The 110,296-nt window shown below is 38.1% G+C and overlaps 1 protein-coding gene and 1 pseudogene across 1 annotated transcript; one reads left to right on the top strand and one right to left on the bottom strand.

Annotated features, from left to right (window-relative positions):
* Nucleotides 1–11,499: 11,499 nt before the first annotated feature.
* On the bottom strand, nt 11,500–61,034 carry LOC105479940 (cytochrome P450 2C18-like; annotated as a pseudogene).
* Nucleotides 61,035–100,715: 39,681 nt separating this feature from the next.
* LOC105479941 (cytochrome P450 2C20-like) lies at nt 100,716–102,892 on the top strand. Its single transcript, XM_011738300.3, has 3 exons — nt 100,716–100,980; nt 102,209–102,371; nt 102,548–102,892. Exons 1-3 carry the CDS (start codon nt 100,813–100,815, stop codon nt 102,700–102,702), a joined length of 486 nt encoding a protein of 161 aa, XP_011736602.1. The 5' UTR covers nt 100,716–100,812; the 3' UTR covers nt 102,703–102,892.
* Nucleotides 102,893–110,296: the final 7,404 nt, after the last annotated feature.

Raw genomic sequence — 110,296 nt, forward strand, 5'->3', positions numbered from 1 at the left:
CACAGAAAGACAAATACATGTTCACTCATATGTGGGAGCTCAAAGTTAAAACAATTGAATTCATAGAGATAGAGAATAGAATGATGGTTATCAGAGGCTGAGAAGGGTAGCAGAAATTGGGGGATAAAGTGGGGATGGTGAGTGAGTGTAAAAATATAGTTATATATAATGAATAAGACCTAGTATTTGATAGCACGGTAGGGTGACTACAATCAATGATGATTTATTGTATATTTGAATTAACTAAAAGATTGGAATTGGAATGTGCCCACCACACACAAAAAAAGATAAATATTTAACATGACCCCAATTACCCATCATACTCCTTTTTATTCTCTCAATTACTTTTGCCTAAGGTAAAAGTACTGTCATTTTAGGGATCAGGAAGCTGGGCCTCAGAATTTCAGTGTCTTGACCAAGGACATGGTGTCTGCAGATGCTATGGAACCCATAACCTCTGAGTCTTGCACCCTTTCTCCCAAATAAAACATTCAGTTCAACTGGGTTTGCTAACATTGACTGATTGTGTACTGTGTTTTGACATTTCATGATTCAGCCTAGTGAGTGGCTTGCAAAGTAAATACTAATTTAGTTAATAATTACAGTGCCAATTGACTAAAATGGGGGTCAGAGAGTATAGTTTTATGCAACCTTTAGTACTTGAGTCTAGATCTTGGTTAATTCTGTATCCAGGGTGAAGAGTTACTGTCCAACTCCCATACCTCAAATTCTAGAAGAACTAGGCCATCTTATTTTCGATAAAATAAGGTCAATTGCTCTCTTTACAGCAATCATCTTATTCCTTGAGGGTTGAGGGTCCCCTTTACAGCAATCATTTTATTCCTTGAGAGGTGAGTGTCCCTGAATTGCCCTCCTCCCTTTGGATGAAATGAATCTTCTGCCTAGACCTTTATATTTATAGAATGAAAGAATCATAGATAAGTTAAAGACAGAAGGGACCTCTAATTTTGATTTTTTTTTTTTTTAGGAATGAGTATTTGGTGACCTAATGAGATAAAGTGCCACCAATGCAAAAGTGTGTTAGAATTTCAGCTTTTCAACAGTTTAATGACATCCTACATCCCATCCTGTAAAACACACATCTCAATCAAAATGATCACGAGAGTATCAGCATTAAGCCCTCCACAGTCACAGAATAATGCAAACCTCAGCTTGCCTAGAATTGTGGATTACAGTGGGAATGTTTTAATTAGTAGAATTTATTTTTTAGGATTGTTTTGAATTCCCAGCAAAACTAAGTGGAAAGTACACAGTCCCCACATACTCCCTCTTGTCACCCACAGATAACTTCCCCCACAATTAGTTACTCTCACCAGTGAGGTTTCATAGCTACAATCAATAGACCAATACTGACACATTGCCATCAACAAAGTCCAGCTTATACAGGGTTCACTCTTTGTGTTGTACATTCGATGGGCTTTGACTAATGTATGACATGTATCCAGCACGTTGGTATCATACCGAATAGTTTCAATCCCCTAAAAATCCTCTGTGCTCTGCCTATTCATTCCTCTCTTTCCCCAAGTCCTTGGCAAAAATTATAATATTTTAGTGTCACCATAGTTTTGCCTTTTCCAGAATGTCATATAAGTTGGAATCACACAGTATATAGCCTTTTCAGGTTAGTTTATTTTAGTTACTGGTATGCATATGTTTCTCCCATGTCTTTTCATAGCTTGACAGCTAATTTCTTTTTAACCATAAGCAATATTCCATTGTATGGATTTACTACTTTTCTTATTCACCTATTAAAGACATGTTGGTTGCTTCCAGTATTGGCAATGACAAAAAGTTGTCAAAATCATCCATCTGCAGGTTTTTGTGTAGAAATAACTTTTCAACTAATTTAGGTAAATACTGAGGTCTCTTGGTGCTGACCTGAAGCTGTCCCTATTTGATTTGGACTGGTCCCACATTTAAAGTAAGTGATCAGTGACTAGGAGTCAGTGCCAAAACCCTTTTAGCCACATCTGAGCAGCAAGGAAGTTTCAGAAAAGTGGTCCCCAGGCTGTCTACATGGAGTTTACTGTTAAGTTGAATTTTGTCTGCTCTGTAGGCAATAGCTATAATCTCAAAGTGCCGGGCCAGCATTCTTCTTTTAGAAGTTGCACTTCTGCAGAAATTTAACAACTTACAGGTAAAAATGCAAAAAGGAAAATACAAAGTAATTAATAGTAGCGTGATAATCTCAGTTTGCAAAACAGTTTTAAGCCACGAGCCTAGGTTTAAAGGCAACCAATTGAAAAATCAAATGACCGTAGAGAATTAAGTGAGACTTCTTATAACCCTGTGGCCCATTTTCTTATTTTGTATATATGGGCCTCAACTCTCCCAGAGGAATTTATTCAGGCAGAGCATGTATTATTACCTATAGCATAGACATGGCTCTAAAGAAGCAACTGATGGATTTGTACAACTTCTAACCCAAATAAAGCAGAATAAAAATTAAGTAAATGTTCATCATGATAACCCACCACAGGAAAAAAAATTAATTATATGAGATCAAATAACTGATGAAGATGATATTTTATGACTATCACTTGAAATCTTGTTGATTCTTTAATGTTTTGCCTTTCAGATTTAAGGAAACTTTTCTCTTCAGCTATTTAAAGTTTATAGCAATTTGGTAAAGTACACTTCTGTGAATAAAGGTAGAAATTTTTACTTTTTACCCCTACTTGATCCCTCCAAAATTGGGAAGCTGTTCATGAGTATTTCTATGCTAGTATGGCTATTTGCATGAATTCAATAAAAATCTGCTCTTATTATAACAGGATACAATTGGAAACAGTTATTCTACCAAGGCTTTGACTCAAATATCATACATGAGAATGTGTGTAAAAACCTGGCTTCTAGGGCTCCCCGTCTTACAGTGAGGGCATAAAATCTGCCTTTTCTTGGCAGGCTCAAGAACCTTAAGATTGTAGGTAGGCTCAGGGACCATAAGACTGTCTGGAGTGGAGCACAGGAAAACATACCAATTCCCCAAGGGTCACCATACTACTCTAGAAGACTTTAGCCTTGGGGTACTGTCAGACTTGGACAGAGCAGGATGGTCTTGCCCATGAGGCAGAGCCAGTCCAAGTGCTTTCTGTCTATAGGTCTCCCCAGGAGCCCCAGCCTGGCCAAGCCCATTTGCAGGGCAGCCTCAGATGCCCACCTGGGGTACTTCCCTGGGGCCCTCATCATAGCTCCTTTGCCAACAGAACCTGCATGACCATCAGAGAGCTTCAAGAGAGCAGCCCCACCAATGTGCAACAGCCTACCCACACCCTTTTCCCACTGAAGCCTCTCCTACACCACTTTGCCAGCATGCACTTTCCCACACCCACCCTCCACTGACTGCTTTGCTACCACACACGCACACAGATCTCATCTCCCCTACCTGCCCGTGCACGTGTGTGCACACACCGCACTGTGTCACTGCTACCAGCATGAGCATACCCCACCCCCGTCCCAGGGCATGCCACCATTGCCAGTGCAAACATATGCATAAATACTGGCAACCCTGGCCCCCAGCACACAGCCACTGCCAACAGTACAAACAGATGCACAGAGGCCAACAACCCTGATCCCATGCACACAACCGCCACCACTGCTGCAAACACGTGTGTGCACCCTACCCCCCAATGCCACACCACCACTGTCATCACCACAATGAGAATGAGCATGTGGAAGAAGGCTGCAGCCCTGATCCCACTGGTACTCTGCCCCAGCCAACACTCATGCACCCTGCCATACTGCAACCACTGCTGGCACACAAAAACAAGCATGGATCCCACTGTGTCCACCCCAGTGAAGCACTTTGGCTGGTACCATGCATTGGAACACTGTGGCCAGCAGTCCAGGAACACAGCAGTCCCATCAGCTCAGCACATTACTAACCTCAAGGGGTGAGAGAACAAAGCTGGGAGCCAGATGCTAGTCCCTGAGAGTTAGAGCCCGCAACCCAGGAGTGCTGAGCTGAACCTTGGCACCCTAACATCTCCTGGAAATGAAGCCAGTCAACTGAACCTACCTTGCAAAACAATCAAACCCCCAAGGACATCAAATAAGATAAAAGCAAAAAGCAAAAAAAAAAAAAAAAAAAAAAAAGCCGTCCAAAAGACAGAAACTTCAAATATTGAAGGAACATCAGCCCACACAGATGGGAAAGAACCAGAGCAAGAACTCTGGCAACTCCAAAAGTCAGAGTGTCTTCTACCTACAAACAACCACTCTAGTTCCCCAGCAATGGTTCTTAAACAGGCTGAAATGGCTGAATTGACAGATAGAATTCTGAATACGGCTAGGAACAGATCATTGAGATTCAAAACAAAGTTGAAACCTAATCCAAGAATTCTGAGGAATACAATAAAACAATACAGGAGATGAAAGATGAAATGGTCATTTTAAGAACAAATTAGCTACCATGATGGAGCTGAAAAACCACTGCAAGAATATTATAATGCAATTGTAAGTATTAACAGCAGAATAGGCCAAGCTGAGGAAAGAATCTCAGAGCTTGAAGATCAGTTTTCCAAAATAACTCATTCAGACAAAAATAAAGAAGGAAGATAAAAGAAGAATGAACAAAATCTCCAAAAAATATGAAATTATGTAAAGACACTCTATTAGTCCATTTTCATACTGCTATGAAGAAATACCCAAGACTGGGTAATTTGTAAAGAAGAAAAGGTTTAATGGCTGTGTATGGTGGCTTATGCCTATAATTCCAACACTTTGGGAGTCAAATGGATCACCTGAGGTCAGGAGTTTGAGAGCAGCCTGGACAACATGGTGAAACACTGTCTCTTTTTTTTTTTTTGAGATGGAGTCTTGCTCTGTCGCCCAGGCTGGAGTGCAGTGGCCGGATCTCAGCTCACTGCAAGCTCCGCCTCCCTGGTTTACACCATTCTCCTGCCTCAGTCTCCCAAGTAGCTGGGACTACAGACGCCCGCCACCTCGTCCGGCTAGTTTTTTGTATTTTTTTAGTAGAGACGGGGTTTCACCGTGTTAGCCAGGATGGTCTTGATCTCCTGACCTCGTGATCCGCCCGTCTCGGCCTCCCAAAGTGCTGGGATTACAGGCTTGAGCCACCACACCTGGCCAATGAAACCCTGTCTCTGCTAAAAATACAAAAATTAGCTAGCCGTGGTCATGCACACCTGTAATCCCAGCTACTCAGGAGGCTGGGGCAAAAGAATCGCTTGAGCCTAGGAGGTGGAGGTTGCAGTGAGTCGAGATCATGCCACAGCACTCCAGCCTGGGCAACAGAGTGAGACTCTGTCTCAAAATAAATAAATAAATAAATGATACATGCATACGTATGTTTACTACAGCACTATTTACCAGTAGCAAATACATGGAATCAGCCTAAATGTTCATCAATGATAGCGTGGATAAAAAAAATATGCACATATACACCATGGAATACTATGCAGCCATAAAAAGGAACAAGATCATGTCCTTTACAGGAACATGGATAGAGCTGGAAGCCATTATCATCAGCAAACTAACACAGAAACAGAAAATCAAATACCTCATGTTCTCACTTATAAGTGGGAGCTGAATGATGAAAATACATGGACACATGAGGGGAACAATACACACTGGGACCTGTCAGAGGGTTGGGGGTGGGAGGAGGGAAAGCATCAGGAAGAACAGCTAATGGATTCTGGGCTTAAACCTAGGTAATGGGAAAATCTGTGAGGCTACTCACCATGGCACACATTTAAGTATGTGACAAAGCTGCATATCCTGCACAAGTACCCCTGAATTTAAAATAAAAGTTGGAAATCAAAACAAAATTAGAAACATCTCAAATTAACAACCTAACATCACATCTAGAGGAACTAGTAAAACAATGAGCAAACCAACACCAAAGCTAGCACAAGACAAAAAACAACCAAAATGAGAGCTGAACAGAAGGAAGTCAAGACATGCAAAACCATATAAAAGACCAATGAATCCAGTTTGTTTTTTGAAAGAATAAACAAGATCAATAGACTACTAGCTAGCCCAATGAAAAGACAACATCCAAATAAACACAACAAGAAGTGAAAAGGCAGACATTACCACAAAACCCACAAAAATACAAAAGCCATCAGCGACTACGATAAACACTCTATGCACACAAGGTAGAATACCTAGAAAAATAGGCAAATTTCTGGAGACATACAACCTCCCAAGATTGAACCAGGAAGAAATCAAATCCCTGAACAAACCAATAATGAGTTCAAAAATTGAATTAGCAATGCAAAGCCTACCAACCAGGAAAAAAAAAAAAGCCCAGGACCAGATGGATCAATACGCAAATTCAACCAGATGAATAAAGAGCAGGAAGTGTTACTACTGAAATGATTCCCAAAAAAATGAGGAGGAGGAATACCTCTGTAACCCATTCTTTGAGGCCAACATCATCCCAATATCAAAACTTGGCAGACAGACACGCATACACACAAATTCGGGTCAATATCCTTGATGAACATTGATGCAAAAATTCTCAACAAAATTCCAGCAAACTGAATCCAGCAGCACATTAAACAGCTAATCCACTGCAGTCAAGTAGGTTTCATATCTGGTATGTCAGATTGGTTTAATGTACACAAATCAGTAAACTGTGATTCATCACATAATGTACACCATGTATGTGCACAAATGTACACAAATCAGTAAAAATGTGATTCATCACATAAACAGAATTAAAAACAAAAAATTCACAATTATCGCAATATATGCAGAGAAGTCCTTTGATAAAATTCAACATCCCTTCATGTTAAAAACCCTCAACAAGGTAGGCTTTTAAGAAACATACTTCAAAATAGTAAGAGTCATCTTATCTGGTAAACAATAATAATTTTAAAAGAAAGAGAGAAAGACAAAGAAGGAAGAAAGAAAAGAATAAGAGTGATCAATGACAAACCCACAGCCACATATACTGAATGAGCAAAAGCTGCAAGCATTTCCTTTAAAAACGGGAACAAGGTAAGGATGCCCTCTCTTACCACTCTTATTAAACATGGTATTGGAAGTCCTAGCCAAAGCAATTAGGCAAGAGAAAGAAATAAAACTCACCCAAATTGGAAGAGAAGAAGTCAATCTATCACTGCAGATGATATGATTCTATGCCTAGAAAACTCACAGTCTGTACCCAAAAGCTCCTTGATCTGATAAACAATTTCAGCAAAGTTTTTGGGTACAAGATTTATGTACAAAAATTCATAGCATTTCTATATACCAACAACATCTAAGCTGAGAGCCAAATCAAGAACAGAATGTGATTCACAATAGCCACAAAAAGAATACAATACCTAGGAATACAGCTAACCAGGGAAGTGAAAGAGCTCTACAAAGAAAACCACAAAACATTGATGAAATAAATCAGAGATGACAGAAGCAAACGAAAAAACATTCCATGCTAATGAATTGGAAGATTCAATGTTATTAAAGTGGCCATACTACTCAAAACAATTTACAGAGTCAATGCTATTTCTATCAAATTATCAATGACATTCTTCTCAGAATTAGAAAGAACTATGTTAAAATTTATATGAAATCAAAAAAGAGCCTGAATAGCCAAGGCAATCCTAACCAGAAAGAACAAAGATGAAGACATCACAGTACCTGACTTCAAACTATATTATAAGACTACAATAACCAAAACAGCATGGCACTGGTACAAAGACAGACTTATAGATCAATGAAACAGCATACAGAGTCCATACATAATGCGACATACCTACATCCATCTGATATTCAACAAAGTCGAGAAAAATAAGAAAGGGAAAAGGACTCCCTCTTCAATAAATGTTGCTGAAATAATTGGTGAGCCATATGCAGATGACTGAAAGTGGATCCCTTCCTTACACCATATACGAAGTCAAGATGAATTAAATATTTATTTGTAAAACCTAAAACTATAAACACCTTGGAAGATAACAAGGGAAATACAATTCTGGACATAAGGCCTGGCAAAGATTTCATGATAAAGATGCTAAAAGTGATTGTAACTAGGGTAAAAAATGACAAATGAGACCTAATTAAACTAAAGAGCTTCTTCATAGCAAATAAACTATCAACAAAGTAAAGAGACAACCTACAGAATGGGAGAAAATATTTGCAAACTATGCATCCAACAAAGGTCTAATATCCAGAACCCATAAGGAGCTTAACCAAATGAACAAGTAAAAAATGAACAATCCCATTAAAAGGTGGGTGAAGAACATGAACAGACACTTTTGAAAAGAAGTCATACATACAGCCAACAAACATTAAAAAATGCCCAACATCACTAATCATTAGAGAAGTGCCAATCAAAACCACAATGACATACCATCTCACACCAGTCAGAATGGCTATCATAATAAAAAGTCAAAAAATAACACATGCTAGCAAGGCTGCGGAACAAAAGGAATGCTTATAGATTCCTGGTGGGAATGTAAATTAGTTCAGCCACTTTGGAAAGCACTTTGATGATTTATCAAAGAACTTAAAACACAATTACCACTCAACTCAGCAATTCCATTACTGGGTATATACTACCCAAAAGAATATAAATTGTTCTACCATAAAGACATATGCATGCATATGTTCATTGCAGCACTATTCACAATAGCAAGAACATGGAATCAACTTAAATGCCCATCAATCGCATGCTGGAAAAACAAAAGTGTACATATACACCGAGGAATACTACACAGTCATATAAAAGAACAAGATCATGTCCTTTGCAGGAACATGGGTGGAGCTGGAGGCCATTATTCTAAGAGAACTAACACAGGAACAGAAAACCAAGTAGTACATGTTGTCACTTATAAGTGGAAGCTAAACATTGAGAACACATGGGCACAAAGAAGGGAACAACAGATATCGGGGCCTACTTGAGGGTAGAGGGTGAAAATCAAAAAACTTCCTATCAAGTACTATGCTAATAAGTACTTGATTAGCATAGAAAACTCACAGTCTGTAACCAAAAGCCCCTTGATCTGATAAACAATTTCAGCAAAGTTTTGGGGTACAAGATTTATGTACAAAAATTCATAGCATTTCTATATACCAACAACATCTAAGCTTACAAAGCTTAGATGTAATAATAATCTGTACACCAAACTCCCGTGACTTGAAATTAACCCACATAACAAACCTGCACATGTACCTTGAACCTAAAATAAAAGTTAAAAAGAAGAAAAAAAAACAATAAATCTGAGATTCCTCTGTGATCAATGTAGAGAGAAAAAGTATGTTTGTAGAGAAAAGTGACACCAGTTATTGGATTGTAGCCCTGTGCATTGTTTTCTAGTTCTTGTCATCTACCTACAGAGTAGACTAGATCTTGAATTCTTCTAGATTTCTCTAATCCCATTTTCTTTGATGAAATTTCTAAAACTGGAAACTGCTCTGGTTCTGAAGCCCTATAATCTGAAACTAGATGAATTTTAAGGGACGAGTCTCATTCCTGATGTGTGGGGCACACAGAAAACTTACCAAACCTCTCAATGCCCATAACCAGAGACATTCAAACTGCAAACCAGAATGAGAAGTTGATGGCTTCATGGCTTCATGCTATTGACAGCATTTCCCACAACACTAGAAAAAGACTCCGTATTGTAAGACTCTTATCACTATTAATGCCTATGATTTTCACTTAATTTAGAGAACCTTTAGTCCACCTGGAGGGCAACTTTGGGCAACATTGCTAATACAACCATCGCTCACTCCCTGCTTTAAGTTCAACACAGTAATGGGACAGTAGCATTGGTGAAAAAGCTGCTGTATATTATCTATTGATTAAATAAAGAAATGTCTGTTTTATTGCTAATATTACAAGTAATGTAGCTTAATGTATACGTTTTATTTTTAAGCTATTTTAATATTTTTAATTAAATATTAAATTAAAATATTTTTAATTTTTGGCCATTTCCATGTTCTCTTCTGTAATCTGACCAATGAAATGACTTGCCCATATTTCTACTACCTTGGAAATTTTCCTGGCATATGGTTTAGTACAAAACATATCTTTTGCAGGAAAATTGATGGATCTGGGGCCATTATCAATAGCAAATTAACAGAAACAGAAAACCAAATACCACATGATCTCACTTATAAGTGGGCGTTAAATGATGAGAACTCATGAACACAAAGAAAGGAACAACAAACACTAGGGACAGCATGAGGGTAGAGGGTGGGAGGAGGAAGAGGAGCAGAGAAAAATAACTCTTGAGTACTAGGCTTAGTACCAGGGTGATGAAATAATCTGTACAAAAATACCCCGTGACATGAGTTTGCCAACATAACAAACCTGCGTGTGGACCTCCTAACCTAAAATAAAAGTTAAAAAAAGCCAGCAAGTTGTATAATATAGTGTGTGTAATATAAACCCAGTATATTAAAGAACCACTATTAATCTTATATATATATGCGTGTATATATTATGTGTAAATATACACCTATACAAACATATGTGTGTGTGTTTATAAAACTATACACATGTGTTATCTTGTCAATGCATGATAAGTATAAATAACTTTCTGTTGGAGATGAACTGAGAAAAAGTTAATGTGTCATTTCTCATTTCATACACTTCAAGACAGAAGGAAGGAAAAAAAGACTAGAATTTGATGTGTATGAGTTGTTCACTCATTTAAGCTTTAGAGTTGACATAAGGCTAATAATTTCAGGACTATAGCATCTAATTACCACTGCATTTATGTTCAGTAAGAAAAAAAAAATGGATGCAGTGCAAAATAGAAAAAAATAAAACCTGGTGAGAATTTCTGGAGATTTTTCTCTTGTTTGGAAGAGAAAAATAACAGTCATTAATGCATGACTAGCAATAAGAAAACATATATTTAGACATGATCTAAGTTGGAAACACAAAGGAAAAAGATTATCCAAATCTTGATCTTGTGTTTACAGTAACACAAAATCAGAGCATGAATTCAAACACTTAATGTTCATTCCTCTTACGGCTGATTGTTCCAGTATATCCCTACAGGTTACAGCTGCTCCTAGACATAGTTTTTCTGTTCCAAATCCAGACCTCCAGTAATTCTAGGTGACACTCAGCCAAAACAGCTTTTCTACCTTCTTACCTTTCTCTCTTTTTGTGCTTAACATTATGAGGTCCAGCAAAGCCTCTTCACATTCTATTTTGTTTCATTTCTCACTTTCATTTCACTCAAAAGACAGAAATCTGAGAACTGACCCAGAAAATAATAATCCTTTTTATCTAGAACATGCAGAGAATAAATGGCTCTGAATTGTCATTTATTAATCATTTTTCTTTGTTTTATAGTGATAACATATTAACGACTCAGCAGTAGATAGGTATTAGCATATGTAGTGATCAATACAAGTGTTACAGAGTATGGAGAATAGCAGATAAATGTATGCAGTGACCCAAGAAACTCTCTTTAATGGAGGTTGGATGTTCACTGGATCTTGAGGGAATGGGAAGATGTGGGTTGACAAGTCAGAGAAGATATCCCTTATGGTGGGAAGGAAGAGGGTGATGGCTCTGATAAGGGAGAATTGCAGGTGACAGCACAGCAGCAGCCAGACCATCTGCCCTTCTTCAGACAGGAATGAAGCAGAGGTGGTACAAGGGTGGCACACGACCGATGCATTGGCAATGGGGGTGATGTCAGTATCCTTTGGGTCAACCTGAGATTTCAGGTTAAAGTTCTGCAAAACGGTGGTCAGGAATAAAAACAGCTCCACGCAGGCCAGGCCCTCTCCCACACACATCAATTTTCTTGAAAATAACAGACATAGAGGATCTGTTCCTTGAACATTAGGTCATGAACAGTCACAAAAAGTATACAGTAACTATTTGATAAATGATCAAATTGATGGATGGATCGAAGGCAGAATGGCTGGAAGGAAGGTTGGATACATAGAAAGGCAGAAAAATGGATACATTTTCTATCTACTTAATATCATATTTTACTAGATACCCTTCACTCAAAAAATATTTATGGAGTATCAGCTCTATGCCACGTACTTCACTAAGTATTCCCACATTATAACTGCTCTTTTGACACTACTAGTTTCCATCAGTCTTTTTCTAGAAATGAACTCACAAGGAAGAAGGTTGAAAGGAGAAGGCTCATACAGTGTGTTCTCCTTTGTACCTCTGGAACAATATGTAGCCAAAGATTTTTTGCCTAGTGTACTTTGAAAAGTACATGTCTAAACATGTCACTCTCTCACTTTACAACTTTAAATGACACCCATCTGTCCTATGGGATAAAGGTCAAATGGCTTGACCTGACTCTTCACATTCTGTTTCCAGGCTGACATTCTATATCACTCCTTCCATTTTTCATCTCCTCCGCTCTCAGCTCTTGGCATATCCATTCTTCATCAATCTCCAACACACCACAAAGTTTCAAGCATTATCTCTTGCTGTCCCATCTGTCTAAAAAGCTCTACTCTTATGCTTCCTTCAGAATTTATGTCCCATGTCATTTCCTCTTTAGGATTTCTGTGATCACTAGTCAATAGAAACTCATCCTCTCTAGGTTTCCTCATCATATTCATGCTTCCGCTGGAGCATAGATCACCTAGAATTCTATTCTCTGTGTATTTATTTTTCTATCCCGCTAAAACGTGAGATCCTTAAATGAAGGTCTCAGTTCTTGACATCTTAGTGTATACAGTGCCAGATCCAAAGCTGGGATCAAAAGCCAGAGAAAAAAATAAAGGGAATTCTATGTCCACAGACTCACCACACACTTTAGCTGTAGAGATTGAATATCCAAGATGTATGATCATGAGTGGAGGGAGATCAAGGTGCTCTGGAATAATTGCAGACTATCCTTCCATATTCCCAGGGTTTCCTGACCCTGAAATTTGTTGACAGGTTCTGATCCTCTAGATCTACAGAAAATGTCCTACTACTGGGGTTCATTACCTCTGTAAAAATTTCCTGCCTTCTCTTCTTATCCTGCTTCCTGCTCCAATGTGGCAACTTAAGTTTCCTTCCTCTTGGAAGTGGTATGGCCTGTGAATGAGCAGGAAGCAGGCAGCTTCCCCCACTGAGCTCCCCAACATCCTGTGCTTTCCCCTCTGGCAACCTTCCTCCTACTATATTACAATGATCTGTTTACTTGTCTACTTCTCTAAATCAGAAGTGAGCCTCTTAAGAGCCCATTCTCTGCTCTCAGATACTTGTATCTCCAGAGCTCAGTCTAGGGAGTGAGGGACACCACAGGGCAGATATTCAAAATTGTGGAATTAGATACCTTTCTCATGGCAGATGAGAAATGTCTAAATGAGTTTCACCCATTAAGAGGAGCTCTTGGGTAGCTCAGTGATGTATCTAGACGCAGAATTAAATTATCCTACACTCTAGCTTTTTCAGTTTGAAAAACTGGATCAACTCCCCAAAGCCCCACTAATCTGGCCCAATAAAGGGGATGTTCAACAGGGAAATCGCATAGGCATAGGGAACGGTGCTAATGATCTGCAAAGCAATTCAGCCAGACCCCAGCAGAGGCATCATGTAAGAGTCAAATGATCCCAAAAAGGTATCATGTCCCTTGAAGGACAGATGGAAATGAGTATCTATTACCTGTTGAGAAAGGCATGAAGTAGTCACTTTTCTTAAAGTTGCCACTCTTATCCAGAAAGTGGCCAGGGTCAAACACCTCTGGGTTGGGGAATTCTTTGTCATTGTGCAGCACAGAAGTCAGTGATGTTATTATGGTCATGACTTGGAAATAGCAAAACAGACAAACTAGGTTATAAAGAAGTCAAAGAATGGGAAGAAGCGATGGAAATCACCTAGTCCAATCTCTTTGGTCAATAGATAAGAAAATTGAGGTCCAAAGAAGTTACATTCCCACCCAGACAGACCTAGTAAGAAGCAGGATGAATTTAAGGCAAGTGGCAGTGACTTTGCTAAAGTTACTCCAATTAATTGCATTTGAAGTCCTGAGCATTTGAGTACTTGGGGGCAGCCTTCTGAATCCCCCATTTATTATCAAGCTTGGACCCTGGTGTACATCCCCACTTGCTGCTGTATTTCATCACTTCAGTTTTCACACATCTCACACACGGATTACCTTTTTTGTTGTTTGTTTGCAGGATTGCTACACAGGTATATTGTGTGATGCTGAGGTTTGGGATACAAATAATTCCATTACCCAAGTAGAAAGCACAGTACCCAACGGGTAGTTTTTCAACCCTTCCTTCCCTCCAGCCCCCATCTAGTAGTCCCCAGTGTCTATTGTTGCCATCTTTATGTCCATGAGTACTGATGTTTAACTCCCCCCTGTAAGTGAGAACATACAATATTTGGTTTTCTGTTCCTGCGTTAATTCACTCCAGCTGCATCTATGTTGCTACAAAGGACAAGATTTCATTCTTTTTTATGACTGCATAGTGTTTCCTGGTGTGTTTGTACCATCTTTTCTTTATCCAGTCTACTGTTGATGGGCATTTAGGTTGATTCCAATCCTTTGCCATTGTGAATAATGTTGTAATGAATATACAAGTGCATGTGTCTTTTTACTAGAATGATTTATTTTCTTCTGGCAATATACCCAGTAATGGGATTGCTGGATCAAATTGTAATTCTGTTTTAAGTTCTTTGAGAAACCTCCAAACTGCTTTTCACAGTAGCTGAAATAATTTACATTCCCACAAGCAGCCTATAAGTGTTTCCTTTACTCCACAGCCTTGCCATCATCCACTGTTTTTTGACTTTTTTATCATAGCCATTCTGACTGATGTGAGATGGTATCCCGTTTTGGTTTTGATTTGCATTTCTCTGATGGTTAGTGATGTGAAGCATTTTTTCATATGTTTATTGGCCGCTTGTATGTCTTTTGAGAAGCATCTGTTCATGATTTTTGCCCACTTTTTAATGGCATTGTTTTTCTGTTTGTTCAATTGTTTAATTACCTTATAGGATATTAGACTTTTATCAGATGCCTAGTTTGCAAATACTTCCTCCCATTCTGTAGGTTGTCTGTTTGCTTTGTTAAGTTACTTTTGTTACACAGAAGCTCTTAATTTGTAACTAATGTATCAATTTTAATTAACATATCATTTTTTTTTCATTGTGACTGCTTTTGAGGACTTAGTGATGAATTCTTTCCCAAGGCCAATGTCCAGAATGGTGTTTCTTGGGTATTTCTTTTGCAATTCTTATAGTTTGATGTCTTACATTTAAAACTTTAATCCATCTTGAGTTCATATTTGTATATGGTGAAAGGATGGGGTCCAGTTTCATTCTGCATATGGCTACCCTGCCATCCCAGCATCATTTATTGAAAAGGGAGTCCTTTCCCATTGCCTAATTTTTGTCAACATTGTTGAAGATCAGATGGCTGTAGGTATGCAGCTTTATTTCTGGGTACTGTATTCTGTTCCATTGGTATGTGTGTCTGTTTTTGTACCAGTACCATGCTATTTTGGTTACTGTAGCCTTATAGCATATTTTGAAGTCTGGTAGCGTGATGACTCCAGCTTTCTTCTTTTTGCTTAGGTTTGTTTTGGCTATTCAGTCTCTTTTTTGTTTCCATATGAATTTTAGAAGAGACACTGGTAGTCTGATAGGAATAGCATTGAATCAGTAGATTGCTTTGGGCAGTATGGCAATTTTAACAGTATTGATTCTTCCAATCCATGAAAATGGAATGTTTTTCCATTTGTTTGTGTCATCTATGATTTCTTTCAGTAGTGTTTTGTAGTTTTCCTTATAGAGATCTTTCACCTCCTTGGTTAGATGTATTCCTAGGGATTTAATGTTTTGTGGCTATTGTAAATGGGACTGTGTTCTTGATTTGGCTGTCAACTTGAACATTACTGATATATAAAAATGCTAATGATTTTTGTACATTTATTTTGTATCCTGAAACTTTCCTGAAGTCATTTATCACTTCCAGGGGCCCTTTTGACAGAGTCTTCAGGGTTTTCTAGGTGTAGAATCATACTATCAGTGAAGAGAGATAGTTTGATTTCTTCTTTTCCTATTTGAATACATTTTCTTTCTTTCTCTTGCCTGATTGCTCTGGCTAGGACTTCCAGATGATTACTTTTAAATAGAAGCCTCTGCTGGCTCTTAAAGAGTCAGGAGAATTTGGAATCCATTCATAGGGTTTTTTTAAATCAAAATCTGATTTAATTAAAAGTGACTTCTGAGATGATATCAACAAGTACACTAAAATCTATTGAGGGATTGATCACAGAAGTGCTATATGTTTCTTTTAATTAAAATATGTGGGGGAACTCTTCATTACAGATGAATCCAACCTAAAAAAACACAGAAGGCATGATAAAAGTGAAAAAATCATCATTTTTGCAACCATTCAGGTAGGACCATAGATTCAGGCAAGGATCATCAATTAACTTTAAAACTACTGGGTAAATTCTTTTGGAAAGTAATATTCACAAGATATTAAAGTACCATGCCATCTTTTTATTAACTGTATATGAAAAACAGAACCCCAACAATGGAGAGACTAGCAGACACACCGTTACAAAATGTGGACCGCACATGTGATGCAATAGCACATATATAACATCACCTATGTAACTTTCTTGCCAAAAACACATAACTGGAAGCTAATTCTCAAAAAACATTCAAGGAAAGTCAGACTGAGCAACATTTTACATAACAAGAGGACAGGACTTTTAAAAATTGTCTATGCATTAAAGTGAAACAAACTAAAAAATACTGTTCATGATGAAGGAAGACTAACAAAACAAGATAACCAAATTAAAAGCTTGTTCCTTGACTGGACTACAGGAAGTCCACCAAAAAAAAGCTATAAGAGATATTTTAGTATAACTGGGAAAATGTAATTGTAAGATATTAGATAATATTAACCTATTGATAATCATTCCTTCAGTGTGAATGTCATTATTATTATGTAGGAGAAAGTCCTTGTTTTGGGGAATTATATACTGAAGTACTTAGGTGTTAAATGTGACAGATTAGATTACATAGGTAGATAGATGATAGATAAATGCAGATAAATGTATAGATGAAAATGTAGATGTATACACATTTCAGTATATTATATGTATACTATATACCTACACACACATATTCATTCTAGAAAGATATTATGATACATGATAGTTGCTATAGATTTTCTAATACTCCCAATAATGTGGGAGTGGGGAGATACCATATAATTGAATACATGATATTTCTTTTCTTCTTTCTTTCTTTTTTTTCTTTTTTTTCTTTTTTTCTTTTTTTTTGAGACAGGGCCTCACTCTGTCACCCAGGCTGGAGTGCAGTGGTACGACCATAGCTAACAGCAGCTTCAACCTCTTGGTCTCCAGCAATCCTCCCACTGCAGCCTCCCAAGTTGCTGCGACTATAGGCACATGCCACTACACCCAGCCATTTTTTAAATTTTCTGTAGAGATATGGTTTCACTATGTTGTCCAGGCTGGCCTCCAGCTCCTGGGTGCAAATGATCCTTCCACTTTAGCCTCCCAAAGTGCCTGGATTCCAAGTGTGAGCCTCCACACCTGGCCTTTTCTTTAGCAAAACATTAATATTTATACAAAGTATGATAAGTAAGGAATATAAATACATTCACTCCATGCAAGTAAAGGCTTAGCCAAATGAATTTACACCTACCTCAAATTGGTTTTAGCTATTCAGGCTTTTAGTATTGCACAATTGAGAATGAGATATTTCTAACCCTGTATTATAGAACATTTCAAAATTAGACATGTGTTCTGTAGCATGGTAGCCATGAATGATCCATGGTTATTTGTATTTAAATTTAAAGTAATGAAAAGTAAATTAAAATGTTAATTTCAATTCTTCAGTTGCATTCATTACACTTCAGTACTCAATAAGTACCTGTGGCTAGTGGATTCCATATGGCACAATACAGACATTCAGGATTCCCTCTTCCCTGTAAGATAGCAGTAGTGATTTCATCCTTAACAAACTCCAATCCTTTTTCCTCTCAAAGTTAAATTTTCATTATTTTATTTATTTATAATGGCAATATGTACATGCTTCAAGTGGAATGGAGCAGCTTGCAGAATAGCAACTAAAAAGTCCCAATAAACACAGAAACCGTGTGTTAGAAGGCACTAGAAAAGCTGCTGAGACAAAAATTACTCAGGCTTGCAGACATAGGGGAACCTCAGAGAGCTCAACTGATGTCTACAGTCAATTCTTGACTGTGTTCATATCTAATTCTGAATGAAGGTAGAAGGTGTTGCATAATTCTGTCTGCCTAGCACGGGAGGGATGAACCTTTTCTGAAAGAAGATTAACTTCATCTGACATTCTGCATTTTTTCATATATCATAACTGGCACTTAACCAAAACTTATGAGTCACTCCAAAGACAGAACTAAGTGAGCACAATAAGAATAGAAAAGAGAGAAAAGGTTATAAAAACAAGCACAATAGGGAACATTGTCTTCCTTATTTTATGAAGCCAGCCTTTCCTTAATATCAGAAATATGACAAGAAAATTTTGAGGAAGAAAAATTGCAAACCAATGTCTCTTATAAATATAAATTCAAATATCCTGAAAAAACATAGCAACTAAAACCCAGTTGTGCATGTCTCTGTGTGTGTATTTGTGTGTATTTTAACTTATATATATATATATACACACACACATATATATGTTATATATATAGGCAGGATAAAATATATCAATTGATGCAGAGAATCCATTTGATCAAATTGTATACACATTCATAACCAAAAAAAATCATCAAAAGTAAAGAAGAAGGCAATCTTCTGTAAACTGATTTTTTAATACAAAAATATACATAAAATATCATTCTCGCTGGTGAGATGTTAAAGCTCCACCCATCCTGAATATCATAGATGAAACAAGGATGCCCACCATCATGATTTATTCAACACTGTCCTGGAAATCCTAACCAGTGAAATAAAGCAATAAAGAGAAAATTGAGTTATAAGAATTGAAAAATAAGAAATAAAATAAAACAGATCACAGAATACATAGAAATTACAAGTAAATTTACAAACAAAAATTAGCAATGCTAAGTAAATTTGCTTGATGTAAGGTCATCAAAATAATAAAATCAATCATATTTCCATGTTCCAGAAACAAAGAAATGAAAAGGCACTTTTTTTTAAAGTATATGATTTAAAAGCCAGGTGCAGTGGCACACATCTCTAATCCCAGCTACTCAGGAGGATGTTGTGGGAGGATTGCTTGAGCCCAGAAGATCAATCTGTGCAACATAGCAAGACTGTGTTTTGAAAACATATTTTAAAAAATATGATATATATCTTGGACTTGGTTCAACCCTGTCAGGTGACCAGCGACATGGGGCCAGGCTCGGCACCTGGGGTTGGGGTTCATCACGAGGAGGAGGCTCAAATGTGTTTGTCTTAAAAAGAATTCAAATTGCATTCCAAGATGGCCAAACAGGAACAACTCCTGTCTGCAACCACCAGCATGGTTGACAGAGAAGATGGGTGATTTCTGCATTTCCAACTAAGGTGCTTGGTTCATCTCATTGGGATTGGTTGGAAAGTACGTGCAGCCCACAGAGGGCAAGCTGAAATGGGGTGGGGTGTCGACTCCCCCAGGAAGTGCAAGGGGTCAGGGGAATTCCCTTTCCTAGCCAAAGGAAGCCATACCTTAACTGAAGATGGTACCTGGAAAAATGGAACACTCCCACCCAAATACTGCATTTTCCCAAAGTTCTTAACAAATGGCACACCAGGAGATTGTATCTCGCACCTGGCTCAGTGGGTCCCATGGAGCTTTGCTCACTGCTAATGCAGCAGTTTGAGATTACCTGTGGGCAGGAGCCTGGTATGGGGAGGGGCGTCCGCAATTGCTGAGACTTGAGTAGGTAGACAAAGCAGCCAGGAAGCTTGAAGTGGGTGAAACCCACTGCAGCTCAGCAAGGCCTCTGTAGACTCCACCTCTGGGGGCAGGGCATAGCTGAACAAAAGGCAGCAGAAACTTCTGCAGACTTAAACAACCCTGTCTGACAGCTCTGAAGAGAGCGGTGGTTCTCCCAGCACAGTGTTTGACCTTGGAGAACAGACAGACCGCCTCTTCAAGTGGGTCCCTGGCCCCTGTGTAGCCTAACTGGGAGACCCCTCCCAGTAGGGGGTGACTGACACCTCATACAGACAGGTGTCCCTCTGGGATGAAGCTTCCAGAGGAAAGATCAGGCAGCAATATTTGCTGCTCTGCAATATTTGCTGTTCTGCAGCCTCCGCTGGTGATATCCAGGAAAACAGGATATAGTAAACTCCAGTAAACTCCAACAGACCTGCAGCTGAGAGATCCAACTGTTAGAAGGAAAAATAACAAATAGAAAGGAATAGCATAACATGAACAAAAAGGACATCCACACCAAAACCTCATCTGTAGGTCACCAACATCAAAGACCAAAGGTAGATAAAACCTGAAAGATGGGAGGAAACCAGAGCAGAAAAGCTGAACATTCTAAAAACCAGAGTACCTGTTCTCCAAAGGATTGCAGCTCCTCGCCAGCAAAAGAACAAAGCTAGATGGAGAATGACTTTGAGGAGCTGACAGAAGTGGGCTTCAGAAGGTTAGCAGTAACAAACTCCTCCGAGCTAAAGGAGAATGTTGGAACCCATTGCAAGGAAGTTAACAACCTTGAAAAAATATTAGACAAATGGCTAACTAGAATACACAGTGTGGAGAAGACTGTAAATGACCTGATGGAGCTGAAAACCATGGTACGGGAAATATGTGATGCATGCACAAGCTTCAGTAGCCAATTTGATCAAGTGGAAGAAAGGATATCAGTGACTGAAGATCAAATTAATGAAATAAAGCAAGAAGACAAGGTTAGAGAAAAAAAGAGTAAAACGAAATGAACAAAGCCTCCAAGAAATATGGGACTATGTGAAAAAAGAAAATCTATGTTTGATTGGCGTACCTGAAAGTGATGGGGAGAATGAAACCAAGTTGGAAAACATTCTTGAGGATATTATCCAGGAGAATTTCCCCAACCTAGTGAGGCAAGCCAACATTCAAATTCAGGAAATACAGAGAACACCACAAAGATACTCCTGTAGAAGGGCAACTCCAAGACACATAATTGTCAGATTCTCAAAGGTTGAAATGAAGGAAAATGTGTTAAGCGCAACCAGAGAGAAAGGTCGGGTTACCACAAAGGGAAGCCCATCAAACTAACAGCGGAACTCTTGGCAGAAACACTAGAAACCAGAAGAGAATGGGTGCCAATATTCAACATTCTTAAAGAAAAGAATTTTTTCAACCCAGAATTTCATATCCAGCCAAACTAAGCTTCATAAGGGAAGGAGAAATAAAATCCTTTACAGACAAGCAAAAGCAGAGAGATTTTGTCACCACCAGGCCTGCCTTACAAGAGCTCCCAAAGAAAGCACTAAATATGGAAAGGAACAACTGGTATCAGTCACCGCAAAAACATGTCAAATTGTAAAGACCATCAATGCTAGGAAGAAACTGCATTAACTAATGGGCAAAATAACCAGCTAGCATCATAATGACAGGATCAAATTCACACATAACAATATTAACCTTTAATGTAAATAGGCTATATGCCCCAATTAAAAGACACAGACTGGCAAATTGGAGAAAGAGTCAAGACCCATGAGTGTGCTGTATTCAGGAGACCCATCTCACATGCAAAGAACGCACACTGGCTCAAAATAAAGAGATGGAGGAAGATCTACCAAGGAAATGGGGGAAAAAAAAAAAGCAGGAGTTGCAATGGTAGTCTCTGATAAAACAGACTTTAAACCAACAAAGATCAAAAGATACAAAGAAGGCCATTACATAATGGTAAAGGGATCAATTCAACAAGAAGAGCTAACTATCCTAAATATATATGCACCCAATACAGGAGCACCTAGATTCATAAAGCAACTCCTTAGAGCAGTGCAACTCCAAGGTAGTCTTTAGACTCCCACACAATAATAACGGGAGACTATAACACCCCACAGTCAATATTAAACAGATCAATGAGACAGAAAATTAACAAGGATATCTGGAACTCTAACTCAGCTCTGAACCAAGAAGACCTAATAGACATCTACAGAACCCTCCACCCCAAATCAACAGAATATACATTCTTCTCAGCACCACATCGCACTTATTCCAAAATTGACAACATAGTTGTAAGTAAAGCACTCCTCAGCAAATGTAAAAGAACAGAAATCACAACAAACTATCTCTCAGACCACAGTGTAATCAAACTAGAACTCAGGATTAAGGAACTCACTCAAAACTGCACAACTGCATGGAAACTGAACAACCTGCTCCTGAAGACTACTGGGTACCTAACGAAATGAAGGCAAAAGTAAAAGTGTTCTTTAAAATCAATGAGGATAAAGACACAATGTACCAGAATCTCTGGGACACATTTAAAGCAGTGTGTCGATGAAAATTTACAGTAATAAATGCCCACAAGAGAAAGCAGGAAAGATCTAAAGTCAACACCCTAACATAACAATTAAAAGAACTAGAGAAGCTAGAGCACACAAACTCAAAAGCTAGCAGAAGGCAAGAAATAACTAAGATCAGAGCAGAAATGAAGGAGATAGACACACAAAAAACCCTTCAAAAAATCAATGAATCCAGAAGCTGGTTTTTTGAAAAGATCAACAAAATTGATACACTGCCAGCAAGACTAATAAAGAAGAAAATACAAAAGAATGAAATAGACACAATAAAAAATGATAAAGGGGATATTATCACTGATCCCACAGAAATACAAACTACCATCAGAGAATACTATAAACATATCTACACAAATAAACTAGAAAATCTAGAAGAAATTGATATATTCCTGGACACATACACCCTCCAAGACTAAGCCAGGAAGAAGTTGAATCCCTGAAAAGACAAAAAGCAGGTTCTGAAATTGAGGCAATAATTAATAGCCTACCAACCAAAAACATCCAGAGCCAGATGGATTCACAGCCACATTCCACCAGAGGTACAAGGAGGAACTGGTACCATTCCTTCTGAAACTATTCCAATCAATTGAAAAAGAGGGAATCCTCCCTAACTCATTGTATGAGGTCAGCATCATCCTGATACCAAAGCCTGGCAGAGACACAACAAAAAAGAGAATTTTAGACCAATATCACGAAGAACATCAATGTGAAAATCCTCAATAAATACTAGCAAACTGAATTTAGCAGCCCATCAAAAAGCTTATCCAGTACGATCAAGTAGTCTTCAACCCTGGGATGGAAGGCTGGTTCAACATACACAAATCAATAAACATAATCCATAACATAAACAGAACCAATGACAAAAACCACATGATTATCTCAATAGAAAAGCAGAAAAGGTCTTTGACAAAATTCAACAGCCCTTCATGCTAAAAACTCTCAATAACCTAGGTATTGATGGAAAGTATCTCAAAATAATAAGAGCCATTTATGAAAAACCCACAGCCAATATCATACTGAATGGGCAAAATCTGGAAGCATTCCCTTTGAAAACTGGCACGAGGCAGAGATGCCCTCTCTCACCACTCCTATTCAACATAGTGTTGGAAGTTCTGGTCAAGGCAATCAGGTAAGAGAAAGAAATAAAGAGTATTAAATTAGGAAAAGAGGAAGTCAAATTGTCCCTGTTTGCAGATGACATGATTGTATATTTAGAAAACCCCAACGTCTTAGACCAAAATCTCCTTAAGCTGATAAGCAACTTCAGTAAAGTCTCAGGATACAGAATCAATGAGCAAAAATCACAAGCATTCCTATACACCCATAACAGACAAACAGAGAGCCAAATCATGAGTGAACTCCCACTTACAATTGCTACAAAGAGAATAAAACACCTAGGAATGCAACTTACAAGGGATGTGAAGGACCTCTTCAAGTAGAACTACAAACCACTGCTCAACAAAATAAAGGAGGACACAAACAAATAAAACAACATTCCATGCTCATGGATAGGAAGAATCAATATCACAAAAATGGCCATATTGCCCAAGGTAATATATACATTCAATGCCACCCCCGTCAAGCTACCAATGACTTTCTTCACAGAATTGGAAAAAACTACTTTAAAGTTCATATGGAACCAAAAAAGAGCCTGCATTGCCAAGACAATCCTAAGCAAAAAGAACAAAGCTGGAGATATCATGCTACCTGACTTCAAAGTATACAAGACTACAGTAACCAAAACAGCATGGTACTGGTACCAAAACAGATATACAGACCAATGGAACAGAACAGAGGTCTCAGAAATAACACCACGTATCTACAACCATCTGATCTTTCAGAAAACTGACCAAAAAAAAAAAAAAAAAAGAAAATGGGGAAAGGATTCCCTTTTTAATAAATGGTGTTGGGAAAACTGGCTAGCCATATACGCAGAAAGCTGAAACTGGAGCCCTTCCTTACACCTTATACAAAAATTAATTGAAGATTTATTAGAGACTTAAATGTTAGATGTAAAACCATAAAAACCCTAGAAGAAAACCTAGGCAATACCATTCAGGACATAAGCATGGGCAAGGACTTCATTACTAAAACACCAAAAGCGATGGCAACAAAAGCCAAAATAGACAAATGGGATCTAATTAAACTAAAGAGCTTCTGCACAGCAAATGAAACTACCATCAGAGTGAACAGGCAACCTACAGAATGGGAGAAAATTTTTGCTGTATACCCATCCGACAAAGGGCTAATATCCAGAATCTACAAAGAACTTAAACAAATTTATAAGAAAAAAACAAACAACTTCACCAAAAATTGGGCAAAGGATATAAACAGACACTTCTCAAAAGAAGACATTTATGCAGCCAACAGACACACGAAAAAATGCTCATCACCACTGGTCATCAGAGAAATGCAAATCAAAACCACAGTGAGATACCATCTCACACCAGTTAGAATGGCAATCATTAAAAAGTAAGTAAGCAACAGATGCTGGAGAGGATGTGGAGATATAGGAACGCTTTTACACTGTTGGTGGCAGTGTAAACTAACTCAACCATTGCAGAAGACAGTGTAGCAATTCCTCAAGGATCTAGAACTGGAAATACCATTTGACCCAGTGATCCCATTACTGGGTATATACCCAAAGGATTGTAAATCATGCTACTATTAAGACACATGCACAAGTATGTTTATTGTGGCACTATTCACAATAGCAAAGACTTGGAATCAACCCAAATGTCCATCAGTGACAGACTGGATTAAGAAAATGTGGCACATACACACCATTGAATACTACGCAGCCATAAAAAAGGATGAGTTCATGTCCTTTGCAGGGACATGGATGCAGCTGGAAACCATCATTCTGAGCAAACTATCACAAGGACAGAAAAGCAAACACCACATATTCTCACTCATAGGTGGGAATTGAACAATGAGAACACCTGGACACAGGGCCTGGAACATCACACCCCAGGGCCTGTCATGGGGTTGGGGGCAGAGGGAGGGATAGCATTAGGAGAAATACCTAATGTAAATGACCAGTTGATGGGTGCAGCAAATCAATATGGCACATGTATACCTATGTAACAAACCTGCACATTGTGCACATGTACCCTAGAGCTTGAAGTATAATAAAGAAAAGAAAAAAGATACATAAATATTTCATAATAATTCATATTATATATTTATAATTATACATTATATACACAATGTACAATTACATCCAAAGTATCATTTATTTCAGAAAAAATTATATAATACATGTGAAAGCCACTGAACTGAAACCAAAACATTACTGACAAAATAGAAGAAAGCCCAAATAAATTAAGAACATAATCATATCCATAAATTGAAAGATTCAACCTGTCAGGACATCAATTCTTTCTAAATTGATCTAAAGAATTAATGTCACCATGATAAAAATTCCAGCACGGTGTTTTGGGAAATTGACAAAACTACACTTCAAACATTTTTTTGGAAACACCTGAGAATAGCCACAAAACATTATTAAAGAAGCAGAACAAAGTTGGAAGACATACACTGCTAGATATCGTGACCTGTTATAAACCTTCATAGGTCCAAACTGGAATGGAAATAGCAGAGTCCATCAAGCTGCCCTAAGTATGAATTTTACACTTTTCTCATCGTGTGTTGTTAGAGGATTGGTATCATACTATGAGTTTGGGAACTTCAAGAGCATGGAGGTCTGGTGTAGGAGAAACAAGCTTACCTTAGGGATGAGGTAGTTTCTGAATTTAACATCACAGGTCACTGCATGGGGCAGGTCGGTGGGGATGAGGTCAATGTATCTCTGGATCTTGTGGACCACAGCATCTGTGTAGGGCATGTGACTCCTGTCACACATGCAGGGGCTCTGGTTTCTGCCAACCACACATTCAATCTCTTCCTGGACTTTAGCTGATAAGACACAAGTAAGAAATGATGGGAAAGGAGAAAAATGACACATTTGCTGTGGCAATTCAGGTTACATGAAGCATAATGAAGGGGTCCCAACATCATTATAAACTTAATTTATAGGACTGAAAATACACCTAGACTTTAGAGAAGAAATTACCACACTATAAAGACATCTAACCCTTCTACAAGCTAAGTATTAAGATAAAGCTGTAACCACCTACATATTAGCATACAGGGTAATCAGTACAAATGTAAATCATAAAATACTTCAAAATACAAATATTTAGTACATTATAAACTCAAGAAATTACTGTTCTTGGAGAAAGAAAAAAACCAAATTAATGTTGTATCAGAATAATATATAATGTTTTAAACCTTTAATTCTACTAATAGATCTATATGTAAGAATGGATTTGTGTATTATGTGCATACGTTATTTGAAACTTGAAATGATATTCTCTTATCCTCACACTCCGCAAAGGTGGCCATGTTGAAACATTCTAGAAATTTCTTCTGAAATTTATATTCATATTTCTAAATAATGACTCTCTTTTGATTTTTTAATTTATTTTTAGAAAATTTCTAAAACTTCATGGTAAGAAAGATGAGGACTTTCTCCATCACCAACCCATAACAAATAGACACACACCCACAAACAGAAACATTCACACACACTCCCACTTACCCCCACTCAAGCTTCCCCAATGTATTTATATCAATTTTTATTATATTAATACTCGTGTTCACATCATTATGATTTTATAAACATCGATCACAAGTGGGACAGCTATAATTACGTCTCCTCTTTTGTATATCCTTGGACTTGAGTGTCTATTTTAATTCTAATTGAAATAATTCATATGTTTACTGCAACAATATTCACCAAGCCAAATTTATAAAATCAACCTAAGCATCCAACAACAGATGATTGGATTAAAAATGTTATGTGTGCGGTTTAAAAATCTGCATCTAGTATTCCATGGTGTGTCTCACACACACACACACATACCATGCACTACTACTCAGCCATGTAAAAGAATGAGATCATGTCTTTTGTGGCAATATGGATGGAACTGGAAGCCATTATCCTAAGTGCAAAGGCTCAAAATAGAAAGTCAAAAACCACATGTTCTCACTTAAAATTGGGAGTTAAACAATGGGTACACAGAGACATACAGAGTGGAATAATAGACACTGGAGACTCCAAAAGGTGGAAAGGTAGGAGGGAGGTGAGGGACGAAATGCTATCTATTGGGAAGAATGAACACTATTCAGGTGATGGGTATACTAAAAGCCCAGACTTCACCACTATGGAATATATTTATGAACACAATTCACTTGTACCCCTAAGTCTATAAAAATAGAAATTTACCAAAACATTAAAAAATGGCATCAAACCAACCACAAAAGTATTGCCAATAATAAAAATTAAAAATAAAAAGAGTTTCTGTCTTTACTGTCTCAGCATTAAAACACTCCAGTTCCAGAATAAGGGAAGATCTGTAAGAGCATACCTGACTGGGCACAGTGGCACACACCTGTAATCCCAGCACTTTAGGAGGCCAAGGCAGGCAGTTCATTTGTGGTCAGGAGTTCGAGACCAGCCTGACCAACATGGTGAAACCCTGTTGTATCAGAATAATATATAATGTCTACTAGAAATACAAAATAATTAGCTAGGCATTGTGGGTACACCTGTAATCCCAACTACTCCAGAGGATGAGGCAGGAGAATCGGTTGAACCTGGGAGGTGGAGGTTGTAGTGAGCCAAGATTGCACCACTGCACTCTAGCCTGGGCAACAGTGTGAGATTGTTCTTTAAAAAAAAAAAAAAATAGCGTACTTATCACTCAAAGTGGTCTGTTCTGCTGGAAAATGGAATTTTGTAGACATGGCTTTTAGTGAAATACAATTTCTACTCATTTCAAAAAAGAAACTGCAACAAAGTGGTCTGTTCTTAAGAAAACCAACATACAATCCTAGTTCAATTCCTCATGCCTATGTCTGCTACAAATCCTCTCCCATGAAACCTAGACACCTTATTCAGAGTATTTAGTCACTAAAATCCAGGGCTTTATCACTTTTGCTACTGATTACACTGTCTTCACTTCTCTTAGTCACTCTTCCCTATTGTGCAAATTTGTCTCATTCTTATCCCTTCATTGTATTTAGACAACTTAAAACCAATGGCACAGAAATTTCAATAATGAAGCTTCTCTAAGAGAAACAAGATGGAGGACAATAGCAGTGTCTTCCCAACATCTTTTCTGAAAATCGCCCTGCTCATCATACATCATCATACCTGTGACCTCTGGGTACTTCAGCAGGAGCAGGAGTCCAAATCTCAGGGTGGTGCTCATTGTCTCTGTTCCAGCTCCAAACACATCAGTTACGGTGGCTATCAAGCTTTTAATAGTAAATTCAGACTGTTGATTGTGCTTTTCCTAAAAATTGTTTCATCATTTAATTATTTGATAGTTTGCCAGCATACTAACAAAAAATCCAAAATATATCAGGCTGTTCTAAACATAAGGAAATTTGGAAACTAGAGAGTGTAGTATTAAAACTACAACACTGCAAAGTGTGGCAGAGAATGTAAATATGATAAGGGATACGATGAAGTTCATTTCCCATTTCCACTTATCTATTGCTTGCCTAAAAATTCCATTTCCCAGGATATCTTGGAGCTGTGTTGGCCATGAAATGTATTTCTTGTCTATGACATAGAAGCAGGAACCTGCTGATGGCATTTTCTCTCCTTTTTACTCAAAATACATATATGAAGGTAGAGACGGTATAGACATCACCTTGGAACGTGAGTATTTAAGAGTCCTAACAAGACCGTCTGTGGTGGCTCATGCCTGTAATCCCAACACTTTGGGATGCTGAGGCAGTAATATCACTTGAGCCCAGGAGTTTGACACCAGCCTGGGCAACAAGTGAGAACCCCTGTCTCTAAAAAAAAAAAAAAAAAAAAATCAAAAAATTGTCCAGGCGTGGTGGCTCATTCCTATAATCCCAGCATTTTGGGAGGCCAAGACAGGCACATCATCTGAGGTCAGGAGTTTGAGACCAGCCTGGGCAACATGGTGAAATCTCGTCTTTACTAAAAACACAAAAATTAGCTGGGCGTGATGACATGCGCCTGTAATCTCAGCTACTCAGAAGGCTGAGGTATAAGAATCGCTTGAACCCAGGAGGTGGAGGTTGCAGTGAGCTAAGATGGTGCCACTGCTCTCTATTCTGGGTGATAGAGTGAGATTCCTTCTCAAAAAAATAAAATAAAATAAAATAAAAATAAAATAATTGGGAGGCTGAGGCAGGAGAATGGTGTCAACCCAGGAGACAGAGCTTGCAGTGAGCCAAGATCGTGCCACTGTACTCCAGCCTGAGTGACAGAGCAAGACTCCATCTCAGAAAAAAAAAAAAAAAAATTAACTTGGTGAATGACACATATCTGTAGTCCAAGCTATATGGTAGGCTGACACAGAAAATCACATAAGCCCAGGAGGTTGAGGCTGCAATGAACCATGTTCATGCCACTGCTCTTCAGCTTGGATGACAAAGAGAGATCCTGTCTAAAAAAAAAATTAGTCAAGATGAAGATTCATGTTATAAGTGTGGGGATCAAAAATGGCAGGCACCTGGTTCTAGGATGCTTCAGAGCTACAGTACTAGTTCTGCATTGCCCACATAACACCCTGTATGTGAAATAAATAAACACATTATTTGTTTAAGCCATGTTAACTGTTTTTTCTTGTTTGTATACACACAATCTTAATTGACAGAAATGGAAATAATTAAATTAGAGACACAAATACATTATAAGCCAGAATCAAGGGTTTGCAATTCTCAGTGTCACAATGGTGACATTGCAGAATAGGAGGCTCCAGTATCTCCTTCCACCCAAGGATACACCAAGTAAACATCTATTCACAGATCATTTCCCTCTGAGAGAAAGTCAGAAACAAGTTGAGAGACTTCTATGTACTGGACAACAAAGAACATATACACATAGACTGGGAAGTAAAAGCTATGACAACAACCTCACCCAGGCACTACATCATACAATTGAGAAGGAATCCCCAACATCCAGCTTCTCCCTGGGAAAAGGAGGGTTTAGACCACACATTAACACCCTAACTATAAGGTTCCCCACAGCTATCCACTTAACTTACCAACTCTGGGAGCAGAGAGGACTAAGTATACAGGAGTCTCTCTCTAGACCACAGGAAAAAGTACCAGTAATATATTGGCATACAAGCACTTCCAGAGGTTTTATCCTCTGGGATCAGGGCAGAGAAAGGGATGAAACTCAAAAGTCCAAGTTTCTGCGTAGATGAGACTTAGTATGTTCTGCAAACTGCTGTTCCCAACAGTGGAGCTTCTAACTAGCCTCAACACAATGAAGTCCATATATGACAAGTGCACAGCTAACCTCATATTCAATAGTGGAAAGTTGAAGGATTTTCCTGTAAGGCCATGAAAAACACATGGATACCCACTCTCACTACTTCAATTCAACATAGTATGGGAAGTACTAGCCAGAGCAATGAGATAAGAAAAATAAATGAAAGACATCCAAATAAGAAAACAAGTAAAATTGTCTCTGTTTGGTGATGGCATGATCTTACATACAGAAAACCTTAAACACAATACCAAAAAACTCTTAAAACTGATAAATAAATTCAATAAAGTTGCAGGATACAAAATCAATTAATAGCGTTTCTATATACTAACAAAAAATGGAATGAAAAAGATACTTTAAAACAATCCCATTTACAATAGCATCAAAGAAATAAAGTATTTAGGAGTAAATTTAACCAAAAAAGAGAAAAGTCACCAAAAACCATAAAACATTAATTTAAAAAATGAAGAAGACACAAATTAAAAAGAGATACCATATACATGGATTGGAAGAGTTGATATTGTCAAAATGTCCATACTATCTAAAGCAATTTGCAGTTTCATTGAAGTCTCTATTAAAATATCAGTGTTATCTCTCATAGATACAGGAAAAGTCATCCCCCCAAAATTCATATAGAACCACAAAAATACCCAAATAGCCAAGGCAATCATTAGCAGAAAGAACAAAGTTGGAGGCATCACATTACCTGATTTCAAGCTATACTAAAAATTGGTAATAATTAAAACAGCATGATACTGGCATAAAAATGGATACATCAACCAACAGAATACAATAGAGAGCTGGAAAAGAGCCTATGCAACTACAATTGATTTTAGACAAAGGTACCAAGAACATGCAATGGAAAGGAGATAGTCTCTTAAATAAATGGTGAGAACACTGGATATCCATATGCTAAAGAATAAAATTGAACGTTATCTCACACCATATACTCAAGCAACTCAACATGGATTAAAGACTTAAATATAACACGAAAAATGATAAAATACTAGAAGAAAAGATTGAGAAAAAAACTACATGATATTGGTCTGGGCAATAATTGTTTAGATTTTACCCCAAAAGCAGAGGCAGAAAAATCAAAGATAGACAAATGGGATTATGTCAAACTAAAAAGTCTCTGCACAGCAAAGGAAACAACAGAGTGAAGAGACAACTTATGGATTAGGAGAAGTATTTGCAAGCCATATATCTGATAAGGGATTAATATCCAAAATACATAAGAGGGTTGGGCATGGTGCCTCACACTGTAATCCCACCACTTTGGGAGGCCAAGGCAGGTGGATCACTTGAAGTCAGGAGTTCGAGACCAGCCTGGTCAACATGGTGAAACCGCATCTTCACTAAAAACACAAAAATTAGCCAGGTGTGGTGACTCACATCTCTAATCCCAGCTACTTGGGCAGCTGAGGCAGGAGAATCTCTTGAACCCAGTAGGCGGAGGCTGCAGTGAGCCGAGATTGTACCACTGCACTCCAGGCTGGGCAATAGAGTGAGACTCTGTCTCAAAAAAGAAATAAAATAAAATAAACTGTATATATACACACACACACATATACACACACACACACATATATACACACACACATATATACACACACACATATATACACACACACACACACATATGAAACTTAAACCGAGATGGGTGGATCATGAGGTCAGGAGATCGAGACCATCCAGGCTAACATGGTGAAACCCCATCTCTACTAAAAAAAAATACAAAAATTAGCTGGGCGTGGTGGTGGGCACCTGTAGTCCCAACTACATGGGAGGCTGAGGCAGGAGAATGGCGTGAACCTGGGAGGTGGAGCTTGCATTGAGTGGAGATCACGCCACTGCACTCCAGCCTGGGTGACAGAGCGTGACTCTGTCTCAAAAAAAAGAAAAAGAGGCAGAGCAAGATGCCGAATAGGAACAGCTCCAGTCTCCAACTCCCAGCGTGAGCGACACAGAAAACCGGTGATTTCTGCATTTTCAACTGAGGTACTGGGTTCATCTCACTGGGGAGTGCCGGACGATTGGTGCTGGTCAGCTGCTGCAGCCCGACCAGCGAGAGCTGAAGCAGCACGAGGCATTGCCTCACCTGGGAAGCGCAAGGGGGAAGGGAATCCCTTTTCCTAGCCAGGGGAACTGAGACACACAACACCCAGAAAATCGGGTAAATCCCACCCCAATACTGCACTTTAAGCAAACAGGCACACTAGGAGATCATATACCACACCTGGCCGGGAGGGTCCCACACCCACGGAGCCTCCCTCATTGGTAGCACAGCAGTCTGTGATCTACCGGCAAGGCAGCAGCGAGGCTGGGGGAGGGGCGCACACCATTGCTGAGGCTTAAGTAGGTAAACAAAGCTGCTGGGAAGCTCAAACTGAGTGGAGCTCACAGCAGCTCAAGGAAACCTGCCTGTCTCTGTAGACTCCACCTCTGGGGACAGGGCACAGTACACAATAACAAACGCAGCAGAAACCTCTGCAGACGCAAATGACTCTGTCTGACAGCTTTGAAGAGAGCAGTGGATCTCCCAACATGGAGGTTGAGATCTGAGAAGGGACAGACTCCCTGCTCAAGTGGGTCCCTGAACCCTGAGTAGCCTAACTGGGAGACATCCCCCACTAGGGGCAGTCTGACACCCCACACCTCACAGGGTGGAGTACACCCCTGAGAGGAAGCTTCCAAAGCAAGAATCAGACAGGTACACTCGCTGTTCAGAAATATTCTATCTTCTGCTGCCTCTGCTGCTGATACCCAGGCAAACAGGGTCTGGAGTGGACCTCAAGCAATCTCCAACAGACCTACAGCTGAGGGTCCTGACTGTTAGAAGGAAAACTATCAAACAGGAAGGACACCTACACCAAAACCCCATCAGTACATCACCATCATCAAAGACCAGAGGCAGATAAAACCACAAAGATGGGGGAAAAGCAGGGCAGAAATGCTGGAAATTCAAAAAATAAGAGCGCATCTCCCCCAGCAAAGGAGCGCAGCTCATCGCCAGCAACGGATCAAAGCTGGATGGAGAATGACTTTGACGAGATGAGAGAAGAAGGCTTCAGTCCATCAAATTTCTCAGAGCTAAAGGAGGAATTACGTACCCAGCGCAAAGAAACTAAAAATCTTGAAAAAAAAGTGGAAGAATTGATGGCTAGAGTAATTAATGCAGAGAAGGTCATAAACGAAATGAAAGAGATGAAAACCATGACACGAGAAATACGTGACAAATGCACAAGCTTCAGTAACCGACTCGATCAACTGGAAGAAAGAGTATCAGCAATTGAGGATCAAATGAATGAAATGAAGGGAGAAGAGAAACCAAAAGAAAAAAAGAAGAAAAAGAAATGAACAAAGCCTGCAAGAAGTATGGGATTATGTAAAAAGACCAAATCTATGTCTGATTGGGGTGCCTGAAAGTGAGGGGGAAAATGGAACCAAGTTGGAAAACACTCTTCAGGATATCATCCAGGAGAACGTCCCCAACCTAGTAGGGCAGGCCAACATTCAAATCCAGGAAATACAAAGAACGCCACAAAGATACTCCTCGAGAAGAGCAACTCCAAGACACATAATTGCCAGATTCACCAAAGTTGAAATGAAGGAAAAAATCTTAAGGGCAGCCAGAGAGAAAGGTCGGGTTACCCACAAAGGGAAGCCCATCAGACTAACAGCAGATCTCTCGGCAGAAACTCTCCAAGCCAGAAGAGAGTGGGGGCCAATATTCAACATTCTTAAAGAAAAGAATTTTCAACCCAGAATTTCATATCCAGCCAAACTAAGTTTCATAAGTGAAGGAGAAATAAAATCCTTTACAGATAAGCAAATGCTTAGAGATTTTGTCACCACTAGGCCTGCCTTACAAGAGACCCTGAAGGAGGCACTAAACATGGAAAGGAACAACCGGTACCAGCCATTGCAAAAACATGCCAAAATGTAAAGACCATCGAGGCTAGGAAGAAACTGCATCAACTAACGAGCAAAATAACCAGTTAATATCATAATGGCAGGATCAAGTTCACACATAACAATCTTAACCTTAAATGTAAATGGACTAAATGCTCCAATGAAAAGACACAGACTGGCAAACTGGATAAAGAGTCAAGACCCATCAGTCTGCTGTATTCAGGAGACCCATCTCACACGCAGAGACATACATAGGCTCAAAATAAAGGGATGGAGGAAGATTTACCAAGCAAATGGAGAACAAAAAAAAGCAGGGGTTGCAATACTAGTCTCTGATAAAACAGACTTTAAACCATCAAAGATCAAAAGAGACAAAGAAGGCCATTACATAATGGTAAAGGGATCAATTCAACAGGAAGAGCTAACTATCCTAAATATATATGCACCCAATACAGGAGCACCCAGATTCATAAAGCAAGTCCTTAGAGACTTACAAAGAGACTTAGACTCCCATACAATAATAATGGGAGACTTCAACACTCCACTGTCAACATTAGACAGATCAACGAGACAGAAAGTTAACAAGGATATACAGGAATTGAACTCATCTCTGCAGCAAGCAGACCTGATAGACATCTATAGAACTCTCCACCCCAAATCAACAGAATATACATTCTTCTCAGCACCACATCGTACTTACTCCAAAATCGACCACTTAATTGGAAGTAAAGCACTCCTCAGCAAATGTACAAGAACAGAAATTATAACAAACTGTCTCTCAGACCACAGTGCAATCAAACTAGAACTCAGGACTAAGAAACTCAATCAAAACCGCTCAACTACATGGAAACTGAACAACCTGCTCCTGAGTGACTACTGGGTACATAAGGAAATGAAGGCAGAAATTAACATGTTCTTTGAAACCAATGAGAACAAAGATACAACATACCAGAATCTCTGGGACACATTTAAAGCAGTGTGTAGAGGGAAATTTATAGCACTAAATGCCCACAAGAGAAAGCAGGAAAGATCTAAAATTGACACTCTAACATCACAATTAAAAGAACTAGAGAAGCAAGAGCAAACACATTCGAAAGCTAGCAGAAGGCAAGAAATAACTAAGATCAGAGCAGAACTGAAGGAGATAGAGACACAAAAACCCTCCAAAAAATCAATGAATCAGGAGTTGGTTTTTTGAAAAGATCAACAAAATTGACAGACCACTAGCAAGACTAATAAAGAAGAAAAGAGAGAAGAATCAAATTGACGCAATTAAAAATGATAAAGGGGATATCACCACCCACCCCACAGAAATACAAACTACCATCAGAGAATACTATAAACACCTCTACGCAAATAAACTGGAAAATCTAGAAGAAATGGATAATTTCCTGGACACTTATACTCTTCCAAGACTAAACCAGGAAGAAGTTGAATCCCTGAATAGACCAATAGCAGGCTCTGAAATTGAGGCAATAATTAATAGCCTACCAACCAAAAAAAGTCCAGGACCAGATGGATTCACAGCTGAATTCTACCAGAGGTACAAGGAGGAGTTGGTACCATTCCTTCTGAAACTATTCCAATCAATAGAAAAAGAGGGAATCCTCCCTAACTCATTTTATGAGGCCAACATCATCCTGATACCAAAGCCTGGCAGAGACACAACAAAAAAAGAGAATTTTAGACCAATATCCCTGATGAACATCGATGCAAAAATCCTCAATAAAATACTGGCAAACCAGATTCAGCAACACATCAAAAAGCTTATCCACCATGATCAAGTGGGCTTCATCCCTGGGATGCAAGGCTGGTTCAACATTCGCAAATTAATAAACATAATCCAGCATATAAACAGAACCAAAGACAAGAACCACATGATTATCTCAATAGATGCAGAAAAGGCTTTTGACAAAATTCAACAGCCCTTCATGCTAAAAACACTCAATAAAATTGGTATTGATGGAACGTACCTCAAAATAATAAGAGCTATTTATGACAAACCCACAGCCAATATCATACTGAATGGGCAAAAGCTGGAAAAATTCCCTTTGAAAACTGGCACAAGACAGGGATGCCCTCTCTCACCACTCCTATTCAACATAGTGTTGGAAGTTCTGGCTAGGGCAATTAGGCAAGAGAAAGAAACCAAGGGTATTCAGTTAGGAAAAGAAGAAGTCAAATTGTCCCTGTTTGCAGATGACATGATTGTATATTTAGAAAACCCCATTGTCTCAGCCCAAAATCTCCTTAAGCTGATAAGCAACTTCAGCAAAGTCTCAGGATACAAAGTTAATGTGCAAAAATCACAAGCATTCTTATACACCAGTAACAGACAAACAGAGAGCCAAATCAGGAATGAACTTCCATTCACAATTGCTTCAAAGAGAATCAAATACCTAGGAATCCAACTTACAAGGGATGTAAAGGACCTCTTCAAGGAGAACTACAAACCACTGCTCAGTGAAATCAAAGAGGACACAAACAAATGGAAGAACATACCATGCTCATGGATAGGAAGAATCAATATCGTGAAAATGGCCATACTGCCCAAGGTAATTTATAGATTCAATGCCATCCCCATCAAGCTACCAATGAGTTTCTTCACAGAATTGGAAAAAACTGCTTTAAAGTTCATATGGAATGAAAAAAGAGCCCGCATCTCCAAGACAATCCTAAGTCAAAAGAACAAAGCTGGAGGCATCACGCTACCTGACTTCAAACTATACTACAAGGCTACAGTAACCAAAACAGCATGGTACTGGTACCAAAACAGAGATATAGACCAATGGAACAGAACAGAGCCCTCAGAAATAATACTACACATCTACAGCCATCTGATCTTTGACAAACCTGAGAGAAACAAGAAACGGGGAAAGGATTCCCTATTTAATAAATGGTGCTGGGAAAATTGGCTAGCCATAAGTAGAAAGCTGAAACTGGATCCTTTCCTCACTCCTTATACGAAAATTAATTCAAGATGGATTGGAGACTTAAATGTTAGACCTAATACCATAAAAATCCTAGAAGAAAACCTAGGTAGTACCATTCAGGACATAGGCATGGGCAAAGACTTCATGTCTAAAACACCAAAAGCAACGGCAGCAAAAGCCAAAATTGACAAATGGGATCTCATTAAACTAAAGAGCTTCTGCACAGCAAAAGAAACTACCATCAGAGTGAACAGGGAACCTACAGAATGGGAGAAAATTTTTGCAATCTACTCATCTGACAAAGGGCTAATATCCAGAACCTACAAAGAACTCAAACAAATTTATAAGAAAAAAACAAACAACCCCATCAAAAAGTGGGCAAAGGATATGAACAGACATTTCTCAAAAGAAGACATTCATACAGCCAACAGACACATGAAAAAATGCTCATCATCACTGGCCATCAGAGAAATGCAAATCAAAACCACAATGAGATACCATCTCACACCAGTTAGAATGGCAATCATTAAAAAGTCAGGAAACAACAGGTGCTGGAGAGGATGTGGAGAAATAGGAACACTTTTACACTGTTGGTGGGATTGTAAACTAGTTCAACCATTATGGAAAACAGTATGGCGATTCCTCAAAGATCTAGAACTAGATGTACCATATGACCCAGCCATCCCATTAGTGGGTATATACCCAAAGGATTATAAATTATGCTGCTATAAAGACACATGCACACGTATGTTTATTGCACCACTATTCACAATAGCAAAGACTTGGAATCAACCCAAATGTCCATCAGTGACAGATTGGATTAAGAAAATGTGGCACATATACACCATGGAATACTATGCAGCCATCAAAAAGGATGAGTTTGTGTCCTTTGTAGGGACATGGATGCAGCTAGAAACCATCATTCTTAGCAAACTATCACAAGAACAGAAAACCAAACACCGCATGTTCTCACTCATAGGTGGGAACTGAACAATGAGATCACTTGGACTCAGGAAGGGGAACATCACACACCGGGGCCTATCATGGGGAGGGGGGAGGGGGGAGGGACTGCATTGGGAGTTATACCTGATGTAAATGACGAGTTGATGGGTGCAGCACAGCAACATGGCACAAGTATACATATGTAACAAACCTGCACGTTATGCACATGTACCCTACAACTTAAAGTATAATAATAATAAATAAATTTTAAAAAAAAGAAAGAAAGAAAAAGAAATTGGAAATAAACCGAATGAATATTTCTAAAAAGAAGACATATGAATGACTAAGAGATACGTGAAAAAGATGCTCAACATCACTAATCATTAGTTAGAAAGGTACAAATTAAAAACACAATGAACTATCACCTCACATCTGTTAGAATCACTATTATCAAAGAGAAAAAAAATCAAGTATTGGTGAAGATGTGGAAAAAGGGGAACACTTGTGCACTGTTGATGGGAATGTAAGTTAGTGCAACCATTATGGAAAACAGTAAAAGGTTCCTCAAAAAACTAAAAATAGAATTACAACATGATCCAGCAATTCGGCTTATGGGCATTCACTCAAAAGTTTTGAATTCAGTATGTCAAAGAGATGTCTGCACTCTCATGTAAATTGCAGCACTATTCCCAATAGCTATATATAGAATCAGCCTAAGTGTCCATCAATAGATAAATGGATAAAGAAAATGTAGTGTATATATACACAATGGAATACTATTCAACCTTAAAAATGAAGAAATTCTGCTATTTGTGATAACAGGGATGGAACTGGAGAACATTATGCTAAGTTAAATAAGTCAGGTCAGAAACAGAAAAGCAAATACCCTATATTCTCACTTATATGTGGAATCTAAAACAACTTAACTCATAGAAGAGAGTAGAATGCTGATTGCCAGAGGGCTTGGGGGTTGGGGGAAAAGAGGAGATGATAGTCAAAAGGTATAAAGCCTCAGTTAGAATGGAGGAGTAAATCTGATCTCTTTTTTAGAAAATAATAAATTGAACAGCCCACTGAATATAACTAATAATAGAGTATAAGCCACCTCCCCATCCATGGATTCCACGTCCATGGATTCAACCAACCTTAAATTTAAAAAAAAAAAAAAAAAAAAATCGGAAAAAGAGGTCAGGTGAGGTGGCTCATTTCTGTAATCCCAGCACTTTGGGAGGCCAAGATGGGAGGATCGCTTGAGCCCAGAAGTTCAATACCAGCCTAGACAACATGTAAAGACCCTATCTCTACAAAAAAAACAAAATTAGCTGGGCATGGTGGCATGCACCTGTGGTCCCAGTTACTTAGGAGGCTGAAGTTTAAGAACTGCTTGAGCCCAGGAGTTTGAGACTGCAGTGAGCTATGGTCGCACCACTGTACACCAGCCTGGACAACAGGGCAAGATTCTGCCTCTAAAAAAAAAAAAGAAAGAAACAAAATTCAGGAAAAAAAAGTGTTTGTATTGAACTTGTGCAGATTTTTTGTTTTTGTCATTATTCCCTAAAAAATACAGTATAGCAACTATTTATATAGCATTTACATTGTATTAGGAATTATAAGTAATTTGGACTGGGCACAGGGGCTCATGCCTTTAATACCAGCACTGTAGGAAACTGAGGCAGGAGGATTGCTTGAGTTCAGGAGGTCCAGACCAGCCTGAGCAAGCACAGTGAGATCCTATCTCTATAGAAAATTTTTAAAAATTATCTGGGCATGGTTGTGTGCACCTGCAGTCCTGACTACTGGGGAGGCTGAGGTGGGAGGATCACTTGAGTCTAGGAGGTTGAACCACAGTGAGCCACAATCATGGCACTGCATTCCAGCCTGGGTGACAGAGCAAAACTCTGTCTCAGATTTAAAAAAAAAAATTAGTTAGACTGAATATTGCCTGCAGACTCATTATGAACTTGGAAATGTGCAAAAGATAACATGGTAACATATCCAAGATTATGGAGAAAGAGAACAGATCGACAAAGACAAGATGGAGCCAACCATTATTGTACTCCAGATGCGAAGTAATAGACAACTTGATCTAGTAAAAAGCACAGGAATGAATAAGAATATAGAAATTGAAAAGACACTATAGACATGAAGACAGAGAGTTTGGACATTAACCACCTATACAGGATGAAGAAGAGAGTAAGGGCAATGGAGATTCTTAGGACAAGGGACTGAATGAATTGAGTTATTTGGTTGGTGAAAAAGTAAATGCAGTTTATGCCATTAATAATAAAATGGCGAGTGGAAGAACAAAGCACTTCACAAGGCAATTAAGGCTGGTTAAAGATGAGGGAAATATGTAACACAAAATTGACCACAAAAAAGAACAGTTTAAAATATTGATTACAGGGAGTAATTAACATACAAACAAATGATTTCTTCCTATTCAATCCGCTGGAACAGCATTAATTTAATAAGGCTGTTATAATTTCCATGTGACCCGTGGCATGCCTAATATTATGTAATCAATGACAGTAAGACAAACCTAATCCTCTCAGCAGATGTGCTTGCTAGAAAAAAGTCATCATGCCCATTGGTGACATCAACTTAACATAGTTTTCTAAGTTCATCAACTCAAAATTACACCAAGGTCAGGAAGGAGAGTAGAGCAATTACAAACCAATACTAATAATTCCTTCTTCTTAAGTGAATTTGAAAAATCAGTGGTTATGTACAAACAGCCTATCAAAATTAAGCTAGCTGATACAAAACATTGTTGAAAGAAATTAAAGAAGACCTAAATAAATGGAAAGACATCCCATGTTCATCTACTGGAAGACTTAATATTGTTAAAATGGCATTACTTCCCAAATTGATTTACAGATTCAAAGTGATCCGTATCAAAATATTTGCTATCTTTTTAATAGAAATTGACAAGATTACCATAAAATTCATGTGAAACTTTACATAACCAAAATAGTTAAGAACCAAAACAATCTTGGGAAAGAACAAAACTAGAGAACTGACACTTTCCAATTTCAAAACTTACATAAAAGCTATCATTATCTGGGTGTTTGCTTCACTCCTGTAATCCCAGCAATCTGGGAGGCCATGGCGGAAAGACTGCTTGAGGTCAGTAGTTGGAGACAAGCCAGGGCAAAATAGCGAAACCTTCTCTCTTCTAAAAACACGATCAAATAGCTGTCCATAGTGGCACAAGCCTGTAATCCCAGCTACTCAGGAGGCTGAGGGGGGAGAATCACGTGAGCCCAGGAGGTAGAGGCTGCAGTGAACCAAGATCATGCCACCCTACTCCAGCCTAGGCAACCAGAGTGAGATCCTGTCTCGAAAAGAAAGTACTGTCATACTGGCATAAAAAAGCTATATAGATCAATGAAATAGAATTGAGAATCTAAAAATAAATCCTCATGTTTGTAGTCAACTGATTTTCAACAAATATACCACAATCACTCAATGGGGAATGAATAGTCTTTTCAACAAATGGTACTAGGACAACTGAATATGCACATGTAAAGAATGAAGTTGTACCCATACCACACACTATAATCAAAAACTGACTCAGAGTGGATATTAGACTGAAATGTAAGAGTTAAAAATGTAAAACCATTTGAAGAAAACTTGGGGTGAATCTTTGTGGCTTTGGGCTAAGTAATCATTTCTTAAACATGACAAAAAAATTGCAAGAAACCAAGCAAATAAATAAATAAACTGGATTTCACAAAATATAAAAACTTGTATTTCCAAAGACACTGTTAAGAAAGTGAAAGACACTTGACAAAATGGGAGAAAATATCTTTAAATAACGTCTGATAAGGGACTTTTATCTACAATATATAAAAACTTTTCCATGTCAATAATTTCAAAAACATTGAGGTGGTATGCCTCAATTATAGGAGCAGATTTATTGTGGTAAATACTGAGTTCAGAAAGCATGTGTAACTGTGTCATAGAGTGATTCCATCCAGGCATTATTGCCAGCCAAGATTGATAAATATGCCCAATAAGTATAATTGTTCTCTGTGTCAGCCCCTATTGAAGGAATACTCACAGCAGTAGTGATAACCACTATCATAGCTACCATTAAATTATTCATTGTGATTGGTTGTCCCACTTTCCTCAGGTTTTCTTCTGCCATCTGTGACAGCTTCTTAATCTGTCCCCAGGTGGGTGGCTGTGTTCAATGGGTGTTACTTGTGACTCTTGGGGTCCTCCTTAGCATCAGTCTCAACATGGCTGTAACCAGGGCGTCCTTGGGATCCTCCCAGAATCTCTTCCTCAGCATCTGGCTCGTGATAAGGTTTTAGGTGTCTTGATGGTATGCAAATTGGCTGTTGATTTTGACCTGGAGAAATAAAAGAATAATCTCTACCCCAAGTTATTATTTTACCTATTTCCCAACTTTTTGTTATTGGATCTCTCCACCAAATCAGTTGTTCTGCTTCTGTCTTTGCAGCTGGTTTCTGTAGACACTGTTCAGCTGCTGATAACATCTGGCCTTTGGGAAGGCTCAAAAGTTAATAATGCTAGACTCAGTTGCATCTGCGGTGTTCCATATTCTCTGTCTCCCTTCTGCTTTTGCAACTGCTGTTTTAGGGAGAGATTCATTCTTTCCACTATGACTTGTCCTTGAGAATTGTTTGGGATACCAGTAATGTGTTTAATATTCCACATAAAGAAAAATGTAGCTAGAGCTTGGCTAGTATAACCTGGGCATTGCCTGTTTTAATAGAAGCTGGAATGCCCATCACCACAAAACACTGCAAAAGGTGATATTTAACACATGTAAAAGACTCTCCTGATTGACATGTAGCCCAGACAAAGTGAGAAAAGGTGTGCACACATACATGTACATAATAAGCTAGTCTCCCAAACAAGGGAACATGTGTGACATCCATTTGCCAAAGAGAGTTAGGTTCCAGTCCTCAAGGATTAACTACTCCTGTAAAAGATAAGGTATGTACCATTTGGCAAGTTGGTCATCACTGTATAATAGCTTTAGCCTCTTTCCAGGTAATGCTGTATCTGTGTTTGAGACCAGCGGCATTAACATGGGTTCAATTGTGAAAATGTCTAGCAGTAGATGTTGCTAAGCAACTAGGCGATCAGCCATTTGATTCCCTTCAGTCAAAGGTCCTGGAAGAGGTGTATGAGCCCTAATGTGAGTGATGTAAAAAGGGTGCATTCTACTCCTGACTGCTGTTTGTAATTGGGTAAATAAAGTCATCAGTTGTTTATCTGTATGAAATCATAACTGAGCATTTTTTATTGGAATAAACCACGTATGAAGAATCAGAAATCACATTAATAGGCATATTAAAAGCAGTCAATACCTCAATTACAGCTACAAGCTCCACTTTTTGAGTTGAAATATAGGATGTCTGGAAAACTTTACCTTTTGATCCAGAATAAGAAGCTTTACCATTAATAGACCCGTCAGTAAAACAATGAAAACACTTAGCAGGCTGCAGGTTGTTTACTGCAGGAATTGTAAATGCAAACCCTTCACAGTCTTGCTCAGCTAAGGGGATAGTAAAGAAACAGCCTTTTAAATCTATGACTATTAAAGGCCAATTATTTGGAATTATAGCAGGAGCAGGCAATCCTTGCTGTAATGCTCCCACAGGTTGTATAACTGAATTGATGACTCTTAAGTCAGTTAACATTCTCCATTTACCTGATTTTTTTCTTAATTAGGAAAACTGGAGAATTCCAAGGGGAAAATGTTGGAGCTGGATGCCCATTTTCTAATTGTTTAGTAACTAATTTCCCTAAAGCCTCCAGTTTCTCTTAGCAGCCATTTTTCTATCCAAAGTGGCTTATCTGTTAACCATTTTAAAGGCATAGGTTCTGGAGGCTTAACAATGGCCGCCATGAAAAATGATATCCTAATCTTTGGCAGGAGTTTTGTCTTTTGCTTGAAGCAGTTCTTTCAAACCTTGCAAATTTTTTCCTAGTCCAATACCAGAAATATACCCCATTACATGAATCTTATTTTGACTTTGATGGCTATATAATTGTTCTGGAATTAGAACTCGTGTTCCCCATTGTTGCAATAAATCTCTCCCCCATAAATTTATAGGTACAGAAGTTGTAATTGGTTGAATAGTCCCAGGTTGTCCGTCAGGCCCTTCACAATGCAAAATGTAACTACTTTGATATACTTCAGCAGCTTTTCCAGCTTCAACTATGTTAAATTGAGCAGATTGAATTGGCCACGTGGACGGCAAATGCTACAGAGAAATGTTTGAAATGTCCACTTCTGTATCTGCCAAACCTTTAAATTTCTTTCCCTGAAATAGTTATTTCACAGGTAGGACATTCATAAGTAATTTGATTTACCCAATAAACTGTTTTGCCTTGTTTATCTGTGCTTCCAAATCCTCCTGTTCATTTAGTTTTACTTTTCCCTATTCCCACATACGACAGAATCAGGAGTTGTGCTATACTCTCTCCTGACTCTGCTTTCTGGGGAACAGAAGTAGGTATAACAATTTGAATTTCCTCATTATAATCTGAATCAATGACTCCTGTATGTATTTGTATGCCTTTTAAATTTAAGCTAGACCTGCCTAGAAGTAATCCTATTGTCCCTGCTGGCAAGGGTCCACAGACTCCTGTTGGGACCTTTTGCAGGGGTTCCCCAGGCAGAAGACTCACAGCTTTCATGCAGCATAAATCTACTGCGGCACTACTGGCTGTGGCGGGGGACAGACATTGTACGGGGGTGAGGGAATGGCCTGAGTTGGAAACGCCAGTTTAGAACGGGGCTCAGGACGGGCCCCTCATGGCATTTCCCGAAATTGGGTTCCCATCTTTATCTAACTTAGAGTGACACTGATTAGCCCAATGTTTTCCTTTTTTACATGTTGGATATATTTCAGGCTCAGCAGTTTTCTTTTTTCCCTATCTGGTGGCCTGACTCGCTGATTTTTTCCACATTCTTTTTTAGTATGACAATGCTTCCCACAGATAAAGCAAGCTCCAGGAAACAGAGTATTTCCTTTATCCACTCTCAGTCCTGCCATTGCCTGTGCCAACACAGCAGCTTTATGAAGATTACCTCTGATACCATCACAGGCCTTGATATAATCAACTAAATGTGCTTTCCCTCTGATAGGTTGCAGAGCAGCCTGGCAATCGGGATTAGCATTGTCGAAAGCTAATAACTGCAAGACTATATCCTGAGCAGCCGAATCTGCAATCATCTTTTTAAGAGACTCCTGTAACCGACCTATAAAATTCACATATGGTTCTCTTGGTCCCTGTTTTATAGCACTAAAGGAAGTGTATTGTTCTCCACATGAAGTGATTTTTTCCCCAAGCTCTAATGCACACTCCTCTAAGCTGTTGTATGGCATCATCCTGCATGATCAGTTGTGCATCTAAACCAGTCCAGCCACCTACCCCCAAAAGTTGGTCTGCGGTTATATTAATTTGAGGTTGGGCCTGGGCATTGTGAGCAGGCTGAATGGAAGCTTCATCTGCCCACCAAGTTTTAAATTGTAAGAACTGAGCAGTAGTTAGACAAGCTCGAGTAGCGCATCCCAGTCAGTAGGAATCATCTGACTTGAAACAGCAACATTCTTTAACAGTCCCATTCCAAACGGAGAACCTGGTCCATACTCATTTATAGCTTGTTTAAATTCTTTGAGTAATTTAAAAGGAAAAGGCTCAAATGTAGCTATAATATCTCCCTATGGATCTGGGGGGTGTATTCTAACAGGGAACTGCCAAGCCTCTAAGTCACCCTCTCGTCTAACTTGCTGAATTCCTGCCTGAATCGAACTAAGAATGGTAGCTCCAGGCACTGCTCAAACAGTCACTGGGGCAACTACTTTTCACCCAGTGTCTTCTGGAAAAGAAAGCTCTGAAGAGTCAGGAAACTCTTTTTCTTCAAAATAATAATGAGGGGATACAGAAAGGTAGGGATGAACCTCTCCCTCCTTTGCTGCTTTAGCGTCAGCTGGCAAATAAACATGTTCTGTCACCTCTTCTGTTTCTTCATTATACTCTCCTTCCTCCTCGTTATCAGTGTGAAAAAGTTCCAAGGTGGAACAAACCACAGCCCACACTTGTCCCATTTTTACCCTGATGCTTCCGAGCTCCCCTTCTTACTCACCAAGGGGATTGCTTTAAGAATACTCGGGTGTCCATGTTCTCCAACCGTCGCTCCAGTGACCCTTCGACCTGGATTCAAGCCCCCATGATGGATGCCACTTGCCGAGACCAGCTCTGTTGGGGAGACCCTAACCCTGTGGCACTAGAGGAATTAAAGACACTCACACAGAAATATAGAGGTGTGAAGTGGGAAATCAGGGTCTCACAGCCTTCAGAGCTAAGAGCCTTGAACAGAGATTTACCCATGTATTTATTAACAGCAAGCCAGTCGTTAGCATTGTTTCTATAGATATGAAGTTACCTAAAAGTATCCCTTATGAGAAATGAAGGGATGGGCCAAATTAAAGTAATAGGTTGGGCTAGTTAACTGCAGCAGGAGCATGTCCTTAAGGCACAGTTCGCTCATGCTGTTTGTGGCTTAAGAATGCCTTTAAGCAGTTTTCTGCCCTGGGTTGGCCAGGGGTTCCTTGCCCTCATTCCGGTAAACCCACAACCTTCCAGCGTGGGTGTTATGGCCATCATGAACATGTCACAGCGCTGCAGAGATTTTGTTTATGGCCAGTTTTGGGGCCTGTTTATGGCCAGATTTGGGGCGGCTTGTTCCTAACATATACCTATGTGACAAACCTGTCCATTCTGCACACATATCCCAGAACTTAAAGTATAATTTTTTTGCGGTGGAGGACAGAGTCTTGCTCTGTTGCCCAGGCTGGAGTGCAGTGGTGCGACCTCAGCTCACTGCAAGTTTCATCTCCTGGGTTCAAGCCATTCTCCTGCCTCAGCCTCCACAGCAGCTGGGACTACAGGTGCATGCTGCCAGGCCCGGCTAATTTTTTTGTATTTTCAGTAGAAACGGGGTTTCAACGTGTTAGCCAGGATAGTCCCAATCTCCTGACCTTGTGAACCACCTGCCTTAGCTTCCCAAAGTGCTGAGATTTCAGGCATGAGTCACTACAACCCTGCCCAAGTATAATTTTTAAAAATTACAAAAATTTTCATCTGTCTGATAAAATAACACATATATATCTCAGGAAGAGAAGTTCTTGATCTCACCAGGATCCATGGGAAGCTCAGAATCCTGAGGTTTTCATTAAATCTTTTCATCAAGTTAAGAAATCTGTAATCTTTATAATCAAATCGATTATAGAAAACAACAGAGCAGATCACATTGCAGGGAGCACAGCCCAGGATGAATGTGGGATCACAAGGTGAGGCTAAAGGATTGGAAATATTTTAAATTACCATTAAAATGTACCTATAAAACACTTTGTCTTTCATAACAGGAAAAAGTAATTTTAGAAACTCTAAACCAATATCTACCCAGAAATTCTCTTATCAACACAAACTACAGCATATTGAAATTTAATACATTAATTTTCCCTTAAAATTGAATTAATCTTTCCACCCTAGCTTGTTTAATAATGGTTTTCCAAATACTACATTTACCTCACTGCCTTTCTTTACCCAATTCTGACCCATGATGTCTGTTATTTTGAAGAGAAAAAGAAAAAATTTAAAGAGGCCACATTTAAAAGCACCTAATCTTTCAAGTTATTAGTGGAGAATAACATCTATCTGGAAAGCTTGTAGACAATTGGCTTAGGAAGGGAGAAAATAGTAACCAGAAAATCTCTTCTATATAATGAATAGTTGAAGCAACTGTGTGTAGAACCAGCAGAGGGGGAGACTAAAGAGAGAAAGAGTATGGGAAAATTCAGGTTGATGGAACAAATGTTAAAAAGCAAAAGTCGTCTGTGTTATACAAGAAAAAAGACTAACACAAATGAGCACAAATAAGAAGATGGATTGGTTTGCCTAAAATAAAAGTAAACAGGAGACTTTCATTTCAAGCTTAAATTATAGATAAGGCAGACAGAAAAATTAAATTGATAAATGGAGTCCTTTCATTTCTTTATTTCAATATTGAAAGAAAAAAAAGAATTTCCTGCTCTAAGAAATGATGTCTATTATCACCAGGCACTATCTTCAATTTATTTGAACAAAGCCTGACTTCTTACTGTCTTCAATTTATTTGAACAAAGCCTGACTTCTTACAGAATCCTAGGTTATTGTTTTATCTAGCCATCAAAAATACCTTACATTATTACAAATTTTTAAATTTGATCATCATTTAGGTAATTCCATCATTTTATAAATCAATAAATTGATAGAGAGGAAAGTGGTTATTTGTGGGCAATTTTTAAATAAAATTGTTGTAATCAAATCATGAATGAACTTTACATGTGAGACTGTCATAAATGTAATTAAGAGTGACTTGTACAAAAATATTGTACAGTAATGATGGGGAATTAAATCATAGGACTCTGTTTAGTTAACTGCTCCTATGCCAGGCTTCTTTTCAGGTGAAACCTGCCAGGGCAATAAGTTTTCAGAAAATCTTTTATTCTAGTCTGGAAGGCAGTGGTTAATTTAGGATTATTAGTTTGAGATCTCTGTGTGTGTGTGTGTGTGTGAGCGCGAGTGCACATGTATGCACACGAGTGTATTTGTGCATGCACACGCACATGATATTCATAGTGAAAATCTGGTTCCTGATCTTTCACTTCACTTGGGGGAGTATATTAGGCTATTCTTAAACTGTTATAAAGAAATACCTGAGACTAGGTAATTTATAAGAAAAGAGTTTTAATTGGCTCACAGTTCTGCAGGCCGTACAGGAAGCATGATGCTGGTATCTGGAGTTGTTCTGGAAGCTTACCATCACGGCGGAAGGCAAAGCAGGAGCTTGCACTCAGAAGCACAAAAGCCGAAGCAAAAGAGGGAGGCAGGAAGTGCTACACACTTTTAAACAACTAGATTTCATGAAAACTCATTCAGTGTCACGAGGACAGTTCCAAAAGGGATGGTGATAAACTATTCATGAAAAATCTACCCCCATGATCCAATCACTTCTCATCAGGCCCCATCTCCGACATGGGGGATTACATTTCAGTTTGAGATTTAAATGGGAACACACATCCAAACTATATCAGGGAGATAATAAAAATCAGGGTAATTTATAATCCAAACTGAAAATCAGACTCATTATGACAAGAACTTTATAGGTGAGTCCAACTGGGATGGGGAGAGGATAAACTTTTAATCCCAAATCCAATTGTTTTAATATTCACTGAGGATTTTGTTTCTATTTAGATTTGGCGAGGTAAACAGATCAGGTTGCCCCAAAACAGACTGCCCTTGAAAAGATAGTTCATTGCTCACAGTTCGATGAGGGGCACTCCACACCACGTTGAGGGTGTGGGGAGCCACATGGGGAAGTACCAGGGTTGTTCAGGAGGCAGCAAGAGAAAAAAGAAACCATAGGACTGAGCTTTCATTGGGGTTTTCACAGGAAGAAATGGGTAATATAGGGTGAGTTGACTGAGTAAGCCTGGGAATAGATAGTTTGAAAAATTTCTGTGGGCTCTGGGATATAGGGGTGGTCCATAGTTGTCCCATAACTGGCCCTGTAATGATTTAAGACAAGGAGAATACAGTCAGCACTCTGTATCCATGGTGTATCATGGATTCAACCAACCCCAAATCAAAAATATTCAGAGCAAAAACAAGCATCTGTACAGAACATGTACAGACCTTTTTTTCTTGTCAATATTCTCTAATATTGGGAAACATTATAAAAAATATTGTCAACATTCTCCAACATATGGCAAATATTATGCCATGTATAAGGGACTTGAGCATATGTGGATTTTGGTATCCAAGAGGAGTCCTAGAACCAATGTCTTGCGGATAAGGAGGGACAACTGTATTGGATTCATGTGTGAGAGTTTGATAAGGAAGGTGGATGGGGCTCTGGCTCTGGAGAGTTTGCTTTGTAAATCAAAGACATGCTGTGGACAAGATATTCGCTGTCTAAGAACAGTCTGACTTTGAGAGGGTCAGTCCCTTCTAGGACCACAAAATCCCCAAGATGTTAAAGCATCATAAAAATATAGAAAATAAAAACATGATTAATACACAAATAAAGATGAAGGAAAATATTAAGAAAGCTGAATACAGAGTTAATGTACAACTAGGGAAGGTAAGGTAAATAGTTATTAATAATACTTAAAATTTATTTTAAAAAATATTTCAAAATTTGGCATTTGTTTAAATTGAAAGATTATGCTATACCATATATTTATTTAAAATAAATAAAACATTACAGTAAATACTAACTTTAAATAAGACCAGCTGATAATTTTAATTAGTTCTTAATTAACAGGGAAATTAAAATTGATAAAAGCTACACTAAAGATGCCTAGTTTCTTAAAACCATAGATAAGCATCATTATGGTAGAAATTGTAGACATAGACCTTAGGAGAAACCCCAAGACATGTTACTGAGGCTGACTGTACAAATATAGACCAACCAAATGAAACTACATGTCACTTGTTCCATGCCCAAAAGCTATAAAGAACTCATTCCATGCCCAAAAGCTATAAAGAAGTCTGGAAGCTGAGATGAAGCCTCCAGAATGAGAATCAGACAGCAATACCCGCTGTTCAGCAATATTCTATCTTCTGCAGCCTCTGCTGCTGATACCCAGGCAAACAGGGTCTGGAGTGGAACTCAAGCAAACTCCAACAGACCTACGACTGAGGGTCCTGGCTGTTAGAAGGAAAACTAACAAACAGAAAGGACACCCACACCAAAACCCCATCAGTACGTCACCATCATCAAAGACCAAAGGCAGATAAAACCACAAAGATGGGGAAAAAGCAGTGCAGAAAAGCTGGAAATTAAAAAATCAGAGCGCATCTCCCCCTCCAAAGGAACACAGCTCATCACCAGCAACAGAACAAAGCTGGACGGAGAACAACTTTGACAAGTTGAGAGAAAAAGGCTTCAGTCGATCAAACTACTCAGAGCTAAAGGAGGAACTACATAACCAGCTCAAAGAAACTAAAAACCTTGAAAAAAGAATGGATGAATGGATAACTAGAATAATCAATGCAGAGAAGATCTTAAAAGAACTGATAGAGATGAAAACCATAACACGAGAAATATGTAACAAATGCACAAGCTTCAGTAACCGACTCGATCAACTGGAAGAAAGAGTATCAGCGATTGAGGATCAAATGAATGAAATGAAGCGAGAAGAGAAGTGTGGAGAAAAAAGAGTAAAAAGAAATGAACAAAGCCTGTAAGAAGTATGGGATTATGTGAAAAGACCAAATCTATGTCTGATTGGTGGGCCTGAAAGTGATGGGGAAAATGGAACTAAGTTGGAAAACACTCTGCAGGATATCATCCAGGAGAATTTCCACAACCTAGTAAGTCAGGCCAACATTCAAATTCAGGAAATACAGGGAATGCCACAAAGATACTCCTCGAGAAGAGCAACTCCAAGACACATAATTGCCAGATTCACCAAAGTTGAAGTGAAGGAAAAAATGTTAAGAGCAGCCAGAGAGAAAGGTAGAGTTACACACAAAGGGAAGCCCATTAGACTAACAGCAGATCTCTCGGCAGAAACTCTACAAGCCAGAAGAGAGTGGGGGCCAATATTCAACATTATTAGAGAAAAGAATTTTCAACCCAGAATTTCATATCCAGCCAAACTAAGTTTCATAAGTGAAGGAGAAATAAAATCCTTTACAGACAAGCAAATGTTTAGAGATTTTGTCACCACCAGGCCTGCCCTACAAGGGATCCTGAAGGAAGCACTAAACATGGAAAGGAACAACAGGTACCAGCCACTGCAAAAATATGTCAAAATGTAAAGTTCATCGATGCTAGGAAGAGACGGCATCAACTAGCGAGCAAAATAACCAGCTAATATCATACTGACAGGATCAAGTTAACACATAACAATAGTAACCTTAAATGTAAATGGACTAAATGGTCCAATTAAAAGACACAGACTGGCAAATTGGATAAAGAGTCAAGACCCATCAGTTTGCTGTATTCAGGAAACCCATCTCACATGCAGACACACATAGGCTCAAAATAAAGGGATGGAGGAAGATTTACCAAGCAAATGGAAAACAAAAAAAGGCATGGGTTGCAATACTAGTCTCTGATAAAACAGACTTTAAACCATCAAAGATCAAAAGAGACAAAGAAGGCCATTACATAATGGTAAAGGGATCAATTCATCAGGAAGAGCTAACTAACCTAAATATATATGCACCCAATACAGGAGCACCCAGATTCATAAAGCAAGTCCTTAGAGACTTACAAAGAGACTTAGACTCCCATACAATAATAATGGGAGACTTTAACACCCCACTGTCAACATTAGACAGATCAACGTGACAGAAAGTTAACAAGGACATCCAGGAATTGAACTCAACTCTGCACCAAGCGCACCTAATAGACATCTACAGAACTCTCCACCCCAAATCAACAGAATATACATTCTTCTCAGCACCACATTGCACTTATTCCAAAATTGACCATATAGTTGGAAGTAAAGCACGCCTCAGCAAATGTAAAAGAACAGAAATTATAACAAACTGTCTTTCAGACCACAGTGCAATTACACAAGATCTCAGCACTAAGAAACTCAATCAAATCCCCTCAACTACATGGAAACTGACCAACCTGCTCCTGAGTGACTACTGGGTACAAAACGAAATGAAGGCAGAAGTTAACATGTTCTTTGAAACCAATGAGAACAAAGATACAACATACCAGAATGTCTGGGACACATTTAAAGCAGTGTGTAGAGAGAAATTTATAGCACTAAATGCCCACAAGAGAAAGCAGGAAAGATCTAAAGTTGACACCCTAACATCTCAATTAAAAGAACTAGAGAAACAGGAGCAAACACATTCAGAAGCTAGCAGAAGGCAAGAAATAACTAAGATCAGAGCAGAACTGAAGGAGATAGAGACACAAAAAAAAACTCTAAAAAAATCAATGAATCCAGGAGCTGGTTTTTTAAAAAGATCAACAAAATTGATAGACCACTAGCAAGACTAACAAAGAAGAAAAGAGAGAAGAATGAAATAGATACAATAAAAAATGATAAAGGGGATATCACCACCGACCACACAGAAATGCAAACTACCATCAGAGAATATTACAAACACCTCTATGCAAATAAACTAGAAAACCTAGAAGAAATGGATAATTTCCTGGACACTTACACTCTCCCAAGACTAAACCAGGAAGAAGTTGAAACCCTGGATAGACCAATAGCAGGGTAGGAAATTGAGGCAATAATTAATAGCCTACCAACCAAAAAAAGTCCAGGACCAGTCAGATTCACAGCCGAATTCTACCAGAGGTACAAGGAGGAGTTGGTACTATTCCTTCTGAAACTATTCCAATCAATAGAAAAAGAGGAAATCCTCCCTAACTCATTTTATGAGGCCAAGATCATCCTGATACCAAAGGCTGACAGAGATACGACCAAAAAAGAGAATTTTAGACCAATATCCCTGATGAACATGCAAAAATCCTCAATAAAATACTGTCAAACTGAATCCAGCAGCACATCAAAAAGCTTATTCACCATGATCAAGTGGGCTTCATCCCTGGGATGCAAGGTTGGTTCAACATATGCAAATCAATAAACATAATCCAGCGTATAAACAGTACCAAAGACAAAAACCACATGATTATCCCAATAGATGCAGAAAAGGTCTTTGATAAAATTCAACAGCCCTTCATGATAAAAACTCTCAATAAATTCCATATTGATGGAACATATCTCAAAATAATAAGAGCTATTTATGACAAATCCACAGCCAATATCATACTGAATGGGCAAAAACTAGCAGCATTCCCTTTGAAAACTGGCACAAGATAGGGATGCCCTCTCTCGCCACTCCTATTCAACATAGTGTTGGAAATTCTGGCTAGGGCAATCAGGCAAGAGAAAGAAATCAAGGGTATTCAGTTAGGAAAAGAAGAAGTCAAATTGTCCCTATTTGCAGATGACATGATTGTATATTTAGAAAACCCATTGTCTCAGCCCAAAATCTCCTTAAGCTGATAAGCAACTTCAGCAAAGTCTCAGGATACAGAATCAATGTGCAAAAATCACAAACATTCTTATTCACCAGTAACAGACAAACAGAGAGCCAAATCATGAATGAACTCCCATTCACAATTGCTTCAAAGAGAATAAAATACCTAGGAATCCAACTTACAAGAGATATAAAGCAGAACTACAAACCACTGCTCAGTGAAATAAAAGAGGACACAAACAAATGGAAGAACATACCGTGCTCATGGATAGCAAGAATCAATATTGTGAAAATGGCCATACTGCCCATGGTAATTTATAGATTCAGTGCCATCCCCATTAAGCTACCAATGACTTTCTTCACAGAATTGGAGAAAACTGCTTTAAAGTTCATATGGAACCACAAAAGACCCCACATTGCCAAGACATTTCTAAGCCAAAAGAACAAAGCTGGATGCATCATGCTACCTGACTTCAAACTATACTACAAGGCTACAGTAACCAAAACAGCATGGTACTGGTACCAAAACAGAGATATAGACCAGTGGAACAGAACAGAGCCCTCAGAAATAATACCACACATCTACAGCCATCTGATCTTTGACAAACCTGACAAAAACTAGAAATGGGGAAAAGATTCCCTATTTAATAAATAGTGCTGAAAAAATTGGCTAGCCATAAGTAGAAAGCTGAAACTGGATCCTTTCCTTACTCCTTATACGAAAATTAATTCGAGATGGATTAGAGACTTAAATGTTAGACCTAAAACCATAAAAGCCCTAGAAGAAAACCTAGGAAATAGCATTCAGGACATAGGCATGGGCAAGGACTTCATGTCTAAAACACCAAAAACAATGGCAACAAAAGCCAAAATTGACAAATGGGATCTAATTAAACTAAAGAGCTTCTGCACAGCAAAAGAAACTACCATCAGAGTGAACAGACAACCTACAGAACGGAAGAAAATTTTTGCAATCTACTCATCTGACAAAGGGCTAATATCCAGAACCTATAAAGAAGTCAATCAAATTTACAAGAAAAAAACAAACAACCCCATCAAAAAGTGGGCAAAGGATATGAACAGACACTTCTCAAAAGAAGACATTCATACAGCCAATGGACACATGAAAAAGTGCTCATCATCACTTGCCATCAGAGAAATGCAAATCAAAAGCACAATGAGATGCCATCTCACAATAGTTAGAATGGCAATCATTAAAAAATCAGAAACAACAGGTGCTGGAGATGGAGAAATAGGAACACTTTTACACTGTTGGTGGGACTGTAAACTAGTTCAACAATTGTGCAAGCCAGTGCAGCGATTCCTCCAGGATCTTGAACGAGAAATACTGTTTGACCCAGCCATCCCATTGTTGGGGATATACTCAAAGGATTATAAGTTGTGCTGCTATAGAGACACATGCACACGTATGTTTATTGCGGCACTATTCACAATAGCAAAGACTTGGAATCAACCCAAATGTCCATCAGTGACAGACTGGATTAAGAAAATGTGGCACATATACACCATGGAATACTATGCAGCCATCAAAAAGGATGAGTTTGTGTCCTTTGTAGGGACATGGATGCAGCTGGAAACCATCATTCTCAGCAAACTATCACAAGAACAGAAAACCAAATACCACATGTTCTCACTCATAGGTGGGAATTGAACAATTAGATCACTTGGACACAGGAAGGGGAGCATGACACGCTGAGTCCTATTGTGGGGAAGGGGTAGGGGGGAGGGATAGCATTAGGAGATATACCTAATGTAAATAATGAGTTAATGGGTGCAGCACACCAACATGGCACATGTATATATATGTAACAAACCTGCACGTTGTGCACATGTACTCTAGAAATTAAAGTATAACAATAAAAAAAAAATACGAAGTCATTCCCACTATGTCTGTGCGACTAGTATTCCCTAGTGAAACATTCTAGGGACACATTTGCACTATGGGAATAACATTGCTCTTTAATAATTTGAAAAAATGAGACAAAACCTTCTAAATTCATGCTGTAATGATTTGAAAACAAACTAAGCCTGGGAGAGAATAGGATTAAATAAGCCTTTTATACTCACACCATATGCATAGTCATTGTGTACAAACACAACAAGCATAGGTGCACAAAAGCTTCCTTGGCTCTCAGCTTCAAACTTCCCCCCTCCATATGAGGACTGACAACTACTGCCTATCATGAAAGATCTGGCTGCCCTTAGGAGGTTTCCAGAGATGTCATTAGGGAAGATCCAGTCTGTTAATGTCAGAGTATTTCATATTTCAAGATAGCTAGAACACAAGTCTTGAAATGTTCTCAACATATAGAAATGATAAATGCTCAACGTGATACACATCCTAAACACCCTAACTTGATCATCACACATTCTGTGCATGTAACAAAATATTACATGTACCCCATAAGTATGTATAAAGGTTACGTATCAATTTAAAAATAAATTAAAATAAATTTTAGAAAACATTTTTGGGGGAAAAAAAAGTCATCCACCATTGGTTTTTCTCAACTCCACAAGGCAGTGGGCTTCCTCTTGAGCACGGTCCTCAATGCTCCTTTTCCCATCCTAAAATTCTGCAGAGTCATGAGGGAGAAACGCCAGATCTCCTTCCATCTCTTTCCATTGCTGAAAAGGATTCCTAACAGAACAGAAAACAGAAACTAGGAGGGAGATCCCAAAGAAGGAAAACAGAGCTGACACTTGGCAGCCACGTGGTTGGGTCAAGTTCTGTTCCAGGAGCTCTTCAAGCCTCTGTTTTCCATCCTCCCCATCCCTATAACCACTGCCCAGTACATACACATGTACACATACACACAATACATGCACATTTACCGAGTCCTTTATTAACTTTTTCAGCCAGTAGGAAATTACCTTTTCCAGAAAACTCCTCTCCATGATCAATCAGGGCCTCCTTCACTGCTTCATATCCTTGTAACACCACAATGGGCTCCAAGCCAAAATATACAGTGAACACAGGGCCATAGACTTTTGAGAACTGAACATAGAAAAGGAGGTTCAAATAGCAGCAAAAGTCAGTATTTGGTCTATATATCTTCTGTGATTCAGACTGATATTATTATCATATTGATATGATTATTCCATCAAATACAGCTTCAAATATTTGTGGATTTTACATAAAGATGATGATTATTGTTTTAGGTGCACATATACAGTGCCTTTAATATGCCAGGCAGTGGCCCAAGAAATTAGTATGCAGGTTATTACACTTAATCATCACATCAACACTTTGAGCTAGATTTGTTTATTTTACAGATAAGACAGATTAATTTTAAAGAATTTCAAATTCATTGTCAGTGTCCCACAACTGATAAACAGAACGTCCAAATTTGAAGCCTGCTTAGTCAACCTGTGATGTCTGAGCAATTTTTCAGCTCCCAATGTCCATATTTTGATGAATAATCAGCCTTTGGGACACTGCTTCAGGATCCCCTGCAAAGTTCCTCCCATAGCGATCCTGATGCAGGTGTCCTGTCATCTATACTAAAAAATCTACATCTTTTTAAATCACCCAAATGATTCTATTGCCCAGCCCACTTTGAGATCCACTGGTATAATCACCACAGAAAGAGAGTGAATCCAACAGAGATAGTAACAGGACACGTGGCATCTCACGGTGTAACAATGTTTTCCACACTGTACACTCATAGGTCACAGATGGCAGTTTTGTACAGTGGCTATAAATATTCTGTTACCACCCAGATGGCCCCGACTAGTTAATTCTTGCTTTTGTTCATTTATGTTTATGATGAACTCACAGATATTTCTTTAACATCAAGTATGATTTGCTTTTTTAAGAAGTTTAATGATCATGGCTTATATAAGCAAAATACATAGTATATATAGTGACTGACTTCTCAAATAAAATCTCTAATCACAAAACTCTTCCATTACCATTTTCCTTCAGGCAAAAAAAATTATAGCAAATGACTGTGAAGCAAAGAAAAGCAGCAGGCCTTTATCATTTTGATTCTACCTTACAACTTAAAAAGTTTCTTTTCTGGTAAAATGCATTATTTTATTCCACTATTTTTGACAATGACACACAAAAGAAAAAAAAATACTCCACAAGAAGTATTTGCTTTACAATAACATATTTTAATTATTGGCCTCTAGTAATACAGGAGGTATGTTGAGGAATGTTCATTTAATATAACACATAAGCTTAATAACTGGCCTCCAGTAATACAGAAGGCTCTATGTGACATTAACAGTTATATATGACAAGCCCACAGTTAACATTATATTTAACAGTGAAAAGCTAAAAGCTTTTCCTGTAAGATCAGAAATAAGACAAGAATGCTCCCTCTGACTATTTCTATTCAAGAGAGTACTGGAAGTCCTAGTAAGAGCAATTAGACTAAAGAAAGAAAATATTCATATAGGAATATTCACATAGAAAAGGATGCATTCATATAGGAAAGGATGAAGTGAAATTGTCTGTTTCTTGATGGCATAATCTTACATCTAGAAAATCCTGAAAACTTCAGTACAAAAATGCAAGAATTGATAAATTCAGTAAACTTTCAGGATACAAAATCAACATGCAAAAATCAGTGGCATTTCTATACACTAACAACAAACAACCTGAAAAAGAAATTAAGAGAACAATCCATTTACAGTAGCATCAAAAAATAAAATACTTAGGAAAAAATTTAACCAAGGAAGAGAAACATCTATATACTGAAAACTACAAATCACTGATGAAAGAAATTGAAGATGACACAAAAAAATGCAAAAATATCCCATGTTCGTGGATTGAGAAAACTGATAGTGGTAAAATGTCCATACTACCCAAAGCAATATACAGATTCAGTGCAATCCCTATCAAAAGTTTTATCTCATTTTTTACAGAAACAGAAAAAAAACCTCAAAATGTGTATGGAACCACAAAAGACCCCAAATAGCCGAAGCAATCTTAGCTAAAAAGAATAAAGCTGGAGGCATCACACTATTGAATTGCAAAATATGTTACAAAGCTATAGTAAGCAAAACAGCATAGCACTGGCATAAAAACAGACACATTAATTAAAGGAAAAGGATAGAAATCCATGAAATAAGCCCACACATCTATAGTCAATTGATTTTTGACAAAGGTGCCAAGAACATACAATGGGGAAAGCACTCTTCAGCAAAGGGTGTTGGGAAAACTGGATATTCATATGCAAAAGAATAAAAGTGAACTGTAATCTCACCTTATACAAGAATTAATTCAAAATGAATGAAAGCCTTAAGCATAAGACCTGAGAAAAACTCCATGTCATTGGTCTAGGCAAAGATTTATTGGATATGATCCTAAAAGCACAGGCAATGAAAGCAAAAGCAGACAAATGAGATTCTGACAACCTAAAAAGCTTCTGCATGGCAAAGGAAACAAGTCATAGAGTCAAGAGAAAATCTACGGATTGGGAGAAAATATTTGCAAATCAGACATAGGGACTAATATACAAAATGTATAGAAACTCAGCTTACTAAATAACAAGAAAATGAATAATTCTACTTAAAATGAGCAGTGGGGTCAAGTGCAATGACTCAAGCCTATAATCCCAGCACTTTGAGAAACCAAGGTGGGTGGATTACTTGAGTCCAAGAATTGAAGACCAGCCTGGAAAACACAATGAGACCACATTTCTACAAAATACTAAAAAATTATACAGGCATGGTGGCATGCACCTGTAGTCCCAACTACTTGGGGGACTAAAGTGGGAGGATGGCTTGAGCCCAGGAGCTCAAGGCTACAGTGAGCCATGATCCCATCACTACACTCCAGCCTAGGCAACAGAACAAAACCCTATCTCTAAAAATAAATAAATAAATAAATAAGTAAGTTAGTGAAATGGGCAAATGATTTGAGTAGACATTTTTCAAGAGAAGACACACAAAAAGTCAATAGATATATTTTTTAAATACTCAACAAATTTAATCATCAGAGAAATGCAAATTAAAACCACAATGAGATATCACATCACAACTCTTAGATTGGCTATTATTATGTATATTTCAAAACAGCTAAAAAAGAGAGGATTTTAAATGTTCTCACTACAAAGAAATGACAAATATTTGAGATGATGGATATTCTGATTACCCTGATATGATCAATTCACAATGTATACATGTGTCAAAATGTAATACTGTACCCCGTTAATATATACAATTTTCATTTATCACTTAAAAATAAAATAAAAATTTTAAGAATCGTGAGGTTAAATACACCTTGTACATTATTAGAGGAGCATAAAGCATACTTGCATTGGTTAAGGATTTGCTCATGTCCTTAACATCTAACCACAGGATATTCCAATAATCGGGAGAGGAGTGGGGCTAGATGGGAGCCTCCCTCTTCCAGAGCTCTGTCTCCAGAGTGAACGGAGAAGCATACAGGAGAGACAGAGCACCAGAGCCACAGCTGGATCCATTGAAGGTTTCTTTTCGTAATAAGACAACTGTGGGCTTTCACTTCAAGGCTTTTATGATACTCCCTGTTAATCCACCTGCGATTCTAACTCTGACTGCGACCAGTCAGCAATAAGCACTTTAATCTCTTCTGAATGAACGCTGGCTCACTGAAAAAGCTAAAAATAAGGTGTTCTTCTTTCTTATTCTCCTTTCCAGTGCCCCATCCTGGAGATTCTGCTGAAGCAGGGCCCAGGTGTTTGTTTGTTTGTTTTTAGATGGAGTTCGCTCTTGTTGCCCAGGCTGGAGTGCAATGGTGCGATATCAGCTCACAGTAGCCTCCGCCTCCTGGGTTCAAGAGATTCACCTGCCTCAGCTTCCAGCGTAGCTGGGATTACAGGCATGTGCCAAGACATATGGCTAATTTTTTATTTTTAGTAGAGATGGGGTTTCACCATGTTGGTCAGGCTGGTCTCAAACTTCTGACCTCAGGTGATCCATCTGCCTAGGCCTCCTAAAGTGCTGGGATTATAGGCGTGAGCCAGTGTGCCTGGCCAGGCCTAGGTTTTTTTAAACACCACAGGTGGTTCCACTGTGCAGCCAAAATTGAGAATCAATAAAGTAAATTATTTCATCAAAAAATTATTCAAAATTTTGGATTCTTAGATTGATGACCAGTTGGAAATACGACTTTGAGGGCAATCTGTGTATTATATCCCTTGTATGCACAATAATATTTATCCTATTGAGACGAGGTAGCCAGCCTGCTTTAGGCAGGCAGTAAGGGAAGAGAACCTCCAACCAGAGAACCTCCAACCCTTCCAGGTCATCACCCAATCCACACAAACCCCAAGTACTTACACTAGATGTTTTGTGCAGATAAGGGAACTTGCACAGGGAGCTTGCCTAAATATGCCCGCAGTGGAAAATTCCATTTTCTAACACATGCACAGTAAGGGAAATAAATCAATATGGAGTGGCTTAGACTAAGCCCACATGCACAATGGAAGGAAGGGGTGGAAACACCAGCAATGCACGCCTTATGCAAAAAAGGATCCCAGCCTCATCAGCTTTTCTATAAAAGGCCTGGTATTCAACTGTGAAGTGGCAATCCACAACCTGCTTTCAGGGCCTCTCTCTTTGCTGAGAGTTTTCCTTTCACTTAATAAATTCTACTCCACTCACTCTCCGGTGTCTGTGTGCCTAATTCTTCCTGCATGAGACAACAACTCGGACCTAGCTGAGCTAAGGGTCAGCAAGACTGCAACACTATAATGCTGTCTCAAACACTAGAACATTTTCCTTGAAAATGAGATCCTTTTGAAATATTTCAGTGTAGTACTAACATTACAGCTGCCTAAACATAAAACAGCGGACAATGTCACTCATCTTAAATGGCTAAACAGATTATCAATTAACTAGCTAAGTACACAGACACACCTTTTTCCATTAAACCCCCTGGAAAACACTGGACAGCTGAGAAGATTATTTCATATTTTTCAAATGGGAAAAGGGAGACTCTAGGAGAAGAGATGACCTATTCAGTGTCACACAGCTCATAAATGGGAGGCTGGGATTTGAACTGAGATCTTCTGATGCCCACTGTGGTGCTTTATCATTTGCACCAGAACTGCCTTGAGAACAGTTTTAGCAAAATTAAATAAATCCTAAAACCATTTGTCACTCTGAATGTACACCACACTGTTCACAAAAAATGGGCTGTACATTCTCAAGAGAAGAAGTAAAAACTAGGGTTTCTCCCCTCTCCATCACTGCAGAGGTGAAACCTACTCAGTGTAACTGAGGAAAGAGTCAATCTCAGAGAATTTAGTGGGTAAGAGCTCAGAAACTATGGCTTCTTCACCTCCCAGTTGCCTGCAGACACAGCTATTTCTGTTGCTTTTTTGGTCTGTCTGTGTCAGAAATAATGGAATGAAATATTGCATAGCAAGGAAGGGGAATTATAGGCAGAACAACAGGATGTGCTTCAGTAGTGGATGGGAGGTAGGGAAATCATTCAACAGACCCACAGCACAGAACAAACACAGTTGTGCAGACCTGAACAGGATATGACATTTAGTGCTCATGAGGCTCTATATATCACATGATACATACATTTCTAGATCACTAATGGCAATGCTTGTACAAACGCATATTCTGTAAAGATATCATTGTGGTATTCTAAATTACTAGCACAGTTATTTGTTTACTTTATTTCTATTGTATATATTTAAGCTATAAACCATTGTTTGGTAGACATATATAGAGTAGAATTATTACTATAGTTAAAAAAGTTTACATATTCATCAATTCTATAATTACCTTCTTTTTTGTGGTATAAGCACCTAAAATCTACTCTTTTAGCAGATTTTCAGGATAGAGTATTAACTATAGTGCTCTTGCTGTTTATTAGATCTTTAGAGTTATTCATCCTATCTAACCACAAATTTGGGCTCTTTGATGCACTTTTTTCCATTTCCTCCCCCTTCCACTTTTGGTAACCGCCATTCCACTCTCTGTTTCTATGTATTTGACTTTTAAAAGATTCTTCATATAGATGAAATCATGCAATCTTTTTTCCTCCGTACCTAGCTTATATCACTTAGCATAATATCCTCCAGGTTCATTCCAGGTTGATGAAAAAGGCAATATCTCCTTTTTAAGTTTAAAAAATATTCCACTGAGTATGTAAATATGCACTACCATTTCTTCATCCATTTATTTGTCCATGAACACTTAGGTCATTTCCATATCTTGGCTATTGGAAATAATACTGGATTCGTGCAGTTATTTCTAATTGCAATAAGGAAAATTCAAGCTTTGTCAAGATCCCATATCAACAATGTTTTATCAAACATGTTTACAGGGATTCTGACAATTTACAGAGAATTTTCATACCCATCATAACCTTTTTGATCCTCTCAATTACCCTTGCCTATGGTAAAATTATTCCCACTCTAGAGATAAGGAAGCTGGGCCTTGGAGATTCAGTATTTTGTTCAAGGACACAGAGACTGAAGATGACAGGGCCGAGGCTGGAACCCTATCTCCTAACTCTTACATCATTCCCTCCAAACAAGAAATTCAGTCCACCAGAAACACCAACATTTACTTACCATGTACTATGGGACAATATTTCATTACTCAGGATAATCAGTGACTTTCCAATACACAGTAACCAACTCAACAGTTGCAACATAGGTTGATTACAATTAGGGTGTGGTTTTGTAACCTTTAGAATTTGAGTCTGTCGAGATTTTGGTGAATAATTTATCTGAGACAAAGAGAAACCGTTATTTTATTACTTGGCTCACATAGCTCTAAATTCTAAAAGAAGTGCACTACTTTGTTTTAGATAAAATGATCTCAATGGCTCTCTTTAAAGCAATCATTTTATTTCTTGAAAAATGGGTCTCTGTTCCTCCTTTCTGTTGAGACTTCTGCCTGGTCCTTTCAAAGAATGAAAGAAATATAGATAATTAGAGACAGAAGGGGTCTCAGAGATCCACTAGCCTAATCCCTACTGTATTATTAGAAAAAAGGAATTGGTGAATAAGTGAGGTGAAGTGTTGCCAGTGCATCAGTCCATAATCTTTGTTTTTAGAATCCAGGTTTTAATTCCCAGTTCAGTGCTTCTCACATTGCAGAGATTTCCTATCATTGCCCAAATGGATGGTCAGGAGGGCATCTGGCTGAACCCTCCACTGTGGCAGAGTAATGCAAACCTCAGCTTCAGTGGAATTGTGAACGCAAACAACTTCTTTCTAAATAAACCTTTTCAATGGAGTGTAATATACAAATAGAATGTTAGAAACATCCTAACTCTATATAGTTCAATGAACTATCATGAACTGAATATATCTGTGTAATCAACACACAGGTCAAGAAAAATAATTCTGCCAGGACCCCAGAAGCCCCTTTATGTCTCCTCCTACCTTCCTCTCTCACTATATAACTCCAGTATTATGCCATAGGTTAGTGTTGCCTGTTTGTGAACTTAATATTAATGGAATCATATTATGTAGTTTTTGGTATCTAGTATTTTCTTTTTCTGGGTTTGTTATTGTTGTTGTTATTGTTGTTGTTGTGGTTGTTGTTGTTGTTTTGAGATGGAGTCTCAATCTTGTTGCCCAGGCTGGAGTGCAATGGCGCAATCTCAGCTCACTGCAACCTCCACCTCTCGGGTTCAAGCGATTCTCCTACCTCAACCTCCCAAGTAGCTGGGATTACAGGCATGCGCCACCATGCCCAGCTAATTTTATATTTTTTAATAGAGATGGGGTTTCTCCATGTTGGTCAGGCTGGTCTTGAACTCCCGATGTCAGGTGATTCACCCTCCTCGGCCTCCCAAAGTGCTGGGATTGCAGGCATGAGTCACTGTGCCCAGCCAAGTATCTAGTATTTTCACTTTATTTTGCTTGTGAGATTCATTCATGTTATCACAAATAGCAGTATGTAACTTAGGGTTACTTTAGAGTGTTCATTTCATAACAATTCCAAAATTTATCTTTTCATTGTGTTGTTACGGACTTTTGAGTTGATTATAGTTTGTGGTTATTGTGAATAGTGCTGTTATTACTCTAATACATTGTTATCCCAGTATAAGGATTTCCGTTGATGTAACTATGAGCATACTTGCTGGATGTGCATGTGTTCAGTTTTATTAATGACTGCCAAAGAATTATCCAAATGGTTTAATAAATTTACAATTGTACTGAGAGTGCCAGCTGCTTCTCTTTCTTGCCAACACTTAGTGTATTGTCTTTTTTCATTTTAACCATTTCGATGTGTGTGTAATAATATCTTACTGTAGTTTTAATTTGCATTTCTGTGAAGCTTCATGATGCCAAGTGCTTTGGCAATATCAAATCTATTGTGAAGGGCTTGCATAGTTTAGATATGAGTCCATTGTTGGCTTTATATATATCATTTATCTATGTATATGCATATCTATATATATATGCATATCTATATATACACATATATACACAAATGCATATATATTTATGTAATTTTAATAACTATAAATGTAACAAAAAGTTGAAAGTACAGAATATTTTCTCTATTTTGAACATTTGAGAGCAATTTCTGACCTAAAGTTCCAAACCTGAAGTATTTTGGTATATAGCTCTTATAAGCAAGGCAATTCGACTATATAACCAAAATAAAACCTTCAAATACAGGAAATTAATATTGATGCATTAGGGCCATCTAATCCTCATTTCCATCAGTGTTTCCTCAATAAGTCCCAATGATATTCATTATATTCATTTCAGAGTCCAGGTTAGAATCCTGAATCACATTTTGCAACTAGTTGTCATGTCTCCTTAGTCAACCACAGCCTCACACAGTTCCTCAGTCTTTCCTTAACCTACTTGACCTTGTCACTTTTGAAAAGCATAGGTTGGCAGTTTTTAAAATTTCTCTCAATTTGGAATTATCTGAGGTTTTTTTCATAATCAGATTCTGGTTATGCAGCTTCGGCAGGAATATCACAGAAGATGCTTTGACTTCTTATTGCATCATATCTGGTGATAAATAATTTCAATCTGTCCATTATGGGTGATGTTTACTTTGATTTTTTATTACAGTGTCTGGTTGTGTCCTCCACCGTAATGTCATTCTTCTTGCATTTGTAATTAAGAAACACTTTGTGGGTAGATTCATTGATTCTATATCTACTTGTGGGTCGATTTTTGCTACTGTGTAAATATACTATATAACTAGATATTCCTCATCAAGTTTTAATGTATTCATGTATTTATTTATATCATTATGGATATTATGGATATAATGATATAAATAAATTAATCATAAATTCGGTTGTGTTCAATGGATTATAATCCATCATAACATTATTTACTTTGGTGCTCAAATTACCTTCTAATGACTGGATTCTGTGTCCTTTTGTCAAGTCCCCCTCGGTTCTTAAGCAATTCTTTACCATATTCCAGGCTCATCTTTTCTTCTTCTTCTTCTTTTTTTTTTTTTTTTTTTTTTTTTTTTTTTGAGATAGAATCTTGCTCTGTCTCCCAGGCTGGAATGCAGTGGCGAGATGTTGACTCACTGCAACTTCTGCCTCCTGCATTTAAGCAATCCTCCTGCCTCAACTGGGATTACAGGCACCTACTGTAGATTCTCACTAAAGAGGGAGGAAGACTTACACTTGTGACTCCTTGCCTCTGTTTCAACTCACCAGGAAACCTGATGGCCACTGGGGCCCTCAAATGCTTCATAAGGAAAATGACTCTATCCCAGTATCGCCTCCTTGCCAGAATGCTGTCTTTGGGCTTCACCTGCTAATGTCATCATTGGCATCTTCCCCAAAAGCTTGAGTGTGGGACTTTGCTGCGTGAGGACAAAGTACAGAGGTAGTTCTGCTCAGCAGCCACAGGGGGCTGAAACAGAGTCAAGCATATCCCCAGGGTTGGCATGTGGGAAGGTGTGAGAGAAGAAAGCACAGCTGAGGTCTCAAGAATTTAGGCAACAAGTCCTGTGTCTGAGGCTCAGACCCGTCTTACACTACAAATGACAGATGAGGTTGCGCTGATTCTGAGCCTGGTCCAGAGCCACAAACATTTTCAGCAAAGCAGCTGTCAGAGTCCTCAGTGGAGCTGTGTCACAGATCCTTGGTGTCAGCCAGATCAAGGTTTGTAATGACACTGTAGAAACTGCAGACTGTTTGACCACCAAAGAGTCTCAGGTTTCCTATCTGTATGTGGATCCAACATTAGGAACCGCCTGTAGTAGGCAGTGCTTGCATTGCTATAAAGAAATAACTGAATATATCCCTAGTAGGGGGATTGCTGGATAATAGGGTAGTTTTGTTTTTAATATTTTGAGGAAATTTCCTACTCTGTTTCATAATTGCTGTGCTAATTTACAATCCCCAAAACCAGGTGTAAGTGTTCCCTTTTCTCCACATCCTTGCCAATAGTTTTCTTTTTTCTTTTTTTTTTTTTTTTATTATTATACTCTAAGTTCTAGGGCACATGTGCAGATTTGTTACATATGTATACTTGTGCCATGTTGGTGTGCTGCACCCATCAACTCGTCATTTATATCAGGTATAACTCCCAATGCAATCCCTCTCCCCTCCCCCTCCCCATAATAGGCCCTGGTGTGTGATGTTCCCCTTCCAGAGTCCAAGTGATCTTATTGTTCAATTCCCACCTGTGAGTGAGAACATGCGGTATTTGGTTTTCTGTTCTTGCGATAGTTTGCTGAGAATGATGGTTTTCAGTGGCATCCATGTCCCTGCAAAGGACACGAACTCATCCTTTTTTATGGCTGCATGGTATTCCATGGTGTATATGTGCCACGTTGAAAACAGATCTGCACTCCCATGTTTATTGCAGCACTATTTACAATAACTAAGATACGGAATCAAATTAGTGTCCAACAATGGATAAACATAAAGAAAATGTGGTAAATATACACAATGAAATACTTTTCAGCCATAAAAGAAAATGAAACCCTGTCATTTGGACAACATGGATGAACCTGGAGGATATAATTTTATGTGAAAAAGTCAAACACAGAAAAACAAATAGGAAAGTTGATATTGTAGAAGCAGGAAGTGGAACAGTAATTACCAGAGACTGAGTGGGGAGGGGAGGGAGGAAAGAAAGATGGGGAGAGGTAGGTCAACAGGTACAAAGTTGCAATTAGATAGAAGGAATAAGTTCTAGTGTTCTGTTGCACAATAGGGTGACTATGCTTAACAATAATGTATTGTATAATACAAAATATTTAGAAGAGAGGCTTGTGAATGTTCTCACCACAAAAAAAAAAAAAGGTAAATACATGAGATGAGGAAAATGCTAGCTGCCCTAATTTGATCATTATATAACATATATGTGTATTGAAACATCAAATTGTATCCCATAAATATGTACAATTATGTGTCAATTAAAATTTTTTTAATATTGGAAAAAAAAGAAATAGCTGAGGTCATGTGAGGTGCCTCACATCTGTAATCTCAGCACTTTGGGAGGCCAAGGCAGGTGGATCGCTTGAGTCCAAGAGTTCAAGACAAGCCTGGGCAACATTGCAAGACCCCATGTATACTAAAATATAAAAAATTAGCCAGGCATGGTGGCACATGCTTGTAATTCCAGCTCCTTGGGAGTCTGAGGCATGAGAACCACTGGGACCCTGGCAGCAGCGGTTGCAGTGAGCCAAGATCGCACTACTACACTCCAGCCTGAGTGAATAAGACAGACCTTGTTTAAAAAAAAAAAAAAAAGGCCGGGCGCGGTGGCTCAAGCCTGTAATCCCAGCACTTTGGGAGGCCGAGACGGGCGGATCACGAGGTCAGGAGATCGAGACCATCCTGGCTAACACGGTGAAACCCCATATCTACTAAAAAATACAAAAAACTAGCCGGGCGAGGTGGCGGGCGCCTGTAGTCCCAGCTACTCGGGAGGCTGAGGCAGGAGAATGGTCTAAACCTGGGAGGCGGAGCTTGCAGTGAGCTGAGATCCGGCCACTGCACCCCAGCCTGGGCGACAGAGCAAGACTCTGTCTCAAAAAAAAAAAAAAAAAAAAAAAAAAAAAAGAAAGAAAAAGAAAAGAAAGAAAGAAAGAAACAAAGAAAGAAAGAAAGAAACAAAGAAAGAAAGAAAGAGAAAGAAAGAAAGGAAGTGACTGGGAATTTATAAAGAAAAGAGGTTTGCTTGGCTCACAGTTCTGCAGGCTGTCCAGGAAGCATGGCACCAGCATCTGCTTGGCTTCTGAGGAGGCCTCAAGAAGCTTTCAATCATGGCAGAGGGCAAAAGGAGGAGCTGGCATCTCACAGGGTGAGAATGAGAACAGAAGGAGGGTGGGGGTCTAGCGGAGGGATAACATTAGGAGAAATACCTAATGTAGATGATGGGTTGATGGATGCAGCAAACCACCAGGGCATGTGTATACCTATGTAACACAACTGCACGTTCTGCACATGTAACTTAGAACATAAAGCATAATTTTAAAAAAATCAAAATACAACAAATGTTAGTGTGGATGTAGAGAAAAGGGAGTACTTACACATTGTTGGTGGGAATATAAATTATTTCAACCTCACTGGAAAATAGTATAGAGATTTCTCAAAGAACTAAAAATAGAACTACTATTCAATCCAGCAATCTCACTACTGGGTATATACCCAAAAGAAAATAAATACTTATATAAAAACACACCTTCAATAATGTTCTTGCACACTATTCACAATAGCAAAGTCAGGGACCCACTCTAAATGTTCATCAATGGTTGTTCAGATAAAGAAAATGTGGTGTATTTACACCATGGAGTACCACATAGTCATAAAAAACAGAAGAATGAAATTATGTTTTTTGCAGCAACCTGGAAGGAGTTGGAGGCCGTTATCTTATGTGAACTAACTCAGAAACAGAAAATCAAATACCACATGGTCGCACTTATAAGTGGGAGCTAAACAATGGGTACATGTGGACATAAAGATGGAAATCATAGACACTGGGGACTCCAAAAGTGTGGAGGATGGACTGGGGGGCAAGGGTTGGTGAATTACCTATTGGATGTAATGTTCCTCATTTGAGTAATGGGTATACTAGAAGCCCAGTCCCCACCAGTACACAACATACCCATGTAAGAAATACGAGCATGTATATTCTGACTGTATAATACCACAAAATTTTTAAAAACTAACCCATGCGATGATACTATATACTTTATGAGAGGGTGTGGCAGTAGAAAGAATGAGAATGCCTTAGCAACAAAATTCTTTTTTATGCCTTGTTTGTAGGTTATATAAATATGTTCACTTTATGTTAACACATTGAGCTGTACTTTAGAATATGTGCATCTTTTTCTATGTATATTATAGTTCAATGAAAAAGCTTATATAAAAACAAAATGTTCTGCAGAAGTAATATTTGAAGCAGTAACGACTGAGAATTTCCCAAAATTAAGAACAGACAAGGCCGGGCGCGGTGGCTCAAGCCTGTAATCCCAGCACTTTGGGAGGCCGAGATGGGCGGATCACGAGGTCAGGAGATCGAGACCATCCTGGCTAACACGGTGAAACCCCGTCTCTACTAAAAAAATACAAAAAACTAGCCGGGTGAGGTGGCGGGCGCCTGTAGTCCCAGCTACTCGGGAGGCTGAGGCAGGAGAATGGCGGGAATCCGGGAGGTGGAGCTTGCAGTGAGCTGAGATTCGGCCACTGCACTCCAGCCTGGGCGACAGAGCGAGACTCCGTCTCAAAAAAAAAAAAAAAAAAGAACAGACAACAAACCACAGATTCAAGGACCTCAAAGAACACCAAGTAGGTTAGGTACCCAAAAGTCTACACCTAGGCACATGATATTTAAATGAAGAAAATAAAGACTAAGCGAAAGTCTTGAAAGAAGCTGAGGGAAGAAAACATCCTAGCTATCTAGGAATGACAATAAAAATTACATCAAACATCTCTTAAAAGTTCATCCAAATAAGAAGAGAGTAAAGCAAAATATTTAAAGTGTTGGAAAACATTCTCACTCATTTTGCTTTCTGTATCCAGGAAACATCCTTTTTAACTGAAGGAGAAATGAAGACTGTCACTCACAGAATGCTGAGAAAATTTGTCTTTAGTTCCTGCTTTGCAAGAAATGTTAAAAGAATTTCCTCAGAAAGGTATATCTCCTAATGCTAAATGACAAGCTAATGGGTGCAGCACACCAACATGGCACATGTATACATATGTAACAAACCTGCACGTTGTGCACATGTACCCTAGAACTTAAAGCATAATAATAAAAAAAAAAGAATTTCCTCAGAAAGAAGAAAATGATACAAGTCAAATACTGACCCACATAAGGAAAAGAACAATGTTAGAGAAGGAGTAATTGATGGCAACATAAAACTTCTATTTTTCTTTTTTTAATTATTCTGACAGATAGTAGTTTGTTCAAAATAATAATGACAACAATATACTTGGTAATTGTACCTTATGGATAGGTGAAATGAATGGCAATGATGACATAAGGAACTGGAGGGAGGAATTAGGGATACTTTGTTACAGGTCGATGCAGTACTCATGAAGCAGTGTAGTCTTATTAGAAAGTGAACTTGAATTAATTACAAATACAAACTGCAAACTGTAGGGAAATTCCTAAAGTAAATATTGAAATATAATGTGTTAAGAAGAGGAAATTAAATTATATAAAATGCTCATTTAAAACCACAGGAGGAAGAACAAGAATTGATGACAAAAACAGAAAAAAGAACAAGAGCAATGAGTAGAAAACAGCAACAAATATGTGGTAGATATAATCCCACTATATCAAAATCACTTTAAACATAACTAAATACACCAACTAAAAGACACAAACTATCAGAGTGGATAAAAAACAGGGTCCAACTGTATGTATGATACCAAAAGCTTATTCTATGAAGATAAATTTAACAAAACTCTAGCCAGTTTCACCAAGAGAAAAAAGAGAGAAGACACATTTTAATAATGTCAGAATTAAAACAGGGACCCTCACTACTGATACCTTAGACATTAAAATGATAATAAAGATATATTACAGGCAACTCGCTGCCCACAAACATGGTAATTTAGATGAAATAAATTAATTTCTTAAAGATACAATCTTCCAAAACTCAGGAAAGAGGAAATAGTAATCTGATTAAGTCTTTATTTACTAACTTAATTGAATCAATAATTAATAACTTCCAAGAAAGAAAGCACAAGGCTTAATTATGTTCACTCCCGAATTCCTCCAAACATTAAAGGAAAAATTTATACCAATTCTCTTTAATCTCTCCCAGAAAATAGTAGCAGAAAAAATATTTCTAACTCATTCTATGAGAGCAGCATTAACCTAACAGCAAAACTAGGCAAAGATATTAATAAAAAGGAACACTACTGACAAATATATCTAATGAAAATAGATGCCAACAATTTCAACAAAATACTAACAAACTGCATTCTGCAATACATAAAAATAATTATATTTCTAATCATGTAGGATTTATTCCAGGTATGCAAGGCTGGTTCAACATTTTAAAATCAGCTAATGTGCTCCATCACATGATCTTGCTAAAGAAGATAAATCAACATGATCAAATTAACAGTTGTAGAAAAGTCTTTGACAAAATCCAACACTAATACATCATAAATGCTCTCTCGCAAAGTAAAGATAGAAGAGAAATCTTCTCAATTTGATAAAGAGCATCTACAAAAATCTTATAACTAATATTATTATTAATGGTAAGAGACGAAACTTTCTCGCTATGAACAAGAACAAAGTAAAATGTTTCCTCTCACTACTCCTATTCAACATCATACTAGAAATCCTAACTAATGCAATAAGAAAAAGAAAAAGAAACAAGATACACCAATAGGGAAGGAAGAACTAAAACTGTCGTTGTTTGCAGATCACATGGTTATCTATGTAGAAAATCCCCCCAAATTAAAAAAATCTCTAAAAAAATCAAAAGGAAATAAGAAAAACAAAAAACTCTTGAGACTAACAGGCAATTATAGTAAGGTTGCAGGATGCAAGGTTACTATGCAGCAGTCAATTACTTTCTCATATACTAGCAATGAACAATTGTAACTTGAAACTAAAAACAAAGTATCATTCATATCAGTGGCAAAATATACGACATAACTAGGTATAAGTCTGTCACAATAGGAAGAAGATTACAGAGGAAAGCAACAAAACTCGATGAAAGAAACCAAAATATCTAAATAAATGCAGATATTCTAGGTTCATGAAGTCTCATTATTGTCAGTTGCTGTCTAATCTATAGACACAATGCCATTACAATCAATATCATGCAACTTCTTTTCTAGATATTGACAACCTGATTACAAAGTTTATGTGGTGAGAACACAAATCCAGAATAGCCACTATTGAAGAACAAAGTCAGAAGATTGACCCTACTTGACCCAACTTAAAAACATTTTGTAATTATGCAAAGTATATTTTTTATTGTTATTATTTTATTTGTATACATTTATGGAATTTATGTGCAGTTTTTTTTACATATGTAGATTGTGTAGTGGCAAAGTCAGGACTATAGGGTATTCATCATCTAAATAATGTACATTGTACTAATTAATTGATAACTCATTATCCTTCCCCCTGTCACTCTTCATCTTTCTGAGTCTCCATTATCTGTCATTCTGCTCTCTAAAGTCCATGTGAACACATTTTTAAGCTCCCACATATGGTTGAAAATGCAATATTTGTCTTTCTGTGCCTGGCTTATTCCACTTACAACTTCCAGTTATATTAAGATCACTGCAAATGACATGATTTCAGGCTTTTTTTATGGCTCAATAGTATTTCATTTTGCATATACACCATTTTTTGAATCTGTTCGTGTTGAACACCTGAATTGATTCCACATATTTGATGTTGTAAATGGTGCTGTTGAAAACATACAAATGCAGATATCTTATTGAAATACTAATGTTTTTCTATTTGTTTAGATACCCAGTAATGGGATTGCTGGATTGAATTGTAGTCCTATTTTTAATTCTTTGAGAAATTTCTGTACTGTTTTGCTTAGAGGCTGTATACTAATTTACATTCCATCTAACAATATATAAGCGTTTCCTTTGTTGTGCATACCCACCAACACCTGTTATTATTTTCTTTTTAGTAATAGCCATTCTTAGTGGGGTAAGACAATACCTTATTGTGGTTTTGATTTGCATTTGCCTGATGATTAGTAATATTAAGCATTTTTTCCTTTTGTTCACTGATCATTATTCTGGATATTGGTCCTCTGTCAGATGAATTTTTCTTTCACTTAACAGGTTGCCTGTTAATTCTATTTATCTTTTTTTTTTTCTGTGTAGAAACTTTTGAGTTTAACTAATTCTTACTTGTCTTTGTTTTTGTTGTCTGTACTTTCAATGTCTTCATCATAAATTCTTTGCCCATACCGATATCTAGAAGGTTTTTTCTAGGATTTTTTTCTAGTATTTTTGTATGTTGCACCTTAGCTTTAAATCTGTAATCCATCTTGAGTTTATTTTAGTATATGGTGAGAGACAGGGGTCCAGCTTCACTTAACTGCATATGGAGTCCAATTTTCTCAGCAATAATTATTGAAGATGGTGTCCTCTCTCCAAATGTATGTTTGTGTTGGCTTTGTCAAAGCTTACTTGGCTGAACCTAAGTGACTTCTAGGTTCTTCATACTTTTCCATCAATCTATGCATCTACTTTTACACCAGTACCATGCTGTTTTTCTTACTATGGCATTGTACTGTATAATTTGAAGTCAGGTAATATAATGCCTCCAGCTTTGTTATTTTGCTCAGGATTTTATTTTACTGTTTAGGACCTTTTGTTGTTCTATATGAATTTTAGCATTATTTTTACTAATTCTGTGAAAAAATATGTACTTTTATAAGAATTTCATTGAATCTCTAGATTTCTTTGAGCAGTATGTTTATTTTAACAGTCTTGATTCTTCCTATTCATGATCATAAGATGTTTTTTCATTTGTTTGAGTCATCTACAAGTTTTTTGTCAGTGATTTGCTGTCTTCCTGTAGAGATATTTTATTTCCTTTGTTAAATAGTTTTCTAGATATTTTACTTTTGTATATATTGCAAATTAGATAGACTTCTTGATTTCTTTTTCAACTAGATCATTGTTTGTGTATAGAATGCTACTGATTTTTGTAGTTTGATTTTGTATCCTATAACTTTTTTAAGTCATTTATCAAATCCAAGAGGTTTTTGGTGGAGTCTTTAAGTTATTTTAGACATAAGATCATATATTTAGCAAACAGGGATAATGAGACTTCCTCAATTCCAATTTGGATGGCTTCCATTTCTTTCTCTTCTCACTCTGCTTAGGACTTTCAGTACTATGTGGAGTAGGAGAGGCAAAAGTGGGCATCTTTGTCTTGCTTCAGGTCTTAGTGGAAAGGCTTTCAGCTTTTCCTCACTCAATAAGATGTTAGCTGTTTGTTTGTCATATATGGTTTTTATTATGTTGAGGTATGTTCCTTCTATGCTTAGGTGGTCAAGTGTTTTGTTGTGAAGAGATGTTGAATTTTATTAAAGACCTTCTCTACATCTTTTGAGATGATTATATTATTTTTTCCTTTATTATGTTGATTTGATAGATCACATATATTGATTTGTGTATGTTGAGCCATCTTTGAATTTCTAACATAAAACCAAATTGATCATGGTGTATTACCATTTTGATGTGCTGTTGGATTCAGTTTGCTAGTATTTTGCTGAAATTTTTGCATCTACATTGATCAACAATATTGATTTCTACTTTTATTTTTTTTTTATGTCTATTTCTGAGTTTAGTATCAGGGTGATGCAAATCTTCTAAAATTAGTTAGGAATAATTTCCTCCTCCATTTTTTTATAATAGTTGCAGAAGGATTGGCATTGTTTCTTCTTTGTACATTGGTTGGATTCAGCTGTAAATCCATTTGGTCCTGGAGTTTCTGTTGTTGTTGGGAAGTTATTTTAATACTGACTCAATCTCACAGCTCATTATTGGTCTGTTCAGAATTTCTGTTTCTTTCTCTTTAATTCTTTGGAGGTTGTATAGTTCCAAGGATGTATTCCTTTCATCTAGGTTTTCTAGTTTGTGAGCATATAATTTTTAATAATAGTCTCTGAGGCCTTTTGTATTTTGTGGTATACTTTATAATGTCTCCCTTTGCATTTCTGATTTTGTTTATTTGGGTCTTCTCTTCTCTTTTCTTGGTTAGTAAAGCTACTGGTTTATCATTTTTGTTTAACTTTTAAGAATATCAGCTTTTTATTACATTGATACCTGTGTTTTTAGAAGGATGATTTTTATTATTTTTGTATACTGAAAACTCAACCATGTACATTTAACCCAGTTTAGTGGCAAGTTCTTTAGACTTTTCGTTTTCCAGATTGGAAATACAAATACAACTTCTTTGCCCATTTTATTTTTAAGTGTTTATTTTTAATTAAATAAGAATTAGATATATTTATAGGGTACAACATGTTTTCATATATGCATACAATGCAGAATGATGAAATCAAGTGAATTAGCATCTCCATCACCTCACCTACTTTTCTTTTATTGGTGAAAACATTTAAGATCTTTTCTTTTAGCACTTTCAAAACATACAATACTGTTTCCCCTTAGTTTCCCACTTATGTTTAGAACAATTCAGTGAGGCTCAGGAGTAAGGCATGAAGATAATAAACAATCACTGTCATTACTCTCTAGTACAGGAATCTAGAAATGGTCTAGATTCTGATTCTGACACTACTGAGGGGCAGAGTGAGAATCATACAGCCACCAGCTGCATTGAATAAATTTGGTCAACTCTTTTAGGGGACCAGCCCCTGTAAAACTTTGAGCACAGAGGGGCAGAGTACAGTGAATGCTCTCTGTAGGCAAAAAGGAGGACAGGGAAGAGAAATTGTGTCAAGATGAACAAGTACCTTCTCTTAGATTCACCAATAGTTCAGTCCCCTCCCTCTATAGAAGAGCAGAGAAAGACCAGGAATACTGCTTTAATGGACTATCTCCCCAAATTTCAAGCCACATTAGAAGCAATAAATAAGTATTCTTGCTTGACAATGTCATGAACTAAAAATGCTGTGGGTAACCTGACCATCACTCAGAAGTTAGCATATTTAAAATGAGAAATATACTATCTTGAGAAAAGTAAAACTTTTGCACAATAATGGCAATAATAGCTATTGACTTTTGAGTGTTTATTACATGCCAGGCTGTGTTCTAATGAAAGTATTTCATTTAACCCTCACATAACTCTATGATATAGGTATATTTATTACATAACTCTATGATATAGGTATATTTATTATCTCCTTTTTACAAATGGGGATAATGATGCACACACAGTCTAAGGAACTTGTCCCATGATACATAAGACGGGATGAAATTTGCATATTTTCTGACTTGTTTCCATCCAAGAGTAAGAAGTATATTTTGAGAGATTTATGTAGTTCACATGGATGGATTTGTGCAGTTCGTAGACTTACCCTAGGATGCAATTTGAAACCTCTTCAGTCTGTGATTGCTTATTTTTTTCTTGTTGTACAAACACTGACTACCATAATCTTTGTCTATTTTAATTCAGAGACTAGTTCTTTTCTTCCATCTAAGACATTCAATCCAATGCCCTGTTTGATTTTACTGAGATATAGTTTCTAGACAAAAGCTTTATATTTAACTGTCACTATGGCTCATCCAGTCACACGCTGTTTTACCTATAGCCCCCTCCTCTTTACCCCGTTGTAGACAGATAATCAGAACAAAGGCGTGAAAAGTTAGAGGCTACCATTACAGTTTGAAAAATTTGTCAGAAGCAGACTCACCCTAGGATGCAATTTGAAATCTCTTCCTACATTTTATGGTCATTTATTTGTTGTTCTTTTATTTTATTTTATTTTTATATATATATATATATACTTTAAGTTCTAGGGTACATGTGTACAATGTGCAGGTTTGTTACATATGTATACATGTGCCATGTTGGTGTGCTGCACCCATCACTTCTTCATTTACATTAGGTATTTCTCTTAATGCTATCCCTCCCCCAGCTCCCCACCCCCTGACAAGCTCCAGTGTGTGATGATCCCCGCCCTGTGTCCAAGTGTTCTCATTGTTCAATTCCCACTTATGAGTGATAAAATGTGGTGTTTGGTTTTCTGTCTTTGAGATAGTTTGCTGAGAATGATGGTTTCCAGCTTCATCCATGTCCCTGAAAAGGACATGAACTCACCCTTTTTTATAGCCGCATAGTATTCCATGGAGATTATGTGCCATATTTTCTTAATCCAGTCTATCATTGATGGACATTTGAGTTGGTTGCAAGTCTTTGCTATTGTGAATAGTGCCACAATAAACATACGTGTGCATGTGTCTTTATAGCAGTGTGATTTATAATCCTTTGGGTATATGCCCAGTAATGGGATGGCTGGATCAAATGGTATTTCTGGTTCTAGATCCTTGAGGAATTTCCACATTGTCTTCCACACTGGTTGAACTACTTTACAGTCCCACCAACGGTATAAAAGTGCTCCTATTTCTCCACATCCTCTTCAGCACCTGTTGTTTCCTGACTTTTTAATGATCGCCATTCTAACTGGCATGAGATGGTTTCTCATTGTGGTTTTCATTTGCATTTCTCTGATAACCAGTGATAATGAACATTTTTTCATGTGTCTGTTGGCTGCATAAATGTCTTCATTGAGAAGTGTCTGTTCATATCCTTTGCCCACTTTTTGATGGGGTGACGGTTTTTTTCTCTTAAATTTGTTTAAGTTCTTTGTAGATTCTGGATATTAGCCCTTGGTCAGATGAACGTATTGCAAAAATTTTCTCCCATTCTGTAGGTTGCCTGTTCATTCTGACGGTAACTTCTTTTGCTGTGCAGAAGCTCTTTAGTTTAATTAGATCCTATTTGTCAATTTTGGCTTTTGTTGCCATTGCTTTTGGTGTTTTAGTCATGAAGTCCTTGCCCTTGCCTATGTCCTGAACAGAATTGCCTAGGTTTTCTTCTAGGCTTTTATGGTTTTGAGTCTAACATTTAAGTATTTAATCCATCTTGAATTAATTTTTGTACAAGGTATAAAGAAGGGATCCAATTTCAGCTTTCTACCTATGGCTAGCCAGTTTTCCCAACACCATTTATTAAATAGGAAATCTTTTCCCCCTTTCTCATTTTTGTCAGATTTGTCAAAGATCTGATGGTTATAGATGTGTGGTGTTATTTCCGAGGCCTCTGTTCTATCCTGTTCGTGTATATATCTGCTTTGTTACCAGTACCATGGTGTTGTGGTTACGGTAGGCTTGTAATATAGTTTGAAGTCAGGTATCTTCATACCTCCAGCTTTGTTCTTTTGGCTTAGGATTGTCTTGGCAATGCAGGCTCTTTTGTGGTTCCATATGAACTTTAAAGCAGTTTTTTCCAATTCTGTGAAGAAACTCATTGGTAGCTTGATGGGGATGGCATTGAATCTATAAATTACCTTGGGCAGTATGGCCATTTTCATGAGATTGATTCTTCCTATCCATGAGCATGGAAGGTTCTTCCAGTTGTTTGTGTCCTCTTTTATTTCATTGAGCAGTGGTTTGTAGTTCTCCTTGAGGAGTTCCTTCACATCCCTTGTAAGTTGTATTCCTAGGTATTTTATTCTCTTTGTAGGAATTGTGAATGGGAGTTCACTCATGATTTGGCTCTCTGTTTGTCTGTTATTGGTGTATAAGAATGCTTGTGATTTTTGCACATTGATTTTGTATCCTGAGACTTTGCTGAAGTTGCTTACCAGCTGAAGATTTTGGGCTGAAATCATGGGGTTTTCTAAATATACAATCATGTCATCTGCAAACAGGGACAGTTTGACTTCCTCTTTTCCTAAGTGAATATACTTTATTTCTTTCTCTTACCTCATTGCCCTAGCCAGAAATTCCAACACTATGTTGAATAGGAGCGATGAGAGAGGGTATCTTTGACTTGTGCCGGTTTTCAAATATGGTATTTGGTTTTTGCTTGTTGAATTGTTTGATTTCCTTATAGCTATTGGATAATAGACTTTGTGACATGCATCTTTTGTGAATATGTTCTACTATTCTCTGGTTGTCTGTTTATATTTAGTTTTTTTTTTTTTCTCTGCAGAAGCTCTTTAATTGATCCCACTTACCAATTTTGGTTTTTGTTACAATTTCTTTTGAGGTCTTAGTCATAAATTCTTTGCCAAAATTGATATCCAACATGGTATTTCCTAGCTTTTCTTATTTTTTTTTAGATCTACATTTAAGTCTTTAATCCATCTTGAGTTATTTTTTGTATAGGGTGAAAAGAAGGGTACCAGTTCCAATCTTCTGCATATGGATAGCCAGTTATTCCAGCATCATTTATTCAACAGGGAGTATTTTCCACATTGTTTGTTATTGTTGACTTTGTTGAAGAACATGTGGTTGTACATGTGTGGCTTTATTTCTGGGTTCTATAACATGTTCCTTTGGTCTATGTGTCTGTTTTTGTGTCAGTGCCATATTATTTTGGTTACTGTAGCCTTGTAGTATATTTTGAAGTCAGGTAATATGGTGCCTCTAGCTTTGTTCTTTTTACTTTTCCTTTGGCTATTCATGCCCCTTTTTATTGTTCCATATGAATTTTAGAATAATTTTGTTTAATTACAGGAAAAATGACATTAATTTTTTTATTATGGGAAAAATGGCACTGGTGGCTTAATAACAAAAAATAGTGAATCTTTAAATTGCTTTCAACAATAAGGTCATTTTAATGATATTGATTCTTTTTATCCATGAGAGTGGAATGTCTTTCCATTTGTTTTCATTACCTCTAATTTCTTTCAGCAGTGTTTTCTAATTTTCATCATAGAAACCTTTCACTTCCTTGGTAAGCCATATTTCTAAATATTTTATTTTTTGTGGCATTTGTAAATGTAATTGTATTTTTGATTTGGCTCTCAGCTTGGAATTTATTGTTATATAGAAAAGCTACTAATATTCGTACACTGATTTTTTATCCTTAAACTTTACTGAAATTGTTAGTCAGTTCTAGGAGCCCTCTGGCAGAGTGTCTGAGGTTTTCTAGGTATAGAATCATATTGTCTGTGAAGAGAGTTAGTTTTACTTCCTCTCTTCTTATTTGGATGTTTTTTCTTTCTTTCTCTTGACTGATTGTTCTGGCTAGGACTTTCAGTACTATACTGAATAAGAGTGATGTGAATGGGAATCCTTGTCTTGTTCTAGTTCTCAAGAGAAATGGTTCCAGCTTTTGCCTGTTCAGTATAATGTTGACCATGGATTTTCATATATGGCTTTAAAATATTAAAAAATAAAAAATAAAAAAATAAAAAAATAAAAAATAAAAAAAATTTAATATTTTAAAGCCATATATGTTAAACTAAATTCATGCGCTAGGCCTTAACAAACCAGACCAAACCAAAAAGAGTCACTCATACTAACTACAGCATAATCAAACTAAAAGTTAAAAGAAAAAAACCAAATATCAAAACAGAACAAGTTTTTTTTCTCTCTCTCTCTTAAAAATAAATACTGGGGGGAAGGTGGAGCAATATGACAACATAGAAGGCTCCAGTAATCATTCCCTGACAGGACACCAATTAAACAACTATCTGTTAGAAAAAAAACAGTCTTGAATAAACAATATCACCTCCCCCCATCTCTTCCTCCCACCTCTGCAGCTACTGTGTGGTGCAGAAAGCATTTCTGAGTGCTGGGGGAGAGAACACACTGCAATTATGAGGCATTGAACTCAGTGCTGTTCTGTTATAGCAGAAGGAAAGCCAGAACAAACTCAGCTGATACCTGCCCACAAATGGAGCATTTAAACCAGCCCTAGACAGAGAGAATTGTCAATCCAGGAGATGGAACTTGAGTTCTCTCAAGCCTTTCCACCATGGGCTAATGTGGTCTAGAGTATCTAAATACTCTTAAAAGGCAACCTAACTCACAAGGACTCCAACTTTTAGGTGAGTGCTAGTGCTGAACTGGGCCCAGAGTCAGGAGACTTAGGGTGGGTGGGGAACGTGACCTACTGAGACATCAGCTGGTGATGGCTAAGGGAGTGATGGCACCTCCCCTCCCCAAAACCTCAGGCTGCATAGCTCACAGCTCCAAAAGAGATCCTTTTCTTCCACTTGAGGCAAGGAGAGAGAAGAGTCAAAAGGACTTTGTCTTGCATTTTGGATACCCAGTCACCCACAGCAAGATAGGGCACCAGTCAGACTCATGAGGCCCTGGTTCTAGTCTCTAGCTCCCTGATGATATTTCTAGACAACTCTGGGCCAGAAAGGCTGTGATGAAGAGAAAGACCCAGTGCTAGCAGCATCCATCACCTGATAAATGAATAATCCTTAAGCCCTGAATAATCAATGGCGATACTAAGATACTAAATTGGAAACTTTGAGTGAAACTCTGAGACTTGCAGGCTTCAAGTACCAACTTGGCCACAGAGGGGCAAGGTACCAAGTGGGCTACTGGAGTCATTGATTCCAGGACTTGGCACTTGGACAGCATTTTGGAACCTGTTCAGGACCAGAGGGGAGACCACTTCCCTGAAGAATGAATTACAGGCCAGGCAGCATTAAACACAAGCTGACTGAGGCCCTTAAGCCTTAATAGACCATCAGTGGTCATCTTGCAGAACTTTCCAGGGGTCTGTCATGGTGGTGGCCATGGAGTGAGACTCTTCTGCCTTTTGAAGGGGAGTAAGAGTGGGAAGGACTGCATCTTGTAGTTTGAATGCCATCTTGGCCACAGTACCACAAAACATCAGATAGACTTCTAAAGATTTTGACTCTAGTCCCTGGCTCCTGACAGGACCTTTGGACTCACCTATGGCCTAGAGGACCTCACCATCCTGAAAGGAAGGACACAAGCCTGGCTGGCATTGCCACCTGCTTAGTGTAGAGCCTTAGAGTTTTGAGCAAACATAAACAAAGCATAGTTACAGAAGCCCATGGGTGGGATCCAGTGCTGTGTTGGCTTCAGGTTTGAACCAGTGCATTCATAGTGGTGATGGCCACAGGGATGCTTGTGTCACCCACCTGCAGCTTCAGGTGGCTCAAAAGAGACTTTGTTTGAGAGAAAGTACAAAGAAAGAAAAGAGTACCTGTCTGGTAATCCAGAGAATTCTCCAAAATCTTGTCCAAGAACATCACGATGGTAACTCAATAAGTCTGCAAGAACTACAGCATTACTGAGCTTTCATTACCACCTAAAGCAGATACAGCTTAGACAACACCCAAATTCTTTCAAATAACTGAAAAGCCTACGAAGAAGGACTGACACACAAGCTCAGACTGCAAAGACTGCAATAAATACCTAATTCATCAATACCCAGACACAGATGAACAAATATTAAGAAAATCCAGGAAAACATAACCTCACCAGATACACTAAATAAGGCACCAGAGACCAATCCTGAAGCAACAGAAATATGTGACCTTTAAGACAGAGAATTCAAAATAGCTCTGTTTAGGAAACTCAAAGAAATTCAAGATAATACAGAAAAAGAATTCAGAATTATATCAGATAAAGTTAACAAAAAGATTGAAATAATTTTTTAAAAATCAAGAAGACATCCTGGAGTTTAAAAATCCAATTGGCATGCTGAAATATGCATCAAAGTCTTTTAATAACAGAACTGATCAAACAAAAGAAGAATTAGTGAGCTTAAAGACAGGCCATTTAAAAATACACAGTCAGAGGAGACAAAAATAAAAAGCAATGAAGCACTACTATAGGATCTAAAAAATAGCCCCAAAACATAAAATCTAAGAGCTAGTGGCCTTAAAGAGGAGGTAGAGAAAGAGATAGGATAGAAAGTTTATTCAAATGAATAAAAACAGAGAACTTCTCAAACCTAGAGAAAGATATTAGTATCTAAGATTATGAAACATCAAGCAGATTTAATCCAAAGAAGACTACCTCAAGGCATTTAATGATAAAACTCCCAAAGGTTAAGGATTAAAAATAAACAGGATTCTAAAAGCAGCAACAGAAAAGAAAGAAATGACATACAATGGAGCTCCAGTAAGTATGATAGCAGAATTTAGTGCACACCTTACATTCCAGAAGAGAGTGGCAAGGCATATTTAAAGTGCTGAAAGAAAGAAGATTTTTTACCCTACAATAGTGTATCTGGCAAAAAAAAAAAAAAAAAAAAAAAAAAAAAATCCTTCAAAAATGGAGACATAAATACTTTCTCAGACCAATGCTGAGGGATTTTGTCAACACAAAGCCTGTCCTACAGGAAATGCTAGAGGGAGTACTTTAATCAGAAAGAAAAGGACGTAAATAAGCAATAAGTAAGCACCTCAAGATACAAATCTCACTGACAAAGTAAGTACACAGGAAAACATAGAATATTACAACACTCTAAACTGTTGTGTATAAACTACTCTTTTTTTTTTTTTTTTTTCCCTGAGACAGAGTCTCGCTCTGTCGCCCAAGCTGGAGTGCAGTGGTGTGATCCACATCTGGCCATAAACTACTCTTGTCTTACATAGAAAGGCTGAATTATGAACCAATCAAAAATAATAACTACAACAACTTTTCAAGAAATAGGCAGTGCCATAAGATATAAATAGATACTACGAAAAGTTAAAAAGCAGGTGGAAGAAGTTGAGGTGTAGAGCTTTTATTAGTTCATTTTTGCTTGTTTGTTTGTTTATGTAAACAGTGTTACATTGCTATCAGGTTAAAATAGTGGGTACTGAGAAAGTATTTGCAAGCCCATATGGGAACCTCAAGCCAAAATACATAAAATGGATACACAAAAAATATAAAGCAAGAAACTAAATTGTATCAACAGAGAAAATCACTTTCACTTGAAGGAAGACAGGAAGGAAGGAAGGAAATACCACAAAACAACCAGAAAACAAATGAGAAAACGGCAGGAGTAAGTCCTTACTTATCAAAAATAACACTGAATGTAAATGGAATAAACCCTCCAATCAAAACACATAAAGTGTCTAAATGGAGGCAAAAACAAGATCTATTGACCTGCTGCTTACAAGAAACACACTTCACCTATAGAGACACACATAGACTGAATGTAAAAAAATGGAAAAATATATTTCATACCACTGGAATCCAAAAAAGAGCAGGTGTAGCCATCCTAATGTCAGACTAAATAGATTTTAAGACAAAAATTATAAGAAGAAACAAATAAATCCACTTTTGATGACTGGAGTCAATTCAGACAGACAATATAAGAATTTTAAATATATATGCACTCAACATTGTAGCACCCAGATATGTAAAGCAAATAAGATTAGAGATATATAGAGAGGTAAACTTTAATACAATAATAACTGGAGATTTCAACACTTTACTTTCAACATTGGATAGGTTCACTTGACAGAAAGTAAACAAAGAGGCTGGGTACAGTGGCTCACACCTGTAATCCCAGCACGTTAAGAGGCCAGAGTGAACAGATGACTTCAGGAGTCTGAGACCAGACTGGCAACATACTGGGACAATGTTCCTACTCCAAAAAGAAAAAAGAAAAAGATAAAGAGGGAAGGGAAGGCAAGGGGAAGGGAAAGAGGAAAGGGGAAAGGGAAGGGGAAGGTGAAGGGGAAGGGGGAGAGGGAAGTGGAGGGGAGGGAAGGGGAGGAGAGGGGAGACATCTTTTTTTTTTTAATTTATTCTTATTCTTTTTTTTTAATTTATTTGTTATTATTATACTTTAAGTTGTAGGGTAAATGTGCATAACGTGCAGGTTTGTTACATATGTATACTTGTGCCATGTTGCTGTGCTGCACCCATCAACTCGTCATTTACATCAGGTATAACTCCCAATGCAGTCCCTCCCCCCTCCCCCCTCCCCATGATAGGCCCCGGTGTGTGATGTTCCCCTTCCAGAGTCCAAGTGATCTCATTGTTCAGTTCCCACCTATGAGTGAGAACATGCGGTGTTTGGTTTTCTGTTCTTGTGATAGTTTGCTAAGAATGATGGTTTCCAGCAGCATCCATGTCCCTACAAAGGACACAAACTCATCCTTTTTTATGGCTGCATAGTATTCCATGGTGTATATGTGCCACATTTTCTTAATCCAATCTGTCACTGATGGACATTTGGGTTGATTCCAAGTCTTTGCTATTGTGAATAGTGTTGAAATAAACATACGTGTGCATGTGTCTTTATAGCAGCATAATTTATAATCCTTTGGGTATATACCCAGTAATGGGATGGCTGGGTCATATGGTACATCTAGTTCTAGATCCTTGAGGAATCGCCATACTGTTTTCCATAATGGTTGAACTAGTTTACAATCCCACCAGCAGTGTAAAAATGTTCCTATTTCTCCACATCCTCTCCAGCACCTGTTGTTTCCTGACTTTTTAATGATTGCCATTCTAACTGGTGTGAGATGGTATCTCATTGTGGTTTTGATTTGCATTTCTCTGATGGCCAGTGATGATGAGCATTTTTTCATGTGTCTGTTGGCTGTATGAATGTCTTCTTTTGAGAAACGTCTGTTCATATCCTTTGCCCACTTTTTGATGGGGTTGTTTGTTTTTTTCTTGTAAATTTGTTTGAGTTCTTTGTAGGTTCTGGATATTAGCCCTTTGTCAGATGAGTAGATTGCAAAAATTTTCTCCCATTCTGTAGGTTCCCTGTTCACTCTGATGGTAGTTTCTTTTGCTGTGCAGAAGCTCTTTAGTTTAATGAGATCCCATTTGTCAATTTTGGCTTTTGCTGCCGTTGCTTTTGGTGTTTTAGACATGAAGTCTTTGCCCATGCCTATGTCCTGAATGGTACTACCTAGGTTTTCCTCTAGGATTTTTATGGTATTAGGTCTAACATTTAAGTCTCTAATCCATCTTGAATTAATTTTCGTATAAGGAGTAAGGAAAGGATCCAGTTTCAGCTTTCTACTTATGGCTAGCCAATTTTCCCAGCACCATTTATTAAATAGGGAATCCTTTCCCCATTTCTTGTTTCTCTCAGGTTTGTCAAAGATCAGATGGCTGTAGATGTGTGGTATTATTTCTGAGGACTCTGTTCTGTTCCATTGGTCTATATCTCTGTCTTGGTACCAGTACCATGCTGTTTTGGTTACTGTAGCCTTGTAGTATAGTTTGAAGTCAGGTAGCATGATGCCTCCAGCTTTGTTCTTTTGACTTAGGATTGTCTTGGAGATGCGGGCTCTTTTTTGGTTCCATATGAACTTTAAAGCAGTTTTTTCCAATTCTGTGAAGAAACTCATTGGTAGCTTGATGGGGATGGCATTGAATCTATAAATTACCTTGGGCAGTATGGCCATTTTCACGAGATTGACTCTTCCTATCCATGAGCATGGTATGTCTTCCATTTGTTTGTGTCCTCTTTTATTTCACTGAGCAGTGGTTTGTAGTTCTCCTTGAAGAGGTCCTTTACATCCCTTGTAAGTTGGATTCCTAGGTATTTTATTCTCTTTGAAGCAATTGTGAATGGAAGTTCATTCCTGATTTGGCTCTCTGTTTATCTGTTACTGATGTATAAGAATGCTTGTGACTTTTGCACATTAATTTTGTATCCTGAGACTTTGCTGAAGATGCTTATCAGCTTAAGGAGATTTTGGGCTGAGAATGGGGTTTTCTAAATATACAATCATGTCATCTGCAAACAGGGACATTTGACTTCTTCTCTTCCTAACTGAATACCCTTGATTTCTTTCTCTTGCCTAATTGCCCTAGCCAGAACTTCCACCACTATGTTGAATAGGAGTGGTGAGAGAGGGCATCCCTGTCTTGTGCCAGTTTTCAAAGGGAATTTTTCCAGTTTTTGCCCATTCAGTATGATATTGGCTGTGGGTTTGTCATAAATAGCTCTTATTATTTTGAGGTACGTTCCATCAATACCGAATTTATTGAGCGTTTTTAGCATGAAGGGCTGTTGAATTTTGTCAAAAGCCTTTTCTGCATCAATTGAGATAATCATGTGGTTCTTGTCTTTGATTCTGTTTATATGCTGGATTATGTTTATTGATTTGCGAATGTTGAACCAGCCTTGCATCCCAGGGATGAAGCCCACTTGATCATGGTGGATAAGCTTTTTGATGTGTTGCTGAATCTGGTTTGCCAGTATTTTATTGAGGATTTTTGCATCGATGTTCATCAGGGATATTGGTCTAAAATTCTCTTTTTTTGTTGTATCTCTGCCAGGCTTTGGTATCAGGATGATGTTGGCCTCATAAAATGAGTTAGGGAGGATTCCCTCTTTTTCTATTGATTGGAACAGTTTCAGAAGGAATGATAACAACTCCTCCTTGTACCTCTGGTAGAATTCAGCTGTGAATCCATCTGGTCCTGGACTTTTTTTGGTTGGTAGGCTATTAATTATTGCCTCAATTTCAGAGCCTGCTATTGGTCTATTCAGGGATTCAACTTCTTCCTGGTTTAGTCTTGGAAGAGTGTAAGTGTCCAGGAAATTATCCATTTCTTCTAGATTTTCCAGTTTATTTGCATAGAGGTGTTTATAGTATTCTCTGATGGTAGTTTGTATTTCTGTGGGGTCGGTGGTGATATCCCCTTTATCATTTTTAATTGCGTCGATTTGATTCTTCTCTCTTTTCTTCTTTATTAGTCTTGCTAGTGGTCTGTCAGTTTTGTTGATCTTTTCAAAAAACCAACTCCTGATTCATTGATTTTTTGGAGAGTTTTTTGTGTCTCTATCTCCTTCAGTTCTGCTCTGATCTTAGTTATTTCTTGCCTTCTGCTAGCTTTCGAATGTGTTTGCTCTTGCTTCTCAAGTTCTTTTAATTGCGATGTTAGAGTGTCAATTTTAGATCTTTCCTGCTTTCTCTTGTGGGCATTTAGTGCTATAAGTTTCCCTCTACACACTGCTTTAAATGTGTCCCAGAGATTCTGGTATGTTGTATCTTTGTTCTCATTGGTTTCAAAGAACATCTTTATTTCTGCCTTCATTTCGTTATGTACCCAGTAGTCATTCAGGAGCAGGTTGTTCAGTTTCCATGTAGTTGAGCGGTTTTGATTGAGTTTCTTAGTCCTGAGTTCTAGTTTGATTGCACTGTGGTCTGAGAGGCAGTTTGTTACAATTTCTGTTCTTGTACATTTGCTGAGGAGTGCTTTACTTCCAATTACGTGGTCGATTTTGGAGTAAGTACGATGTGGTGCTGAGAAGAATGTATATTCTGTTGATTTGGGGTGGAGAGTTCTATAGATGTCTATTAGGTCTGCTTGCTGCAGAGATGAGTTCAATTCCTGGATATCCTTGTTAACTTTCTGTCTCGTTGATCTGTCTAATGTTGACAGTGGAGTGTTGAAGTCTCCCATTATTATTGTATGGGAGTCTAAGTCTCTTTGTAAGTCTCTAAGGACTTGCTTTATGAATCTGGGTGCTCCTGTATTGGGTGCATATATATTTAGGATAGTTAGCTCTTCCTGTTGAATTGATCCCTTTACCATTATGTAATGGCCTTCTTTGTCTCTTTGGATCTTTGATGGTTTAAAGTCTGTTTTATCAGAGACTAGTATTGCAACCCCCGCTTTTTTTTGTTCTCCATTTGCTTGGTAAATCTTCCTCCATCCCTTTATTTTGAGCCTATGTATGTCTCTGCGTGTGAGATGGGTGTCCTGATTAAAGCAGACTGATGGGTCTTGACTCTTTATCCAGTTTGCCAGTCTGTGTCTTTTCATTGGACCATTTAGTCCATTTACATTTAAGGTTAAGATTGTTATGTGTGAACTTGATCCTGCCATTATGATATTAACTGGTTATTTTGCTCGTTAGTTGATGCAGTTTCTTCCTAGCCTCGATGGTCTTTACATTTTGGCATGTTTTTGCAATGGCTGGTACCGGTTGTTCCTTTCCTTGTTTAGTGCTTCCTTCAGGGTCTCTTGTAAGGCAGGCCTAGTGGTGACAAAATCTGTAAGCATTTGCTTATCTGTAAAGGATTTTATTTCTCCTTCACTTATGAAACTTAGTTTGGCTGGGTATGAAATTCTTGGTTGAAAATTCTTTTCTTTAAGAATGTTGAATATTGGCCCCCACTCTCTTCTGGCTTGGAGAGTTTCTGCCGAGAGATCTGCTGTTAGTCTGATGGGCTTCCCTTTGTGGGTAACCCGACCTTTCTCTCTGGCTGCCCTTAAGATTTTTTCCTTCATTTCAACTTTGGTGAATCTGGCAATTATGTGTCTTGGAGTTGCTCTTCTCGAGGAGTATCTTTGTGGCGTTCTCTGTATTTCCTGGATTTGAATGTTGGCCTGCCCTGCTAGGTTGGGGAAGTTCTCCTGGATGATATCCTGAAGAGTGTTTTCCAACTTGGTTCCATTTTCCCCCTCACTTTCAGGCACCCCAATCAGACGTAGATTTGGTCTTTTTACATAATCCCATACTTCTTGCAGGCTTTGTTCATTTCTTTTTCTTCTTTTTTCTTTTGGTTTCTCTTCTCGCTTCATTTCATTCATTTGATCCTCAATCACTGATACTCTTTCTTCCAGTTGATCGAGTCGGTTACTGAAGCTTGTGCATTTGTCACGTATTTCTCGTGTCATGGTTTTCATCTCTTTCATTTCGTTTATGACCTTTTCTGCATTAATTACTCTAGCCATCAATTCTTCCACTTTTTTTTCAAGATTTTTAGTTTCTTTGCGCTGGGTACGTAATTCCTCCTTTAGCTCTGAGAAATTTGATGGACTGAAGCCTTCTTCTCTCATCTCGTCAAAGTCATTCTCCGTCCAGCTTTGATCCGTTGCTGGCGATGAGCTGCGCTCCTTTGCCGGGGGAGATGCACTCTTATTTTTTGAATTTCCAGCTTTTCTGCCCTGCTTTTTCCCCATCTTTGTGGTTTTATCTGCCTCTGGTCTTTGATGATGGTGATGTACTGATGGTGTTTTGGTGTAGGTGTCCTTCCTGTTTGATAGTTTTCCTTCTAACAGTCAGGACCCTCAGCTGTAGGTCTGTTGGAGATTGCTTGAGGTCCACTCCAGACCCTGTTTGCCTGGGTATCAGCAGCAGAGGCTGCAGAAGATAGAATATTTCTGAACAGCGAGTGTACCTGTCTGATTCTTGCTTTGGAAGCTTCCTCTCAGGGGTGTACTCCACCCTGTGAGGTGTGGGGTGTCAGACTGCCCCTAGTGGGGGATGTCTCCCAGTTAGGCTACTCAGGGGTCAGGGATCCACTTGAGCAGGGAGTCTGTCCCTTCTCAGATCTCAACCTCCATGTTGGGAGATCCACTGCTCTCTTCAAAGCTGTCAGACTGAGTCATTTGCGTCTGCAGAGGTTTCTGCTGCGTTTGTTATTGTTTTCTGTGCCCTGTCCCCAGAGGTGGAGTCTACAGAGACAGGCAGGTTTCCTTGAGCTGCTGTGAGCTCCACTCAGTTCGAGCTTCCCAGCAGCTTTGTTTACCTACTTAAGCCTCAGCAATGGCGGGCGCCCCTCCCCAGCCTCGCTGCTGCCTTGCCGGTAGATCACAGACTGCTGTGCTAGCAATGAGGGAGGCTCCGTGGGTTTGGGACCCTCCCGGCCAGGTGTGGGATATGATCTCCTGGTGTGCCTGTTTGCTTAAAATGCAGTATTGGGGTGGGAGTTACCCGATTTTCTGGGTGTTGTGTGTCTCAGTTCCCCTGGCTAGGAAAAGGGATTCCCTTCCCCCTTGCGCTTCCCAGGTGAGGCAATGCCTCGTGCTGCTTCAGCTCTCGCTGGTCGGGCTGCAGCAGCTGACCAGCACCGATCGTCAGGCACTCCCCAGTGAGATGAACCCAGTACCTCAGTTGAAAATGCAGAAATCACCGGTCTTCTGTGTCGCTCGCGCTGGGAGTTGGAGACTGGAGCTGTTCCTATTCGGCCATCTTGCTCCGCCCCTCCAGGGAGACATCTTTCATAATCTGCACTACACACCAAACAGTATATAATAGATATTTACAGAAGATTTTATACAGTCACTCTAGAACACACACTCTTTTCCTCAGCACATGGATTATTCTCAATAATAGACCACACTTTAAGTCACAAAACAAATCTTAAAACATTCAAAAATAATTGAAATAATATAAACCAACTTCTATGGCTGCAGTAAAGTAAAACTGGAAGTCAATAACAAGAGGAATCTTGGAAAATAAACAAATACATGAAAATTAAACAGTGTGCTCCTGAATGACCAGCGAGTCAATGAGGAAATTTAGACGGAAATTGAAAATTTCTTGAAATAAATGATAGTAGAAACACAGCATAACAAACCTATGAGATACAGCAAAAGCAGTACTAAGAGGGAATTTTATAGCTGTAAGTGCCTACATCAAAAAAGGAGAAAAACCTTCCAAAAATAACCATAACAATGCATTAAAGAACAAGAAAAGCAAGAGCAAATGAAAACCAAAAGTAGAAGAAAGGAAATAATAAAGATCAAAACATAAATAAATGAAATTGAAAAGAAAACAATATAGAAGATGAATTAGCAAAACGTTGATTTTGGAAGGTTAAACAAAACTGAAAATGCTCTAGCAATATTAACTTTAAAAAGAGAAGACCCAAATAAATGAAATCAGAGATGAGAAAAGAGACCTGACAACTGATACTGCAGAAATTTAAAGGATCATTAGTGGTACTATGAGCAACTATAAGTCAATAAATTGAAAAATTTAGAAGAAATGGACAAATTCCTAGACATATACAACCTATCAAGATTGAAACATGAAGGAATCTAAAGCCTGACAAGCCAATAACAAGCAATGAGATCAAAGTTGTATTTAAAATCTTCCGTAAAGAGAAGCCCTGGACCTGAAAGCTTCACTACTGAATCCCACCAAGCATTTAAAAAAGGACTAATACCAAGTCTACTTAAACTATGCCAAAAAAAAAAAAAAAAAAAAGAAAAAAAAAAAAAAAGAGCAGGAGGGAATACTTCCAAGCTCATTCTACAAAGCCAGTATTACCCTGACAATAAAACCAGGCAAAAACACATCAAAAAGAAAAAAATGATGGGCCAATTTCACTGATGAATATTGATGCAAAAATTCTCAACAAAATGCTAGCAAGCTGAGTTCAACAATATTTTAAAAGGACCATTCATCATGACCAAGTGGGATTTATCCCTGGGAAGGAAGGATGGTTTAACGTATGTAAATCAATTAATGTGATACATCCTATCAACAGAATGAAAACTATGTGATCATTTCAATTAATGCTGGAAAATAATTTGATAAAGTTCAACATCCTTTCATGATAAAAACATTCAAAAAATGGGGAATAAAGGAAATAAATTCAACATAGTAAAACTCATATATGATGGAACTATTAATTATGACAGTTATTATCTTATCTAAAGAGGAAAAATTGATAGGTTTTTCTCTAAGATCTAGAGTTTAAAAACAATGCCCATTTTTATTTTCACCACTGTTATTGAACATAATATTGGAAGTCCTAGCTAGAGTAATTAGACAAGAGAAAGAAATAAAGGGCATTTGAATGAAAAAGGACAAAATCAAATTACCCTTGTTGCAGATGGTATAATTTTATATTTGGAAAAACCTAAAGATTCCACCAAAAAAACTATTAGAACTGATTTAGAAATTTAGTAAAGTTGCATGATACAAAATCAACATACAAAAATAAGTAGTATTTTTATATGTCAATAGTCAACAACCTGAAAAAAATTAAAAAGTAACCTCATTTACAATAGTCATGAATAAAATTAAAGACATAGGAATTAACTTAATCATATGAGAGAAAGAGCTCTACAATAAAAACTATAAAACCCTAATCAAAAAAATTGAAGACAGCAGCAAAAAAATGAAAAGATATTTCATGTTCATGGATGGGAAAAATCAATATTGTTAAAATATTCATGCTACCCAAAGAAATCTACAGATTCAATGCTATCACTACCAAAAAAAAAATGACATTCTTCACAGAAATAGACAAAAAAAAACTATCCTAAAATTTATAAGGAATTACAAAAGACCTAGAATAGCAAAAGCCGTTCTAAACAAAAATAATAAAATCAGAAGAACCACATTACCTGACTTCAAATTTTACTACAAGATTACAGTAACCCAAACAACATGGCACTGGCATAATAAAAAGACACATAAACCGATAGAACAGAATAGAGAGTCCAGAGACAAATTCACACAACTACAGTGAAGTCACTTTTGACAAACATGTCAAGAACATACACTGGGGAAAAGACCATTTTTTCATAAATGGTGCTAGGAAAACTGGATATCCATGTGCAGACAAATGAAACTAGACCTGTATAATCATATACAAATATCATATCTAAATGGATTAAAGACTTAACTCTAAGACCTTGAACTATGAAAATACTATGAAAGAACATTGAGGAAAATCTCCAAGACACTGGTCTGGGCAAAGATTTCTTGAGCTATATACCCCACAAGCACAGACAACCAAAGCAAAAATAGACAAATTAGAACACATGAAGTTAAAACACTTATGCATAATAAATAAAACAATCAACAAAGTGAAGACACAGCCTACAGAATGGGAGAAAATATTTGCAAACTATCCATCTGACAAGAGATTAGTAACCAGAATATATAAGGAGCTCAAACATTTCTATAGAAAGATATTTAATAATCTGATCAAAAAATAGGCAAAAGACTTGAATAAATATTTCTCAAAAGAAGACATATGAATGGCAAATAGGCATATAAAAATGTGCTTAACACTGATCATCAGAGAAATGTAAATTAAAACTACAATGAGATATCATCTCACTTCAGTGAAAATGGCTTATATCCAAATGACAGGCAATAACAAATGAAGAAAATGTGGAGAAAAGGGAGCCCTCATACACTGTTGGCAGGAAGATAAATTACTACAACCACTATGAGAGAACAGTTTAGAGGTTTCTTGGAAACTAAAAATAGAGCTACCATATGATCCAGCAATCCCATTGCTGGGTGCATACCCTAAAGAAAGGGAATCAGTGTGTCAAAGAGATAACTGCACTCCTATGTTTGTCGCAGTACTGTTCACAATAGCTGAGATTTGGAATGAACCTAAGTGTCCATCGACAGATGAATGGATAAAGAAAATGTGGCATATATACACAAAGAAGTTCTATTCAGCCATAAAAAAGAATGAGATCCAGTCATTTGCAACAATATAGATTCAACTGGAGATCATTATGTTAAGTGAAATAAGTCAGACACAGAAAGACAAACATTGCATGTTTTTACTTATTTGTGAGTTCTAAAAATCAAAGAAATTTAACTCATTTCATACCCCCCATTCTTCCACTACCCTTCCCAGCCTCTGGTAACTCTTCTCTCTATTAGAGAAGTTACTCTCTCATAGTTACAAGAGGCTGGGAAGGGCAGTGGGAGGGTGGGGGGTATCTGGAGTGCTTAATGATTGCAAAAAAATAGTTAAAGTAAAAAAGACCTACTATTTGATAGAAAACCAGGGTGATTATAGTCATTAATCATTGAATTGTACATTTTAAAATAACTAAAAGAGTATAATTGTATTGTAACTCAAAGGATAAATGCTTGAGGGGATGGATATTCTATTCTTCATGATTTGATTTTTACACATTACATGCCTGTATCAACACATCTCATGTACTCCATAAATAAGCACACCTACATTGTACCCACAGAAATTAAAAATTAAAGAAATATAAATAAAATGAATTCCAAAATAAAGAGAGTCTCTCTACTGTAAACCTTACAAATATACTGTGAAATACTTACTCCTGTATTAGAACAGAATAGAAAATCCATAAATGAAGCCACATACCTATGGACGACAGATCTTTGGCAAAGTTGACAAAGATATACACTGTGGAAAGGATACCCTATTCAATAAATGGTGCTGGGAAAATAAACTTGCCATAAACAGAAGAATGAAATTGTGCCCCTAATTCTCGCTACATATCAAAATTTACTTAAGATGGATGAAAGAAAAATGTGAGACCTAAAACCACAAAAATCATAGGAGAAAACCTAGGAAAAATTCTGACATTGGCCTAGGCAAATAATTCATAACTAAGACCTCTAAAACAAATGCAAAATAGCCTGTGACAATTTTAACCTTGCCCAGTTTTTAATGGGGTTATTTGTTTTGTCTTATTGACTTCTTTGAGTTCCTTATAAATTCTGGATATTAGCTCTTTTCTGAATACATAGTTTGCAAATATTTTATCCTATTCTGTAGGTTGTCTGTTTACTCTGTTAATTATTTCCTTGCTGTGCAGAAGCTTTTTAGTTTAATTAAGCCCCGCTTGTCTTAAGATGTTTTTGCAAAAATAAGAATCTAGATGTAGATCTCACAGTATTCACAAAAGTTAACTGCAAATTGTTTATAGAACTAAATGTGAAACAAAAAAACCATAAAACTCTGAGAAGATAACATAGGAGAAAATATAGAAAACTTTGGCAATGGTTCTTCAAATACAACAACAAGCGCACAATCCATGAAAGAAACAATCAATAATCTGAACTTTGTTAAAACAAAAAAGTTTTACTCTGTAAAAGACATTATCAAGGAAAGGAGAAGTCCATCTAAAAGAGGAATAATAGTTCCAGAAGATACAAGAATATATCTTTATAAGAATAAAACACTGTCATCCAAAATACTCAAAGAACTCTTAAAGTTTAACAATAAAAAACTGGACACCCTTAATAGAAACATGGCAAAAGATTTAAACAGACACCCCACCCAAGAAGATAAACAGATGTCAAATAAGCATGAAAACTGTTCAACATTACACATAATTAGGGACCCGCAAATGAAGACAACAATGACATATACCTTTACAATAAGAACATCTAAGGCATTGATAAAACCAAATGTTGGCAAGGATTTGAAGCAATGGGAACTATTAGTTATTGATGGTATGAATGCAAAATGTTACAGACGCTCTGGAAGAGAGGTTGGTGGCTTCTCACAAAACTAAAATATGCTTACCATATGATCCAGAAGTTGTGCTCCTTGATATTTGCCAAATGAGTTGAAAACATATGTCCACACAAAACTTACACATGGACGTTTATAGTATCTTTACTGATTATTGCCAAAATTGGAAGCAACCAAGATACTCTTCACTAGATGAATAAACTGTGGTACATCAATGCAAGGGAATATTATTATATTACTATTTGGTGGTAAGAAGAAATGAGCTTTCAAGCCATGAGAAGACATAGAGAAACCTTCTGCGTATTAGTAAGTGAAGGAAACCTGTCTGAAAAGGCTACATACTGTGTGATTCCAACTATATAACAATCTCTTATAGTAAAGGCAAAACTATGGCAACACTAAAGTGAACTATGGTTCGCTTGTTACCAAGGACTTGCAGGGAAGGGAGAGAATAGGCAGAGCACAGAGGATTTTTCAGAGAGCAAATCTATTCTGTATGATGCTACGATGGTGGATATATAGCATTATACATTAGTCAAATTTATAGAATGTACAACACAAAGAGTAAACGCTATGTAAACTTTGAACTTTGATTGATGATTATGTCTTATTGTTGGTTCACTGACTGTAACTGATGAACCCCACTGATGGAGGTTGTTGATTGTGGGAAAGACTATTTGTAGGTGCTGCGAAGGGGTTTGTGGGAACTGTTGCTGGGAGGCTAAAATTGCTATAAAAATAAATTCTATTAATAAAAAAATCGTGTCTAATTCACCACTCTAACCAAGCTGAGGTTGGTGTCAATCTGTGACTGTGGAGGGCTTAATTAATGTTAATACACTCTTGATCATTTGGACTCAGGTGGGATTTCTATGAGATGGGGTATTTCACTGAACCACCAACAGGAAAACTGGGATTCTAATACAAAATCTTTTACTGGTGCATTGATAATGCTCTAACTCACTGAGTCACCAATTGCTCACTCCTGAAAAACAAAACAAAATTAAATTAGTAGATCTCAGAGATCCTAACTGTCTTTAAATTATCTACCTACCTTTTATTCTTAAAAAGAAGGGTCAAGGCAGGAGCCTCAGCTCAAGAGAAGAAACAAGGAGCAGAGCAAGGACAACTGTCTCTCACGGAATAAAATTATTGCTCTAAAGAGAGAAAGTGAACTTATTTTATCCAAATAAACTAGCTTATACCTATATCAGTGAGGCAGTAAATTACTGCTTCCCTTTGCCTAGATAAAGGACTCACCAGGACCTGGACTCACTCACCTTTTACAGGTTGTAAAACCAAACACGTCTGACCTACATTTTACTCAACTGGTGCTAGAATTGTTAACTAAATTAATGTTTATTTTGAAAGTCACTGATTAGATTAATCCACAAGTGTGGAATTTTAGTAAATCTTGGTGCACAATCAACAACCCCCATCAGTGGGGTTCATTAGTTACAGTCAGTAAACCAACAATAAGACATAATGATCAACCAAAGTTCAAAGTTTACATAGGGTTTACTCTTTGTGTTGTACATTCTATTAGTAACTGAATGTTTTGCTTAAAAGAAACGCAGCAAGATGCAGGGGTTATGGTTTCCAGCCCCAGCTTGGTCACTTGCATTCTGTGTGCCCTTAGCTAAAGTACTGAATCTCCATAGTCTAACTTTCTCCTCTCTAAACTGGGAATAATTTTACAGGGGGCAAAGATAATTGAGAGAATAAAAAGAGATGTGACGAGTGTGAAAATTCTCTGTAAATTTGTCATAATGTCTGTAGACATAATCGATAAAACATTGTATAACTAGGTCTTAATATTTTCCTAAAGAAAGAGCTGGAAATAACTGTACTGGTCAATTTAGAATAAAGGTAATCTTTTCAGAGCATGCCTTTGTACATACACTTTGTCATTAGTGATCTAGGAAAGTTCATAAATCCAGTTGAATTCAGATTTTCATGACCATTGACTATCAGTTCCCATTCAGGTCTGCACATTACAGTCGTTCTGTGCCCTGGGTCCATTCAATGATTTCCCTGTGTTCCATCTTCTATTGAATCCACAACTGTTGTTCTGTATATAATTTCTCTTCCTTGCTGTGTATGATTACATTCTATTATCTGTAACAATAACAGACCAAAAACAATAGAAGCAGCTATGTCTGGAGGTGACTGGGAGGAGGAGAAGCCATAGATTTTCAAGCCCGCTGCTATACATTATTTGAGATTGGCCCTTTCCTTAACAGTGCTGAACAATTTTCACTTGTGAGGTGATTCAGAGGGCAGAACTCTAATTTTTATTTCTTCTTTTGAGCATCTCTTGTCCTCTTATCCTTATAAACAAATAATGGACTTATATTTAATGTGAAGCCTGTTGCTTTCTGAACAGAGTCAAGGTGGTGTATTTTCAGAGTAACTAGTGTCTGGGGTTTGTTTGGTTTTTCTAAAATTGTTCTTGAGCCAGCTCTGGTGCAAGTGGTAATGCACCCCAATGGGCATCAGAAGATCTCTGCTCAAATCCCAGTTTTACCAGTGATGAGCTGTGTGGCACTGACAGGTGTCCTGTTCTCCCAGAGTTTCTTTCCCCATTTAAAAAATAAAAAATGATAATCTCTACATTCCAGTCTCTTTTAACGATGAATATACATAGATATATTATTTTATACATTTGATATATTTAATAATATAAATATGTATTTATGTTATTATTATGTAATAATGTATGTAACACTCCCCGCTAATTCAGTGTGTCTCTTTGACATGTAAACAATCACCTATTATTATAATAATGTAATAATAACATAAATATTATGTAATAACATAAATACAGATTTATGTATATTGTTTATATACAATTTAAATACATATATAATTTATTAGTTAATGCTTTGATATATGTGTGGTCATTCAACATGTATGAGTTATATTCAGTATTTCATGTTTAGGCAGCAGTATTTTAAGTGAACTATAATAAATATTTGAAAGGCTTTTGTTATCAAGGGCAAAGTCTCTTATTTTTTGATATAGCATTACAATGTACACTTTTTATACACGACATATAGAATACACTGATTTCCCTCAAAGTCATAAATTCCCAACTGTGTCATTAATTTGATAATATGGAATTTTGAGTATATTGGAACACAGAATCATTTACTTCAGTATTTCTCCATCATCACAGCACATTGGAACAACCAGGGACTTTTAATTACCAATACCTGGGCTCCAATCCAATATAATTAAACCAGAATCTCCTAGACGGGAACTGCAAAGAAGAAGTAGGACAAAAGAACATTTTTTCTCTATCCATGGGCCAGAGTCCACACAGAAAAAAAGTATAAATTGGACCTAGGTGATTGCTTACTTTACATGTCAAAGAGACACACACTGAATTAGCAGGGAGTGTTATAAAAGCCTTGGAGTGCAAGCTCTCAGCTGTCTTAGTAAGAAGAGAAGTCTTCAATGGATCCTTTTGTGGTCCTGGTGCTCTGTCTCTCCTTTGTGCTTCTCTTTTCACTCTGGAGACAGAGCTCTGGGAGAAGGAAACTCCCTCCTGGCCCCACTCCTCTTCCTATTATTGGAAATATGCTACAGATAGATGTTAAGGACATCTGCAAATCTTTCAGCAATGTAAGTATGCTTTATGTTCCTCCAGTCACTTGCAAAGGGTAAGTTATTTGACTGTTATTTTTAGAAAAAAATATATTCCTGGAAGCACACTATTACAATAGATCATTGTAAAGCAAAATACTCCCTCTGAACTTCTTTGATGTTTCTTTTGTCTTTCTAAGTCTGTCATTGTCAGAAATAGTAGAGTGTGTTGGTACATTTTGTGAATACACAGTCATTGGGGTCATTGTACGATAGAATCATTTAATACAATGTCAAAAGTTTGAAGTGCTGTTTCCCCTCTTTGTTTCAGAGTGTTTTGCTATGATTTTTGACTGAAGGTGAAGGTAAATGTGTGTGATTAGAAATTTCATCCAATAAGTCCTCTACCGGAGTAGTCATGTGTTTTATTCAGAGTGGTCATGAAAATCAAACTTCTCTGAAGATCGCTTTCATGGCTGATATGAAAGAAATATCTATGGGTTCAGGGCAAGCATAAGTGCATGAAAGAAAGAAGTAACCAGTCAGGGCCCAATTGGTGGTTAACAGAATTCTTCTGGATTCTGAACAAAGCCACTGTCTGTGGCCAAGATTGCTGGAGAATGGAAGAAATTCTTCTTCCAGGAGATGCTGAATGTCCTGATTCTAACTTTGTGGTGTTTCATCTTTCCATACTGGTAATATCAGTAGTTACAAACTGGATTGGGCATTAGAATTGCCTAGGGTGACACTGAAAATACAGATTTCTAGGGTTCATCACAGGACTGCTGAATCAGAATCCTCATGGTAAGAGCTTTACAGGTGACCCTGAAGTCCTTAGCTGGGTATTGGCCTCAAGGCAGACATGGGGGAGTGATAAATTGCTCAAGCATAAGCTTAAATTAGCAGAGGTTCAAGTTTGGAGCTTCTATATATTACCTGTGGGACTCTGAGAATGAATTTGGAATTCTCTGGCCTCAGTTTCTTCATTTTTAAAACAGGGCAAATGAATGTGCTCAATGTGTTGAAGTGAGGATGAACTGTGATTTGTGTACCAATTGCCTGGGTTATTGCATAGCACATCATAGGCCATCTATAAGTGGCTGCTATAACAATCACCATCACATTTATGTACAAAATTCAGAAATATCGAATCTACGTGTGGCAAATATAACATGAAAAAATACAATGAAAATATCAGTCTGAATCATACATAATATTTGGAGCAAATAACGACTTATTTTGCTGCTATTTGCATTTCCTTTCCCAGTTCTCAAAAGTCTATGGTCCTGTGTTCACCGTGTATTTTGGCATGAATCCTGTAGTGGTGTTGCATGGATATGAGGCAGTGAAGGAAGCCCTGATTGATAATGGAGAGGAGTTTTCTGGAAGAGGCATTTTGCCAATATCTCAAAGAACTACTAAGGGACTTGGTAGGTGTGCATATACCTGTGTCAGCTTTGGTAACTGGGGTGAGGAGGATGGAAAACAGACTCCTAAAAAGCTTCTCAGTAGAGCTTAGCCTATCTGCCTGGCTGCCAAGTGTTGCAGTGCTTTCTTCCTTGGTTGTGAATTCTCCTAGTTTCTGCCCTTTTTTTTTTTTTGTTAGGATTTTCCAGCAATGGAAAGAGATGGAAGGAGATCCGGCGTTTCTCCCTCACAACCTTGCGGAATTTTGGGATGGGGAAGAGGAGCATTGAGGACCGTGTTCAAGAGGAAGCTCGCTGCCTTGTGGAGGAGTTGAGAAAAACCAAGGGTGGGTGACTCTACTCTGCATCACTGACCTTAACAGTTAGCTGTCTTCACCAATGACATCCTTGGAAACATTTCAGGGGTGGCCAGATCTTCATTGTGCATCCTGGTTGTCAGCCCTCAGGTGGTGGAGGGAGGTTTGAAGCAGAGACAAGGGAGGTTTTGTGTACCTGTGCTTTAGCTGTATAAATGTGTTTGTTCATAGGGTGTAGGAATAAAAAGTCATTTAATCCAATTTTCTGCTCAATTTTGTTTCCCTGTTTTCAAATCAGAAATCATAAATAAGGGTCTTGAGTTCATTTTTGAAAAGAGTTAAAGAAAGTTTCCCCCCATAACATAAATCTGCATTGCCTCCACCAGAACATTTCACCAGAGAACACTTGGAAAGTAGACATGGTGGAAATGACCTCATCACACCCTATGGAACATGAACCAAGTGACATGTGCTTTCATTTGATTAGAGTTTTTTCATATGGTCAGACTCACATGTCTGGAAATTCCTTCCAGGTCCATGCCTACAGCTCTGGCCAGTAATGACACTATGCATGGTTTCACTTTCTTAGGTATATCTCAGTACAGTTTTCATCAGTTGTTATTTCTCAGGAAACACGGTACTATTTGAAAACTGTCAGGATTAATTATTTCTTGTTAACCACTACTTACTGTAACAATTTATATATTTTGAGTAAATATAATCTACAGTATAACTCAGCAAAATACACAAATACTAATCAGTAAATAATTTGTTTAACTAGATTTTAACTATTATGAAAAACTCTTTATCTTATCTTCCTTAAATGTAATTTGGCTATGTTTTCAGTTCTGTCATCTTTTTTCCCCTGTATTGGATCTTAGCTTTAAAATTTGTGCAAATCGTTTTTCTCCCACTGCCAGTTTACTCACCTATGAAGTGCTTGTTATAATCAATGTGATTATCAGCCGGGATAAAAAATTACCTTTTTAAATTCACTCTCTCGGGGCGGAGCAAGATGGCCGAATAGGAACAGCTCCAGTCTCCAACTCCCAGCGCGAGCGACACAGAAGACCGGTGATTTCTGCATTTTCAACTGAGGTACTGGGTTCATCTCACTGGGGAGTGCCGGATGATCGGTGCTGGTCAGCTGCTGCAGCCCGACCAGCCAGAGCTGAAGCAGGGCGAGGCATTGCCTCACCTGGGAAGTGCAAGGGGGAAGGGGATCCCTTTTCCTAGCCAGGGGAACGGAGACACACAACACCTGGAAAATCGGGTAACTCTCACCCCAATACTGCGCTTTAAGCAAACAGGCACACCAGGAGATCATATCCCACACCTGGCCGGGAGGGTCCCACACCCACGGACCCTCCCTCATTGCTAGCACAGCAGTCTGTGATCTACCGGCAAGGCAGCAGCGAGGCTGGGGGAGGGGCGCCCACCATTGCTGAGGCTTAAGTAGGTAAACAAAGCTGCTGGGAAGCTCCAACTGGGTGGAGCTCACAGCAGCTCAAGGAAACCTGCCTATCTCTGTAGACTCCACCTCTGGGGACAGGGCAATAACAAACACAGCCGAAACCTCTGCAGACGCAAACGACTCTGTCTGACAGCTTTGAAGAGAGCAGTGGATCTCCCAACACGGAGGTTGAGATCTGAGAAGGGACAGACTCCCTGCTCAAGTGGGTCCCTGACCCCTGAGTAGCCTAACTGGGAGACATCCCCCACTAGGGGCAGTCTGACACCCCACACCTCACAGGGCGGAGTACACCCCTGAGAGGAAGCTTCCAAAGCAAGAATCAGACAGGCACACTTGCTGTTCAGAAATATTCTATCTTCTGCAGCCTCTGCTGCTGATACCCAGGCAAACAGGGTCTGGAGTGGACCTCAAGCAATCTCCAACAGACCTACAGCTGAGGGTCCTGACTGTTAGAAGGAAAACTATCAAACAGGAAGAACACCTACACCAAAACCCCATCAGTACATCACCATCATCAAAGACCAGAGGCAGATAAAACCACAAAGATGGGGAAAAACCAGGGCAGAAAAGCTGGAAATTCAAAAAATAAGAGTGCATCTCCCCCGGCAAAGGAGCGCAGCTCATCGCCAGCAACGGATCAAAACTGGATGGAGAACGACTGTGACGAGATGAGAGAAGAAGGCTTCAGTCCATCAAATTTCTCAGAGCTAAAGGAGGAATTACGTACCCAGCGCAAAGAAACTAAAAATCTTGAAAAAAAAAGTGGAAGAATTGATGGCTAGAGTAATTAATGCAGAGAAGGTCATAAACGAAATGAAAGAGATGAAAACCATGACACGAGAAATACGTGACAAATGCACAAGCTTCAGTAACCGACTCGATCAACTGGAAGAAAGAGTATCAGTGATTGAGGATCAAATGAATGAAATGAAGCGAGAAGAGAAACCAAAAGAAAAAAGAAGAAAAAGAAATGAACAAAGCCTGCAAGAAGTATGGGATTATGTAAAAAGACCAAATCTACGTCTGATTGGGGTGCCTGAAAGTGAGGGGGAAAATGGAACCAAGTTGGAAAACACTCTTCAGGATATCATCCAGGAGAACTTCCCCAACCTAGTAGGGCAGGCCAACATTCAAATCCAGGAAATACAGAGAACGCCACAAAGATACTCCTCGAGAAGAGCAACTCCAAGACACATAATTGCCAGATTCACCAAAGTTGAAATGAAGGAAAAAATCTTAAGGGCAGCCAGAGAGAAAGGTCGGGTTACCCACAAAGGGAAGCCCATCAGACTAACAGCAGATCTCTCGGCAGAAACTCTCCAAGCCAGAAGAGAGTGGGGGCCAATATTCAACATTCTTAAAGAAAAGAATTTTCAACCCAGAATTTCATATCCAGCCAAACTAAGTTTCATAAGTGAAGGAGAAATAAAATCCTTTACAGATAAGCAAATGCTTAGAGATTTTGTCACCACTAGGCCTGCCTTACAAGAGACCCTGAAGGAAGCACTAAACATGGAAAGGAACAACCGGTACCAGCCATTGCAAAAACATGCCAAAATGTAAAGACCATCGAGGCTAGGAAGAAACTGCATCAACTAATGAACAAAATAACCAGTTAATATCATAATGGCAGGATCAAGTTCACACATAACAATCTTAACCTTAAATGTAAATGGACTAAATGCTCCAATGAAAAGACACAGACTGGCAAACTGGATAAAGAGTCAAGACACATCAGTCTGCTCACACGCAGAGACATACATAGGCTCAAAATAAAGGGATGGAGGAAGATTTACCAAGCAAATGGAGAACAAAAAAAAGCGGGGGTTGCAATACTAGTCTCTGATAAAACAGACTTTAAACCATCAAAGATCCAAAGAGACAAAGAAGGCCATTACATAATGGTAAAGGGATCAATTCAACAGGAAGAGCTAACTATCCTAAATATATATGCACCCAATACAGGAGCACCCAGATTCATAAAGCAAGTCCTTAGAGACTTACAAAGAGACTTAGACTCCCATACAATAATAATGGGAGACTTCAACACTCCACTGTCAACATTAGACAGATCAACGAGACAGAAAGTTAACAAGGATATCCAGGAATTGAACTCATCTCTGCAGCAAGCAGACCTAATAGACATCTATAGAACTCTCCACCCCAAATCAACAGAATATACATTGTTCTCAGCACCATATCATACTTACTCCAAAATCGACCACGTAATTGGAAGTAAAGCACTCCTCAGCAAATGTACAAGAACAGAAATTATAACAAACTGTCTCTCAGACCACAGTGCAATCAAACTAGAACTCAGGACTAAGAAACTCAATCAAAACCGCTCAACTACATGGAAACTGAACAACCTGCTCCTGAATGACTACTGGGTACATAACGAAATGAAGGCAGAAATAAAGATGTTCTTTGAAACCAATGAGAACAAAGATACAACATACCAGAATCTCTGGGACACATTTAAAGCAGTGTGTAGAGGGAAATTTATAGCACTAAATGCCCACAAGAGAAAGCAGGAAAGATCTAAAATTGACACTCTAACATTGCAATTAAAAGAACTAGAGAAGCAAGAGCAAACACTTTCGAAAGCTAGCAGAAGGCTAGAAATAACTAAGATCAGGGCAGAACTGAAGGAGATAGAGACACAAAAAACTCTCCAAAAAATCAATGAATCCAGGAGTTGGTTTTTTGAAAAGATCAACAAAATTGACAGACCGCTAGCAAGACTAATAAAGAAGAAAAGAGAGAAGAATCAAATAGACGCAATTAAAAATGATAAAGGGGATATCACCACCGACCCCACAGAAATACAAACTACCATCAGAGAATACTATAAACACCTCTATGCAAATAAACTGGAAAATCTAGAAGAAATGGATAATTTCCTGGACACTTACATTCTTCCAAGACTAAACCAGGAAGAAGTTGAATCCCTGAATAGACCAATAGCAGGCTCTGAAATTGAGGCCGTAATTAATAGCCTACCAACCAAAAAAAGTCCAGGACCAGATGGATTCACAGCTGAATTCTACCAGAGGTACAAGGAGGAGCTGGTACCATTCCTTCTGAAACTATTCCAATCAATAGAAAAAGAGGGAATCCTCCCTAACTCATTTTATGAGGCCAACATCATCCTGATACCAAAGCCTGGCAGAGACACAACAAAAAAAGAGAATTTTAGACTAATATCCCTGATGAACATCGATGTAAAAATCCTCAATAAAATACTGGCAAACCGGATTCAGCAGCACATCAAAAAGCTTATCCACCATGATCAAGTGGGCTTCATCCCTGGGATGCAAGGCTGGTTCAACATTCGCAAATCAATAAACATAATCCAGCATATAAACAGAACCAAAGACAAGAACCACATGATTATCTCAATAGATGCAGAGAAGGCTTTTGACAAAATTCAACAGCCCTTCATGCTAAAAACGCTCAATAAATTCGGTATTGATGGAACGTATCTCAAAATAATAAGAGCTATTTATGACAAACCCACAGCCAATATCATACTGAATGGGCAAAAACTGGAAAAATTCCCTTTGAAAACTGGCACAAGACAGGGATGCCCTCTCTCACCACTCCTATTCAACATAGTGTTGGAAGTTCTGGCTAGGGCAATCAGGCAAGAGAAAGAAATCAAGGGTATTCAGTTAGGAAAAGAAGAAGTCAAATTGTCCCTGTTTGCAGATGACATGATTGTATATTTAGAAAACCACACTGTCTCAGCCCAAAATCTCCTTAAGCTGATAGGCAACTTCAGCAAAGTCTCTGGATACAAAATTAATGTGCAAAAATCACAAGCATTCTTATACACCAGTAACAGACAAACAGAGAGCCAAATCATGAGTGAACTCCCATTCACAATCGCTTCAAAGAGAATAAAATATCTAGGAATCCAACTCACAAGGGATGTAAAGGACCTCTTCAAGGAGAACTACAAACCACTGCTCAGTGAAATCAAAGAGGACACAAACAAATGGAAGAACATACCATGCTCATGGAAAGGAAGAATCAATATCGTGAAAATGGCCATACTGCCCAAGGTTATTTATAGATTCAATGCCTTCCCCATCAAGCTACCAATGAGTTTCTTCACAGAATTGGAAAAAACTGCTTTAAAGTTCATATGGAACCAAAAAAGAGCCCGCATCTCCAAGACAATCCTAAGTCAAAAGAACAAAGCTGGAGGCATCACGCTACCTGACTTCAAACTATACTACAAGGCTACAGTAACCAAAACAGCATGATACTGGTACCAAAACAGAGATATAGACCAATGGAACAGAACAGAGTCCTCAGAAATAATACCACACATCTACAGCCATCTGATCTTTGACAAACCTTAGAGAAACAAGAAATGGGGAAAGGATTCCCTATTTAATAAATGGTGCTGGGAAAATTGGCTAGCCATAAGTAGAAAGCTGAAACTGGATCCTTTCCTTACTCCTTATACGAAAATTAATTCAAGATGGATTAGAGACTTAAACGTTAGACCTAATACCATAAAAATCCTAGAAGAAAACCTAGGTAGTACCATTCAGGACATAGGCATGGGCAAAGACTTCATGTCTAAAACACCAAAAGCAACGGCAGCAAAAGCCAAAATTGACAAATGGGATCTCATTAAACTAAAGAGCTTCTGCACAGCAAAAGAAACTACCATCAGAGTGAACAGGGAACCTACAGAATGGGAGAAAATTTTTGCAATCTACTCATCTGACAAAGGGCTAATATCCAGAACCTACAAAGAACTCAAACAAATTTACAAGAAAAAAACAAAGAACCCCATCAAAAAGTGGGCAAAGGATATGAACAGACATTTCTCAAAAGAAGACATTCATACAGCCAACAGACACATGAAAAAATGCTCATCATCACTGGCCATCAGAGAAATGCAAATCAAAACCACAATGAGATACCATCTCACACCAGTTAGAATGGCAATCATTAAAAAGTCAGGAAACAATAGGTGCTGGAGAGGATGTGGAGAAATAGGAACACTTTTACACTGTTGGTGGGATTGTAAACTAGTTCAACCAGTATGGAAAACAGTATGGCGATTCCTCAAAGATCTAGAACTAGATGTACCATATGACCCAGCCATCCCATTGCTGGATATATACCCAAAGGATTATAAATCATGCTGCTATAAAGACACATGCACACGCATGTTTATTGTGGCACTATTCACAATATCAAAGACTTGGAATCGACCCAAATGTCCATCAGTGACAGACTGGATTAAGAAAATGTGGCACATATACACCATGGAATACTATGCTGCCATAAAAAAGGATGAGTTTGTGTCCTTTGTAGGGACATGGATGCAGCTGGAAACCATCATTCTTAGCAAACTATCACAGGAACAGAAAACCAAACACCGCATGTTCTCACTCATAGGTGGGAACTGAACAATGAGATCACTTGGACTCAGGAAGGGGAACATCACACACCAGGGCCTATCATGGGAAGGGGGGAAGTGGGAAGTGGGAGGGGAGAGGGGGAGGGGGGAGAGGGGAGGGATTGCATTGGGAGTTATACCTGATGTAACTGACGAGTTGATGGGTGCAGCACAGCAACATGGCACAAGTATACATATGTAACAAACCTGCACGTTATGCACATGTACCCTAGAACTTAAAGTATAATAATAAAAAATAAATAAATAAATAAATAAGAATTTAAAAAAACAAGAAAGAAAATGTGGCACATATACCCCATGGAATACTATGCAGCCATAAAAAAGGATGAGTTTGTGTCCTTTGTAGGGACATGGATGCAGCTGGAAGCCATCATTCTTAGCAAACTATCACAGGAACAGAAATCCAAACACCGCATGTTCTCACTCATAGGTGGGAACTGAACAATGAGATCACTTGGACTCGGGAAGGGGGACATCACACACCGGGGCCTATCATGGGGAGGGGGGAGGGGGGAGGGATTGCATTGGGAGTTATACCTGACGTAAATGACGAGTTGATGGGTGCTGACGAGTTGATGGGTGCAGCACACCAACATGGCACAAGTATACATATGTAACAAACCTGCACATTATGCACATGTACCCTAGAACTTAAAGATAATAATAATAATAAATAAATAAATAAATAAAATACATTTTCATTTCCCAATGA

Source organism: Macaca nemestrina, chromosome 9, assembly GCF_043159975.1.
Source record: "Macaca nemestrina isolate mMacNem1 chromosome 9, mMacNem.hap1, whole genome shotgun sequence".
NCBI lineage: Eukaryota > Metazoa > Chordata > Mammalia > Primates > Cercopithecidae > Macaca > Macaca nemestrina.

What these genes read in the sequence shown, in the direction of transcription:
- LOC105479941 (XM_011738300.3), top strand. Translation starts at nt 100,813, where the DNA reads ATGGATCCTTTTGTGGTCCTGGTGCTCTGTCTCTCCTTTGTGCTTCTC. An exon ending in TCTGCAAATCTTTCAGCAAT is followed by an intron (nt 100,981 to 102,208) that starts GTAAGTATGCTT and finishes TTCCTTTCCCAG; the next exon opens with TTCTCAAAAGTCTATGGTCC. An exon ending in AAGAACTACTAAGGGACTTG is followed by an intron (nt 102,372 to 102,547) that starts GTAGGTGTGCAT and finishes TTTTTTTGTTAG; the next exon opens with GATTTTCCAGCAATGGAAAG.